The 144179-nt window shown below is 42.5% G+C and overlaps 2 protein-coding genes and 1 pseudogene across 6 annotated transcripts in view; all 3 read right to left on the bottom strand.

The window, feature by feature from the left end:
* Positions 1 to 3922, bottom strand: part of cep76 (centrosomal protein 76) — a gene marked incomplete at its 3' end in the record, with an annotated part of 12026 nt that extends 8104 nt beyond the window's left edge. The window contains exons 1-4 of one of the 2 annotated variants that reach the window (XM_080749765.1): positions 3784 to 3922; positions 1151 to 1330; positions 996 to 1041; positions 675 to 899 (exon numbers count right to left, since the gene is read on the bottom strand). In XM_080749765.1, coding sequence (XP_080605891.1) covers positions 675 to 899; positions 996 to 1041; positions 1151 to 1330; positions 3784 to 3846 — 514 coding nt within the window. In that variant the 5' untranslated portion in view covers positions 3847 to 3922. Of the gene's footprint in view, positions 1 to 674; positions 900 to 995; positions 1081 to 1150; positions 1331 to 3783 lie in introns of both variants that reach the window. The other variant, XM_080749764.1, reaches the window with a different exon arrangement.
* A 2033-nt stretch (positions 3923 to 5955) lies between these two features.
* On the bottom strand, positions 5956 to 20441 carry ptpn2a (protein tyrosine phosphatase non-receptor type 2a). Of its 3 annotated transcripts, none has more exons than XM_080749091.1 (9): positions 20320 to 20441; positions 15068 to 15158; positions 14853 to 14953; positions 14333 to 14431; positions 11998 to 12135; positions 11359 to 11568; positions 10006 to 10167; positions 9210 to 9436; positions 5956 to 7980 (listed from the first exon to the last, which is right to left on the bottom strand). In XM_080749091.1, the coding sequence occupies exons 3-9, from the start codon at positions 14889 to 14891 to the stop codon at positions 7791 to 7793; spliced, it is 1065 nt and encodes a 354-aa protein (XP_080605217.1). In that variant the 5' UTR covers positions 14892 to 14953; positions 15068 to 15158; positions 20320 to 20441; the 3' UTR covers positions 5956 to 7790. The 3 variants fall into 3 exon arrangements, with proteins under 3 accessions (XP_080605217.1, XP_080605215.1, XP_080605216.1); XM_080749089.1 differs by lacking the exon at positions 20320 to 20441 and adding an exon at positions 18256 to 18450; XM_080749090.1 differs by lacking the exon at positions 20320 to 20441 and adding an exon at positions 18256 to 18450 and having other exon boundaries at positions 9210 to 9433.
* Positions 20442 to 32589: 12148 nt separating this feature from the next.
* On the bottom strand, positions 32590 to 102824 carry LOC308308140 (tax1-binding protein 1 homolog B-like; annotated as a pseudogene). The gene is made up of 12 exons: positions 102786 to 102824; positions 91836 to 91981; positions 88345 to 88435; positions 68132 to 68365; positions 55652 to 55724; positions 55372 to 55490; positions 47934 to 48047; positions 37148 to 37234; positions 35105 to 35306; positions 33414 to 33577; positions 33109 to 33174; positions 32590 to 32788 (listed from the first exon to the last, which is right to left on the bottom strand). The product of its transcript is annotated as a tax1-binding protein 1 homolog B-like (transcript).
* Between the last annotated feature and the right edge of the window lie 41355 nt (positions 102825 to 144179).

Raw genomic sequence — 144179 nt, 5'->3', positions numbered from 1 at the left:
GCGGACGCGACCGCGGTTTGCTATAGGGCTAATGACCACTAGTTGGGCATCTTACACAGTATGGCTTTAAGTTCTTATGTACTTAAGGTTTGCCTTTTTACCTTTGTCACCTTTAACCACTCAACCACTTGAACCCCGACGTCCCCTATTCTGGGGGGGAACATCTGCCAAAAATAGTGGATGGCAGATGTACAAGCTCTCTGTATATGTTTTATTTTTATTTTTTAAAGATTTGTTTTGGGGCTTTTTGCCTTATTGGATAGGACAGTAGACTGACAGGAAACGGGGAGAGACAGGGAGTGACACGCGGCAAAGGTCGCCCGGATCGGGAATCGAACCGGCGACGCCGACAGGCATTGATGCCGAAATGGCAATGCCTATATGGTAGGCGCCTGGTCCACTAGGCCACCAGGAGCCCGTCTGTATATGTATTTTTGGCAAGGAGATTTGTTGTAGGGTGAAAAAAGAGCATAAAAAGTGTAGTTGCAACTCAAGTCCTTTTTTACTAAGTATAGACTTGAGTTAACGGTAAATGGTTATGCCCTATTTTATTGTTCGTTTGTTGTTCATTATTCGTTGTTACGCAAAAATAGCTGCCAACGAGTCACAATTGTAGATCTGCTATTCTTTGTTTATGCCAGGTTTAGAAGTGTTTAAAGAGGAAGTGGTGTTACCCATGCCATCTTTATGGATTTCTAGAAGGAAGCCCTCTTGCAGGTCCGGTTCACAGGCACAGGGCACCGGCTTTGAACGGAACCTCTGGTTGCGGAAATGCAGGTAGAGTGTAAAGGTAGAACACACCTGGCCGGGTAAGGGATCTGGTTCCTGGAGGTGCTCCAGGAAGGCCTTACCACCAACCACTTGTAGATAAAGGTACCGCCTTGTTGGGTCGATGGTAGCTGAGACAACAGGGAGGAAACCACAACCACTATTAACTAGGATTTCCAAAATGAAGGGACTCTCAAGAGACAGTACGTTCCCCATTATCTCCTTACTTTTATTTAATTGAGTCGGGTCTTTATCAACAAAGTGAGTAGCAGGCTTTGAAGGCGATCCTTTGTCGGTTTCTAGTGGAGATTCCTTATTCAAGCGGCAGAGAAAAGAGAGGTTAGAGGAGGACTGTGAAGCGACTGTGTGTGTAAATGTATACATTGCCGGCCGAGTGGTGTGCAACCTTGGTGAAATGTAGGTCCTTCATGACATCGTCCACAATGCCTCTCCGTTGCAGGGCATAAAGAAAGTCCGCCTCAGAGAGTGCATGACGTCCAGCGCCAAGGTCATCCCTCACAGTCTCAGCCAGAATGTCTCGGATCTTGCCATGGATGTTCATCTAAAAAATTAAATAAGACAAAAATAATAAAATGTATACGATAAATACCCTCTCCTTCCACACACAATTATTATTGGTCATCAGCCCACTGGTTATACCGAGTTAGAGGCTCCAATAGTCTCAATGTTTACCATGTGAATTGAAAGGAGAGGAATGTCCGCACAGACACAGATAATTGCTGTTCACATGCATTTTATTTAATCAACACAAACAAAGTTTCACCCATGCAAGGTCTTCATCAGTTGAAGCCTTTGCACGCGCAAAGTTGTTCAGGTTGTTTAAATAAAATATGGGAGAGCAGAGCAGCAATTTATCGTGTGTGGAAATTCCCTTTTCACTTGAATATTTTTGGTCCAGCATATGGCAACAACTTTTTCAAAGAAATGTACAGGGGATGTGCATATCCTATGCTTTTACCATAATGTTTTATTATGCTAATTAATCATGCAAGCTGGTAGTGTGCAGGTTACTTCCTTCTCTGATGTCGCCCGCTGATTTTAGCATACGCACACCTGCTTTTAAACTGTTTGAATCCAGGTGAATGAAAGCTCCTTTTTTTTTTTTTTTTAAACAATATTTTTATAGGTAAATTTTTGTTATTTAAAGAACAAGACATATACATTACACTCTGAATCATCAACCCCCACCCCTCCCTCCACCCCCCTCCCACAAAGTTACAATACAATTATGAAGCAAAAGACAAACAAACAAATAAAGAGAAACAAGAAAACAGAAAAAACAAGACAATGGTGTGTATCCGCGATCAACACTTATAAAATTGTGACACTAAGTCACTAACCACAATTCTATTCCCTCTCCCCCTCCCCCTCCTGTTGCAGTAGATTACCAACATTTGTATCATTTTGTAAGAAAGAATGAAAGCTCTTATACAATTATTGATTGTTGCAAAAATTGCTACATAACCGACTTGACTTCAACTTCATTGTGTGAGCCAGCCTCACACACTTACGTTAAAAGCTGATGCTTTTAGGAGGTTTTGACTTGAATCATGACTCATAAGCTAACAATAGTATAATAATTACTAGTAAGACGCCTCAGGGCAACATATATCTGGCCAGTGATGTATATCGGAACAGTTACCCATACAGTATATGGAGACCGGACCCCTGGTACCCATTTATGGAGATCCATGTATGGAGATATGCTGTGAGAGCCCAAACATGCTTATTCAGTTATTCGTTATGTGAAAGTCCTATGATGTCTATGACATCTGACATCATACCATTTTATGCACATACATAGAGATGGAGATCCCTGTCTGTAGAACCAGCCACACAGATATGAGCTGTCTTGGCCATACTGTATATGGATTCTGTTACAAGTCCTGTTAGATATGGGCTTAATATTGATGACATCAGGGAACTCCATATATGGGCATTAAAGTGATTCTGTTAGTGTGACATGACAGTGAAGCCAGAGCGTGATGTCAGAGCAGCAAAACCATTCTGTTAAGAGTGATTCCCCTGACATCAGAGCGACAACCCCATAGAACCACAGTGCCAGGCGTGACAGACAGAGATACACACATACGGACAAGCTGTGACCGTTTACATACTAATCTGCGACCTAGGGTCACAATCAACTAGTAAAGCCCGTATCAGAGTCGGGTCCGCGGTGGAAGGCTATCCACCGCGGTGTAGTGCCGTGTAGTCTTTTTGAGCGTTAACGTTGTAGTTTTATGACTCAAAAAGACTACACGGCACTACACCGCGGTGGATAGCCTTCCACCGCGGACCCGACTCTGATACGGGCTTGAGACGCCTCAGGGTGTCAAGCTAGGTCGCGCTTAATATTGATGACAACGGAACAGGGATCTCCATATATGGGCATAAAACGGACAAGGATGTAATTGTAATTAATTTGCAAGTGTGACTCGTGATGACATCAGTGATCTCCATATATGGGCATAAAAGTGACATCAAGCCAGAGTGTGATGTGAGAGCGGCAAACCCATTCTGTTAAGAGTGGTTACCCTGACATTAGTGACCTCAGAGCATGATGTCAGAGCGACAAACCCATAGAACCACAGTGTCAGGCGTGACAGACAGATACACACAGACAAGCTGTGACCGTTTTCATAGTAAACGTGCAACCTATGGTCGCAATTATACTTCTGATAATAGAATCAGTAATAATTGTAGCCAGTATAGGTTGATATGTTCTGGTGCTGCCTGAGAGTGACCAACAACATTACAGTGGAGAACACCCATTGCTGCAACGAATATATTAAAATATATAGGCCTACAGTAATATATCACAGCCATTATGGCTAGGGCTTAGCCCTGAATACAGGGACCGTCCTGTATTCAGGGCTTGTCTATAGGGCTATACCACAACACAGATCACCACTCAATATGTAAGAGGTACTTACAGGTAGCCTATAAAAAGAACTAAAACAATAACATTTCCACCACTGTCACAGTGTCACTTACCTTGATCAAATGGTTGTGAATTATTTGTTTCAGTTCAGAGGCTTTTTCTGGCGGTAGAGACATTATGACTTTTTGAGCTGCTTCTGGAGCCAGCTATAAGATGAAACCTGCAATATTATGAGAACTAATGACACTGCGGTACTTTGACAACAAAACAACTGTCAATTCGAACTGGCGGAAAAGCAAGCGCGAATGTATCTGGAAGCGCCTGAATATCTCCTCCCGTTTCCAATGTTATCCCAAAACAAGGATTGGAAATGACACCCGGGCTCCAGGGAAACCCCACCCACTGAAGCTTTTGATTGGCTGAAGCGGAGCTAGGGAGCGCTCCATTGTAGTCGCTTGGACAGGGCGTTTATCGTGGGCTTGCATTCACTACGGCTTCGTAACTCGCGCGGCGCTCCGCCGGCCGCGCGGCCCTGGCCCGCTCTTCGCGGCCACTCGCGCCTGCGGCGCTCGGGGGCGAAGGCGACCGAGTATTTCCCGGTGAATCTGTGCGCAACGGTGGGGGCTTGGGAGTGTGGGGAACACGCACCACTGACTATTGCTGATGATGGAGAGCTTATAGCTTAGCCTTTATGTATTGAAAATGAGAGGCACTCTTGCCGATTTAGTAAGAGACTCGTCGCCAATTGCAAGATATTTAAAAGTTATTTGGGGCCATGATGATGATGATATCCTTTTCTTCCCACAACTAGACTAAGGATTTATGTTGTCTGTGTTATTGTTTACAACCACTGAACCACAATTATTCACGTGTGGCAAGATTCACTCGTTTTAGTAGGCTATAGTGTAGGCTTAGAAGAAGCCTTTTCAGAAGTTAATTTAATGTTTTCCATTTAATGATTTCCTTTATCCTCATCTAATCTTGCGCTAATTAATGCACCGTATGCAGGCTGTTTAAAGGCCGTGTAGGCTTTTCAGAAGTTAATTGAATGTTTTCCATTTGCGCTAATGCACGCAACTGTTTTCGCCAGGTTTTAAGGTCTTATTTTAGTTGTTTCTCATAAGCTCGCAACCCTCCTTGCCCATCGGCCCCCACCTTTGCGCACAGATTCACCGGGAAATACTCGGTCGCGGGGCGAAGAGCAGGACCAAGGTCCGCTGGCCTGCGCGCCGCTTGCAGTGTCGTGGACAATCGAGCGGCTCCGCCTGGAGCCCGGGTGTCATTTCCAAATACGCGTCAGGGCTACATATATATATATATATCTCTTAGAGCATATTGTGACTTATAAATAAACTTGAACGAAGACGTGTATTTTTGTGTTCATTTCTTTTAAACTTATCTACAACGTTTTCCTTTTATTCGGGCATTCTATTGAGATCACTAATGTCGTCAACAATCTGCGACAATCGGCAAAGGACCTTGCCTTTTTGTAGTTTGAGAATGGATTGTAGTTCTTGTATAACTGATTGTAGTCTACTTGTGGAATATGACTTTAAATAATGTGTTACAGTAATAATTATGGGGCTTGTAATTACATGATCAGTTTAAGAATAATCGAATTCCTTATTGTCTTTTTTTTTATTCTGTGTTTGTCTGTTCATTTGTTATTTTTACTCTAATTGTATTATATTTTGCTGTTATATATCACTGTTTTGCTACCTGAAAAAGTTAATAAACAGATGTTTAAAAAAAAACAATATTAAATCGAATTCCGTGCTTCATATACACACACGCGCACACACACACACACACACACACACGCACCGCACGCACTCTCACACACACACAAAAAAATGTTGGAAGGACAGATTTGCAACTACTAAATGTGTGTTGTGCTTGATGATAGAATTGTTTTTCATCCTCCTCCACACTCTCCAGTCTAACCCCGCTAGGGGAAAATGTGATTACTACAGTAGTCAATATGAGCAAGAGCCTCTTTTTGCAATATTGAATCAGTTCCTGGAATCCACATTGAGGGGGCATCCAATTTAGCTTGCATTGATTCAAAGCAGTCAAAATGAAATTATGACTACTGTTACTGTAGCACTGCACAGCAGTGGCTTAATGGTGGGAGCTTTATGTTGATAATTGAACCTATCTGCAGCTGCAATATTTGAAAGAATAATATTATCCAAACAGATTTTGTTATAAAAGAGGAACATTTTATTCAAGAAGTAGTCCATGTTTTGTTTGATTTTCAAAACACCATCTGTCATGTTCTCACTGCAGCTCAACAGTGTACAAAACTCCCCTGAATCTTGTTTAAAAAAAAAAAAAAAAAATCAAATGGAATGTTATGGTCCAAAATGATATCCTGGGCAAAATAAGATGTGTAAAACCCACATCCAATAGGGGTAAATATCCAGTGTACAATATTGATCACTCCATCTCACTGTATATAATACATGCCAACACCACATTTGGTGCGCTATTGATTTTGATACACGTCTCCTTGTATCGATTTCACTTACTGCATACTCTTCAATGCAGTGCAAACATGCCATTCTCTCTAGTCTGGGAAATGTCAGCTCACGGTACTGTGTAGCCAGTTCTGCTGTATTGGTTCATGGTAGGAAATCTTGCAGCACTCACTTTTCCTATTGAACCATTTGACTCACTTCAAGGCACATTAAGTATCCATCCTAGCAAATGAATAAATAGACTAATTTATGTTTGTCACCTAAATTTCTCATAAGCATCGCACAACGGAATTTGAATAGAAGGTGCTCTGATCAAACGTTTAAATTGCACTATGAAACATTCCTAGTTTGTATTGGTTGGTCCCAGAGAATCTAATACCCATCTGGTCAACCCTTTGAACAGCATTACCAACTTAAACATATACTTTCACCACATCTCTTCACAAAAAACAGTCAAACTACAAGCTCACATCATGTTGCAGCACATTGAGCTTGTAGATCTTAGTATTTTTGCTGAATGTTCACCCCATAATAGGGAGGCTTGGGCTCATATGGTTATAATTCAAATTAATAGTCGCACTGCAAAATGTATTCCATGCTGCAATTCTAAGAGGGCAACAGTAAAAATCATAAAACACATTGTGACTATTATTTTCTAATGTGGGAATCAGTTCTCACAGAACCAACAGAAAATACATTCTAGATACGATGGGAGCACAACTTTAAGATTCATTCTACCATAGCTCAGGACATCAACAATTTGCCACATGGAATCCTTTACTGATAAGAGTAACTTTGTTTTCCCTAAGGACAATCAATAGTGGGATAACCTGAAAATACACACATTAACCCAACCAGTGGGCTAATCTACACACAGAGACTTGACAGCTTGTTTGATTCATTTGAAAAGTAAAACCTATGAAAGTTTGTTCAATACAATAGAAAATAAATGAACAGATTGATATTCTATAAGATTTTGAGACATCAGCTAGGCAACTGATCAGAAGTATCTGGTCACACAAAAAAAATATATCTGGCCATATTGGCATGCCCTGCTGACACAAATGGAAGAACAAGAGGTGCACTGAAAAACGTCTAAATGCATGCATGAGAAACAGAAATGTCATTTTAGGAAAAGGAAAAACAAAAAAGACAAAAAAAAAGCTGATGTCTAGTCTCTGGAGTTCAACTTCCTAAAGTGTCTATGGTAGGATGGAAAGTCAGCACACACCATTTGAAATGCAAAATGTAAAACATGTCCAGAGATGAACAATAAACATCTGACCTTTACAAATAAAGAATGCAAAAATAAAACTGTCAGAATTTCTCTTTTTTTGTACTGCACCTTTAGTAAGTTTTGTTCCAAAGCGTTTTGTTATGATACAGTACATTCATCAATAGTGACAATTATTTTCTTAATCATCGTGCTGGCACCAAGATCCTGAGATGTTACAATTGTTTTTAGAAGATCTTATGTGAAAAATATACACACTCATTTGATCCAGCGCTCTGGCATTTTGACCTTAAGAAATAAATAACCCCAGTTATGCACATATTACCATGTAATTCTACTTGAAGAAAAGTACCTAATCCCAGGTACTGGTGCAAAATAAGAGTCAGTTCTAAGTGACAAAGACAGTTCACTGGGAGTAGATCCAGCACACCAACAGGCCAACAGCCACGGCGACCCCAGCGCCTACATTAAATAGAATTGGCTTCCAGTATAGCCAATTTTCTTTTTGTTTCTCCGAGTCGGTCAGTCTCTGTTTCATCTGCTGGACCTTCTGTGCAGTGCTCGCAATCCTCTCCTCACGGTGTCTCTTCCGCACTCTGAAATATTAAGAAAGAAAACTATTAAGCAAACGATAATACTTTAAATGCCTGACCATCATTTACAGTGATTTTCCCTTCCCCCTGTGCCACAGTTGAATTCATGTCATGATTCTAATGAGACAAAAAGTACAGTTGAAATAGAGTTTGGTTCCTGCAGGCAAAACTTAACCTTTTCACCTGAATGTAGGGGTGGGTCGGTATCGACATTTTGTTATCGCGGTTACCGTCTTCCCATTTACCGCCGGTATTGCGGTAATTACCACACCCCCGTATCTATTAATTAAGGTTCGGCGATAAGCCAAAATATTGCAATCGTCTTCCCAAAAGTCGCCTCTCCACAGCCTGACTCCCCGAGTTATACTTCCCCGTACAGCACAGCGGGTCTGGCTTTGAAAGGAGCAGATCTACCAGCTCACAACACATCGCATCCGCGACACGTTCTGAGCTTTTAGATCTGTGCAATGTCGGGTTACCATAGTAACGTAGCAGGCTACTTGGGCTTTTCAGACACAAGACAGCTGTGTGTGAACAAACCAGAAGAGAGACGGGTAGTCAGATCGTGTGCAGTGATTCAAACTCACATCTCAAATCGCAGTGATTGAGTGCTGATATATACAGGTTTTAGTTACAAGAATTGACAGAAAAGGTTATAAAATCACCGACGCGCCGGACGGGGCACAACGCGCGATGCGGTGGAAAAAGTAAAATAGTTTCATTTTCGGTTTTAGTCCACGCGGCCCGCGCTCCACCCGTAATCCGTATGAATAAAAAAGAAACTGCCACAACACAAGGTATGTATTAACATACTTGTGTCGTGTGTGGATTACAGAGAAAGTTTACGCTGCTCCGTACTCCCCACGAGGCTGCTGCTGCCCTTTCCAGGTCTATCTGTCTGATATGTGATATGTGACGTATGTGGCTTCCAAACATGTGGTACACGGCCCACAGCAGAGCGGCATGGAGTGCATGCGGTCCTCTCTTCTCCCCTGTTTTAAAACTCGCTTGTTTTCAATATTTATTTTTTTTTGACCGCGGTAAGCACACTGACACCGCGGTAGACCCCGGTATACCGTGGTACGGCGGTTACCGTCCCCAACCCTACCTGAACGTCCCTATTTGGGCATGACATGTACCATTAAGTATAAAATAGGGCTTAAATAGATAACTTCTACCCCCTCTTATTCTCCCACATACCCACCAACACATAAAAGTGTGTATGTACTTACATCCCAGAGCCCTCTGTTATGTTGTTGTCTTGGCTGAGTGTGTCGGGCTGCTCCTCAGCTGATCCGTCATCTCCAGAGGGAGGCTTGTGCTCCAGACAGGGCCCTGGCTGACCATTGGGCCTGTTGTCTATGTAGGGCCCGTCATCCAAGTAAGGCCTGGGTGGTGGTGGTGGAGGGGGTAGATCTGGCTTGATGTTGTCTTTGAACATCACTCTCTGCTCGCTCTGCTACAGAGAACGGGACAAAGACAGGATAGATACACAAAGATGAGCATATTCTTACCACACGTAACAGAGAGAACATCTCAGGTGAGTGTTGAACAAAGAAGTTGTTGAAAGATGCGCTTAAGCATATTGTTTACTAGGACATGACCAGAGCATGGTGAAATATTTTGACATCTCTAGTCTGTAGCTTTTAATAGTCCAGAATTTACCAGTCAGCTTTTACTTAAAACAAATAAGCTGAACTGCATCATAAATTATCATTGCGATGAACATGGCTGGCCATCGTACTGCTTTCTTTGAGTAGAAGGAATTTCTTCTTCAATCTCCATCCCAGAACACATAGACTGCCTTGTTTACACTCAAATCAAGAAAGAGAAAAATGGACCGCAGATTTTGGTTGGAGACGTTGACAAGAAATCAAAATTATGCTGACTTGATCCTTTAAACATTGTCAAAAGAAATTGAGTCACAGCAGCTGCGAATGCAGACTGAACTAGAAAGTGAGTCACAGCAGCTGTGAATGCAGACTGAACCATTTCTTCTAAGATCCGAGTTCCAACTAATGAATCTACCTGTATCGAGATGTCTTTCAGGATAGACTTGGCCCCCTCTATGACAGCCATATAGGAGAAGCGGAGCTGGTCTGGGGTCTGGATCAGGCCCATCCGATACTCCCTCATGTCCAGTAGGACCCTCTGGATGTCAACTGTCGATGGGTCCTTCCTCTTGTCCATCTGCACAACGGATAAGGAAGAGGATGTTTACAATGAAGCTGAGAAGAATGTTTAACAAAGCCTGTGTTTCGACAAAATATTGCTGTGGCATACATTAGCTATTTATATGGATAAGTCACACAGGAGTGTTCTTTTTTCCTTTCTGTATCAAAGGCAAAAACCAAGAATACAATGATGACCAAAGGAACAAATCCAAAGGATTGAGTGATGTTTACCCTTTTCTAATATCTACCTCAAAGTTTTGTGACATATTAACACCCCTTGCCACTTATGTTTATACCAGCATAGTCCCTATGTGATAAACACAAAGGTCAAAGTCAGGTTTATTATGTTGCAAACTGGGCAATTCATTGTTGCAAGATTAAAATAAGCAATGGTTGGCAATAGGTAGACTTATGGTGCGTTCAAACATGCGATTACAAACAAAGTGGTGCGTTCGAACATGCGATTACAAATAACATGAATGCAAAGAAGAGACGATGCGCGACCGGGCACGGTGGAAAGGATCCGAATGGGGTGGCGTGAACGACGCGAACGGCCGATTTGGTATCTTCTTCCCAGCTGGAAAAATCCAACTGAAGCGATCTCCGCTTCCACCCACCGCGTCCTAACCAATCAGCCATTTCATTTTTTTTTACCAACGTGGACCTGCCCCTAATGAGCGAAAGATTAGCAACAGTTTTCTATAATACATAAAATATTGAAGGTGTTTTTACTTTTCCATTGTAGTTATAGAGGACAATTATAATGTATTAAAGGAGTAGTTCACCCCCAAAATGACTTTTTTTCTATTGATTACTCAGGCCATGGAGAGTAGAGTTCAATAATATTTTTTGGTTTTTGTCACATTCCTAAGACAAAAATGTGATAACAATACATTTAGCCCCATTGATTCCGGATGGTGACCCGTTTCGAAACGGGTCACCATCCGGAATCAATGGGGGTAAATTTACTCGAATCAAAATGTTGTCTTAGGAATGTGACAAAAACCAAAAAATATTATTGAACTCTACTCTCCATGGCCTGAGTAATCAATAGAAAAAAAGTCATTTTGGGGGTGAACTAATCCTTTAAGGCACATTTGGCTTAAAGTTCAACACTCTGGAAACCCTTCCAGTCCTTTCCTAACCCATTCCATGATAATTCCCCTTCTGTTCTCTGGACATAACTTTCAATGATAATCCTCCTCACCAGAACCAGACAAGTGTCCACCAATGAGAAGGTCCCTGAGCGTCCTATCCCAGCACTGCAGTGCACCACAGAGGGCCCGTGTTCTGGACCCAAGGAACCCGACTCCCGCACCTTGAAGAGGAAGTTGAGGAAAGAGGCAGGGGATTCTGGGACGCCGAAGTCAGGCCATGTGGTATAATGAAAGTGGTAGATCTCCCTGGACTCCCCTGTCTGGACCAGGTGACACAGTGAGAAAGTGGATGTGATAAGGAGAAACAGAATATCTTTGCATACCAAATGTATTCTTTAACAGTTCTAAAGAACTTGCATTGGTCAGGATAAATTATAGAGCAGAATATGCAGTCATGCAATGCAAACATGCAATCATTGTTACACAAAGCTAATAAAGTAATTTGCAAAGACAATGGAAAGATTAAATTCTATGATTAAATTCTATGATGTACGGCACTGTGGTTGAGATTGCTACACAACTACACTGCACAACCTGTACACTTTAAGTGTACAAATAGAAATTATTTGGTTTTGGAGTTAAAAAGCAAAAACAAAACACGATTTTACTGTGTGCTTCCCCACAATACCGGACCACTGGAATATCAAAGATGACATTCAACAGTATGTGGTCACTGATCAAGCGCTCACCTTTGAGTTTTGCAGTTCTAGGACTCGTATAGTGTAATAAGACATGTCCTCCTCTGAAACTAGCTTCACAACAAACCCTGTGTCTGTGAATGGCATCTGTTGCTCTTCTGTGGTGGGCCAATACTGGGCACACTTTTCCTGTTACAGAGAAAATACATGAGTTCATTCAATCTCCTTTGAAGACAAATGCTAGGGGGACATGGGGGCTCAACTAGTGTGTGTGCGCAGACCATATATGCTACTAGTGAGAGCCACAGTTCGAATCAGACATCCAAAAATGTGGGTGTGGGGGGGATGGATGGATGCTTGGACCAAGACCAAGTAGCAGCACGGATGTTCTGTAAAGAACGTGTCCCTGATCAGAATCAGTTATTCATGGAATGTTGCATGTCGTTTTCAATCAGTAACTGACATTTCAAACTAAGTAATCTGACCCAACTATGCAAGTTTCAGAACTTGTATACTATGCACATGTACTTGTCATGCCCATTGCACATCTGTCAAGATCATCAGCATTCATTGAATATTTATTACTAGTTTTCAGAGATGGGCATGGGAAGTAATGAAGTAAAAGCTACTTATTCTGATATCTGTACTTTCTACAAGTTACATTTTCAAAACAGGCTTGTTACTTTAGTTTAATTGCTAAATATTAATGTTGCACGGCAGATCAAACAAAAAGATCAAAACAAAGGTAGAGAACCACTGCTGTATTTAGATTTCACATCAGTTTGCAAACCAATTCTGGGCTAGTTTTAAGACGTGTGTTTGGCGGAGTTCTTTTAAGTTTAATAGCCTTCAAATTCTATGTTACAGTTTGCTTTGCACAGAAACAACCGGTAAAAAATACTTTTTACTTTTACTATTGAAGTACATTTCTGAGCCTGTACTTTTAACTTGAGTCAGTATTTGAATGAGTACTTTTATCAAAGTCATTTTTTCCACAAGTACTTTTACTTCTACTTGAGTACAGAATATGAGTACTTTTGCCATCTCTGCTAGTCCTCGTTTCCTTCCCTGGTGCGTGATGTACCCATAATGCAACCCCTCCCCTCCATCGGGCAAGATATTCTACTTTGAGGAGAGCTTCTGACCAAGACTCCATGTAACATACGTGTGGTTCTCAGGCTTGGTGTAGATGTAGCCGCTTCCATTGATTAATAGTTGCAGCGTACGCCGTATGGTAGCAGCAGCCAATGTGAACGGAGCGGATCACATGGCCGGTGTAGCCCATGGAGAATAATACTTTCCACTGCCAACACGTAGCACAAGGTTTCCTAGAATACGCAACCTTCAAGCTCTTCCCCAAGCCTAGATTAAGTTGGTTGGTCAAGTAAAAGCCATGCTTAGAAGGCTCTGGGCCATTGTGACCAAGCTGTAAAAAGCTAAAGAGGGTGACATTCAATAACATTTTAGTACTGTATACAACGCACCCCCACATAAAAGGGAAGAAAATAGAATGCCTTTTTGAGTGGTCTTCTAAGGAGGTGTGCCATTTACAACAACGGGGTTATCAGTTCCCCAAAACACCTACAGAGCATAATGGCTGTTATTTTCCCCTAACCCTTACTGCAAGTCAGTTTGAGAGGTCCTTGTGTTGCCCTGAGAGGTCCAGACAGGAAATGCTGTCCCTTGTGGCATCCTATTTTGGGGCTCTATTATCCATCTGGTGTCAAAGCCAATGGAAAACCTTTCTCTGTGCCAGAAATGCCCCTTGTACAATCAACTTCTTCACAGAGATTAGTGGTGATGACTTGCCTTTTATTTTCAGATATACTGTGCATAAAAAACAAAACTATTCAGCTATTTTCTCAGATTATCCACGGAATATGTGTGTTTACACTGGCTGGCAAAAAGCATGGATGAAGAAGGAAATATGGACAAGATTAATCCCTCATATCGAGGATGGTGATAGGTCTATTCAAATTATATGAACTCCCCCCAATTAAGCCATTAGACCGGAGGACGATTCTAAAAGCCTCTAAGCCCTAAGTTTTCTGAAAAACTTCAAATTTGTATTCAAAAATGTTTATATATTATAATAACTACACACAGAGGTGTTCCTGGCTTGAAAGGTATGACAATGCATAGGTTCCCAGTTTAAATAGGAGATTATGGGACACTGTGATAACTTGGTAGCATTGCATCCAAATGGATGACCAAATCAACACCACCAGGACAAAACTGATTTAAGATCTGTACAAACTCAACAGGGAATACCACTTAAGCCCTACATACTTTTTTGTACAACTAATTGCAAAAATAGCTGCTCTAAAAGCTCACAGCGCGTCACAACGTGTTGAGTTTTTTGGGGTAAAAAGCAAATGGTACTCACAGATCCTTTTTCAATGACTCTATTGAGCATTATAACTGCTTTGGAACATTGCTCCCAGATCATTAGCCAGAAGTGCCCACATGTGTTCCTCAAAGGGCCCTGTGGAACCAAAGCAAAAAGGTTATTTCACTCAACAGTAAATAATCAGGTGGCATATCATGTGACATTCATGCTCACACAAGTATCATTTATGATTTGCTTACATACGAACGTATGAAAAACCTGACCTCATTGACCATAAACATGCAGTGGGCATTTTGTGCTTACATCATATAACATAACAGTGATGTGATGACTTTATTTGTAGACTGACATTACAGCAGACAAGCTACCTTCTTCATGATACTGCAGCTTTTTTGCTGAAACGCCAGCCTATAAATAAAGTAATTGCATCAGTCTTATGAGTGTATGACAGCTCCCATCAAGGCACTTGCTGTTCCTAATAGCCAACGTCTCACCAATATAGGTGATTGTTTTCACTTTTCTCTCTAAAACTTGCTAGTAGAACATAATACATTACCTGAGATAGAATGTAAGCTCTTTGAGCTTCCTCTACCATGACTAAACTTGCATTTATGTAGTCATTTTCACAGTTTTCAAGTTTTACCCGACTGTGATCATCTGAAACCAGAGGCACAGCAAATTATTGTTATTAATAACTCCAGATTTTTTGCTTTCAAAATAAATGTAACAAATAAAAGCGACAACTAATTTTTTTTTTTACTTTACACTCACACGGGCTGACATCTCTGTATCGGTTCAAATTCCGATTCTGTGGAAGTTTCGCCACTCTGTAGGGATATTCACTGGCTTGGTTTCGGATTTCCTAATAAAAAATAATACGAAATAAAAGCAAAATATGATCACATTGTGTTATGCTATGACACAGTGGAGAGATACATACATAAATGCTTTGTTTAACTACACGACCATCTAAGATATTATATCTAAGCGATTAAGCAAATGAAGAGCAAGTTGAGATAGAGTATAATATAAATAAACAAAAAGCCATAAAAACTTGCCAAGGAGATTTGAAATAAATGTCATTATAATTGGCCAAATTGCATCACCTGTATACTTCAGTATTTTCCTTGGATCAATTACTCACATTCACATCAAGACAACTAGGTAGGTAGGTAGATCAAATAAAATAAAATAAATGTTTCAGATTAAATCCTGATATGAGTTTTTAAAGACTGCTGAAATGTGTTAACACAACACTGTTTTGTAACAATAATAGAAATCCACAAAGTAGGGTAGTGGAGTAAAAAGTACAATATTTGCTTCTGAGATCTTGTGGGGTACAGGTAAAAGTACAGAACATTTAAAATACTCCAATAAAGTAAAACCATGTTGTTGCGACCGTTAGGTCGCAAGTTACTAAGAAAAGCTCCACTGGCTGTCTGTCAGTCCCTCTGTCCGTCAGGTCACATCACACTTTTGCCCCTACTCTAGGGCCACCTTTGGCCCTATTGATGCCAAACACACACACTCCTTGGCTGCCAAACCACAAACTCCACCCCTGATTTCTCACATGCCCCTCTTCTAGCAGCACCATGAGGCCCATTTTTGAAAAACATTTTTGGACACGCTCCTACAGATTTTGCCCCAAAATCACACAAAGCGCTACACAGTATCTCTAAAGTCATGTCATCAACATGGATCAGTCTCATTTCCCATATTCCCTCCTGATTGGCTACGATTGCCTTCTAAAGTTTGTCTGTGCGACGTGACTGTCGTTTATCTCCCAATTAGGGAGTCTTACTGGTGGCACAGGCAGGGTCACGTCCAAAAGTAATACAGCTACACCAGGGGTGCTTGAGGTCCAGGGGAACAGGGCGCCCGCTGGCCTAGCGATCGAGGCACATACCACATAGGCTCTGATGATCCCTATCAAATGTATAGGCGCATCATAGCCTATGTGGTCTGTGCCTTGACCGCTAGGCCAGACCCTAATTTATTTATACTATAAATAAACTGGGGGTCCCATAGATAATAAATATGGGGGTCCGTAGCCTAATGCATGTCAAACGGGGGGGGGGGGGCCTTCTCTAATGGGGTCCCTGGTACATCATTACTATTTTTCAAATGGGTAAAGTCAGTTTGGGGGTCATTGACTTGATACATATAGTGTATAGTTTTTTCGCATTTGTTACGTCCATGAATTGAATACCAAGGACCTCCGACATGAACAACACCATAAAAGGACTTACTTGGGGTGTTCCTTTTAGGCAGGGTGTTTAACTGTACTTGTACTGTACTACATTTCTTTTTTGTATTGACTATATACTTGTACTGTTCTTCATTTTTGTCTTATAAAATATTCAATCAATCAAAAGGTTTGGGAAGTTGGGAACAGAGAAACTGGGATGCTGCATCAACAGCAGACAGACAGAGCGTCCTGTCCTGCGACCAGCAGCATGTCTGCTGGTAATACATATGCTACGCTCTTCTCTGGGAAGTCTTGATGACTTCTCAGAAGCTGCGGTCGAGTCGACGGTGCATACAATCTAGGACTCGCCTGTGATGTCACAACTAAACATCCAGCGGAAATGAACCGCGCCTTCAGCTCATTAACAATGACGTATTTTCAAGTGAAATATAATATATATTTTTTTAAATACGTAATTTAAATACGTAACAGTCAGTGGAGAGAAGTCCCCGTGAAGCATTGAAGTTGTAAAAAACTAAAAACTATTATATTAATAGAAGATCTACAAAGTCACTCAGGCTTCAAAACACTACTTACATTTTTATGGGTCCCTTAAAAAGGGTTCCTACATTTTGTTTTTAATTATTACTTCAAAACAAAAACATTCCCCCCAAAAGCTAAGAATTTCATCAAAAAATAATATTATATTAATAGAAGATCTACAAAGTCACTCAGGCTTCAAAACACTACTTACATTTTCATGGGTCCCTTAAAAAGGGTTCCTACATTTTGTTTTTAATAATTATTACTTCAAAACAAAAACATTCCCCCCAAAAGCTAAGAATTTCATCAAAAAAGAAAAGAGAATGAATCTGCAATGATTGTTCTAAGTTCATTAATAAATAAGATGTTTTGATACACTCCATAAATTAGAAAACGAATGTGCAAAATGGCCATTGTGGATCCCGGGCAAACGTCTAAATTCTCTTTTGCGTCTTGAGCTAAAAAGTTTTGAACCACTTTTTGTTTGAACCACTGCCACATTATACAACACTTCCCATTGTTGATTACGTCATAGTCTCATCCTTGGTGTACATTTTATTCCAGAAGGCTAACGTAACGTACTAACGTTAAGTGGTGTTAGTGCACGTTTTAGCTCATTAGCTACGGAAGTCTGGGTAGCGAATAACGTGGTTATTACTTCTCGTAGGTGGCACTGCCACCGGAATGTTGTTGTCAGTAAAACAGTGTGTCAACCAAATGACTTCCCTGACCCGGCTACAAAGGCGAGGGCTTGGCAGGCAAAGCAAAGCTTGCCAGCTGCATAACGTTAGCTAGCTAGCTAGCTAGCAGTGGTGGAAGAAAAAAGTACTCACGTTTTACTTAGGTAAAAGTATTAATAGTGCAGTGTAGAAGTAAAAGCACTCACTACTATGCACTCACTATGCACAATGTCCCGTTTCACACGTTTTCAAATGTATGCAAATATTTGAAAATAACATCTACAGGCTCAGGCTCACAATGCTTCGGGAGTTCAAGTAATGGTAGTGGAGTAAACGTACAATATTTGGATCCGAGATGTAGTGGAGTAGAAGCAAAAGTATTGGAAATACTCAAGTCAAAAATGTACTTAAGTAAATGTACTTGGTTACTTTACACAACTGACTGTAGTCTGTTAGCTAGTTAGTTAGCTAGCTAGTTAGCTAGCAAGCTAGCAACCAACCGCATCGCCATAGAAACACATGAGAGGCCCCGTCGTGTCGCGACTTACATTGTAGAGGTTTTGCCATCGTCCTGACGAATCTATGTCCTCAAATTCCTGTTCCATTGTATTGTATCGGTGCCACTGGACACCTGCAAGATAATCCTCAGGTGTTTGCAAAGCCGTGCGCAAAGTTATTCCGCTGTGGAAGCCATCTAACCAGCAGTCAGTCAGCGTCTCTCTAACCCCAGAGATTCCCACTCAGCGGGGAGTCAGTCTGGTCAAGCAGAACACACTGCACATTGCACACATTTGGGTTGCCAGGTATGTCAGCCAGCCTACGGATAGCTCCACCTACCTCTTAAAGCAGTCAGTTATGCTCGAACTTTTTCATGTCAAGGACCCCTACATTTGAAACATTTTTACGGCTCCAGTCCACACCAAGGACCACCAATTAAAGGCATTTCTATCTCTGGGACGGACCCCAATTTATAGTGAGAGTGTACAAACGGAACCAAATGTACACTCTTTTAGTTATGGACCCATTTGGTTCCCAACTATCATTTAGCTGGGGACCCCTGGGGGTCGTTTTAATAATAAAAAACGAAAACGTTTTAATACTTTAATTAGGGCATGATAGATGGCTAAAATGCACAAAATCAACTATAATAGTTTCACAAACTAAGCGAGTTTCTAAAAAATCTGGCACCCCAGGCTGGGGTAAAGCCCTGGTTAACAACAAAACTTAGGTTTATTTTACTTCTAAGAGCTGCAGTTTAAGTCACTCTGGTATGTTGATGAAGTTTCTAATTCTGTCCCTAAACATTATTTTAATAGAGCTATACAATACAAGTGAGTTGCGCCACTCTGTGGTCAAAGTGAGGAAGGTCCATCTGAGAAAGAAACCAAGATTCTTCTACAGACATCAGCCCCTGACCTGTGACTGTGTCTTGCTATAAATTACTTTCTCATCAAATGTTCCAACATTTTAAAAATCATATCAATCAGACAAGGATTGACCACTTGCTTGAAAATGGAACGAAAGAGCCTGAATTCTAAATAGAAATATGTGCTCAATAGAGAGCAAATCTCTGCCAGGAGGCGTGCCCTGCCACCCTCCATCTTTCAGTTTTTTCTGTTTCTGCATGTGATGACATTAGTTGGGGACCCACAAGTCCAAAAGCTCAAGGAACCTGTGATGTTCTGCCTCACTTTTTATTACTGTTTTATCTATTAGTTTGGTCATTAAGGTCCACAGAATGAGAGGCCTGCTCTGCTGGAAACATCACGAAAAAAAAGTTATGGCCATTTGTATATTCACTGTCCCTTTGACTCCACTACACAGTAAAATAAATATAGCCTATATTAAGCTTGCAATGGATTCAGAATCATGAAAATCACCCAGTTTGACCCCTCACATGCTACTTAAAGCAGTTCTTTTCTTCTTTAATATATTTATTTTCCTGTGTAGTGGAGTCAATGGGACAGTGAATATACAAATGGCCATAACCGTTTTTCGCGATGTTTCCAGCAGAGCAGGCCTCTCATTCTGTGGACCTTAATGACCAAACATCACAGGTCCTCTCCCATTTTGAGGACTGGGTCCCCGGCTACATATTTTTTATTATTATTATTTTTTTCCTCAAAAAATAGGATAAAAAATAAATGAAAAGTAACTGAAAAAACACAGCCAGCTCATGTATTAGGAGGACAGTATGAGCCACCCGAACCAAGAACATGTGTTTTTGATTAATCTATCATGGTTAAAATGGAGATTGAAGTTACAATGGGTCTCTATACAATGATTGCGGCACCCATACAACGGCCAAAAAAGCTTCATTTGCGCAGCATAGAAAACAATGGCTTTCCACTATCCATATTTTTTTATAGTTTATGAGCTACCCCAACCCTACTCCGATTTGTTGGAGTAACAACCAATCAGCAACGACGTCACATACGTCAGTTGTTCAGAAATTTAATATGAGTCAAATGAATCATTTCCAGATTGTGATGCGGAGAGACCATGGGAGAGACTCGCGGAACGGAGCGAGCAGGCTGACACCCAGGCTAGTGAATCTGTGATCTGGTATTACTTCCTTGTCTTCCACAGGGACTGGAGTTGGTGAGACTTACCGGCGCTACAGATTGCGCGTCGATATCTTCGCGTCTGGTCGCATCTTCCTTCACAGGACACAATGTGGTCCTTCACACATGGGTGGTGGTCACCGTTCTGTCCTGCTCCTTGTCCGGCTGCTGGCTCCTACGTGTATCTATATGTCTCAGCATCTACAAAAACAAAAAACATGCACCGGCTCACATCTCCCCACACTGAAAGGTTGGCAGTTCCTGCAACCCTAACCCTATTCCTTCCAAGCCACTCATTTGAAGCTCACCCATTATACTCCCCACAAAATGGCTATACTGGCATCATAATCATAAATAAAAATAAACTGTTTCAGTTTTTACCTTTAAAGGTTGTAATATCGACTATGCCAATTTGTGGCACTGCTAAAAACACCTAATACACTTGTATCAAAATGTATCAAATAATACCTAAATACATGGACTTCTAAAACACCATTAAAACACAATAGAAATGCCCAAGATGATCAGAGCTGTTAAAGTGCTGTGAATCTGTGATCTGGCGTACTTCCTGGAGTTGGTGAGACTTACCGGCGCTACGGTGATTGCGCGTTGATACTCTCCTTGGTCCTCCACAGGACACAATGTGGTCCTTAACACACTGGTGGTCACCGTCCTCTCTGTCCTGCTCTGTGTCTGGCCGCTGGCTCCTATACATTTCTCTGTCATTTCCGTCCTCATTCCGTCTCTCTCTTTCACTTGGTAGCCTCCCATGGATGGGGTCAATAACAGACAGGGCAACCGCTTATTAGCTGCAGAGCAGGTTCGGAGGTCTTGGTCGTGGGCTCGTGGCCCTTACATCCCCCTGACATTATTGGACGTCAGGCTACCAATAGCCCCTCGGCGGAAGGTCGTGGTCGTGGCACTTACAAACTTCCCACTACCAGAGGTCCCGGCTACCACTGGCCCGAATGTCCTGGTCCCTGGACCACCGTTCCTGGCCCCAAAAGCTGCCTTCAGCTCTCTCACCCAGCAACATTCATCATCATCATCATCATAATACAAAATAAACCATAGGGAAAAAAAGAAAAGAAAAACAAGCTAAAAATAAACCATAGAAAACCGAACGCAAGCACAAAATAAATCATAGAAAAAAGAAAAGCACAAAATAAACCATAGAAAAAAGAAAAACACAAAAATCACATAAACCAAAGGTAACAAGTCCTTAGGTCGAACTCCCTTTAGTCGGACCGTCACCACCTAAACCCAACCTTAACCCTAACCTCAGTAAAACTATGCCTAACCCTAACCCTAACCTCAGTTGACCCAACAGGAGTTCAACCTATGAGGCAGTCCCCAAACCAAACCAAATGTCCACCGGTTCAAAGTGCAAAAGGTGCTTTTCTGGACTCAACCCCCAAAGGCCCACAATGCCAGATTTGACCTTGAACTTTATGTTGTTGTTTTCTTTTTCTCTTTTAGACCGATGGTCTCAAACATTCCCATGGATGCCATGAAATCAGAGGGGAAAAAAGGTGTACAATTGGAGTGAATGAGCACGCACACACACACACACACACACACACACACACACACACACACACACACACACACACACACACACACACACACACACACACACACACACACACACACACACACACACACACACACACACACCATGTCCAAGCCAAAGCTTTTGGATTAGTCAACAGTGCCACCTAGTGGTCAAAAATGATAATCTGTCAACGTATGGTCCATGGCATTGTGGGTCAAAACTTGTCCATGAATTTAATACGGTAAATGCCACCAGGTGTCAGGGCTGGTTGAATTGGTTTGATAGTAAGTAGCCCCACCCTCCACTATTAGCTTGGAGCTGTTCCTAAAGTAAGGACTCTCAATTACCTTCAAATGAAAACAAAAACAATAATAATAATTGGCTTAAAGAAAATAATCTCAAAACCCAACTCTCAAAACAAGATTTCTTTGCAAAATCCCTTTACTTTACGGTAATATTTTCAAAAGACTATACAGAATACCTTCATATACAATTTACAAAGTGGGCCCACACACACACACACACACACACACACACACACACACACACACACACACACACACACACACACACACACACACACACACACATAAATCAAAAAGGTGCAGGCCTGATCATCCTCTCTCCTTGTTGATAAGCGAATGCAGAAAGTCCTGCTCACAGTTCTTTGTTAGATCTGAAGAACAGTTTGTGATGTTATGACGAGTGAGGTGAAGCAGACAGCAGGTATAGAATCCTCATCAGGAATAAACCTCAGTCAGCAAAGGTGTCCTCTTGTCGATTAACTCATGATGCACAAACACACTTTTACAAACTCACTTATACTTAGGCTAAAACAATATATAGCCTAATGGTTCCTTGAAATTCTGTGATCATCACACGCGACTGAACGGAAGCACGGTATTTTGGCGGTTGAAGCAGGTTAAAAGTTGACGTTTGTTGTCTTAATAATCGTAATATAAGAGGGGCCTGTTTTATGAATGACAGTAAGATGTAAGATGTTGTTGGTGAGGAGGAAGAGCAGTTAGAAGAGCTTCACTTCAATAGAAACAGGTAAAAAAGTAGCCTACTCACATTTCATACGTTTAATAATGTCCGGACTTCAAAAACTACTTGAGTAAAAGTAGGCCTACAAGGCATCGGTCCATTTGGTCCGGACAATGGTGTGTATGTGTGTGTGTGTGTGTGTGTGTGTTTGTTTTCTCACTTTCTCAGGATGTGGAAAGAAAAGGGCATTGCCGGATCTACAAGCTTGTAGCGTGACACAAAGTGCTCCGAGACGAGTGATTTTAGGGCAAAATCTGTAGGAGCAGTGTCCAAAAATGTGTTTGAAAAAAATCGGCCTGATGGTGGCACTATATGGGACAGATCCATGTTGATGAGATGAGTGTAGACATACTGTGTACCGATTTGGTGTTTTTAGGGCAAAATCTGTAGGAGCAGTGTCCAAAAATGTGTTTTAATAAATTGGCCTGAAGGTGGCGCTTTATGAGACAGATCCATGTTGATGAGATGAGTGTAGACCTTGGCCTCATGGTGGCGCTAGAAGAGGGCCATGTGAGAATTGATGGTGGAGGTTGTGGTTTGGATCGGGGCAACGGTTGCGGAGATATGAGCAGGGCAAAAGTGTGACGTGTGACTGACAGACTGACGGAGGGACTGACAGCCAGTGGAGGTTTGGATAGTATAGGAGTGCAAGTAACTGCGACCTAACGGTCGCAACAACAACCTGCACAGCCACTAAAAATATCTAGCCCGGTGGTCTCTGGGGATGTTTGCAGAGGGATCAAAAACTAGAGCGAGGCATTCTTAACTCCTGAGTAAAAGGAATCAAATCATGTGGATCTTGGGATCCTTGTGGGATCAGCGTGGCTCCAACGTGGTTCTCAGACTCGTCAGCCAGCCTGTCTCTGTGTCTGTACAGTAAATGTGATCTACCGTACGACTCCAAATGTGGGCACATTTCAGCCAGGTCTGAGCTCCTTTGATTTCCATTAATGATGGGTGAAACAGCGAAAATGGAAGTTATGATTTCAGATGATAAACTTATTACCAAGGACAGGTACAGGACCCAGAAATGATCCTTGTGGAACACCACAGGGAAAGGGGACTTGACATGAGAGGATGGATGGATATTCCATTAGATATTCTACATAATTACATCATCACACAATGACATCAAACAATGTCATCACAACAAATGTAATTGTCCTTTAAACATAATTGTCCCGATTAATAAAGTGTCATTCAAACTGTTCCAACGGTGAGGTTTCATTTAATGATTTATCTGTAAACTAGTTCCACTGATTCAAAGTGGTACTTCTGTTGAAATGTGTCACTGGACGATACATCTGAAAGGAGGACCTAATAAATACTACCATGCTCCTGTGGTAGTTGGACACAAGCTGTACACATTTGGAATGCACTACAAAGACCTAAACAACAGTGATCAGATTGAAGTCCACATTTTCAACACATTGTCCTTGCGTTGGAGGAAGTTGCCCTCAGTGACAAATAAAACAGGACAAGGCCCCATTGAGCTTCCCTCCGGGCGCATGGGCCACACAGCTGTGCTGGTAGAAGAAATTGTCTTCATCTGGGGAGGGTTCCCTTACTGCAATGTGCTTTATGCCTTTGGTGTCGACGACCACAGCTGGTTCAGACCCAATAGGGGTCTGGGACCATCTGGGACTATTCCAGGAGCAAGGTGTTTCCACTCAGCCTGTGACCTAGAGAAGGTTATGTATGTGTATGGGGGACGCCCCGAACTACCTGGATATAATAATGACATATACAAGTTGGACACCAGCATAATGATCTGGACCTTAATTAACACTGAAGGCACTCAACCACCTTTTACAGAAGGTCACTCAGCCACCATCATTGGGACAAAGATGTTTGTATTTGGGGGCGCTGGTTGCTGCAACAGCATCAGAGTGTTTGACACAGAGACAAACTGCTGGCTGAGCTTGCCTTCTAAACAACACCTTATTCCAGGACGCAATTTTCATTCAGCCTTTGCCTACAATGGAGAGCTGTACATATTTGGTGGCATCGGCTGGAACGGGAACTTAAATGATCTATGGAAATTCAGTCAAGAGATGTTTTCCTGGAAGCAGATTGAGCCCAAGGGGAAAGACCCCTGTAGCAAGTATGGGATGTGCTGTTGCATGGTGGGAGATTGTATCATCATCCTTGGAGGATACAAAAAACCCAACATCACTTCTGGTGACCTGTACATCCTAGACTTAAATCTTAGCTTGAAGATGTTATGCAAGCTAGCAGTCACTCAGAATGGTCTGGAACAGTCTGAACTCCCACATGACATCAGGTGGGAAATGGCAACCATGACTACCAACAGCAACAGAAAAATACATAAACCAGTAAGACGCCCTAAGGGCAAGAATCGACCTCGCCTTAAGGGCCAAGCGAACTTGCCCTCCACATGGGCGCGTGCAGACTGCTGGGCGAGTGCTGATGCTTTGGCATGGGATTAACTTGTTGTTTTAAAAAATTAAAACAAAAAAAGACCTGGTTCGTTGTCTAAGTTGGACCATATTTTCCCAAATATGAAGATGACTGAGGTCTGACATAATTCATTTGGACTGACCTGTTCTGACATCACGACACCGCATCCCAGCTCAGCAGGGTTCCAGTGTGTGTGTGTGTGTGTGTGTGTGTGTGTGTGTGTGTGTGTGTGTGCGCGCGCGCGCACTTGTTAACGTTTTGGCAGGAATTTGTGAGTGATGCAGTCCTGTCAGTGTACAGAAGGACAGTGTTTCAGTAGTTGTCAGTGCGGTATCCTGTGAAACTCATATTCGCCAAACTTCGCCATTTATTGTAGTTCATGATATTGTACAGTATAATGGTAAGGCTGTTAATTCACTCAAGTCTGCCGGCTTGTCTCTCATTGCAACACAAGGGCTTATTTGCATCTACCCCCCAGTGCTCCTGGGTGGAACACAGTCACAGGCTACTATCTTTGTGTAGGAATGTCACATGTTGCTGTGTTCTATTGATAAGGTGTTTTCAGTCAACAAAGGCCCTTAGGGGCAGAAGCCATTTGGCCACATGCAGATGCTAATTTAATCAAACTGTCTGGACAGGTTGAGTTTGAGCCCGCCTTCAATTGCTTTAAAAGACCATTGAATTTGTATGTACGGGGTGTATTTCCTGGGAGGCCGGCAGGCTGACCGGTTGTTCTGTGGGCTTAGGCCTGTGGGCTTCATACTATGCAATAAACCTGGAAACTCTGATCACCTCAACATCTGTCTGTGTTCCTGATCACCGGCTACTCTGTTTCTTAGCATCTCCTCTCCAAGCAACAAAGTCGAGTAAATAGTTGAACTCACATAGACTCTACGATACGTCATCAGCACTACATTCTCTTGAGGGGCCAACCAACTAGTACTGACATTGCAAGTGCAAACGGAAACATGGGTCCATGTGGGAAGTAGCTGAAAAAGCTGTAATTAGAGACATGTTGCATCACACACACATGCAAGCACACACACACACACACACACACACACACACACACACACACACACACGCGCACACACACACACACACACACACACACACACACACACACGCACACGCACGCGCACACGCACACACACACACACACACACACACACACACACACACGCTTCATAAATGTAGGCTAAGAACTATTTATACCACCAGAAAGACTCCCTAATCGGGAGATAAGTGACAGTCAGGTCGCAGCGTGATTTTAGGCCAAAATGTGTAAGAGCAGTGTCCAAAAATGTGTTTGAAAAAATCTGGCTGACGGTGGCGCTATATGGGACAGATCCATGTTGATGAGATGAGTGTAGACATACTGTGTACCGATTTGCGTGATTTTAGGGCAAAGTTTGTAGGAGCAGTGTCCAAAAAAACAACAACAACAACATTTTACCACTTTTTGTGGTCACATGTTCAGATACTGGATTCTGATTGGCTTAAAACAGTGGTAAATCAGTCAACAACCTTGAGTTGGCTCATGGACCCCGCCCACTGTTGTGTTGCAGTTGGAAAAATACAAATACCTTGCAAGTTACAACTGTGTTTTCTTTCATTTATATGGTAGAAGTGTACTGTTGTGGGTTTTTGGCTGATTTACCACTCCAATCGTTACCCACATAATTAACCTTTCCATCGAACAGGGTCATGTCCCCCAGGACTTCAAACTAGCAAAAGTAACCCCCCTGCATAAAAAAGGTAGCAAACTAGACCCTGGAAACTACCGCCCGGTTTCCATTCTTAGCTCCATATCCAAAGTCATGGAGAAACTAGACCAGGTCACCTGGTTGTGCCAGACCCGCAATGAAAACTAGTATGGCACTGAACTAACACATGAACACACAGGATTTTATAGTCTCAGCAACAAAGCGTAGTGAGCTTGTAGATCGGCTGTTTTGACTAGTATGGCACTGAACTAACACATGAACACACAGGATTGTATAGGCTGAGCAGCTGGAAATGTTTGTGAGCTTGCAGATGGGCTGAGGAATTTATAGTGTCAGCAGCTCGTCAGCCAACTCAACTCAGCTGGTCCTGTACAGGTGACGGCACTCAAGGCAATCAGAGGAAAAGAGGGACCGACCGACCGACCGACCGACAAAGCCTTATGTAGGCCGACCCCCTGGGTCTGGCAAATAGTCTACGAACAGATTGCAAGATACCTCGATGAGAGTAATCTGATTTACGAGTTCCAATCTGGATTCAGAAAATCTCATTCCACTGACACATGTCTTCTCTATTTGACTGACCAAATCAAACGCGAAGCGGATGACGGCATGGTCATGATGGACCTCCAGAAGGCATTTGACACTGTAAATAATTTTATTCTGATTGAGAAACTAAAAGCATCCAACTCACTGCTGCGCTGTCAAGACATGACAGCGCAGCAGTGAGTTGGATGCAATCTTACCTGGTGGGGAGGGAACAGGTGGTGGAGATTAACGGTACCCTGTCCCCCCCCTCCCAGTAAGCTGTGGTGTTCCTCAAGGTAGCATACTGGGACCTCTGTTGTTCCTAATATACGTGAACGACATGGCATCTGCTTGTGACTGCAACCTGTTCCTGTTCGCGGATGACTCGGCTCTCCTAGTCTCGGGCAAGGACCACTTGCAGGTTGAAAAGACACTTAACTCTGAATTAAGTAAGATCTGCACATGGCTTAACGACAACAAATTATCAATTCACCTGGGAAAAACTGAGTCCATCCTCTTTGGATCAAATCATAACCTCAAAAAAGTCGATAACTTCACAATCAAAGTGGGTGACAAGGTCATAACACGAAAAAACGAAATCTCTTACTTAGGATGTATCCTGGAAGCTAATCTTTCCAGCGAAAAGTAATAAATAAAGTAATAAATAAAATCAACCAACAAACTCGTTTCCTACAGAGGATCGCCCCAATGGTCAATTTCAACACTGAATACCATAGCTGGTGCAATAATCCAGCCCCTCTTTGACTACGGAGTCCACGTATGGTATCGTGACGCCCCACAAGCCCTAAAAACTAAACCCCAAACAGCCCAAAATAAATGAATTAGGGTCCTGCTTAACCTTCCCTATCAGACTCACCTCACCACTACACACCAGTTAAGAGTGGGGTGGCTCAGAGTAGATGACAGAGTACAGCAACTTGCAATGGGCCTGGTGTACAAGATACACTACACCACTATGATACCCAAGTACCTGTCCATAATTACAACACCAGAGGCAGCGCCACAGATCACTTTCAACCCAGAGTCAAAACCAACAAAGGGTCAAACTCTTTTTTCTGCTATACCACCAAAATGTGGAAAGCCTTACCGAAGGCCATAAAGGAGTGTGGATCACTAGCATCCTTTAAAATTGCCCTGAAAAACCACTTACAGGCAGCAGCCGTTCGCAACTGGTAAAAAAAACTAACCTAGCCCAACCCTACCCTCCCCTGCCCCTTCTTTGTATATACTTACTGTTTGTTTAGAGTAGACTTACTGTTGTCTTTTTTTTTTGTTCTCTCATTTTTTTTTACATATCTACTGCATAGTACTGTGTTCTATTCGTCTGTCATTCAGTGTTGTATGAGATACTTTAATGGTTTCCTGTGGAAATAAGCTTAGTCTTTTCATGGATCACCTTTTAGTAGACCTTGTACCAGTGAACTGTACCGTCATGAAACTGTACCTTTTCCTATGCAAACTTCTAATAAAGTCTTCAATCAATCAATCAATCAATCAATCAATCAATCAATCAATCAACCAATCAATCAATCAATCAATCAATCAATCAATCAATCAATCAGGGTTGTTTGGCAACCCAACCCACTCCCTCTCATGGTAAATGGCTTACACCCCACCAGAGCAGGAATTTCAAGGGAGGCCATGAAGGCCAAGTTGCCCCTCAATTTGGCCTTGTGCCCCTCAAACCAAAGGTATGACTTGAGGCCACCGTGGCCTTAATGCCCGAGCTGACTGTTACCACTTTCTCCTCTGTGTCTTTCTTATCAGTAGACCGTAGACACCTGTGTCTCTTTCTTGTCATGTAGACACCAGCTTTGTGAAATAAATACTTGGAGCTTTCTTTGGAAATGATCTGCTTTGCCTTAAAAGTCTTGGTCGCTACATTTGTAATTTATGTGGTGACCAGGCTGTACCATCTACAATATACATGGGCAACTGGCGGCCCGGGGGCCACATGTGGCCCCCACCTTCACTTAATGAGGCCTGCAGGTTAATTTCGATAGTAGCAAAGCAGATGACATAGTGTTGTTATGTAGCTGGCTAGTGGCTAGCCTCTTGCTTGCTAGTGCGGGAGGCTCTCTCCATTCCGACATGTCGCCACTCCGAAATGGACTTCTTATTGTCGGAGTGGCGACACTCCCATGGGCCTAAGGTTTAGGGTTAGGGGTAGAGATAGGGTTAGTGTCGGAATGGAGACATGTCGGAAAGGAGACATGTCTGAGTGGAGAGATGCACCCGTGCTACTTGCTAACCAAATAAACAGGCATAATAGGAGCGCTACGATGGGTGCTCATGTCAATGAAACATGGAGGCCTGCATCAGCTATCTAGTCACAATCACGACATCTCCGCACACCTCGTTATGGCTTTTTGCTATAACCATTTTAGAGAAGTCAATCACAGTCTCTTTTTTAGGGCATTAAAGGACAACTTTGGTTTTTTTACAACAAAAAAAACTAAGTTTTTTGTTGTAATGAATGCATGCCCCCAGGTTGGGTGGCATGCATTCAAGTGGCTAAATATGTCTTTTGAGACACAATAAGACCATTCCAAAGATGCACCGTAATCTTTCATGGGCAGATGTGACTAATGGGGGCTGGTGTAAATAGTAACAAAGAAATTCCCGGCTTATTGTGTCTAAAAATACATTTTTAGCCACTTGTACTCATGCCCCCACCCACTGAAATCAAAATACAAAAATCGCACCATGGCTCCCAGTTATGCCAATTTGTACATGGGTTTGTTCGAGCTCTCGTATATTCTTAATTCTGAGGTGAACCCTTTCCACTCCAGCATTATTACTTTTCATCGATATATTGATGATTTATTCCTATTATGGAATGATACAGCTGAAAATCTGACTCTTTTTCATGACTACTTAAACTCTCGGGTTGAACATTTGAAATTGACTCTAGAGTATAGTGATGCTCAGATCAGTTTCCTTGATGTGCTGGTGAAAAAATAAAGGGGTCAACTACAGACAGATCTGTATCGCAAACCTACGGATAGGAACACCTTACTTCATGGAGACAGTTTTCATCCACAACATTTGGTTAAAAGTCTCCCCATTAGTCAGTTCCACCGTGCGAGAAGGATATGCAGTTCCAATGAGTCTTATAAAAAACAAGCAGCAAATTTGACTGAGAGATTTCTAACAAGAGGGTACAGAACAGAATGGATTAACAATGCTGCAAAACGTTTTGAGTCAGCCACACAGGAGGAATGCCTGAACCCCACAAGACGCACAAAACAAAAAAATGATTCTCCTCTTTGTATTACCAGATATTCCCCATTGGGTTTTGAGTTTAGAAAAATCCTTCTCAAATACTGGCATATTGTGGAGACGGATCCTAAACTTAAAAATGTGTTCACAGGGCCCCCTAAAGTGGTCTTTAGACGGTCCCCTACTATCAGAGACAAACTTGTGCGCTCTTATATTCCTTTAAAAAAGACTTTCCTTGCAGACATTCCTCCTGGCAATTATAAGTGTTCAAACTGTGTTCAGTGCACCTATACGATCAAAACTAAAGTGTTCACTCATCCGCACAGTGGCAAAGAAATGACTATACATGGAGCTATTACTTGCTCAACAACTTTTGTTGTTTATCTCATTAAATGCCCATGTGGATTGGCCTATGTTGGCAAAACTAGTAGAGCCCTGCGTACCAGGATCAGTGAACACAGAAGCAACATAAGATGCGGTGATGAGCGCAACCCTGTGGCAGCCCATTTCAAACAAAAGGGCCATATATAGCATCACCTCTCTTAGATATTGGGGTATAGAAAAAGTTAACAGACCACCACGTGGTGGAGACCACAATCGTCTCCTACTACAACGTGAGGCTTTCTATATCTTTACGCTCAATACTATGGCCCCTCACGGCCTTAATGAGGAATTTGACATAAAACCATTTCTGGGCTAGCTTTTTCATTTTGTTTAAAAAAAATGTTTTTTAATATTTTAATCTTTGTAGTTCCGCATAGGCATCAAGTCTGATGCCATATGCCTTATGCCATTAATGTCCATATGTGTCCATAACTTGAATTTTACTTATTTTTGTACTATTTGTATGGTTTCAGGTTTATTGTTTTTACTCAAGTGTTTTATTTTGCAGTTTATTTTTCTTACTCTGCATTACTGAGAATACTACTATCTGTAACCCCCCCCCATTCTCTGATTTATTATAAAATGTTTTAATGTTACCTATACAGGCTAGACACTGTCAATCAGCAGCCTTCTCTGGTAATTTGGGTGGGCGGGTTATCTTGGATGATTATTGTGAGCAGCTGTGTTTCACTGCCACACACCCACTGCTATGAGTACTTAACATTTGTATTTCCTGTATGATACCATGCCTGAAGAAGACCCGCACAGGGTCGAAACGTTGCCAAATAAAACAATACTGGGAGCTTTAAAGACGGTGTGCGAGCCTCTTCCTCTTTAATTTTTTGTAATTGACCAGACTGATTTCACCATATTCATGCTGAAACAGAGCTCGCACACTCGCGAGGGGCGGGTCTTTATTTCGCTCCTGGCTTGTTAGACAGCGGCTGCTGTGCACTGGCATGCCCCAGAAGAAAGGCTTAAACAGCGGGAGGAACAAGCCATGTCACTTGGTGAATTGCTATGGAGCTTTTCTTTCCCGTTCCTGGGACAAATCATGACAAAATAAGATAAATAGGGGACAGGGCGACTATTTGTGAGGTACAGTTAATAATAATTAGAAGATAGAGTTAAAATAAAACATTAAACCAAAGTAAAACTGCTACATTTAAAAAAATAAGCCATGGAGGTGTGCCTAAATATTTAATGTCCTGCCCATAGGCAGGTTGTCACCACTCCTGTCAGTGTGACCAAAATAACTTGACAGTTGAGCAGTTTTCATCAACCTCGGTCTCTGATCAAAATCAAGGTCAGAATGACATAGTCAATGTAGGTTTTAAGGACGTCACATACCGTTAGGAGAACCACTTGGTTTGAAACAACATTTTATTTAGTTTGTTTGATACATGAGTATTAAGTTTAGTCAAAATTTAACATGTTTCCGTCAAAGTGCGTGAGCACGTGGTTCTCGAAGATCTTCAGGTCGCAGTCCAGGGGGAACAGCTCGCTGCACATGGGGCAGACCTTCCAGTGGCTCTCCACGTGCTCCTCAAAGTTACTCTGTTCGTAGTTGGGCGGGAAGATGACCCCGCAGAGCGGACATCGCTTCATGTCCATGCTGGACATGGGAACGAGAGGACACGACAGACGGGGGTGACAGAGAGAGAATCGATAGAAAAAGAGAGATGGGAAAGGGGTACAAGAGAGGAAATAGAGAGAGAGGGAGGGAGAGAAAGAGAGAGCTTGTGTTAATAAGCAAGTGGAGTGATGGTGTTGGCAAAGCAGGCACGTTTTGCTAATAAATAGCATCTGTCTGGGGTCTATGTGGGTGGTCCGCTGGGCCGCTAACATCAACATCAGGATAGAAAGGGTGGAACAATGCACAGGTCAGGCTTACCAGGAACCCAGAAATGTTAGACATGGTATATGGTTACGTACCTGGAGTCAAAGCAGAAGGCGGTTTGTCCTTCGTTCAATCGCTGCGGGCTGCTCATTGGCGTTGCCCTAAACAGTAGTCGGAATATATGATAATATATTTCATTATATGTCTCATGAAGGTGTCCAGAGTGATTATCAAGTACGTTATTTCCAGGTCTGTTGGTATACTGGATATGCAACTCGGCAAATAAAAGGAGAAATGATCCCAGTGCATGACAGAGGATAGTTTCACGATTATTGTGAGTGTTTTTTAATCACGATAAACGAAATAACTATTATGGTCTCATTCCCTAATTCATATTTACATTGTTGTTATTGTTGTGCTGCTCCTCTATGTCATCGAGTGCGTCGGGCCGGCTGAGGTTGCGGCTGGGCTGGATGCACACGATGTTGCTGTCCCAGGACGGGGGGCCCACAGGGGGCAGGCGCAGCAGCTGCTCATCAGAGAGCTGCTCATCTACCTCCTCGTCTGCAGGAGAAAAGTCAATCATGGTGGGAGAAAAGTCACAGTGGAATGGCAATTGAGTTTGACACGGTTCCCGGATATTGTGAAAATAGCTGTGCGAGACGTTGTGAGCTTGTAGATCGTCTATTTTCACAATGTTTGCCTCTTTCTTATGTGATATTTGACAATTTGGTATTAAAAAGGTCTTTAAAAGTAATTAAATTGTAACTGTATAAATGTGCAGATACACTGTATATACACTTTACTGTTGAATGAGAAAATAATGGTGCTAATCATTGCGGGAACCCCCCAAATAATTTTGGGGGATCCCTTGCGCCCGTAGGAAAGGCTGCGCTGTTCAGCTCAGCTGTTCTTGCGTACGTAAAGACCCACCCCCAACTACCTCTGATTGGCCAAGCAACTTCCCTATGTGTGACGCACATGGAAGCAATGCACACATGATTCCCTTGGTCCCTCGATGCATATGCATCAGAGTTGAAGGAGGCGTCTACCTTTCTATGTCTATGGTGCAATCACTCCCATGCTAAGGCTTGAAAATCATAAAAGAAGAAGCCATGTGACGTTGTTCATTTCCATGGCAACCAAAGGTTTCAGTGCAAAGACAAGGATTAGTGGATGACATCATCGCCTCAATTCATTTCAATAACTCTAGTTCCTGGTTAGCTGTTTAGCTTATCCTTTGTTATGTAAAAGTGCAGGAATGTTATGTAACGTGTGTGGCCATCAGTGTGCACTGTGAGAGGAGAGAAGGGGACGCACAGACTTTTCGCGAGTTTGTTTGTTTACTTTCAACCACTATTAGGCCTAGGCAATCTTTTAGCATGAAATCTGACCAAGTGGTACAAAATGGAGTACAAAATGGATACTTTATTTTGGAGAGAAGCAGAGAGACTATGGATGTGGCTTTTTACAGCTTGGAAATCCCCCCCCCCCCAAAAAAAAAAGTTACAGTAAGTCAGTGATTCCCTGTTTCAATGACCATGACGCACTCTGTAATTATTATATACTTTTATGTACTTTTATGTAAACTTTAAATTATCTTTTCTCTGTGAAAACTCAGTATTTTTCATTCAAAATATATAGTGTAATTTCTGCAGTTTCGAACCATATACAGTATTTTCTGGACTATAAGGCGCACCTGACTATAAGGCGCACTGTCAATGAATGGTCTATTTTCAAACTGTTTTCATATATAAGGCGCACCTGACTATAAGGCGCACATAATAGACGCTACCGTTGCGTTATGCATCAAACAGATGGAGCTGTGCTAAAGGGAATGTCAATGTCAATGAATGATCCATATATAAGGCGCACTGGACTATAAGGCGCACTGTAGTTTTTTGAGAAAATTAAAGACTTTTAAGTGCGCCTTATAGTCCGGAAAATACGGTAGGTGCCAGCTGTGTAATCATTATGTAACAAGGCTTTGAAGTCGTGATGTCTGCCGACCTAGGAGGGTTAAGTAAAACATTTAAGTACTTTTCCCACCACTGGATGTGCGTTACTGTCACAGAGGTGGGCTCAGCTGACCTTTTGTGTCTGAGGAGCTGGAGTATGGGTTCCCAAAGTGCAGCTGGGTGGGGCTCTGGGAGACCTGGAGAGGGGTGGGTGCATCCTGGCTGCAGGGCAGGGGATACTGCAGGAACACAGGAAGGCTGCTCTTGCTGCACTCCATGTTCTGCAGCTTCTCACCGCTGGACAGTTCTTTCTTAGTGCCCGTCTTCGACACATCCTGGTGGGAGTGGGAGAGTGGGGAGGCAAACGATCAGCTTCCCTGCTTTGGTCTTTTGTTCAATATTATTTATGCAGGCCGGTTATGTCAAATAATGCATGTACAAGTCATCCTACTACAAGCATCAAATGTAAATCAAGAATGATTAATGACAAATCTCACAATGGATTTCGGTGTGAGAACAAGATCAAGGATCGGATTTAATCAATTTACACAGTTAGTTAGGGAAAGTTAGCAGTCTTTGACCAATCTGGGAACTAAATGCTTTCTTCACAAATGTGTTCATAAAGGTGTCTACTATCACCTCTGAACTTTGTCAAACCCAACTCCCTCGGGAAACTTTGTGGGAGCCAATCAAAGTTGGGGTCTCATTGACTTTACTATACAGGATTATAATAAAAAAAATTACATCTGCTTTAAGTAGCATGTGAGGGGTCAAACTAGGTTTTTTTCACGATTCTAAATCCAATACAAGCATTTGTTTTGCACAAAAAACATCCCTTGTGCTAAAAATGGCCACCACAAAACTGGTTTAGTGATGAGTCATCACTTTTCAGTTTTGTGGTGGCCATTTGTGAAGAAAGCTATTGTAAGCATTTTGTTCCCAGATTGGTCAAAGACTCGGTTAACTTTCCCTAACTAAGTGAGTGTGAGTGTTACTGTTGGTGTGTGTGCAATCTGTGGGGGAAAGAAAGAAAGAAAGACAAGTCGGACTCTATGGCAGAGGTCTTCAACAGGGGTTACTACTAGGGGGGCCACCAAATCTTTGGGCGTATTTTGTCTAAAAATACATATTTAGCCAATTGCATGCATGCAAATCAAAATCGTTAAAATCGCTAAAATGATAGAAAGAAGTAAAACATTTTAACACTCATCTTTTCTTTTCTCTAATGACTATCTAAAATATGAACCCTTGTTGTAACCATTTGAACCCTAACATCTCATTCTGAGTGGAATATTAGCCAAAAATAACAGATCTACAAGCTTACAATGCCTCGCAGCGGCTATATTTTTAAAATTATTGTCTCCACCAGCCGAAGGCTGAGGGAGAGTATGTTTTCCCCTCCGTCCGTCCGTCCGTCCGTCCGTGCGTGCGTGCGTGCGTCCTTGCAGTTTGTGAGCAGCTAATCTCAGTCGCCGTTGGCCCGATCGCTGCCAAACTGAGCACACACACTCCCTGGATGCCAATCTAGAACCTCTGCCCCACATTTTTCAAATCAGCCTCATGGTGGCGCTATAACAGGTCGATTTGTGTGGCCTGGTTGTTACCAGCTAATCTCCGGCGCCGTTGGCCCGATCGCTGCCAAACTGAGCACACACACTCCCTGGATGCTAATTCAGAACCTCTGCCCCACATTTTTTAAATCAGCCTCATGGTGGCGCTATAACAGGCCGATTTGTGTGGCCTGGTGGAGACCTGTGCTCGGAAGAGCACTGCTTCTGCATTTTAAATTATTATTCTCTTTCGGTCTCCAAAAACAGTTTAATTATTTAATACTTCGTCGAAAAAATAAACTCCTCTTGTTTTCAAAGAGAGACAGGAGGCTGGGTGTTATTTGATGTTTGTTGCAGATGCCAATTTTATTTACAGTCTAAACCTCAAATTGGGTCATTTCTCTCCTCTGAGCTGCTGCAGAGTGGTGGGGTTCTGGGGCCAACGCGGACCTTGCTGTGGTCCAGAGTAAATGGAAAATCAGAACTCATTTACTTAGCTTCTCCAATTAGAGAGACATTTTAAAACCCAGACGAGATTGTAAAAAGGGAGAGAAAAAAAACACAGCTTTTTTTCCTTTTACCGGTGGAAGAAGTCTATAAAGTAGAAAATGAAAGATGTCACTAACCCCCTCAAGTTTTTCCTTCTCCTTCATTAGGACCGTGATCGTGTCCTTGAGTTCCTTCACTTCTCGCCCCTTCTCTGCCACCTGGCTCTGCAGCCCAGCACACAAAGACACAATGAGAAAGAGAGAAAAGAGGTTAAAGTGTTATGTAGGAGCAAGAACTGACGTGGCTCCCACTTGCAGAGCGTACAAGCTTACAAATGCCTCGCAGCGGCTATATTTTTAAAATTATTTTTTATTATTATTCTCTTTCGGTCTCGAAAACAGTTTAATTCTTTAATTCTTCGTCGAAAAAAGAAACTCCTCTTGTTTTCAAAGAGAGACGGGAGGCTGGGTGTTATTTGACGTTTGATGCAGATGCCAATTTTATTTACAGTCTAAACCTCAAATTGGGTCATTTCTCTCCTCTGAGCTGCTGCAGAGTGGTGGGGTTCTGGGGCCAACGCGGACCTTGCTGTGATAGAAAGAAGTAAAACATTTTAACACTCATCTTTTCTTTTCTCTAATGACTATCTAAAATATGAACCCTTGTTGTAAAAAAACAGAGTTGTCCTTTAACACTTTGGCAGCCTCCCAGAATGGCTGTCGGTGGAGGGGGAGCGTGTCGCTGTTACTACATGTCATCTTTTCGACACCCGACTCTAACCCTCACCCTAACCTCCGTGGAGTGAGTCGCTAACCCTCTGGTCGAAATGATGGTCGTTCGAAAGAGCGCGATTTTCCCGGTGGAGGAGCCGAAACTTTCTGTTATTTCATGATGATCTGAGACAGGATTAATTTTACAAGTCCATCAGAGAGATCCAACAACCCGCAATGGTAACACTTTATAATAACTATCCGTTATAAGCAGTTAATAGACCATTAATAAACTATTAGTTAATGAGTTATTAATGCCTTGTTAAGCATTTGTTAATAGTTAGTTAAGGATTATTAACGGTACCCTATAAACAGTTAATAGATCATTTATAAACCATTTATTAATGATATTTCAAAATGATATTTGTTAACAGTTAGTTAAGGAGTTATAACTATTCCTTATACATATTTAATATATTATGAACAAGCTATTAGTAAATCACTTACTAATAGCTAGTTAAGTATTTGTTAATAGTTTATATGTAACTATTCCTAATTTACTCATGTTTGTAAATGAGAAGTAGTCGCAACTTTATAATAACGTCCCAATAACATATATAAACTATTAACAAATACTTGACTCATGTTAGTAAATGAGGAGTAGTTTCAACTTTAGCATAACGTCCCAATAGCACATATAAACTATTAAAAAATATTAACTACAGATCAATTGTTAATGATTTGATTAACATCTACTAATATAAGAGACACTTCACAACAGAAAATGGGGGGTACAGAAAATGTGATTTTATTATTTCCACAATACACAAACATACAAGGTGAAATATGACTGAATAATAAAGATGAGGATATGGAGAAATGGCATGAACAAAATCACAGCTGTTCTTATCCTTACTGGGATACAGCAGAAACAATTCAAGTAGGACTGCTAGTTATAGATTTAGCACACAATCAAAAATAATAATTTAAGTTTTCAAACTTAGCTTAAAGACAATCAAGAAATCTTAAGAAATAAACAGCACTGGAATTAGCCATGAATTCAACCCATTCACTCACTAACATAGCTAGCTAAAATACACAGAGTAGGCCCTGTTATGCTAACATAGCTTGCTTACAAACAGTCTAGCTCCTGCTAGCTCAACCACCACACTTTAGCAAATAGGCACAAAACAAACTTTTTAAAGAACATATTGATGAATTCTGACCAACTAAATTGATACAAGATGAATTAATGTTGTACTGAATAAACACATAATGAATTGCTTAGTCAAAAACAGATTTTACTGTTTACCATAGCTACACTCCAGAGGGGTCCTTTATCAACAGCAGTGCCCAAACAGAAGCCTATACTAAAATCATAGACTAAAATAGAAAAAAGGGGCCTCCAACATGACTAGAGGGCAGCTAGAGGGTCATCAATACTGTAATGCTCAATTTACTCTTTGGTGCAGGCCTATTTTTAGGCACCCAGTCATGTTTAGGGACCCAGCTGTCTATTTTAGTACAGGCTTTTATTTGGGCACTGCTGTTGATACAAGACCCCGGAATCGAGTGGTAACACACGATCCAGAGTGGAAAGATGGAGTCGGAGCAGTCAGAGTCGGAGGAGAGTCCGCGAAGTTCAAATGCTGAGGATAAAAGGGGCTATGAAAACAAAAGAAAGAGGACATCTGACACCCCGCCTAGCTCAGAAAGAGAAAGATACGTGGTAGGAATGAGATCAGTGACAAAAACGAACGGCATATTTAGCGATGCACATGCAATTGGGAGCTTTATTTCTGGACAAGTGGGGAAAATCTGTAATGTCAGAGTGACAAGGAGTGGGACGGTGATAGTCGAGTTTAAGTCAAAGCAGCAAAGGAACAAGATGATTAAGATCAAAGAGTACGACGGGAGCAAGATTGTTTGGTTCAAACTGAATGGAAAGCCAAGAAAGAAGGGAGTGATCAGTGGCGTGCCACTGTGGATCGACTTGGACATGATTTTGGAAAATGTTGAGGAAGCATATGAGGCCAGGCGCATGACACGGTACAGTGAAGGGAAGAAGGAGCAGAGCAAATCAGTGTGCATAACATTTGAAGAGGACCTGCCAGAAAGGGTGTACATTGACTATGTGTCATATCGAGTAAGGCCTTTTGAGGAAGCTCCACTCCGGTGCTTCTGTTGCCAGGAGTACGGGCATGTGGCTGCGGTCTGCAGGAAAGATCGGAAATGCGGGAGATGCGGGAATAAAGAATGTCGGGAAAGGCAATGTGAAGCAAAGCAAGTACCGGCAAAATGTACTAACTGTGAAGGAAACCATCCTGCAGGAGCAGTACAATGTCCTAGAAGGAAAAAGGAGGAAAACGTGATAAAGATCAGGAAAGAAAACGGATTGTCGTATGCGGAAGCAGTGAAGAGCCTGGAGAGGAATGGAAATGTGACAGTGACAGGAGAACGAAAACCAGAGGAAAAAGTGAATACTGACCAAAATATATGTCTGGACAAAAAGCGATTTTTGGCCTTCATTGCAATGGTGATTAACTGTGCTGTAGAGATACAGAGCAAATCGGAGAGAATTAAGATGATACTGGATGCAGCTACAAGGTTTCTGGGTATCGTGGACATTAGTGGTGAAGATCTGGATGACACGTTGAGAGGCGGGTTTGCCTCAACTCAGTCAACAGTGTCTGAGTAGAATTGACAATGAATGCAAGGGATATTTCGGGTAATGGACTGAGATAAAGTGGGGAACGGGAAGACTGTGGGCTGTACATGGGTGGATTTTATTTTATTTTTGAAATGTGAAGTACTAAATAATGTACTATTGGTGGAAAGTTCCACCAGTCAAGTTGGTGGCGGTAATGCACCATTCAAGGTTTGCCAACCGCCAATAAACCCTAAAGAAGAAGAAGAAGAAGAAGAATATACAAGACCCCATTCTCTGTGCAGCTATGGTAAACACACACAAGTTCATTGTGTGTCTATAGTGCAATTATAATTAATCTTGTATCAATTTAGTTGGCCAGAATTAATTTATGTGGTGGCCATTTGCTCTTTAAAAAGTATTTTTTGCTATGCTAAAGTGTGGTGGTTGAGCTAGCAGGACTCAGCCTGTTTGCAAGCAAGCTATGTTAGCTAACATTGACTACTCTGTGTATTTTAGTCTAAGTGAATGGGTTGAATTTATGGCTAATTCCAGGAAGAAGGGTGCTGTTTATTTCTTTACAATTCCTTGATTGAGGTGTTTTAAGCTAAGAGCAATGTGCAATTTGTCCACAATAATCCATTTATTTGAATTGTGCTAAATCTATAACTAGCAGTCCTAACCTTTTTTTCTTCTTTATTTTGCTGTATCCCAGGAAGGATACGAACAGCTATGGTTTTGTTTATGCCCTTCCTCCATATCCATTAATTCATCACTGTATGTTTGTGTATTTTGGAAATAATAAAATAAAAATTTCTGTACCACCCATTTTCTGTTGTAAAGTGTCTCTTATATTAGTAGATGTTAATCAAATCATTAACGACTGATCTGTAAACAGTAAGTTAATATTTCTTTAATAGTTTATATGTGCTATTGGGACGTTATTCTAAAGTTGAAACTACTCCTCATTTACTAACATGAGTTAAGTATTTGTTAATAGTTTATATATGTTATTGGGACGTTATTATAAAGTTGCAACTACTCATTTACTAACATGAGTTAAGTATTCACAGACTACTAGGGGCCCTCACAGACAAAAACATTTTGCCTAAGTCACTTACTGCAGAAATAATTTGGCCTAAATAAGGTTTATAATTGCCTATGTTAAAATGGCAAGTTCAGATATTGGCCTAAGTCATTTTATCCTTACATGTTACATGATTGACATACACACGTTATTATAAAGTTGTGACTACTCCTCATTTACTAACATGAGTAAATTAGGAATAGTTACATATAAACTATTAACAAATACTTAACTAGCTATTAGTAAGTGGTCTACTAATAGCTTGTTCATAATCCATTAAATATTTATAAGGCATAGTTATAACTCCTTAATTAACTGTTAACAAATATTGAATAAATTAATAAATGGTTTATAAATGATCTATTAACTGTTTATAGGGTCTCGTAATAATCCTTAACTATCTATCTAGGTCGTCCTCAGACGAGCCCTCCATCGTTGTTTCCAGTCATCTCGGTTCTCCATACATCTGGCCAGCTCATTGGTGTTCTGTGTCCCTACGTCTTCCTTGAGTACGTCCACGTATGTTTTTGTGGGACGTCCTCGTGACTGGTGCCCATGTGTTGGCTCCCACAGTACCAATTTGCTGGCTGGAAGCTCCTGGTGTCTTTGGCAGTGTCCTGCTAGTCTCATTCTTCTGGTGGCAATTTTCTCGCTTACCCTTGGTATACCCTCATACAGGCTCCTGTTGGTAACATGTGCACTCCTGTTGATGTTGAGTACTGCACGCAACATTCTAGTGTAGCACCCATTTAGAGACTTCTGCAGGGTTGGCTTCAGGGTCCAGCATTCACTGCCATAGAGGAGAACAGACTCCACTGTTGCAAAGAAGAAGCTAAGTTTGATTTGGCGGGGGAGGCTAGAGTTCCATACACTGTTCATGCCGTTCAGGGCCCTCCAAGCGAGTGCCTTCCTTACTTTGAGGTCTTTCTCAGTTGAGTCGACCCATGCGCCCAGGTACTTGAAGTCCTTGACTTCCTTCAACACAGCTCCTTCTGTTGTTGTCAGAGGTGAGTGATCAGGTAGGTTATAGGTGATAACCTCAGTTTTCTTAGCATTTAGCCTGAGACCAACTTTGGCACACTCTATCTCCACCCTGTTCAGGAGTTCTTGTGCTTGTTCCATGCTGTCGGAGAGCAGGCGGATGTCGTCCGCATAGTCCAGGTCTGTCAGAACTACTGCGGGATGCCGCCTTGACCTCCTTGGTGTTAGCGTGAAGCCAAGCTCTTGTTCTCGTCCACCTATGGCTTTCCTGAGCGCATAATCTAGAACTATGATGAAGAGGTAGGGGGCTAGGGTGTCTCCTTGCATTACACCAGCTCGGATGTCAAACACCTCACTGCTGCCGTCTGGGGTCACCACTTTGGCCCTTGTTCTTGCGTACATGGTCTCGATAGCCCGGAGAATGTTGGGAGGGACATTGTAGGCCTCAAGGATCTTAACTAACTATTCACAAATGCTTAACAAGGCATTAATAACTCATTAACTAATAGTTTATTAATGGTCTATTAACACATATGGTGCCAACCCCGAGTTTCCCGAGTTTGTATTGGTACTAGTGCTGTGCCAACCCAGAGTTTCCCGAGTTTGGGCCGTTTTTGAAAAAAAAAAGAAAAATATCTTTAAAAAAAAAAAAAAAAAATCAAACATTTTTTTTGGACCTCCAGAAATGTATTAGGCATGATCGCGATCGCGAAATTGCATGTTTAACCCCCATACCATTACCAACCCATTCTTTCAAACATGGCAGCCATGTTTGTTTACATCTGAAGAAAACATAATGGCTCATAAATCATGAATGCCTGAACGGATTTCCAAGCGGATTTTTTTGTTTGAAAGCTGTGAACAGCCTGCACACACGTGGTGCATCATCTAGGCATGGGCGTGCACTTTTTACACAATTGCACAATTACATGGAAGTCTATGGTAACCATGGCAACGCGAGACATTGGCCGAAAAAAATCATTGCAACATAAGTGTTAACTGCTTATAACGGATAGTTATTATAAAGTGTTACCCAATGTTCAATCAGCACCATTCAAGTATCGCATCACAAGTGTTAAGTCACATTAACTCATCCACTACATTGGACGAGTTTGACGAGCTATATTTATGGGTCCACTCTGCTTATGACGAGTATGACGAGTTATCAATTAGCTTTAATAACTATAAAACAAAAAAGTATGATCGCCGATTCGCCGTCCATAGCGCTCTATGGACGGGCCCTATTCACAAAAAACGGATCCAGATCTTCCAGAACGGAAATGGGGGGGGGGGGGGGGGGGGGGGGGGACAACGACCTGTATCCTGTCTGCCGAAAACCCATCCGGTTTGATGTTACACAACAGCCACGCTGGACTTGATAGCTTTCGCTTTGGGAAATGGCAGGCTGCGGGCTTTTGTAGCTTACCGTGACTGGATCTTATTGTGAATGGAATCGCTGAACCATCGCGCAATGGATTCGCGCGCGCGCCCACGTTAAAGGTAGGCAAAATCCTGGCGCTGTGGACCCTCAGAAGGGTCTTAAAAATAGCGCTGGGTGAGTTAAATAAATGGTAATACCATCAACAAAAGGATGTTCACTAGTTGGGGTTTTATTTTTCTCCTAACTTATCACGAAGGACTTCTAGTGGGCAGGAATTTTTTTGTCACCAATGTTTAGGTGATTTAGAGGCAGAAGAATAATTTGCATAAAACTGCAATATTCATTGAATTTATTTTAAAAATCATGTTTCAATTTTAAAGAAATCCGATCTGACAGATCTTTAGATATCGGTCCAAAGTTCACGTAAAACAAGTTTTGTGCACGTGACGCGAAAATTCCAGATTAAAAGCGGGTTTACGTGTTTTACAAACTGCTCAAAATGGCGGAAAATCAAAGGGCGGAGCTTACTTAAAAAAGACACAGATGTCTTCTGCTTGAGTCAAAGCACGCGTGTAAGCAAGTTGCATGTCTTCAAACGAAACGAGGCATGACTTATGCCCGTTTATAAGTTTGAATTTTCAAACGCTTTGTATAGCGCCCCCCTTTGGCCGATTGGAATAAAATTGGTTTCAGTGATGCTTTGACTAACCCTCTACATCTTTGCCAAATGCCATGAACGTGTAACTTTGCATGTATGATTTAGAGGCCGAAGAATAATTTGCATAAAACCGCAATATGGATTGAATTATTAAAAAAATATATTTCACTTTAAAAGAAATCCGCCGAGACTAGTTTGACCGTATTGGTCCAAAGTTCATGTGAAAAAAGTTTTGTGAGCGTAACGCGAAAATCCCAGGAGGAGATAGATTTTTACTGTTTTTCATATAATTCCAAATTGTGGGAGATCTAAAGGTCAAAGGTCAAAAGTCAGAGCATAAAAGTTGTTCGGCATGAGGAGACGCATACGTGTATATGGGTTTCATGGCTGTACCTCAAACACAGCATGAGCTATACCTGTTCAAAGTTCGCACTTTCGAAGGCTTCCTACAGCGCCACCATTTGGCCGATTGCTGTAAAAAATAATAGCACACTTCGCCACTGTAAGCTGAACACATTGATGTTTTTATTTTCATTTTCTCACTAAGTATGTAGGAGTTGAAAGGTGCCAAAGTATTGAGGAGAACTTACTAGATAAATATTGACAATATCTAAAGTGTGCTCGCCTTACAGGCGAGCCCACAATGACAATATCTAAAGTGTGCTCGCCTTACAGGCGAGCCCACAATAATGACAATATCTAAAGTGTGCTCGCCTTATAGGCGAGCCCACAATTACATGTGTTGTGAGCTTGTAGATCTGCTGTTCACTAGTTGGGGTCCCGGCAGGGAAAACGTCTAATCAATTTGTGTCGGATATAAATTGTGTCTATCACGGTAATTGGACTATACAGTATTTAGGTGGTTGTTGTCAGAAAGAAACGATCATGCACGCATCGTGGCGCACGCACTGTAAGTCACGCAGATACATCACTTGTTCTTTCATTGAATACTTTATTAGCAGTTTTGCATATAAAAATTACTTCAGACATGTCACGTTAATGTTAATGCGTTTTCCGGATGGTTAATAGGCTAGGCCTACTATTTAGCATGTTACACTAGTCCAGAGCTTATTAATGCTTTTATCTCATGTGAATGTTAGCATTGTTGCGACCGAAGGTCGCATTTACCCTGAAAAACCTTGTCACTTGAGCGACCTTCCTTCTGTACAGGAAGTGATGTCAGTGTGATGTCAGCGAGTTGTGACATCACTTCCTGTACAGGGCGGCTACACAAGACTAAGAAAGACGGAAAAAAAAGAGAAGGATACACGAGACTAAGAAAGACAAAAAAAGAGAAGAATAAAAAAGAAAAAAAGGAGGAAGAGGATAAAGATACCAAAAGGAGAGAGAAGAAAGGGTGGATGAGGTACAATGTGCGGTATCCTCCTCCGATCTGATACGTGGCGGCTGGACTTAGATCACCTAGAAAGCTGCGTCTCAAGTCCTTAAATCAATCCTATTTCCTATTTCCTTGCTGGTATGTTAGTCCCTCCCATTGAGGAAATAGAGAAGAGGAGACGTCCCATTGGCCATTTCTGATGACAACATCACAGGTGATAGGCCAACTCCCAGTGGGCGGGACTAACATTCAAGGAAATAGGAAACAAGTGAAGGAAATAGGAATTATTTACGGACTTGAGACGCGGCCTAAAGAATGTCCATCCACCTGGACAAAAGAAAATGTTACAAGGAGGTGGCAATGGGGTGGCCAGATAAAGTTATTAGGCCTGGATCCGACTTTAAGTCGACGCTCAGGATTCCAGAAGTGTAGCGCTTATTCGCTCTTGTAACAAACCGGTACTCGAAACGTTCTTAGAATTTAACATATTTTCTAAAGTAAATATGGGGGCGGCTGTGTTAAGAACGTTTCGTTATCAAGCTCAACGTTGGGCATTTGGACCTATACATGGAGAAATGGAGCAAACCTGTTTGGCCTAAACATGGAGATGTGGAGAACACTATATATGGAGATAGTCCAGTCATATGGGACTACTGTCATAGACAGTAGCCATTGTTAGGCCGGAGTCAATGGCTGTGTGTCGCGTGAATCAAAACAATAGTTCTGACAATGGAAGCTTGTGATTGGCTGAAACGGAGGTAGGGAGCGCTCCGTTGCATTCGCCTGGACCATGCGCAGGTGCCGATCGAGAGCTCACTTGTGTATAGGCCTACATGCGATGTTTCATGACATAGACTATAACACAATAAATAATCATAAACATTTTATATTTATACGGTCAAGTATTATATTTAATAATTAGGACTTACAAGAAGTTAAGAACCATTATCATAGTTCTAATAGGCCTGGCCTACATTTTTGCAGTAGTTTAGGCATTTTGGTTTGATAAGGTTGTGGGCAGAACAATTTGTCCTTGTTTGTTATTTGACTATTTTTACTTTAATTATAATTAAAGACACTTCATAGTGAATTAGTGATTATAATAAATAGTCTATGTCGTGATTGTTGTTATAGCTAGATCAGATTGTGTTTATAATACAACGCTGGCGCGCCTCCGTCATCTCCACCGAAAACAAGCGCTCCCCCCGTTCCATTGTCAGAACTGCAACGCTGTTTTGATTCACGCCTGTCTGTCTGACTGTCTGTACAGGAAGTGATGTCACATGACATACTTTTTATGCCCATATATGAGTCATTCTGTACCACATCTCCATGTTTAGGCAAAATCCACACAGAAAGGCCCTATCGCCAACCCCACCTATAGGGTGTGGGCGATAGGGCCTTTCTGTGTGGAGTTTGCATGTTCTCCCCGTGGTGTCTCCTAGGGAGAAAAACATGAACAAACTCATGAACAAACTCCCCCCAGAATGACAACAACTAGAATCGTCAGAGAAACGCTGTGGTTGGCCAGATGGTCCCTTTAGGGAGAGGTCGCATGTCACCCTGAGGTCGCATGTCACCCTCAGGTGTCTTACTAGTATAGCCTACTCTAGCATCTGTCATTGGGATGATGTTACAACCAACGTTATGGTGCAGTATACAGGCTCCGAGACTCGATCCTGTTTTCCTGGTGTGTGTGTTTTACTATGATTGGCAGAGCGTTTAATTTTATTGTGCGGCAACCTCGACAAACACAATGTTCTCAAACATTTTCAGGTCAAAGACCCCCAAAATGATATGTATTTGGACACGGACCCCCATCTCAAAATATGTTGTTCCAGGGACCCCCAGAAGCAGATATTTGAGTTAAAAATATTCGCTTTTAAAAAGCTCGCAGCGCGCTGTGAGCTTGTATGTCTGCTATTTTTCAATAGTTAAAGCATTAAATAACTAGGCCTAAATGGGTTTAATGATAAGTAGTTGATGGTTTCATCCCCTGCTGTGTGTGTGTGTGTGTGTGTGTGTGTGTGTGTGTGTGTGTGTGTGTGTGTGTGTGTGTGTGTGTGTGTGTGTGTGCGTGTGTGCGCGCCTGTATGTGTGCATGTGTGTGAGGGACAGACCTTGTAGGGGTCCAGCTGCATCTTCAGAGCATCATTGATCTTCAGCTGCTCCTTCAGCTTCACCTCAATTTTGGCCAGCTCGTCTGCAAACATGCAGCATCTCTCCTTCTCCTCCTACAGATTAACCGATGAACAATGGCTTCATGAGGATCCCTCGCATTCTGTGGAGCTCAGCCATAATACCTGTGTATTTCAGCCACTGTGTTTACATTCTGTACTCTAAGCAAGCTGGGAATTCATTAATAGCAACAAATATAATTTTTGTTGTTACTTTGGCAAGTAACCAGCCTTCAAGAGTCCTGTTCTATTTTATATTGAAATCTCAAATCTAATTGAACCGGCTGGTGCAGCCATTGTGCCTGTTTGAAGTTGGTTTCCTTATTTGTATACTTTATTGTGGGCTCGTCTGAAAGGCGAGCACACTAGGGATGCGAATCTCGACCACTGAGGCGATACGCATCACGATACACTACCAGCAATACGATATAATTGCAATACATTGAAATCCTGCCGATACGATACATCACGATTCACCCGTTCCCGATACGATTCCCGATTCGATGCGATTTGTCTGCGATTAATTTCTGCACAATGCGATACGATGCGATACGGTGCGATTCAACACAATGCAAAGGGTTTAAATTAAAGCCTATGTTAATTTCCCAAAACAGGTGCAATACATTTAATTTCCAAGCAATTTATTGTTTTACTGTAGAACTAGGCTCTGTCTAACAACCCAACTTATTGAATTCTGTCTCCCTTGCTGGCTGGCAGAATTGTTTGATTAATAATCATGATACTGATAGTATATCATTATTATATATCATTACATGGGTCTTCAACAGGTGGTCAGGGTCCCCTAGGGTCCTCAGAGTTATGGGAGTCTGACAAATAATGTTGTGATAGGAACCTTGTTTTTACAGTAACCAATTGAACAAGAAGCAACCCTATAGGGGAACATTAGCCAAAACATTAGTATTGAGTATTAGTAATAATACATTAGTAATAAGTCACACCATCACAAAATCTGAGTTCTTCACACTGGTCATTTCCCCAAAATACAGTGTATTACAAGCGCTCCAGCTCAAACACAAAGGCGGGGGTCAACACAAGCCCAAACGGCTGCTGTCAGTGCCGGGGACGTGCAGAGAATGTTAGAGGGGCAGGGGAAGAAATATCTAAAAGGGACTTTTGGTGAAAGTATTGTGACCTCCAAGCTCACAACGCGTCATGCTGCGAGACGTTGTGAGCTTGGAGGGCGGCTATTTTCACTACTTGCATTCATGGTCTGGAGAGGGCACTTTCTAACAGAGGATAAAGGGCAGGGGCTCAAGACCCCTTTGATGTGTGTGCACATGCCTGGTCAGGGCGACAGAGAGAGAGAGAGAGAAAAAAAGAGACAGGCTGACACAGCCACAGTCACACACACACACACACACACACACACAAAAAAACACAGTCCTTGGCCCCTTACCTTGCTTGGTGTATTACATTCTAAGACAAGGAAAAAAAACATCCAGTAATCCACATGTGCGCCCGTGCAATGCATTTGAGCTTTCCCTGTGTGATGCAGCTCTGAGATGAGTTCATTACTTTTCTCATCCACAATCGGTCCGTTGCGGGACAGCTCCGCCATCAGGAACAATTCTTACCTTTTGTGAACATTATAACCAAAAAGTAAAGGTCCCATACCAGTCTCTCATCGGTTTACTTCTCAAGCGTGGAAGAAAATCAAAGCAGCGTGTTTAAATCAAGATCGCTCCTTTTGTCAGCCAGTGCATTATTTTCCCCACTCATTTTCATTGTGTTTATACCACGTGGCCTCCTGTCTAAAAACATGGGACTGTCTGACAGAATAAGGATATAAACTCTTTATTTGAAAACGCTGCTTCGATTTTCTTCCACGCTAGGGAAGTAAACAGATGAGAGACCAGTATAGGACCTTTACTTTTTGGATAGGATGTTCACAAAAGGTAAGAAGTGTTTGCGAGAATCGCGACGGCGGAGTTTTCCCCCAGGCGCCCGATTCAGCGAGGAACCTCATCTCGGAGCTGCATAGCGTCCAGTGAAATGATTGTTCATCTGCTACACACAACGAAAAATGTTATAATCCAGTGAACGATGGTGTTTTAGGACCACCAGCAGGCAAGTCGCCGACGAGATAGATAATCCCTTGTCCTTTAGTGAGTTGTTGCATCAGATTTCCTCTATTTTTAGCACACCGTTTTTTCTTCCATGTCCATGTGCAGTCACACACACGATGCGTGAGAGTGCGTGTGCGTGCATGTTGCATGCACTGTGCACGTGCCAAACTGCGGAGGAGCTAAATCAACAAATATAGTGATTTTCACACTATACTAAACTAGATTTTGACTGACAACAATACTTTATACATGTATGATGTCACAGAAGCCAAAAAATAAAAGGTTCAAGAGAGAGAAATGCTTGAAAAAGTGTCATTCACAAAAGGGCCAATTTCACCTGTTTATGTTTTTTTTTGGCTGCTCTGGGGAAGAGCAGCCAGTTTTAAAACTAATATAGCGCTACGACCGAACATACAGTAGCTGAAACCCCTGGTTAACTTCTGATGAAAGTGCGCGAGTTGCACTTTATTTGAGATACTGGGTGAATTTTTTTTGTCTTTTCGATAATTCTCAGTAGAGCTAGAAAGACTGGTGAAAATAAAAGAGTAGCCTATGGTGGCATGGGCAAGAGCAGGCCAGGAAACAGTGGCATTAAAAGTGTTAAATAGCAGACCTACAAGAATAAATAGGCCTACAAAAATAGCAGATCTACAAGCTCATAACACGTCGCGTTGTGATTGCATTCAGAGAACAGCAGCACTGCATGCAGCAGCAGTAGTGTGCTGCAGCAGCAACAGTACAAAAGTTGTGAAACAGTGATAAATACTTTGTTTTAAACGCTAGCTGCACACCCAGAAACGTTGTTGTACTTCATACGTCAATAAAGCGCAGAAGAAGCTTTCTTTAACAAAATGATCTCTGAGACTCGACAAGTACAAACGGGTGTGGGATGTGGATCATAATCTCACGCAGCGTGCTCCAGTCCAGTGACACAACAACGGATCACATCAGCGAACATTGGACAGGGAAGTTAAAGTTATACCATGTAACTTTTTTTATAAAACAAATCTTAAAATTGTCCTAACTGTTAAATCGCTAAAGTTTTAGAACACCCACTCCGTTATTTTCAGCATCTAAACCCTTCTCTTTATATGTTTTCTATGAGCCGTGAGGGGGGGAGAATTTCGCGGCAAAATTGCGTCATCACACTACCGGCCAATCACAGCGAGGGTTATACACTGCCGGCCAATCACAGAGCATCTTGAAGTGGGGTCGCTATGATGGCCATATTTGTAGTCGCCTGTGTGCAGGGGCGCTGGAAGTGGGGTGCTGAGGGAGCTGCAGCTCCCCTGGTGGTGGGGAGGAGATTTTTTTTTTTTTTTTTAATTAAGCTTATATATACACACACACAGAGCTATATTAAAACAATAATGTATTTGACTTTGGGGAATAAAATATGTTGAAAAAAGGTATTTGATTATCACATGGTGACCTAATCACATGGTCACCTTGCCACTTCCGGTCAGAAGGGAAGTCAAATTTAAATCCCGCTTTGATGGCACACCAAAGTCTATTTATTTGAGAACTAGAAACTGTCTATAGGCTCATTGTTGCAAACTAACACTGTTGTATAGGGGGAATAAAAAAACAGTAGAAAACTGTTACAAAAATAATACCCGATTTTGTTAACCTGACTTTCGCCAGATAGTTGCAGCAGTGCGTAACGCTCTGCCTTACATCTGGGATCTCTCGGCCAGACTCTATGTAAGGGGCGGGCCATTTTTTGAATTTCTGTAGCAGGTGATTGGATGTCTGGCGAAAGTCAGGTAACGATTTTGTAGTGTGTGCGTGAGTGACTGTGTGTGTGCATGCGTGCTGTGTGTTGCACTGTGTGCTAAAATAACTAGTAACTATATAGCTCCTTGTTACACCGTTGTGCGGGGAATAAGCACCCGAAACCGTAATAAAAATAACCCAAAACCGGATAAAAAAACGTGAATTTTCGGTGTGCGGCCAAAGGCCGCACGCATGCACTCCTCCAGGCTCAGCTCCCCTTGGGATTTGGGAGTTCCAGCGCCCCTGCCCGTGTGTCTCTATACTCAAAAGGTAACCTCGCCTACCAGGCAGGGTAAAGGAGTCCGTTTCTCCGGAATGCATGAACGCACAGGAACCAGGGACCCCTCTAAAGATAGATCTCGGCGAGGTGGAGGCAGACGAGGTGGAGGCAGACGCGAAAAAAGTCACATGTAAATAATGGGGTGCCTGGTGGTTCAGCCAGTTTGTACACAGACCTATGCTCCTTGAGAGTGTAAAGACTCAGGTTCGAATATGCCCGCTCTCGTTTCTCCGGTCTCTCTCTATAGGGCTACTGACCACTAGTTGAGCATCTTACACAGTATAGCTTTAAGAAGCTAAATGTGGTATAATCTTGCATTTTTAACCCGTGGTGCTGTCTGTATCTGCAGTCGTTAAGTTGGGTGGTGGTGTTCACTGTGCTGCGCGCAGCACTCAGCTGCTCTGCGCTGTGGAAGAGACGCATGTGTCGAGTTGCTACCAAGGGCTTTTTTGGGGGCGGGGAGGGCTGTGATGGTGCATTCAAGGCACCTCGGAAACACAGGATAGAATGAAATACTACATGAAAAAATCGATACAACCATGGAGATTACCTATCCAGACACTCACGGAACGATCCATCACGATTTCAGCCGTCAATTGTACCGATCCGCACTGAATGAACCGATTCACTCGTATCGCGCACGCTTGGATCGCGATTATGATCCATATCGATTTATCTCCACATCCCTAGAGCACACGTATGTTATTGTCATTATTGTGATGTTTAGATGTTGTCATTATTTATCTATAAGGCAGGCAGTCTAGTGCAAGTTCTCCTCAAAACTTTGGCACTGTGTTGAGTTTGCATGTTCTCCCCGTGTCTCCTAGGGTTGATACCCTCACAAAAGCATGCAGTAATCCTGGTCTCAATAGTGCCTCCCCCTGGCCAGCCGGGGCGCTTGATGGAGGGGAAAGGAACTGGTTGGAATAACGTGTTCCTTCCACACGCTACGTCCATCCCGGGGAAATAACTTGGACTACTCATGCATTGAAGGAAGCATGAGGTCAGTCCGTTGTCTCCCCAGGCGCGGCAGAGGGAGAGCAGAGCCCAGGATTACATAGGCAATGGACCCTATTCACGGCCCGCCCACTCAGCAAATTTCTCAGCTTTCCCTGGGTGCTGACATCAATTTAGAAGGGGAAACTATAACAGAAATAGCTGGACTTAAAGCCAATAAATCATTATTTCGAACGGTAAAGTAAATTATAATGCTTTGTGCCTTTTATTATCTTGTGTTCTTGATCATGCTTGCCGTATTTTATACTTTACTATTCGGAAATTGTATGAAATGTGCGATTTCTGTGTCAACTCTATAGGCTATAGTAGGATTTTCCCCTTCAAAATGTGACTTCAGCACCCGGGGGATGCTGAGTGGGCAGGTCGTGAATAGGGCTAATTGGCACTGGGTGAAAATGGGTTTCAAAATCGTGGGATAAAAATAAAAGGAAAAAGAAAAAAAAAATTGGCACCTTTCTACTACTACATACTTAGACAGAAAAAACATTATTGTGTTCAGCTTACTGTGGCGACGTGTGCTATTACTTTTTACAGCAATCGACCAAATGGTGGCGCTGTAGGAAGCCTTCGAAAGTGCAAACTTTGAACAGGTATAGCTCATGCTCTGTTTGACGTACAGCCATGAAACCTGGACACACTTATGAGTCTCCTCATGCTGAACAACTTTGACACTCTGACTTTTGACCTCTGACGTTTAGATCTCCCACAATTTTGAATTATATGAAAAACTGTAAAAATCTATCTCCTCCTGGGATTTTCACGTTACGCGCACACAATTGTTACCTATATCTACACAGGCTATGGGGTGAGAAGTTTGTATGTTAAATAATTATTTTTTTATAATTCAATGAATATTGCGGTTTTATGCAAATTATTCTTCTGCCTCTAAATCATACATGTAAAGTCACACTTTCATGGCATTTGGCAAAGATGTAGAGGGTTAGTCCAAATATCACTGAAACCAATCTTATTCCAATCAGCCAAAGGGGGGGGGGGCGCGCTATATGAAGCGTTTGAAAATTCAAACTTTAAACAGGCATAAGTCATGCCTCGTTTCGTTTGAAGACATGCAACTTGCTTACACGCGTGCCTTGACTCAAGTGGAAGACATCTGTGTCTTTGTTAAGTAAGCTCCGCCCTTCGATTTTCGGCCATTTTGAGTAGTTTGTAAAACGCTTAAACCCATTTTTATCCTGGGATTTTTGCATCACGTGCACTACATGAACTTTGGACCGATATCTAAAGATCTGTCTGATCTATTTTTTTTAATTGAAACATTCTTTTTTAATCATTCTATGAATATTGCAGTTTTATGCAAATTATTCTTCTGCCTCTAAAACATACATGCAAAGTCACATTTTCATGACGAAATAGTGTAGAGGGTTAGTTCAAATATCACTGAAACCAATCTTACCCCAAATGGCCAAAGGGGGTCGCTATATAATTTTGAGCAGTTTGTAAAACGCTTAAACATGTTTTTAGCCTGGGATCTTTGTGCAATTTGCATGAAACATTTTACACACAATCTAAGGACCTTTATCTAACATGCCTATGAAGTGCACAATAAAGTGGCCAAAAACACCTCAAATCATGAACACAGCCTGCGATGTGCGTGAAATCTTGCAAGCACATTCCCACTAGGCCACCCTTCTCATATTGGCCTGTTATAGCGCCACCAGCAGGTCAACTTTTGCATGACACATTTTTGGAACAAAATGCCTTGTTGTTGCGACGCACTTTGAGTTTGTAGATCGGCTATCAGTGTTTCCCCTATATGCATTAAGCAGCGGTGGTCTGCCGCTCCTTCAAATCTGACCGCCACTGTATGATTTTACCCCACTTTGAGAACCAATCCTACACACCAGTGGTGGAAAATGCATCAAGCCCCACACAACGGTGCAATCCCAACCCTTGGGTCTCTCGCACCGTGATGAGGGGCTATAGAATGCAATTCTTCACGAAGACCCGCTATCGTCCAAGATAATCCCCCCCCCCCCCCCAAAAAAAAATATAATAAAAAAAAATAAGACAAAACAAAATGGTCTGTGTGCACAATGCCACTCCCCGCAATACTCCACTCCTTCAGCTTCTGGCTAGGGGAAACACTGTCTATTTTCGGTGCATAGGGTAAAGAAAGGGTGCAGACCTAGTATAAGAGCCCCAGAGGACCACAGCCAATGAAGTAAACAGAGTTTAAGTGGTTAACTCTAGGAATTCTTACACTGAGCATCTGCTTGTATTTCCTGTACTTGTCACTCCGGTCGGACGCCTCCCTGCTAATGCCTTTGAGCTTCATCTGAATGAGGGCTTCCAGCATGGGCTTAGCAGAGCCAGGGCTGCCTGCAGAGACACACACGCACACGCACACACACGCACACGCACACGCACACGCACACACACACACACACACACACACACACACACACACACACACACAGTCATGTACCCAAGGCAAGGCAGTGCGTCACAAGAGGGACAACACATTGTTATTTAGATAGTACCTGGTACGGAAGTGTCTGGACTCCCAGAGGCATGGTCCGTTATGGCCTCAGCTGCTGAGTGCTTCTTCTGCTCCTAAAGACAGAAACACAAGCACAATTACTTGGGTTTAGCCGTGGTTAGTGATGTGGGGGTCGACAGGTTTGTCTATAGACTTTTGACAGCCCAACTTTTTATACATTCTATTTCTCAATTTTGCTATATATACCGACAATAAGCCACTCCAACATACTTACTATATGTATATATTCTATTTTAGCTATTTGTTGACATACCTTGAATATACTGTATTCTATTTTCACTATACGTACGTATGTATTATATTTTAGCTTTTCATCTATATACACACACAGTACATCATATAACCAAAAACCGGAGTTAAAGGACTTAAAGGACAACTTTTTTTTACAAAAAGGGTTAATATTTTAGATTGTAGAAAAGAAAAGATGAGTGTTAAATCTTTTTCATTTATAGCTTTCTATAGTTTTAGGGATTTTAGTAGTTTGATTTCAGTGGGTGGGGGCACGCATACAAGTGGTTAAATATGTCTTTTTAGACCAGCTCCTCAGAGTTCACGGACAGTGAAGACTATGACGAGGATGCAGAGGAGGATGAGGAGGATTAGTCTAGCAGCAACGGCCCTCAGAATGTGAGATACCCCTACCTGGGGTAGAACAAGACGCAACCATGTTTTTTCTTATCTTTAGGGTCTCCCATTAATGGAATGGATTGTTGCGAACTTCTATTTTGGTCTGAAATTTGTTTTTTTGGCTATTCTTTACACCTACCCCAATCTCTTAAAAAGGCAAATCCGAATAGAGCAAATGTGACAAAAAAGCCTATATACTTGAGAATGCTCACTCTTTTCTTAATCAAATTTGCTGAGGTATGATCCAGGTGAAACACTGACATGTAGTCCTTTAAACATACCTTTAGTTTAGGCGGAAATTTTATTTTTGTGGTGAGGACTCCAAGAAAAACATACATTTTAGTCAGGAACACTCATGACAAAGTAGATAGAACCATTTATTGCATAAATGGAATACAGTTAATCTTGGCGTTAAAGGGCTCAGCATTCGGAGATGTTCCCTGAATGTTATTCGAGCAGCTTGCTATGCAAAATCAGGGAACGCTAAGCAAAACCCCCATAGGGATACAATAGTACAATAGCAGTACATTTACAAATCAGCAGACATAAAATTACGGTAGAAGTATTTGAGCCTATGCCAGACTCTGGTCAAAAGGTGGAGGCAGGGATGGAGGAGGTAGCTAAGCAGCAGTAGATCCGAAGCTTCGGATGAAAGACGAGCAGCTATAGAGAATGCAAGCCGTATTTAAAGGAGCCTCCCTACTGAGCGAGAGCTCTGATTGGATTAGACAGAGTAGTGTGATGATTAGCAGATCTGTGAATGAGGAATAGGAAAGGATCTGACTTACAGCTGATTACAGTGTTAACATAAAAACACTAATTAACAGCATACAATTTGGGAACATTAAAAAAAACAGATGCCGCAGTCCAGTGCATATGATAATGGTCAATGGCTGTGTGCAAATTTAGATCAATTGCTCCCGCCACTGAGGAGAACTCGGCATAGGGACACCCGCACACGCACACGCACACACACACACACACCTCCTCGTTTATAATAATAACCAGTAAGACGCCTAAGGTTGACAAGCCATGTCTTGGCCATCTGGCCAGTGCCGGATCAGTATATGGGTACCAGGGGTCTCCATACATGGGTACCAGGGGTCTCCATATATGGACAACGGAGAGCCATGTACTGTACATTATATGGAGATATGCTGTGAGAGCCCAAACCTGCTTACTCAGTTATTTGTTACAGTATGTGAAAGTCCTATGATGTCTATAATCTGACATCATCTGACGCCCTTGTATGGTATGAAGATCCCTGTCTGTAGAACCAGCCACACAGATATGGGCTGTCTTGGCCATCTGTCTTGGCCATATATGGATTCTGTTAGTGTGGTATGTGGCCGATGTGGCCTCCATATATTGGCATTCCCATATGAAGTCCAGTTATATGGCCTTTAATATTGATGACATCAAGGGATCTCCAAATAGGGGCATAAAAGGGATTCTGTAAGTGTGGTTCCCCTGTCATCACAGTGATGTCAGAGGGTGATGTCATAGCGTCATACCGAGCAAACAGAGACATGATGTGACTAAACTGTGACCTACGGTCACAATAATACTATAAGAGGGTCATGGCTGTCCTTATTGACGTTTTTAAAAAATGCTCTGGTGGAAGCCAAGGAATTCTACAATGTTACTTTCCTAGAACCACCCTCCAGCACCAGAGCACCCATCCACACCTCTCTAAGTTCCACCTAATCATATCCCAGGAGGCTGTTCCAACTCAACCCTCCCTCTGGTGCACAGCCACAGCATGTCTACTACACCTGGAGGCAGCTCAACACCACCACCTGTCATTATCACTGAGGAGATTTGAGACTGGTCCTGCAGTCTCCCAATGTCACTATACCAGTAAGACTCCCTAATCGGGAGATAAGCGACCGTTGGTCGCTTATCTCCACAAATAGGCCAAAAGTTTGTTTTACCAATTATCAAGACATACGGGCAGTTGACAGTTTGCCATGGTTACTCATTGAAGTTGAATCTCCATATATGGAGATAACCTACGCATCACACTAAATCTGACCTCACCAGCCCATATTTGGGCATGAGCAACTTATGTCTCCATATATGGAGATATGATGACATCACACAGTCCTCAGCCGATGATGTGGCGTGATGTCATACAATACACAAACGAGCCCTACAGTATAAAGGGGCAATTCTTGCCAGGAAAGAAGCATTTCTTCGACTCAGACCTTATCGCCAGGGTTGGCTTATAGCAGCTGTCGGTAGGACCATATATGGATTCTGTTAGTGTGGATCTCCTAACAGGGCATCATCTGGGATACCATCCCTTTTATGCCCATATATGGAGATCCCTAACAGAATCCCTTTCATGCCCATATATGGAGATCCCTAACAGAATCCCTTTTATGCCCATATATGGAGATCCCTAACAGCATCCCTTTTATGCCCATATATGGAGATCACTAACAGCTAACAGAATCCCTTTTATGCCCATATATGGAGATCCCTAACAGAATCCCTTTTATGCCCATATATGGAGATCCCTAACAGAATCCCTTTTATGCCCATATATGGAGATCCCTAACAGAATCCCTTTATGCCCATATATGGAGATCCCTAACAGAATCCCTTTTATGCCCATATATGGAGATCCCTAACAGAGAATCCCTTTTATGCCCATATATGGAGATCCCTAACAGAATCCTTTGTATGCCCATATATGGAGATCCCTAACAGAATCCCTTTTATGCCCATATATGGAGATCCCTAACAGAATCCCTTTTATGCCCATATATTATGGAGAAATCCCTGCTCTGAGTATCTGACATCAGTGTGATGTCACCTGTTTATGCCCATATATGGAGATCCCTGCTCTGCGTATCTGGTTGCTATGGTAAACAGTTGGTTGCTAGGGTAAAAAAACACGGTTGCTATGGTAAACAGTTGGTTGCTAGGGTAAACAGTTGGTTGCTAGGGTAAAACCATGGTTGCTAAGGTGGTTGCTAACGTACACTAACAAACCAGCAACAACAGACTGTTGCCACAGCAACGTACACAAAGGTTTGTGTACACATGTGGTGTGATGTCATACTGATGCGGAGATATGAGCAGGGCAAAGGTGTGACGTGTGACGGACGGAAGGCTGGTGGAGGTTTTCATAGTAAACTGCTCCCTGACGGTCGCAATAACACATAGACTGGGTGAGTCGAGGGTCGAACCAGCAACCATACGATTCCCAGATACCAATACCCATTCAGCTATGGCTGCCCTTATCAGTATCAGCATCAACAAGGCAATAGGCTATTTAAGCAGAGACGTTGTAGACGACGGCTACGGCGACCGGAAAGGAATCGGTGCTCGATATATAAACCTCGCTGCCGTAGCAGTCAGTTCTACGACGGCAGAAGGCACCTCTTCACGTAGCGCTCACAACGTCGAGATCAGCTGATTGATTTTCCTACTGTGGACGCATTTTTTGCATGAACTCGGCTTATAATTACACTGTATTGTTATTACTGCTTTTCTCCTTTTTTTGTGAAGCAATCGTGATGTTTGTTCTTTATATGTGAAGCACTTTGAGCTGCAGTCTCTGTATGAAAGGTGCTGCTATATAAATAAAGTGTGTTGTTATTATTATTATTATTATTATTATTGTTACCCCTATTATTATTATTATCTGGGATGAATGAATTTAGTGAACAGTCCACTAACGAAAGTAAGATAGGCTACACACTTTTCCACACAGCATGTTGAATAAGCTCTGCCGCGAGCTGTGCCCCATCCATACAGTCTATGGCCCCATCTAGCTCAGTCGGCCCGCTCAAAGACTAGACCAGGATTTCTCAGCCCCTACGAGGCATCAACTTCAGTCACAATAAACTAAACTACTTCGCTACTCACCTATCCAAAGGTTGCTTTTCGTTGTTGAACGTCTATTCTCCGCGGTGGGCAACCTCTCAGCACCAAACCCACTCTGTAAAATACATTATTTTTGTCATGAAATAAAACACACCCACCTCGAACCACCGCAGACACAACCCGGGAATAAGCGGTGGTTGAGTTGGATGCGTTTTATTTCATACCAAAAATAATGTATTTTACAGAGTGGGTGGGGTGCTGAGAGGTTTCCCACCGCAGAGAATAGACTTTCAACAACGCAAAACTACCTTTGGTTTGGTGAGTAGTGAAGTAGTTTAGTTTATTTTGATTGAAGTTGAGCCCTCGTAGGGGTACAGAAATCCTGGTCTAGTCTTAGAGCCCGCCGCCTGTCAGAGGGAGCTGGACCGAGCTGACGCTCGGACACAAGCATCATCATAGCGCACACGCACACACACTGTATATGCGATCAGCAGGAATCTTTTTCACCAGCTCGGCTAGTAGGCTGCTGCACGATGGAGTGTTGTCTTTGTTTCTGTCCGTATATGTTCGACGACACGTGTGGCATAGACGCGTCACCATGAGAACCACAGCTGTCAGTGGAAGGGGAGTTTTACTACCGCCAGGCGGTGTTGTGCGGTATGGTTCTGTCGCCGCCGGCTGTTAGCTTAACGGTTTGGACCGCAACAGCGATTACGTCATAGCAGCCGTAGTCCCGCCTCACGTCGCCGTATTAGAATTGCCTGGCTCCAGCCAATAGACCCGCCCACTCTCTGAGTGGGCTGCTTCTCTTGGTCTGGTTTTGTCATATAACGTGTCTCTTTCTACCGAAACCGACCAAAACCGACCAATGAAATCAATGCAAGACGTAGGAGGGGTGGGTCTAACTTTTGAAAAACAACAGAAACAGTGGAGGGAGGGGTGGCTCACCCGAGTTCTTAATTGCCTCCTTTGAACTTCAAAAGAGCTACAACTACAAGTGTCAATAGCTCGTTAGTAATTCTCTCTAATCAATGAAACATCAAAGACAATGATCTGTTTGATATATGTCATAGAGGGGAGGGGGAGGAGGGAATGTTTTGTGTATACAAGTCAAACACAACCCCTCCCACCAGATCTCTTGTGATTGGGAATTTCAAATTTTAAATCCCCTCCCCTTTGAAATCACTTGTCAATGGGACAATGTCAATCTCAAGCTGCAGCGCAGAGTCTGAAATCAGGCTAGTATTAGAAAGGCGCCGCTTAATTTCCCTACAACATTTCCCACAACAGCAACCCCTGGGTGCTCAAGGTGTGCACTGGGCAGTTGGCAGCAGCATTCCAGCATCTTCAACTTCTTCCTGAGGTTGAATTAGGTGCCCCAATTCTGACCTCCTGCATTGTCCTGGTGTTCAAGAAGAGACACCCCAGTGCTCTGTGACTACAAGCCAACTTGACTATAACACACACACACACACACACACACACACACACACACACACACACACACACACACACACACACACACACACACACACACACAGCACATACACACACACACACACACACACACACACACACACACACACACACACACACACACACACACACACACACACACACACATACACATACACACACACAGTGTGTTTTCAGTTGGGAGACCCTAAAGATAAGAAAAAACATGGATGCGTCTTGCTCTACCCCGGGTAGGGGTATCTCAAAAAATAAAGCCCTTTTTTGAGGACTTGCTACAGCACTAGATGAAGGCCTCCCTTCCAGCCAAGAACAAGCGGTGGGCAGCAAGGAAGTGAAATTGAGGAGTCCTCCCAGTCTTTCCATCTCCGAACCTCAAGCTGCAGCGGGTGGGTCGTGTCTATCCACCTCAACCCCCACTGCTTCCACAGCACCTTTGGGCACTGGTGCGCCTCCAGACCCAGTGTGTCCTCCGTCTATCGACTTTGGGTCACTGGGATTAGTGGCAGGCAAGCCTGTCCCCCAGGCCCCTACCTCCAGCTCCGCTGCGGCTCAGGGTGCCTCCCTGGTGACCACAGCGGCTGTGATCGGCGCGGCTACCACCACCCCTCCGACTCCCCCTTGGACCACTCTGGAGATGGCCACACGCAAGGGTAACCTAACGGTGCATCTCTGAGAGCACCCCCAGGTTGCCTACCTGGGCAGGGATCCTCCTACCCCACCTCCGCCTGTCATGTGCCTACCCATGATCACAGGCTTTGAGGCCGCTCTGCATGCCACGCCCCAGAATGGGGAATATTGTAATTTGATGTCATCCCATGTTCCTGTGTTTGCCATCAATATTTTAAAACCTGTCTATGCTCCGCCTGCCGACGGTACCTCAGTAAAGAAATGTGTGTTCGAGAACAACAGTGTGTTTCCTTCCACCGCACCAACAACCTAATTTGTCATGCACGTAGCGAGTGCAGAAAACTATGAACCCTCCGGGGGCTAAGGTTAAAACGCGTTTCCTTTAAGGGTTTGGAAACGTTTTTGATAGGCCTGCAGCGGGCATAATCAGAAACCTAAAGCTAGATGCTAATAGAATCGCATCACATAACCAGCCCCCCATCTCCTGCGCGCGAGTTTCTAAATTCTAGGAGAGCTAAGGCAAAACCCTGCCCCGCACTCATTTTTGAAGCTTGTGATTGGCTGAACCGGAGGTAGGGAGCACTCCATTGTAGTCACTTGGGCCGCGGCAGAGGTGCACCAAAACCTAAACCTCTAACTCTAACCCTAACCCTAACCCTAACCTTAACCCTAACCCTAACTCTAACCCTAACCCTAACCCTAACCCTAACCTTAACCTCAGTAAAACTAACCTGCCGACACTGGTGAGTAGCTAAACTGCCGACGCTGGTGAAAACGAGCGCTCCTTGCCTTAGCTCTCCTAGAATTTAGAAACTCGCCTCCTGCGCAGCCGACACCATTTTGTGCCAACAGAGAGTTGATGACATCACGATCAGCGCATTTTCGCCCAGGTTTGTTTACGGAAGTAACACTGCAGCCCAGGTGAGATTTTCATGTCATGTCAAGTCCCCCACTGGGGCGGGGTTAGCACTCCCCGAACATCTGCGCAGCTGGCGCCATTTTGTGCCATCAAAGAGTTGATGATGTCGCAGCCAGCGCCATTTCGCAAGGGTTTGTTTGCGGAAGTAACGCTGCTTCCCAGGCAAGAGTTTCATGTCACGGTGAGTCCCCATGGGCAGGGTTAGCACTCCCCGAACGATTGATGAATGTCACGGCAGGTCTTGCTCGGGCGGAGCCTCCCGATCAACAGATAAAGGTCCCAGCGCGTCCCAGGCGGACGGGAATTGTTTTGCCCAGAGAATGACTTTTTCTTGAGCCTCTGACGTTGCCTCTTTCTCCCGGTGCTCAAGCACCACACAATGGTGTGGGTGGTGCACTAAACCTAACGACACCAGTACCTCTGTACAAACCACTAGCAGCGTGTGCCGCACAGTGGAAATGGTGCAATCCCAACCCTTGGGTCTCTCGCACCGTGATGAGGGGCTATAGAATGCAATTCTTCACGAAGACCTGCTATCGTCCAAGATCATTTTCACCCGTGCCAAGAGGCCTTGACGTTAGGGGAGGAAATAAAACCTAACGCAAGGGTTCGATAGTGGTGGTCTCGTGGAACGAAGTTCGACAGGTTTCTCAGGTTCGCATTCGAAGGAAGAGTGTACAAATACACAGCCCTCGCTTGTTCGTGAAGGTGACTCAGACGACGATTGGGCCCCTGGGACATCAGGGCGACAGGATAGACAACAATTTGGACAGCTGGCTTTTAAGCGCGGGTTCGAGTAAGGAGGTGGCGTGCCACACCGAGTTGGTGTCGGTCCACCTCACGTCCCTGAGATTCAGCTTCAACGTCGAGAAAAGTGTGCTGACCAGCACACCTCCTTCCTGTGGGTCTCGCTGGACAGGCTATGGTCGCACACCTCTCTCCGGAGAGAGTGAAGAGCTTCCTAAAAGTACCCTCTGTCCCTCAGTGGCCTTGCGGATATGACCATCAGGTGGCCGACTTGTTTGCGTTACAAGAGAATGTGGAGTGTTCTCTTGTCTTTGTAGGGACTCCTCCCCTGGGGCTGGACGCACTAGCCCACGACTGGTCTCATGGACTACTGTACGCTTCCCCCCCTTTGGAGCTGGTCCTCCCGACCCTCGAGAGGGTCCAGAGATACGGCCCGACGGTGCTTCTGATAACACCAGCATCAGGAGTGAGGAGGTCAGTGATCTTTCCCCTCCTGTACGAAGCCCCTTGACATCCGCCCCTGCACAGGGAGACGAGATATTCCACCCAGACCCTCGGCAGCTGGACCTGTGGGTTTGTCCCATGAGAGGGAGAATTTAGGTGCGGCTGGCCTGTCTCCGGCAGTGATCGAGACAATGCAGAGTGCCAGGGCGACGTCTACACGTGGAGTGTATGACGGGAACAAAAAGGCCTTTGAAGCTTGGTATGAGACTCCAGTGGTGGACCCGGTGCAGGCCCCTGTCCAAGCTATCCTTGACTTTCTACAAGTTTGTGTAGCCAAGGGTTTGAAACCTTCTACACTCAGGGGCTACCTGGCGGCCATCTGCTTTTGCCTGATGGTGTGGACCCCTCAAAAGACGCTTTTGTGGTCACGTTCATGGCTGGTGTCAAACGTGACAGCAAAGCTGCCAGATCTCTTGTCCCAGCATGGGATTTGGAGGTGGTTCTGAAAGGTCTGAGCCAGGCTCCCTTTGAAACTCTGGAGAAATTTCCCTTGAGACTTCTTAGTTTGAAGACTGCACTCTTATAGGCTTTGACTACAGCCAAGAGGGTCAGTGATCTTCGTGCTCTCTTTGTGTCAGGAGATTGCATGAGGTTTTTAACTAATGACCGTAGGGTCTTACTTGAGCCCAATCTCTCTTTGTGAGAATGGAGTGGTGCCTTGGGGCCTGGTCAAGCTGTTTGACTTCCACCCTCCTCCTTTCTTTTCGGAGGAGGATAAGCGTTTGAACTGCCTCTCTCCTGTTAGGATGCTAAAGGCATGCAGTATGGTCTCAGGACTACTGGAGAGAGACAGTTGTCTCGTCTCTATGGTGACTCTCCTAAGAGGGAGGAGATTTCCAAAGCATCCCTTTCTAGATGGCTTGTGGAAGCTATTCAGGTGGCTTATGATAGTGTTAAGGTCCCTCGGCCGGAGGGTCTCAACTCATTTGCCGCGATCCCCGTAGCGCCCGTAAATATTCCGCTGTACGGCCCTGCCATGCCCGTAGAGCCCGCAAATGTGCTTTTAAATTATGTAATGCTAAATTACACTCTTCCCCAGCCCCTGACAAATTTTGGGCGTTCTGTCTTAACTCGAAACAAAAATATCACACATCAAAGTTAGTGTGTTTGAAAACAAGAGTGTAATAAATCTATAAATCTCAATAAAAGTGTATAATTCTCCCCATAATCCACAGTGAAGGAACGGTGGTGGCGTTCCGCACGCACCGCTGCAGCCTGGCTGGCACCAGGCACCACAATGCGTTTTTTTTTTTTTTTTTTTTCTTCCGCATCCTCACTCCAACATGCAGCCATCATGGCTCCATTCACACACCCCCCCATTCCTACACCATCTATGGAATTGGAAGTGAATGTCTCTGAATGGCAGCATGTCAGAATGGAGAAGCCCCCCCAAGCGGAGGCTATAGCAGTAGCCTACTAGCTACAACAGTGCGGCTCGATCTAACTACTAGAGAGTAGAGACCATTATGAATAAATCAAACACAATCCTGTGACATTTTCACTTGAAAAGCCCTGAACTGGGCCAATACAATACAGAGCTGTATTGTAGCAGAACTGTGACTGTCTCCACAACAAAATAGGAGCGACAAAGTATGTCAACAGCAAGCAGGGATGTCACAAGGGGGGGAAAGGAACGTGGGGCTGAGTTACTAGGGCCCAAGGTGGAAGGGCCTTTGATATTTTATACTTTTGCGATTGAAAAATAGCAGATCTACAAGCTCACAGCGCGGCACCGAGTGCCGCGCTGCAAGCTTGTAGATCTGCTATTTTTTAAATCCCCATATGAAGAACATTCATGGGGGGCCCACAGTGAATCCTTGTACCCAGGGCCCAGAACCGACACCCTTGCTTTAAATCAAAACCAACACAGTCACAACTATAAATCTACGTACCGCGGCTTCCTTCAGACTTGGAATATCCACCAATTTCGGGGTCCCGGGGTGGCAAAAGAGGCCAATGGACTTGTTTTCCGACTCCCGAGGCCAACCTCTATGGAGTGAGTCCTTATCCCTCCGGTCGAGATGATGATGGACGAGCGAGATGTCCATCTTGTCCCCCCATCTTGCAGCAATCGCGTCGGTAAAAATACATCCTCGTGTCGTCGTGTGTCCATATAATCCCAAGGATATGTCGCGTCCTTTGTATAACGAGCTGTCTGTAACATACCGTACATGGATCCCAGGCCAGTAACAGTGAGGCCGAATATGAGGAAGAAGCGCAACGATCGTTCCATTTGCTGTAGATTTCTTTTTTTACTTTCATCCTCCTAACTTTGTGCTGAGTGCTGTTTCGGTAGCAGCCAGGGCAGCCAGTACCCGTGGAAAACTTGGAGCTGTATGCTGTGGTGGAATCCTGGCTAATCAGTGATCCGTTGTGAAGCCCGCCTACTGTATCCGGTTTTGTACAAACTCACATACATGTAAGAAACGTTTCCGTATCCGATATAGACCCAGACCGGATCAGCAACGGCTTTGATTGATTGATTGATTGGCCTATGGCGATGGAGGTTTATTGGCATGAGAGAACGAAACACATAGGAAACGTTTACGTAGTTCTCGCCAAGCAAGTGTCACAATAAAATAAAAACAGTTGAAAATGGGTAACATAATATACAGTTAGAGGGGGTACCATTCCCCCCTGCTTTTACTGCATTATATATATGCTTATATATATATATATATATATATATATATATATATATATATATATATATATATATATATATATATATATATATATATATATATAGCCTATAAGCATATATATATATATATAAATACTGTGTGTGTGTGTGTGTGTATATATATATATATATATATATATATATATATATATATATATATATATATATATTATATATAATGCCTATATAGCGTTTATGTACGTGTGTGTATAGCCTACAGTATAGTGTGTGTGTGTGTGTGTGTGTGTGTGTGTGTGTGTGTGTGTGTGTGTGTGTGTGTGTGCACGCGTGCGAGGAGGTATTGCAGACCATCGTGGGCCAGTCGGAGTCCAATATAAAAAGCGTATTTCTCTTTGTGTGAAGTAAGACGCCCTAAGGGCAAGAGGTGGCCTATTACAGTACTATTACACAATTCCAGTTATACACAATTACACTTATTACACTAGTACACTCATCTGCTAAGTGCCTGAAGCCATAAATACATATATCAAGTGCATTATGTGCTTGAAAAAAGACCATTCACAAAAACCTAAATAACTCCCTTTCATTAGATTTTTAAGCTCGGAAAATCAAAAAACAAGGGTTTTGAAATGGCTCTAACTATAGAATGGTACATTGTAAATACAAAATTATATTTTTTTGGTGAAACTAGAGCTTGTCCTCTTTCATTTTCATTACTGTATGACATTGTCGTGCAAATACAGAATTTAGGAAAAATGTAAATGTAAAAAAAATATATCATTGTACAAAATGGCAGAAAAGCCATACAGTACAATGTTAAAATGGCAGCAAATGAGTTAAGGCACATCAAACCAGGGGGATGTCATCCTCATGTCCCATGAGTGAATGGTTTCTGTATTTGGTCGGCAGCAGTGCGCATCCCAAAGGAAGGAGTACTTCAGAGTTTAATAAACAGGGGTTTCATACGAAACATATTTTTTTCGTCAAACATTACAATAAATCTTCAATAGTCAAAACAAATGACAGGCTTCTCGTCTATGTAATTGGGGTGATTTCATGAGTGTAAAAAGGTTCCTCACCGCCTCGCGCTTGGCCTCGGCCTTCATCTGCTCGACGAGGTGCTCCAGGCATCCGCACTGCGCCTGTGCGTCGGCCTTGCCCTGCTTCAGCACGTCATCCTCCAGCTTCATGCGGTACAGGTCCGACATGCTGTGGTCACAGGCACTGGAGGCGTCACGCAGCTCGGCCGACAGCATGGCCTGCAGCTGTTCCTCCTTCTGACGGAGCTGTTCCTTCAGGACTTTCATGTCTCCCTGCAGGGGGTTGAGTGGCAGGCATTGACACTAAGGAAGGGGTGGGCGATAAATGGTGATGAATATCATTGAGATCGTATATATCGTGATACAATGAGGGAGCCTTATAAAAATCCTGTTGAATTGTTAATACAGAGATTCAATGCAGAATTCATTTAAACCTGCTTTTTTTGTCTAAATCAGTAGTTCTCAAACATGTCAAGGTCTCCCCTTAACTCTGACAGTATACAAATGAAACCAAATTGAACCGTAAGGCCTCCCAAAAGGAACCAAGAGAGTTCCTGGATTTCGAAGGCCATTGGAAATCCCAGATCCCCTCCCACATCTCATCTGATATCTCAATCCCTGCCTCCCTCTCCCATCTTTCTTTGATGGGTGGGCAGGCCCCTACACTAAGGCCTGCCCACCTAAAACCTTCGGGCAGGTGAAGTTTGCTTTCAGTTTGCCCGACCAGCCAATGCTCATTTGAGGGGGGACGTGACCGTCTGTAAACACAAATACGGATATTGTTTTTTTCTTGCTAGAAATTGATACTAATTACTAGAAAGGCCTACTACAGAGCAGAGGCAATTTGGCTGCATGTAGGGGTGGGCGATACTGGAAAAAAGCATTATCACGATATGCTTCATGCAGTATCACGATACACGATATTATCACGATACTGTTTTATGCGAGTTTTTAGGTTTATTATGATTATTAGACCCACACAGATATTCTATAGATAATCTATTCATTTTTATACTGCAGATAGAAAGATAGATAGCCTAATCTATGATTTTTTTAATGATAACATTCAGATTTTTGATTAAACAATTATCATTTTTTACCTCAAAATATTTACTAGTTGGTGTGATGATGGTTCAGGTCATTTAAATGGGTCCCAGAAATGTTTTATGGGTTCCCTTAAAATGTTTTTTGAGTGTTGTGAGCTTGTAGATCGGCTATTTTCAAAACAATTTGGCGGGACCTCTCTGGGGGTCTCGACCCACAGGTTGACAACAACCCATGCCTTACCATTGAAACTTGAGGGAAAACAAATGACCTTATGACCAACCAAAGTCAGGAGGTTTGTTATGATACAAGCTTTCTTTTTAGAGAATTACTCACTCATTATCATCCTAGCTTTTAGCTTTTCTACCAACAATAATGGCATGGTTTTTATAACTAAGCCAATTATGTAATAGACGCAAAATAGACGCGACGATTTCACCGCGAGACGCGACGACACACGCATGCATCAATGGTGAAAACATAACAAAGCACTTTACAAATAGCGGCAAATAGCTACTTGTTTGTAGTTAATAAAAACAGAAGCATGGATTTACAAGGTGATCTAAATCATCTCATCAATACTGCCAGAACACACAGCTATGGAGTGGAGACTCCAGCACAGCTCAGCTTTGCAAGCAGTGAGATGTTAGTTTAATGCATCCATTATGAAAAATATGCTTCAAAGAATGCAGGCCAAGCTGCATCACTGCTTTACAAAGTCCCGTGAAAGTGAAACTAAATCGTGGACCACTGTGCCGTGCTGCTTGGTGCTCCTGCACAATCACAACTCAAGCCTGTCTGCGTGCTGCCCGGGGGAGGGGCCATGAAAGCAGGGGACAGATCCTCAAGCTATATGACACGTTGAGACGCGACACGTTATAGCTTGTAGATCTGTTCTTTTTGGCGAATTACACCACCGTACTATACCTAACCCTAACCAAGTATAAATTAAGCAATAGAGCTGCGACTCATAGAACGTGCACTCGCTGTATCCAGAGCCTTGAGACTGTTTGTATCACGAGAGAAACGATACTCTGAAAAAGCATATCGTGGCAAAGCGGTATCGTCGAGACGATAATTATCGCCATATCGCCCACCCCTAGCTGCATGTCACATTATCCTCGCCTCCTTTTTTAACAGGAAAAATATATTAGAATGCCCAGTCCTGTCCTGCTAAAGCCCAACAAGGCACTGCAATACAACAATCCTAGCCCTGAAACATGCTGGTCGTATCATACGACCGTCATGTTTCAGGGCTACAATAATCCTGCCAATTCCAATACCAAATGAATCTCTCTCTGACTCTCTCTTCTGGCCGAAGAGAATGGAAGTTTGGTTTGGCTATCATGGGAAGCGGTGGACGGAGAGTGCTGTGGAATTCTACACGTCCCATATAATAGATAAACTTGTTGTTTGATTAAATATAACGTGGTGGCTAATTAAAAGCTCATTAATACTGTGTTCCGACAGTCCCTTTACCATTAGAGACACAGCATAATATTCTGTAAGTAATAGCCAAGTTTTGTGTTCTGTAACTTGCTTTCTTTCGGGTGAACTATAAAGAATGATCTTGCAAACGTTATATATCCCCCAAAATAAATATCCATGTAGGTAGGCCTATGCAATGTTTTAGAACGAGCCATTGAGGAACATTGTTTTTTGGACAGAGTTGTGCGTAGCCTCGTCCATCTCCCAACTAAGGTTTGTCATGCGAGTGTTCAACTTTTCAAAGACACGTGGAAATTCAGACGATGGGCTACGCAATGTCGCCCCCAATAGGATCTATAATGCATTGTTAAAGGCACATTCCATGGTTTTAATTGAAAATTATTATTATTATTTTTTTAACGGGAATTCCCGGGAAGCCCGGGAAAAGGACAGAAAATTCCCGGGAAATAAAATGTGATATTTCCCGGAAAATCTTAAACACTAATCAGCGGGCACATTTTGATCCATCCACAGAACACCTCTGAGATTCAAGAAAGGCCAAATGTTCCTTTAAAGAGGAGGTGCCATAGTTTTGTACTTTTTCTGGTTTTCATGTGTCTAGGAGGTTGACAGTATTTCATTAGCCATAGCTAATGTAGATTAACTGCAATGGATCTTTCCTATTGTTTTTACCAGATGTTCAGGTCCCCTTCGCGGCCATTCCAAATCTTTTCTTTCACGCAGAGAAGAAAGAATACAGACGCGATGATCTGTGAGTAATGTAATAGAATTCTTTAAGCATCATACTTATACTAATAATAATATAATAAATTGAATTCCCAGAAGGTGAAAGTGCAATGAGTACAATATTTATTTAACAATATATTAACACAAGAGCTCTTTGAGACACACGCATGCTTAACTGTGCCTCCTGTTTCTCAGGCATGGTCCCATTATATACACTGACAGGAATACAGGAATACAGGAATAGCAGGGGTAAATCAGAGACATCCATATAAGGCTTTAGTTAGGAACAGTTAGATGACAGGACACGACATTCTGGTGACAGGTGAGGCAGTGCCTCACTCCATGGTTGGCCTGAAGCTTAGAATATAAATCCTGACACGCCACTATGTGAATGACATGACTCTTCTGGTTACTTTAGAAACAAATTAGTAGTTACATTTATTTAGAAATCTATCACATTCCCTCCTTAAATGTAATGAGATTTGTTTTCCATCTGCAGGAGGATCGAAAATCAGTTTTGAAACACATTTAAATCTGGTAGGGGCGAAAATCCAATTAAGCATTTATCTTGGTAAAATTCCATCCTACGACCCTCAGGTTTGAGCGATCACTTCGTAAAGCCAGCATTTTGTTTGTGTATGTGTTTCTCCTGCACTCTTTTCCACTTGAATGAATGAGTCCCTTCTTAGGTTGGTTCGTAATGTCTCTTCTTCCCTTATTTGGGCAATGTCACGACACAGGGCTTCCATGCCCCTTTTCCGATCACAACGTCCTCATAGCAGTTGGATTGACAGCGTCCTTCATAGTGGATGGGATGCAAGGCAGTTAGGGTATGTCCCTTGCACAGTTCTATCATCTCATCTGGTTGGGATGCAAGGCGGCAATTCCATGGTGATTTCCCAGACATCTTTTGGTTTCCATACATCTCATTTTTATGGCTCCGTCTCATCTTTCATGTATGGTTTAATTTATTGGATTTCATAAAACTGGAAATAGAAAACTCAGCACCAAGGGTTATCACATCCTAACCTAGAATGATTTTTATAATCTATACAGCCATCAATATTCTGTATTTTCCAACATGGCAATGGGGAGCATTTATCACTTAAACAATATTCAATTTGTAGTACAAAATGGTCATAAATAGTGCAATAATGAATGATACCTTATATTTTTACATACCTTAATGTGTGGAAGTATTTTCTTACCATAGGGTTTAGATATATTTGACATATCTTTCCTTCCATTTTTTCCATTGTTAGGAGTGTTCCTTTACCATATTAACTCAATGTTTTTGGAAACATTTTGACATCTCCTGTAATTACATTTCATCTTCCCAACGACATTCCATAGCATAGACATGTTGTTATGGGTTTAGTTAGTTAGTTAGTTTGTGTTAACCACACATACAGTATGTTGGGAAGAAAGAATAAATCTGTTAAAACATTCACTAAATGATTCGTGGGAGAAAATCTTTCGTTAGACAAATCCAATAATATATTTCATTTCCGTCCAAAATGCGATGGAACTCAGGATCCCTATAGAGAAATCAAAAGTATAGTTAGCATGACTTTTCTTTCACCTTCAAAGGTGACAACCATCACATGTTTAAATATAGGTCCCTATAGTGCATTCACCATTATTTCCCAACAGATCAGTGATTCTCAAAAAACACTGTCCCATTCATTCTCATACATATTATTATATACCCGGGTATCAAACAATCATATTAGACTTACACTCTTTGGTGGTTCAGGCTTGTAGTTTTCCATACTGTATTTCCAATGCATGTCAACTGGTCATGTTCCTCTGGCACTATAAACCCAGCAGGGGTTCCTCTAGAAACTGAACCTGAAATTGTACTAGCCAATCTTATAAATATATCTACTAGAGAAAACTACTAGAGACAACAATTCTGAACTACTAATAGCCTAGCCTAATAATCCTAAAAAACGAATTCTTCTTATACGAATTCTTCTTATACTTCTTTTAAAATCCATATTACCCCCCCCCCCCTTTTTTGATAAGCACTGGCAACATATATTCAGTTCCCAGTCCTCAACATAAGGTCTTTCTAACTGAGCATGACCTACAGTAAAGCTCACAACAGCAACAACCTGTTGGAGCAGGGAGATACAAATACATATAAACACCCCCCCCCCCCCATGAGGCTACTGCAGGCAGAAGGAAGGAGGAATAGATAACTGAGCAGGCAATGATCAGCTGACTGCCACGTCAACTGTGACGCAGACTGGTGTAGTAGCAGTGTATCAGAAACCGAATGCAACCGCATTGACCCATTTGTCGCGGGCTCCATTCATTAAACTCCCAGGAACTACATGGATAGTGCTTATTAGTTAAATAAGAGGGTCCAATTTGCTAACAAAACGCTATCCCCTCAACACTGATTATTTCCGTCCTTAGAAACCACCGTTATTTATTCCCTATTAACTAAAATAGAAGTAGACAACAACCAGTTCACTGGTTTAAGCCCGCAATTGACTTAACAACATAAATACTAAACTCCACACTGACTTTCCTATGTATAGAGACATATATTTTTTTATAGAAACACATATTTTTTCCTAGAATCATATACCCTCCTTATGTACATAAACATATATTTCACCCTAGCATCATATATTATTTTCCTAGGCACAGGACTCTCCCCTTATTTTATGTAGGAAATTGGTACAATTCAATATTGCCTATCTGCTTTTGCAATGTACTGTACTATTTTAACAAGTTTCAACATTACTCCTATAGATATCCTATGAGTGGATTAAGTACCTCCAAACTCAACTCCCTGTACAATCCCCTTTCAATCTTGAATCCTAAATTACAGACATTATTTCGACCTTGTCCACTAATACTTGAAGACGACACTGTTCCTATCCAGCTATTCTCGTTTACCCTTGTGTGACACAAGCTTGAACTGCTGAACTGAACCCCCTCAGACCTTAACGGTCAGTGGCCACACCTGTTGTGATTTAACCCAAAAATAAAACACTATCTTTGCTGCCTGCCTGTATTTTCGGCTACCACAGAGTTAGACAGTATCCACACACTAGTAGGTTAACTAAAACAGCTTTAAACTTTGCTCGAGTACGCATGTCAATACACTTAAAAACACCATTATTTTTTTCTATTTTAGTCATTAGTCCCAAGTTAAACTAGAAAGATGCCAAATGTCCACTGAACTCCTATAGTTCCTCACGCCTGCATCACTCCTAGGTTATGCTTACGTATAGGTCTTTGGATTATTTTAGAAATGTCTCTTTTTTTTTTTTTTTTTTTTTTTTTTTTTTAGAGTTGGTAGAGAACAGGAGAATATGTTATTGGCTTATTTTAAACACAAGTTAAAATGTAGGCCCTGCTCTCTTATTCAGAATATATTGGCAACAAACAATCTGACTCAGATATCCCTGTTGTTTTCATAATCCCATGTCATATTTTAGACCAGTGGTTCTCAAACTTTTTACGCCAAGTACCATTTCATAAAATACTTGGTCAGAAGTACTACCTGTAGTATAATATAAATATTTCACTCTATTTATATATTTTTCCTTATTTATCTTTTTTGGAAACTCCGTTGAGTATCACCAAAATGGTTGCCCATGTACCACCAGTGGTACATGTACCACAGTTTGAGAACCACTGTTTTAGATTATCTAACATTATGGGTATAGTAATTAGGGCAATGCAACACTCATCCTATGTAAGTGTAAAAATTAGGTTTGTATGGTTAGACAAATCTTAACTATTTCCCTGGGACCCTCCTTATAAACCCTAAGGACTACGTATGGCTAGTGCAGGGTTAAAATATTTTATCTTTTTGAGTATCATATTTTTCCAGTGGGACAATTCTCTTCACAGACTGTGTTATGCCTTGAACGGTTTAAAACCATTTCAATATATATAGTTATGGGCTTATTAACCATAAAGTATATTAAATAGGGTTCAAATTTAAAGAACACCTTTTCCCATCAATACTTTTTCTGTCAGTCCTCCTATATTTTAAATCCATATTTTAAATATTTTCTTACTGGACTATACAGTTAATATCCTATCCATCCATTGTATGTATGATATTGGCTGAGGAAACATCCAAGCCTCCGTCAATAAGATATTTTAGTCTACATAGTTGTATTCTTTATCAAATGGAAGCCACTAATCTTAATCAATCCTTTCTTCCCAGAGCTATGGGTACTCACCACCTTACTACGACCCCACCATCGCTCCCCTGTCACGTTGGCGCCACACTGAGAGAGGAATTACTACAAACACCACACAGGAAAAACATAGTGATTATCCATCCAAAGTGTTCATACGATGTATCCTTCATGTTCCTTAAGAATGTTCGGTTCCACCCAGGGTTCTGTGTGCCCCCCACAGAATCAAAGCCATGCACCTGGCTTCAGTAGTCATTGGAATTCTTGCAGTCCCAAAATGTCATTTGAGTAATATTCTCAGTGTCATGTTGTCCCCAGTCCAACACGTGTTCCCCCGATGCGGAACTAGTCCATATTGATGACCAGACTTGTCAATGTGATTGCATTTGCCCTCTCCCAGTATAGCCCTAAGCGACCGGTGAACCTCTGATGGACACGCAGTAAGCAGAGTAAAGGATTTCCCCTAGGTCTATGTTTGAAAACCTGGCTTCTCCCAATATGATAAAACAAGACAACCACACAATGTCTTTACACTAATGCTACGATCATCATTATCATCAGTATTCCGGTATTTAATTATAATTTCAATGATAATGCATAAGTAGTAAATGTCATGCATTCTTACAAGTACTTTACAGTTACACAGAATCTTCCTTAAAGCAATTCTGTCAATACTTTTGCCATGAACAGATAGTGTTCACCCGAACAGTTGCTGTGAGATAATTGTTACACCTATTCTTTAGGTTCTTCCGCATAGGCCCATTGTAAAGTTTTCTCAAATTCTTGAATTCAATTCTTACTTCTCCCTTTTAAGTTTCTTATCTGTGCTTTGCGGACACTGCCGTTGTGTATCTGTCCCATTAATGACAGGCACAAAAGTAGATAATATTATGTCTATTTGCATGTGGGAAAACCCAAATATATTGGATAATTTTCACTTTACATTGAACAATACAAACTTCATGCATTTAATCCTATTATAGCGTTGTCTGTCAGTTTATTCTCCTTAGATACATTTTTATGTTACCTCTAGTATTAAACACATGGGTGATACTTGGAACTAGGCCTATAAACAATCAGTTAGTTTATTCTTTCTCAAATAAATTGCCATGTTGGCTGCTAAGACTTTAAAAATAAACTAGTAGCAGTGCTCCCCCGAGCACTGGTCTCCACACAAGTTGAAGTATGCGAAAATATACTGACAGGTTGGCAACCGTTTTTTTACTGTCTATATTAGGGAAAATTAGATTCTACTGAAACATTTAACTTCTTGTATGTGACATACTTGTGTAACCAGATTACACCATCACTTTGCTTGAGTTTCCCTGAATTAGAGAAACATTTTATCAATAAAGTTTTCAGCCAACCATATATATTTTGCACTACTGTTTATTTCTTACCCTTACCCTTAGTCCTTGCTTGGCCTATGAAGAGAATAGCCTGACAACAAGCTGACTACAGCCTATTTTAAATCAATGTTCATTAGTTCATATGGTCACTTTTATTTTGACGACTGCTAAACTGCAAAGCTAAAGATATATTTTGGACAAAAATTTTTTTTTCAGTCCACTGGCTGAAATAAGTTACATTCTCTTTTTAAATGAGCGTACAAAGGCCAAATAGGCCCAAATATTGAAACAGCCATTCCACCCAGACTGACACACATTTGGGATGGACCACAGAAATGTTATTCTCACAGCAGGGGTTGTCTTCCACAGGCCCCCACCATTCCTAAAGCACGGCACCTGTTCCCCATGTCCAGCTATTCTATACTGTCCTATCCAAGTCAGCAAATAGCATAATGTCAATCACAGCCCAAGCTGTCTATTAATGAACTACTAAACCATTTAGACTGACGTCCACTACCATGTCTATGATGTGGTTCTCACCCACAAATTACCTCACTTAATACCTGTCACAAAGCAATGCCAACCGATTTTACCGTAGTGTTAATAATTAAGAATAGACTGCTACCTAATCTTAATTTAACCCTGGCAAGGCCTTAACTCTAACCCTGGTATAAAGTCATATCAACCAACCCATTACTCCTCCGCAGTGGGTTACAATTTTTTATAGGTCAACCCAGACTCATCTGGTCCACACATAAATATAAATACATCCATTAACATTTAAACATCACTGTTTACCAATGTGATTACTTCATCACAACTATATAGCCCAGTTTCCAATCACTGCAGCTACAGTAGGCCTATATGTTCACAAAAAATGTTATGAAATTCAAATTAGCCTCAATAGTCAAACTGCTTTCTAGGTCCTACTTAAATATTAAGACAAAAGTAAGCCTTCATTAACCATTACAAATTACAATCAATATATTCTCCAACATGCCTTGGAAACAGCTGATCTACACTATTAACAGTGGTCTATTTTGTTACAGCCTTATAATATCCTACTCTCACCAGGTCTGTCATAACGAGCTCAATGTCCCTGGGTTTTTGAGTCAAATCAAATAATGTCTATTTAATTGTGCCGAGGTTTCCTTTGCTGTATGATTATGCAAGCGTTGACGCACGAGAACAATCGTCTCCTCAATGTAGGCCTATACGCTTCTTCGTATGGCCGGTGCGGTACGCTACTAAAATAGCCAGCAAAGGAACCCTTGCCTGCTGTGACCCTGTATCTCATTTAAAAATAGCAGACCTACAAGCCCACAGCGCAGCGCATTTCACCGTGCTGTCAGCTTGTAGCTCTGACAAGGTCCGTGAAGTGAGCAGAAAGAACATTTCCGATCTGGGAGCCGGCAGAAATAAGCCAGGCTCCAAGAGCTTCAAACCTAACGTGCAGTACATAATGTATTATTATAGCCGGCTTTTAGGGGTACTCTTATTCTGAAGAGACCAGCGCCGGAAACTTCATTCTGCTAACGCTATTTCTGCTCATTTCACATAGGCGCTCTGTCAACCCCCACCACGCGTAACTGTTGTACGGCGAAAATAGAACGCAACCGAAGCAGGCAGCTCAGCTGCCGTGTCAGACAGACTCACAAGAGTTTGACAGGTCTAGACTAATTATAATAGGGGTTCTGTTGTAGCTCTAACACTTTAGACAAATAATAATGTGTAATTCGAAGTCTATAGGCTTACATTATAGTCTAAAATCACCGGAAAGCCGTTTTTCCCAGCCGACCATGATGGTCGGGGATTCTTTATTACCAGTCAAACTGAAACTCCAGCATTCCCTCCAAACAGTTTCTTCATTTCAGATATATTGATCGCTCGACCACGACTGACTATTTATATAAGGTAACAGACTCTCCCGTTGCCTGGTATTTTTTACACTAGCATCAGTTATTTGATATAGGCCAAAAATGTATTTCCTTACATTCTACATAGCCTACTCACATTCACACCCCCAGCAGCTCGAGTCTTACGCTTTCCACAAAATATTTAAGGTGGCAAAACCCATATACGGTCTACCCAATGTCCTAATGACATAAGACCTTCTTATTCTCCAGGCCATTTTTAACCCAGCGAGAGAAAAGAAAAGATGATCCCGATTCCTATTTTGGTTCTGGTTTCAACTACCCACTTCTAGTTGATTATCATAAATGCATAAATTAAATTCATACCTACCCCCCCTTTGTAAGCAACTTTCACAGGAGACGGATGCCCATAAAGGCACCCCAAAACATGGCCTACCAGAAAGATGCTCACAACTGTACTACATGGAATAGTTATTTAACAACCAAGTCTGGCTTTCACAGTTAAATATATACGACCATTTCATAATTACATATTTCACGTCTGGTTACGTTCATTTATGATCGCCTGATTACGTTCATAATTACTCGCCCACATGCGGCGTTTTAGAGAATATTTCGTCATGCAATATCCTATACCGAGATGATTATTGCCGAAAGGCGATTCCCCAATCGATAATCAACCCTAACCCTGGTTTCCTACAGGTACTGTACTTTAACAGAAACAACCCACGATCACGTGGAGCTACGTATTAGCTTTCACCCCGAATTACACGGGTACTGTACGTTTAAACAGTATACTTCCGAGATACGGTAGATACCTTCTATACATGCAAGGCATCTCTCTATTAAATTTTGTTCATGCAAGTACGACAGCCGCATAAAAATGTCGTGGCCTGTCCCGGGTACATGCAATTATAATGACCACGTCTGGCCTCCCAAATCATATTGTATTCACGATACTCTCACCCCGTTAAGTTCGACCGGCGATCCCTGTCCGACAGCTGCTCTGAATCAATAGCCAGTGTGTCCTGTACGGAAAAAGAGAAAAGCTGACAGACAGATTATGCCGGGCCCACCCAGGGACGCCACTGTAATAGAATTCTTTAAGCATCATACTTATACTAATAATAATATAATAAATTGAATTCCCAGAAGGTGAAAGTGCAATGAGTACAATATTTATTTAACAATATATTAACACAAGAGCTCTTTGAGACACACGCATGCTTAACTGTGCCTCCTGTTTCTCAGGCATGGTCCCATTATATACACTGACAGGAATACAGGAATACAGGAATAGCAGGGGTAAATCAGAGACATCCATATAAGGCTTTAGTTAGGAACAGTTAGATGACAGGACACGACATTCTGGTGACAGGTGAGGCAGTGCCTCACTCCATGGTTGGCCTGAAGCTTAGAATATAAATCCTGACACGCCACTATGTGAATGACATGACTCTTCTGGTTACTTTAGAAACAAATTAGTAGTTACATTTATTTAGAAATCTATCACAGTAAGCTATGGTCCATAGAGAACAGGACGTTTTGACCAAACAAGCAAAAATAATGGCAGGGTTTCCTGCAGCGCTTTATAGGCCAGGCGCCCCCCCCCCCCCCCCCCCCCCCCCGGCCAGAAAACCCGCCCGCCCCCCCAAGGTCTAGGGGAAAAAAAAGAAAAATCCTCCTCCTGACCGTAGCAGGCACACTGCGCACGACACGGCTCTTGAATGTGTTCAGAAATTAAATGCTCCTTCTGTCTCGCAGCGCTTCATATCAGTGCACATTAACACCATTTGTGTTACATAGTTGTTATTTTGTATTCTTATGTGCTGCGCTGTCTGCCTGCACTTCAGTGTGTTATGGCCCGGGTATATACGCGCAGTCGTGCAGTGCATAGCCACACACACACACACACACACACACACACACACACACACACACACGCACACGCACACACACAGAGCTTATTAGCCAACAAGCTAACTAACAACAGTCAACAGTGACACTCGTGTGTCCGTTCGGACACGATGCAACATGAGAACACGCTGCGTTCATCCGTTCGAACAGTATAAGTACAGTACTTAAGTAAATCGACTTAGTTACTTTACACCAATGTTGTTGTTTTTTTACTGTGCTGTAGACTTCTATTTATATGGCACGAGTGCTGGTTGATTAACCTGGGAAAAAAAAAAGAAGTTACTCTGTCCTGTGAAAAACGTATTTATTCAATGTTGAATAAATGTGGATGATGAATGATAGCATGTAGTTGTGTTTTCAGTCATCATGGGCACATTCATGTGTTTTTATAGGGCAAAAATAAGAATTAATATAAAAAATTAAGTGAATTAATTACTTGAATTAATTAATTAATTGTCAAAAAATGTCAAGCAAAGCGTGAGCGCCAGGAGATCCCCCCTGGTCAAGACTTTTTCCTGCAGGAAACCCTGAATGGAGTGACACTGGACAAACGGTTTGATTATCTCTTGGCATTCCTCCAGCAGCAAGAGGCTATCTACGAGGAGCTTGAGCAGCTACGAGATGAGGAGCCAAGTAAACCAAGTTGGAAAGACAACAAAATTGAAATTGAAAAGAACAAGCTCTATTTCTGCAAGCAGTTGAAGGCTCTGACTGTGGCTGAAAGGAAGGCTTCAGTAAAGAAGTTGGGAGCGTGTACGAAATGCCTTGAGGTCCACGATGACCAATCATCCTGCAAACCCGGCTTTCTATGTAAAAAACAAGACTGCAGGGAAGAGCAGGCTCCTGAGCATCATTTGTACCTCTGTTCCAAACCTGCAGCGCTTTATAGGCCAGGCGCCCCCCCCCCGGCCAGAAAACCCGCCCGCCCCCCCAAGGTCTAGGGGAAAAAAAAGAAAAATCCTCCTCCTGACCGTAGCAGGCACACTGCGCACGACACGGCTCTTGAATGTGTTCAGGAATTAAATGCTCCTTCTGTCTCGCAGCGCTTCATATCAGTGCACATTAACACCATTTGTGTTACATAGTTGTTATTTTGTATTCTTATGTGCTGCGCTGTCTGCCTGCACTTCAGTGTGTTATGGCCCGGGTATATACGTGCAGTCGCGCAGTGCATAGCCACACACACACACACACACACACACACACACACACACACACACACACACACACACACACAGAGAGCTTATTAGCCAAAAAGCTAACTAACAACAGTCAACAGTGACACTCGTGTGTCCGTTCGGACGCGATGCAACATGAGAACACGCTGCGTTCATCCGTTCGCCATTTCTTCTATTCTAGTCGCTTATCGCTTCACTACGGAGCCCCCCTGGGGCACTTCAGCAGGTACTCAAGTAAAGTACAAATACCTCAAAATCTCCTTTGTACAGTATAAGTACAGTACTTAAGTAAATCTACTTAGTTACTTTACACCAATGTTTTTTTTTATTTTATTGTGCTGTAGACTTCTATTTATATGGCACGAGTGCTGGTTGATTAACCTGGGGGAAAAAAAAGAAGTTACTCTGTCCTGTGAAAAACTTATTTATTCAATGTTGAATAAATGTGGATGATGAATGATAGCATGTAGTTGTGTTTTCAGTCATCATGGGCACATTCATGTGTTTTTATAGGGCAAAAATAAGAATTAACTAATCCACTACATTGGACGAGTTTGACAAGCTATATTTATGGGTCCACTCTGCTTATGACGAGTATGACGAGTTATCAATTAGCTTTAATAACTATAAAACAAAAAAGTATGATCGCCGATTCGCCGTCCATAGCGCTCTATGGACGGGCCCTCTTCACAAAAAACAGATCCAGATCTTCCAAAACAAAAATGGGGGGGGCGGGACAACGACGCCTGTATCCTGTCTGCCGAAATGTCATCCGGTTCAATGTTACACAACACCAGCGTGGCGCCCAGTCGGTTTCGCTTTGAGCAATGGAAGGCTGTAGTGTTTTGTTGCTTACCGTGCCTGGATCGTATTGTGAATGCAATCGGTGAACCATCGCGCAATAGATTCGCGCGCGCGCCCACGTTAAAGGTAGGCAAAATCCTGGTGCTGTGGACCCTCAGAAGGGTCTTAAAAATAGCGCTGGGTGAGTTTTAATATAAAAAATTAAGTGAATTAATTACTTGAATTAATTAATTAATTGTCAAAAAATGTCAAGCAAAGCGTGAGCGCCAGGAGATCCCCCCTGGTCAAGACTTTTTCCTGCAGGAAACCCTGAATGGAGTGACACTGGACAAACGGTTTGATTATCTCTTGGCATTCCTCCAGCAGCAAGAGGCTATCTACGAGGAGCTTGAGCAGCTACGAGATGAGGAGCCAAGTAAACCAAGTTGGAAAGACAACAAAATTGAGCAGAAGAGTGCAAGAACCAATTCTACAAAGTCAGCTGGTGACCAGGCTGTGTAGTCTGTGACGATGCCAAACACAAGAACAAGCTCTATTTCTGCAAGCAGTTGAAGGCTCTGACTGTGGCTGAAAGGAAGGCTTCAGTAAAGAAGTTGGGAGCGTGTACGAAATGCCTTGAGGTCCACGATGACCAATCATCCTGCAAACCCGGCTTTCTATGTAAAAAACAAGACTGCAGGGAAGAGCAGGCTCCTGAGCATCATTTGTACCTCTGTTCCAAATCTGTGTCAAAGAAGTCTGACAAATCTGAAAAGGATAAAGGCAAAAAGAAGTACACAGAGGGTCAGGAGGAGTTCATCAAAAATCTCCCATCCACCCTAGCAAAGCAGTTCAAGGAGGTTTTCTCAAACGTTGCCCCCAGAGGCTTCACAACCTAAAAGAGCGGAATGCAGGAGCGGAATGCAGGAGCTTCCAGTGATCATGATGCTACTCGTTGTCACAGCTCGTTGTCACAGCTAGACATTTAAAAATACATCTAGTATAATTTTAAACTTGAAATACAAAGTTATTTTCTGTCGGTTCTAACAAAATGACTATTATCTCACTTTCCTCGCAACATAATCGCTAAAATATGCTATAAATATAAGGTGCTGGGAGTGAAAATTAGGAATATAATAATGTAGGGGTGCCTCGGATGAAAAAAATATTTAAGGAGTGCCCCGAGCCAAAAAGGTTTGGGAACACCTGGTCTAGGGTACCTTGTGGAAGAGGATAAGCTCCACGTCATGTCATCCATAAACCTCTCAAAGTTGGCCTGGTGACTCCTGCCAAGCAAAAGGGTGCCATCCTTGTGCAGAGAGCGAGGAGGCAAAGACCGACAACTGCCCTGTCAAGGACACCTGGGACACAGCATTCTCAGACAGCCTCATATCAGAGAAGATGCAATCCGTCTCTTCGAAGAGTATGTGCAACTCGGGCAGATTACATTTCCAGGGCCATAATGCCTCCAGGCTTCAGTGGAGAACCTTGGGCAATAACATTCTCGAATGGAAGTGAGCATGCCTACGGCGCAGTGATGTACAGTACCTCTGGTGGAACACCGACCAGGGCCCAGTCGTCACTCTAGTGGAGTCCAAGGCGAAGCTAACTCCTTTCTCTACTCTGGACCAACATTCTTGAAGTTACCAGTGGATGAATGGCCAGTTAAATCTGCCAAAGAGTTGGTGACAGCTGCCAGAGACAGTGTCAACAGATTACAGAAGAAAGCATTTGTTGCTGCACTGACCCGAGCACAGGCCAAGGCACAACTGCCACCAGATCCAAAGGATGCTGACAAACAAAAAACATCTGAACTAAAGCAAGACCAGGAACCAACACAAACCCAAACACAACCAAAGAGGCCACCAGCAGGATCAGCTGTCCTAAGCTGACTTGTCAAAACAGCTGCTTGGATTTGGAGAGCAGCGAAGACGTTCATGAGAGGGAACAAGCGAACTGCAAACAATCCAAAGTGGGAGGCAGTGTCGTCTTCACAAGTCATCTCAGTGACAGAGAGAGAAGACGCCCTAAGAGAAATCTTCCTTGCAGCACAGAAAAGTGCATCCTTCCCAAGCACAATCACAGACAGGCTGGTGGTGTACAAAGATAAAGAGACTGGCTTGTTGGTCTGTGGGGGACACGTGCAGATCTTCAATGAAGATAAAGTTGCTGTCCCCGTCTTGTTGTATGAAGCCTGGGTGTCAACACTGTTAGCTCGAGAAGCCCACGAGGAGAATCACAATGGAGTGGCCGGAACCTTGCTCAGGATGAGAAGAAGAGCATGGGTTGTTAAGGGTCAGAGAATTGCTCAAAAAGTGGTCGGAAACTGCATGCTCTGCAGAAAAACAAAAGACAATCAAAATCCATTATACTGGCCAATCTACAACGTGTTGTGTTGCGTCGTGTTGTGAGCTTAGATCGGCAATTTTTTGGTAAAGACGTTTGATAGAGAGTGAAAAAAGACTGTATCAAGTACGTATATTTAGGTACCTTTTACCAATTATGGAGGGTTTAAGTCATAGACATAAAAAGGTCTCCTCCAGCTCTGGGGGGGGCGTTGGTAAAAGAGGACTGGCAAGCTTCCGGAATTCTGAAGGACGCTTCCTTGTGCGTAACAGAATCGGATGCTCGGTAGGCGAATCAGATGCGGGACTCCCTCTTTCCCACTGCAGGGGGCAGAGTGCCTTCCACAGTTCCACACTTCCGAAAGTCTGTTTTACCAGTCGTGCCAATTAACTGCAGCAGCGGATCATGAGATATCTAGCTTTTTATCTGTGATTTAAGTGGTACCGGATATGCAGCACGGCAAATAAAATGTGATTGATCCAGTGCATGACGGAAGACGATATCACGATAAATGAAATCTTCACAATATGATTATCTTGAGTGTTTTTTTCACGATAAACGATAATATCGCATATAGTCCCATCCCTATGTGCGAGTCCTTGGAAATAAAAAGGTTGAGAATCTCTACAATAAACAACAGTGTGTGAGGTTGGTGGATACATGTACACAGTGATGGGCAAGCTACTTGGAAAATGTAGTAATCTAAGCTACAAGTTACTCTCAATTAGGGTTGTACGGTTTCCATTTTTTCAAAACCCCGATTTTGGCTCCCAAAAAACCCCTGGTACACGGTTTTACACGGTTTTACAATCTTATAGATTTTAATGTGATAAAAAAAAAGAAGAATAAAAAAGTTTCAAAGTGCTTTATTTATAAAGCAGATACAAAAGTGTTTTACCCACAAAAATGCAGTAAATACTATTGGGCTATACTAAAATAAATTGTAAATAGCCTAAGTCAATTTAATTTGTCATTTCAGAGGTTAAAAAAAGTCCTTACATTGTCACTTTAGACATGTACAATATAAACCCTCAATACACTGTAGGATATGTTTTTCTTTTTACGGTTGAGTGAGAAAACAATGTTGCACATTAAGTTAATCATTTGGGGACCACCCAAAATCATTTTGGGACCTCTCTGGGGTCTCGATCCACAGATTGACAAACGCTATACCGTTGCTGCAGTGTGTACTGTGCTGCTGTGTCGCGCACACACACTGTCTAGTAAACAGTGATGGAGTAGAGGACTTCTTAAAAGGTTTTAGATTAAGACAATTTGCTCTCATTGTGATGCATCCGCGTGCCGTTCTGCATCGATGCAGTGACGTTACATAATTGTTACTTTTAGCCTACGTTTGCTGTTGTTTTTCCTCCTGAAGGAACGTGGCTAAATCGTTAGCATGCTAGCGCTTTAGCCCCGTTCCTTTAGCCTTGGAGGAGAGGCATAAACAATAGCTGATCTACAAGCTTGTGGCTCGTCGAGCGTGCAACGTGTTGTGAGCTTGTAGATCCACCGTGTTTAGCCTCAAGCTAAGCCTCGCTTCTTTATTTGGTTACAGCTGTTGAATTTCTTTAGAGACCAAGTCTAACCCCAGCTGCCTACTTGGCTTGCTACCATTATCTCTGTGTCTCCTTCAGGAGTGATTTCTGCTGCTTCCGTAAACACGGCAGATGCGGCGGCGGCGCACATGTCACGTGACGGTTTTCTGTTTTGGCTTACGAGACCGGCAACATTTTATAACACCGTATAAAACCGTAAAACCGAAAAACCGCACAACACTACTCTCAATGAAATATAACTTGAAGCTATCCACAGAGAAATGTAGCAGAGCAAGCTACAAGCTACACAGCAAGTTAGTAGCTAACTACAACACATTATTATTATTATTATTTTTTTTGGTAATCAACTTTCCACCAAACAAATAGGCAGTCAAAAAATGCTCAGTTCGGTTGATTATTATAAAACAAACTGAAACTGGAAACAAGCCCTTGTGTCATCCTTTCATTTACTTTTTAATTAAATGTCTACCTTTTCAGGCTGTGACCCCAAAAGAGAATTGGGGATCCCCCCCACCCTGACAAGCAATTGGAAAGTAGGAGTTGAGGCATTATATTAGTTTGACCAGGAGTAGCCTACTCTGTACTCGAAGTACTAGGGTCGAGTACTCTGTCCATCTCAGCTGGCTGCAGCAATCTCTCAAGCCATGCTCAAGCCTGATTTATGCTCCGCCCCACAAGATCTACAAGCTCACAACGGTTGCATTTTCGTCAGCTGTTCTCAGACAATTTCTTCTGTGAGCTTCACCATATAGAAAACATGTTTGGGGATCTGTTGGGAATTATTTTCTCCATAAACCTTATTTTGCACTACATTTTTGCAGGGATAGTAACGTGTAGCGTTTGTTGGACGTTACGTCACTACTTGGGTCTAAAAATAGCTACGCAACAGAAAAAGCTATTTGGTTCAGATGGAGCGTCGCTACCGTGACGTTACTTAGAACGTTATCTTAGTTAAACTATGTAGTGTCGCTACTTGTAGCTCATTACTGCCCATCACTGCATGTACATATATTGCTAATGACTCTACTCTAACTGAAACAAGACTGTTTGTTAAACAAAGGTTAACAAGAATGTTTACCTTGTAGAGTTCTACTCTAACTATATACTTATAGTTAGAGTAGAACGGGGTGAACGGGGTGATGGAGAATGTCTGAAAGTAAAAACAGAGGAGATATGTCTAGGTCCATGGCGACGGGTCTTCACCGCGGCTAATGACGTAATGTTGTAGTTTTCTGACTTTAAAAGACTACACCACGGAGATAACAACAACAACCATGTTTTGAGATGGGGGTCCACAGCCAAATACGGTACATGTAATTCCGGGGTTCTGGAATTACACTGATTTAGAAGAAGGATTTAGAAGACATTTATAGAATCGGGTTAAATATTTTCAAAGACTTGCACAAATGTTCACATTCTATAGATAGCCCTTCCCACCTTTTTTGTTACTATTTTGCCCATCTTTCCAGAGCCACAGCAAATCTTCTGTAAGGACATTACGAACAAGGAAGGTGCCGAAATGAGACTTAGAATGCATGCCCAATGCCAAAAAAATTGAGTTTCTAGCATGTACAGTTATTTAGCAAATAGCATGAGAGTACATGAGAGCACCTCGCGCTCACCAAAAATGGTCCCTTGAGACTTAGAATCCAAGATAAACACACTTTTGTAAATGTAATCAATCTGAAGCCATGGCAAGTCCTCTGTTAGGACTATATGAACACAAATACCTCAAAATAAAGCTGAGAATGGCTGCTTTTACCAGTATATACAAGACTGTTTACCTTGTGAACACAAATACCTCAAAATAAAGCTGAGAATGGCTGCTTTTACCAGTATATACAAGACTGTTTACCTTGTAGAGTTCCTTCTCATCTTTCTCGTTCTTTAGATGAGGCTCCAGGGCTTCCTTCTCCACATTCAGGTTCTTCACGCTGACCTTCAGTCTGAGGAAACATGGCATAGATAATATTCTGTCAGCTTTTTCACCCTGTCCTTCAGTCTGAGGAATTCCTTTTTTTTTTTTTTTTTTTTCTCTACTTTTCTTTTTTTAAGATTTGTTTTTGGGCTGTTATGCCTTTATTGGATAGGACAGTAGACTGACAGGAAATGGGAAGAGAGATGGCGAGTGACATGAGGCAAAGGTCGTCCGGATTGGGAATTGAACCGGCGACGCCGCCAGGCATCCATGCATATGTGGCAATGCCTAAAGGTTTTATCAGAGTCCAAGGTGAAGAGCTATCAACTCAAATTTCAGGTGATAAGCTATCACCAAAAAATGTGATGGCCATCATAGTCACGGACTCACGGTGAAGTCCTATCACCGCGCCTGTTTATCTGGTTTATCTGAAATACGGAGGCACACTGATTGGTCAAGATCGACCAATCAGTGAACGGGGTGATGGAGAATGTCTGAAAGTAAAAACAGAGGAGATATGTCTAGGTCCATGGCGACGGGTCTTCACCGCGGCTAATGACGTAATGTTGTAGTTTTCTGACTTTAAAAGACTACACCACGGAGATAACAACAACCATGTTTTGAGATGGGGGTCCACAGCCAAATACGGTACATGTAATTCCGGGGTTCTGGAATTACACTGATTTAGAAGAAGGATTTAGAAGACATTTATAGAATCGGGTTAAATATTTTCAAAGACTTGCACAAATGTTCACATTCTATAGATAGCCCTTCCCACCTTTTTTGTTACTATTTTGCCCATCTTTCCAGAGCCACAGCAAATCTTCTGTAAGGACATTACGAACAAGGAAGGTGCCGAAATGAGACTTAGAATGCATGCCCAATGCCAAAAAAAATGAGTTTCTAGCATGTACAGTTATTTAGCAAATAGCATGAGAGTACATGAGAGCACCTCGCGCTCACCAAAAATGGTCCCTTGAGATTTAGAATCCAAGATAAACACACTTTTGTAAATGTAATCAATCTGAAGCCATGGCAAGTCCTCTGTTAGGACTATATGAACACAAATACCTCAAAATAAAGCTGAGAATGGCTGCTTTTACCAGTAAAAGAATTGTATTTATAGCATGTACAGTAATGTAGTAATATTCTGTCTCTGCCCCCACCCTCTGGATTCCTCTCCCCAACCACCTCAAAAGCACTCCCTCCCTCCCCTCCTTCAAAGCCTCACTCAAAATCCACCTCTTCAGGATTGCCTATCCTAGCTGAGGTCTGGCAACTTTGCCTCCATAGTCCTTGACCTACTTTTATCTTTTTAATTGTTGTATTTATTGATCTTAATAAAGATGTTTTTAAGTGTGCCTGCCATGCAATCGTAAAACACTTACTGTAATCCGCCATAAGTATATAATAATAATAATCACTTCATAAAATTTCGACACGTAATAACTGCAGCACGATTTACACCACCCCCGCAATATATACATCACGTTTTTTTCAGTGAAATTGAGAACAGGAGCGCTCGTCGTCCAGCGCAGGGCAGAACAAGCGTTCGCTTTGATCCACAACAACAACAACGTAGCGTCGGCAGGAATGATAGTGCCTCACCCCACGGAGGTTAGGGTTAGGGTTAGGCTTAGTTTTACAGAGGTTAAGGTTAGGGTTAGGGTTAGAGTTAGGCATAGTAAGCTAATGGCTAAACACAGCCGAGCTAGGCTAGTAGATAAACAAAGACAGAGGGGTCGCAAACGAGTGACGTCAGCGACTGCACAAGTGAATGGCTGTTGTCGCCATCTCATGGTGAATACGCAGAATTACACAGGTGCGTTGATAAGAGACTATCAAGGTGAATTGATCCAGGTGGTGTTAATGGTGTGTGGTGAACGACAAAACGAGTGCTCTTACCCCAATCTCACTGAGTTACCCAAACTGACTGAAACATATCAAAACGTGCAGCTCGGTCGGGAATGGGGTGCTATTACTTTTCTTGGCGATCTGTGTTACCATTGCGAATATATACATCAAAACGTGCGGCTCGGCCAGGAATGGGGTGCTATTACATTTCTTGACGATCCGTGTTACCATGGCGACGTAACAACACCCAAAAACCCCATTGACTTTGAATAGGGGACTCCGAAAAAAAAACAAAACAGAAACGTTGGCGCCACATAACCTCGCCTACCAGGCTTTCAGAGAGAAATCCTGGTGTTTGTTCACTACAGGCCGTTTGGTTTCCGCCTAAAGCGCGGAAACCACTAGAAGAAGCGGCGTCGCTTTGATTTGGTTCCCACCGTTTGTTTCCCCAATCCCTATTAAAATGCTCGCCTAGTGTGGTTTTGCCGGTCGCTAACAGTTGGAATAAAACATGCATATACCAAACTATTTTTTCAAAAGCAAAACTACTCCGCATCGAGGAGTTTATTAGGTAGGCCCTAAAAGTATGTCCTTGAGCGCAGGGTAATTGTTTTGGGTTAAAACTGTTTCCGGTGCATAGTTCCGGCCAAATTGTAGTCCTTTGAGTACTACAACATGACGTTTTGTGGTTTCCGCTCCAGACCGGTTACAAACCCGAAAAGTGAAGTGATCCCAGACTAGGCGCCACATTACTCTGGCATACTTTTGCCTAGCAACGTGATTTAAACTTTAAAATGCTCACATGACTTTGGACTTTTTCCCGCCAATAGGGATAAGCTGTAATTGATTAAGCCCCGCCCCTCTGTATTCCTATTGGCTGGGCTCAATTCACAGTATGGTACCGCCCTCTTAAGCCCCACCCATATCTTCCTATTGGCTGAGCTTTAAACAGCTATAACTTCAGTTTGCAGCATGGTACCGTCTTGAAACTCACTGTTTGTACTTACAGCCAATATGAATGAGCTGTAATTGCTGAAGCCCCGCCCCCTCTCTTCCTATTGGCTGAACTTTAAACAGCCACAACTCCAGTTTGCACCATTGTACTGTCTCGGAATTTGGTTCCCACAGACCTAACGGCTAACCCCTAATGCTAACGGTAAAATGCTAATGCTAACGTTAAAATGTTAATGTTAAAATTATTTAATGCTAAGATGCTAATAATACAAATGCTAATATTAAAAATGCTAATGCACACACTTGGCGAGCTGCAGGCACACTTAAAATTTCGTAGGAATCTTCTTTTCTAGTTTCCTTTGTTGTTAAGCGCTTTGGGTACCTAATAAATCCAAGCTATTATTATTATTATTATTAATACGACAAAATATGGACCATCATGGAAACAGCCATAGGAGATGATCAAAAAGGGGAGTTATATTTTTACATTCATACTCACATCTTAACATGTCATTTGAAAAAAAAAAAGCATGTTAATAGTTAAAGCATAAAATAATGCATAATAATGTACACTGATGGCGAGGATGTTATTGTGCATTAAACTGTATTCCTCAGCTCACCCGTCCAACCCGGTCTCCTTCTGCAGGCCCTGGGTGACTCCTATCAGGTCCTCCTCCAGCTGGAGCACCCTGGCTGTGGCCTCCTCCAGCCCCCTCTTCACCTCCTCTCGCTCCTCCTGCAGGGCCTGGGACGAACTCTGCACCTCCTGACAGACAATCACATTTTCAATTAGGGGTGGGCGATATGGTGATAAATATCGTTGATATGATACAATGCTTCCACGATATGCCTTTTCAGAGATATCGTATATATTGTGATACAACAGGGGAGCCTTGTAAAAAATCCTGTTGAATTGTTAAAGATGGGGTGCCATGACCCCCCCCCCCCCCCCCCACACACACACACACACAAAACATAATTATCAGGTATTATTTATGAATATAATAGGAGGAAGCTTTTTTCCAAAAATAAGTGTACAGAAAGAGTTAAAATTAGGTTTTTATGTGGCCACACCCACCAGTTCATTAAAGGACTGGCGACACCGGCCGAAAATTAACATTATGATACAGTAGGTCACGTGGTGTTTCTTCAAACAGTCTGTGAAGGAGGCGGGGCCGTATCAGTTAGTAGTGAATGTATACTTCGTCCGTCGTGCGGTGCCGCGCACAACCTTGTTGTTAGCGTGTAGCGTGGCTAGCACCGCACGGCTATTTGCGAGAGCTATTGTGTGTACACACACACACACACACAGGCTACACACACAGAGTGTATGAGCCACGGACCTCAGTCCTCCGAGACAGCAGGACATATGTCTGCTAAAAGGGCTCAAAGCTGCCGAGGAAAAGGAGAAAAGGAGATCGCTGGACGCTCGTTCTCCATCTTTCCCAGTGGGATCCATAATCACGCGTCCCGGCCAGGTCCTCCAGTCAGGTTTAGCGGAAGACACAGCAGGGTATGGCCGACAAAACCGTCCCTTAGACGGGGAGAAGCATGTTGACCCTCGTAACGAATCTCTGACACCTTTTTTTGAAGAAGACATGTACTTTTTTACCATTTTATAGCGAATGGTGTATAATTTTTACCCCTAGAACTGATAGTTTTAAAGTTGGTTTAGAAAGTCGGAAACACGCCTCGGACAGCTTTTTTTGGGGCAGTTTCAAAAGATAATGATATGGATACTCGACTCCGCGAGTCTCCGCCCCTCCCCCCATATTAGCCCAATCAAATTAATGTATTGCCGTTACTGTACAGAAAGTACTACTTTCAGTACAGTAACTACAATAAATTAATTTGATTGGGTAATTTAACATGGGGGTACATGACATCATTAAAAAAATTGGTTAATTTGATAGCCATAATTAGCTGTTTTGGCCGTGTCACGCCCCCTTTAAGTATGCCTGGTTAGTTAGGTGGGAGGTGATCCAGCTGAAGTTAGCCATACACAAAGTGTCACAAAGGAAAGGGGATCATTATATGATTATATGATATATTTTGGATCGGCACTTTTGACCCACAAGGTGGCAGCCTCGAGGAAGAAACCCAAAATACAAAGGAATACATAATTGCTCATAACAGCCACACCAGGGGGTCAAATGAAGTACTGTCAACCTCCTAGACACATGAAACCAGAAAAAGTACAAAACTATGGCACCACCTCTTTAATAAAGAGATTCATTGCAGAATTCATTTAAATCTGCATGTTGGTCTAAATCAGTTGTTCTCAAACTTTAAAATGTCAAGGTCTCCCCTTAACTCTGACAGTGAATGGGTCCATTTGGTTTCATTTGTATACTGTCAGAGTTACATACTTGTAATTTAGACAGCCTAAAAGGATGTTTTTTTTATTTGTATTATTACCTTGTACGTACTGTTAATAGCGAGGCAGATAAAGTGCATATTACAGGTGAATCGTTCACTTGCGGATACAAGCACCAAAATTGGCACACATACTCCTTAGGCATTGCTCTTTTCAGAAAACCATCTGGCCAAAAAAAAAATCAAGATGGCGGCCAATTTTCATGATGGCCGCCATTGAATATACAGTAATCTTGCATTCCGCAATAAAATCCCATAGACTTGTCCTATTTGAATAATTTTGGTGTCAAATCATACATTTATCACTATGTAGAATCCAAATTTGGACCCATGGACTTACTCAATGGCTTCCTTGTACCATATATCAGTCCCGGAATCTTAATATTCTGCTAATAGTGTGGTGCGATGCGTCCAAAAAACAGCTCCCGTAGGATTTTTGTGCTAAAATTGATCTTTTTGCAGATCCTGGTTCTATAGAGTCCAAACTATGAGAAAATGATGGGTGTCAACTTTTCCGGACCCCCACCCCCTTTCTGGGGGTCATCTAGTTTGGGACCTGCATGCCAGAACAGTACGCCAGCCAGTTAATGTCCAATTTTCTTAATATTAGGGTTGTTTTGTAGGTTTTAAAACATTCTGAGTTCATTTATTACACTTTTGAAGCAGCCAGAATAAGCTTTCTGACTTTTGGTTGGGGTCTTTCCTCACCTGGGACCCCCCCAGATGGACCCCTGAGCCTATCTCAGTACTCGCTCTGCTCCTGCTCCAGAACAATGTCATATTAGATCATAATTGAAGCATAAACTTTTTTTCTGAAAACAAAAAAAAAGTAGTAACAAATACCAGGGGTCTTCCACAGGGGCTTCGGGACCCCTGGGGGTCCTCGGAGTTACTACCTAGTGTGATAAGAAGTGTACTTCTAAGGATTTCTTTGCTAAAATGTATTTTTTTACTGCTTTGGCATTTATAGGGACCAAACTGTCAGAAAATGATGGGTGTCAGATTTTCCTGACCCCAGCCCCCTTTCTGGGGGGTCATCTATGTTAGGACCTCGCAGAACAGTATGTCAGCCAGTTAATGTCCAATTCTCATAATATTAGAGTTGTTTTGAAGGTTTTAAAACATTCTAAGTTCATATATTGCACTTTTGAAGCAGCCAGAATAACCTTTATGACTTTTGGTGGGGGTCTCTCCTCACCTGGGACCCCCGGAATGACCCCTGAGCCTATCTCAGTACAGTCCTTGCTCTGCTCCTGCTCCAGAACAATTAGATCATACTTGAAGCATAAAAGCTTTTGTACCTGTACCTGGGCTCTGTAGCTAATACCAGGGGTCTTCCACAGGGTCCGGGACCCCCAGGTGTCCTCAGCGTTACTACAGGGGGCCATCCAAACAGCTGTTTACCCATATATGGAGACCCCCTGGTACCCATATATGGAGGTCCATGTACTGTATATGGAGATATGCTGTGAGAGCCCAAACATGCTTACTCAGTTATTTGTTATGTGAAAGTACTATGATGTCCATGACAACTGACAACATACCCTTTTATGCCCATACATGGAGATCCCTGTCTGTAGAACCAGTCACACAGATATGGGCTGTCTTGGCCATCTGTCTTGGCCATATATGGATTCTGTTAGTGTGGTATGTGGCCAATGTGTCCTCCATATATGGGCATTCCCATATGAAGTCCTGTTAGATATGGGCTTAATATTGAAGACATCAGGGAACTCCATATATGGACCTTGTCATACATCTTGAATCTATGACCTCAGCATCAAAGGCTGGATTGGGGTATGTCCCTGTGACAAACTATTATCATGTCCACTAGGGGTACTTAATGTACATCAAGCAGCCTCACAGAAACAGGACATAGACTCCTGCCCTATGAGCCTCAGGGCTGGGCAGTGGGTTGCCTTTGGCCAAAGACAGAACTTAAAGTGGATTCTGTTCATGACCTGTGTTGCACTCTTGCAGAAAAGAGCAAAGGGATGCTCTTCTTCCATGCCTTCACTGGCTGCGATGTTGTTTCAGCATTCCGCGTAAAGGGGAAGAAGTCTGCGTGGCAAACCTGGAATGTTTGTGATGAGGCTTCTGGTGTCTTCAGCAAACTCAGCCATTACCCACCTGTAGTGGATGATGAAGACCTGAAAACCTTGGAGAAGTTTGTGGTCATGATGTACGACCGATCCAGCACAGCTGAAGGTGTCAATGATGCGAGGTTGGACTTGTTTGCTCGGAAGCAGAGGCCATACAAAGCCATTCCTCCAACGCAAGCAGCACTGAAGCAACATGTGAAGCGCGCTTCCTATCAAGCGGCCTGCATCTGGAGTCAGTCAACAGTATGTCAACCAGAAATGCAGACTCCTGACAACTGGGGCTGGACCAAGAAAGGAGATCTGTGGCAGATTGATTGGACTGAGCTCCCACCCATTGCAGAGAGTTGCCAGCAGCTGACCAAGTGTGGATGCAAGTTGGAATGCTGCAGTCGATGCAAATGCTACCACTTTGGTCTGACCTGCACGGCACTGTGCAGCTGCAGGTGCGAGGTTTAGAAGCGTTGTAGTATAGGCCTACTATACTATTGTACTATACTGCCTAGGCCCTAGAAAGAAAAAAAAAAAAAGAAAAGACAAAAAAAAAAACTACCTCCTGCCTCGACGGGATCATCACCTTATCGTGGTGAGGCAGTTTGCGTGTCTCCATGACCCCCAGAGCTATGTCGGCAGGAGTCTTGTACTCCTGTACTCCTGGCAGGGTTACCCAAGTCGAAAAGGTCGAAGAATAGAGACTAGACAAAGAGTGATCCCACGGCGCTATTATATCTACCATGCATTTTAGCCGCGTCAGCCGCTGTGCATTGAAATCCGCTCTGTTGAGTTACTACATTACCCCCCCCCCCCCCCACACACACACACACACACACACACACACACACATACACACTATAAACCTCTAACAATACTAAGATATACACTACCACCCATTTTATCCGAGTCAGACATAACACAAACCTCTAATTTAGCAGAATATTAGGATTCCGGGACTGATATATGGTACAAGGAAGCCAGTGAGTAAGTCCATGGGTCCAAATTTGGATTCTACATAGTGAAAAATGTATGATTTGACACCAAGATCATTCAAATAGGACAGGTCTATGGTATTTTATGGCGGCCATCTTGAAAAATGGCCGCCATCTTGAAATTTGATTTGGCCAGATGGTTTTATGAAAAGAGCAATCCCTAAGGAGTATGTGTGCCAATTTTGGTGCTTGTATCCGCAAGTGAACGATTATTTCTGTTATCTGCCCGGCTATAAGTAACTTGAAAAACAACCATAACAAAACAACATGAAAAGAATCCTGATAAGATTGTGTATCGTGAAACTGTTTGGAAAAATATTGTGATATTGTATTTTTCCATATCTCCCACCCCTGATCTCAATTAATCACCATATTTTAATTAAAATTTCAAACAGTCACAGAAGTATCATTCATATAGTAATGTGGTCACACATCTAGCCATTAGGCGTAACCATGAAAGGTATTCCCCACCCTGACAAAAAGACAATCTACAAGCTCACAATGCCTTGCAGCTTTGTGAACTTGTAGATGTGCCAATTACACCATTTGATAGTTGTTAGTCAATTTCTTATTTTAGCAAACCAAGTAACTGCACCTTTTCAACAGAACAGATTCTAAACCATCCATTCAAGTGCTCAAAACAAGCTTTTTACCATTTCTACCTCAAAACCACCATAATAGAGCATCTGACTGAACTGTTCCCTAGACTAAACAACTCTAGCTTTGATTGAGGATTTCTTTTAGGGGTTTGCATAGGAAAAGGTACATGACAGTACAGTTCAGTGGTACAAGGTCAACTAAAAGGATAGACATAACAATATTAGTCTTATGGGCTTATTTACATTGGGGTTTCAGGAACACTACACCACCAGAAACACCACTCATAACACACCACCAGAAATTAGTCATCCTTTTTAGCATCATTGTATAGACTGTAAGAAAGACACTAAAGAAAAATCTATATTTAATCAATCTAAAACCAGGACATGTAGTGGTTCAGATATTTGATCAGTGCTACTGCGGACAAGGATCTTAAAACAGTGAAATTGTGGACCCCGCTCTTAACTCCGCCCTGGACTCCACGGCCCTTGCCGCGTCCGCGGCCCCTGCCACCGAAACCTCTGCGAAAACCTCCTCTATCACCATCATCGTCCGCCATTTGCTGTTCTGCATATAAAGATTAATGCTGTACAAGTTAAAGCGTTATTAACTAATTAACGCATCAACCTATTAACAGCGTTTTTTTTAAACGCTAAAAAAATGCCTTTTTTTGTACCCTTTGAGGCTTCCGTAGCTCTCTACCATTGTCAACACGCAGTGTGAGCCAGCAACGGAGCCGGAGCTCGTGTGAGACAAGAGTGTGTGTGTGTCTGGGCACACACTGGAAGCTGGGTTGAATGAATGATGAAAAACACTGTGGAATTAGTCATTTACAGGCGCCTTTAGGACACAAACTTTACCCTTGCCCTGTTTCATAGCTGTGTTAGCAAATTCGCTAACAGTTAGCTCCAGCCTCCAGATAGCCAGGACAGGGCTACAGTCTGTAGTATAGGGTGGCCACCAGCAAGACCTCAGAAAGGAGGACACTTTTCCGGGGCGCTCTGTATGGGACCCCCAAAATTATATAGGCAAATTTAGTCACGGACCCCCTTCTCAAAATATTTTGTGCCAGCCAGGGACCCACATATTATTCCAGATTTGTACACTTTTAGAAAAAAACTAGATCAAGCTCAGTTTGTAGATCGGCTATTTCGAATAGCCTATAGTGTAAAATAGGTTAAGTGGTTTAAACTTAGACTGGGTAGCATACCTCCCTTATTTATGCACCCAAAGACCCTTCATGAATTATGTTATTTTATGATGGGCCTACACTGTATATAAATAGTTTTTTTGCAATTATTCTTGGGTTAAATTGTCCCATTAGAAATCGAATGTGACTGGCATATCAGAAATAATATAACAGAGAGAGGGGAAGAGAAGGGGAGACTTGTGGATATATGGGTACTGCTGCAGCTAAAGTTATTTTGTTCACAATTGGGGAATAACCTTCAGCACTTCAGTCATTGCCTGTCAGGCTGTCAAAGCATTGTCATTGCGTCCTACCTTCCCAGCTTCCCCTTGCTGACATCAATCCGTTACACACAGCAGTGCAAAATAATCGTCAATTCCGTGTTTCTTTATTAAAGGAGTCATCCAGACCAAAACACATATAGGGTTAAATCTGCCTTTTATCATACCCCTTCAGCCTTCATACCTGCTTTAGTCGTTTTTTTTTCATAGCTGCCCCTGTTGCTAGATTTGCGGGCTCTCTCATAACTAACACAGTGGATTGTCCTTAGGCTAGTGCGGTTATTTCTTTAGCTTCAAAGTTAGTATTTTTATTGGATTGTGTGTACACAACGTCCTGAGACCAACCACACCGCTGTTTTGACCTCACAGGCACCCTTACTTGTCAAACCGACCCCTCAAGGGTGCCTGTAAGGGTGCCTGTGAGGTCAAAACAGCGGTTTGGTTGGTCTCAGGATGTTGTGTAAACACAATCCAATAAAAAAATACTAACTTTGAAGCTAAAGAAATAACCGCACTAGCCTAAGGACAATCCACTGTGTTAGTTATGATCTAAATCTAGCAAAAGGAGCAGCTATGAAAAAAATCGACTAAAGCAGGTATGAAGGGGTATGATAAAAGGCAGATTTAACCCTATATGTGTTTTGGTCTGGATGACTCCTTTAACTTATTGACCTTGCTCCATTGTTGGCCAAATTTCGTTTAATTTCGGCGTCTTTGGGCAAACCTTGACGTCGTTTTTTCTAACAAGCGTGGGAGGAGCGACTCTAGCGTCCAGTGTAACAGTTGGGAACGAGCACTAAACAAAATGCACTCACGTAGCACGCGACACGCTGCAGTGCGGTGTCGCGCTGTGACTGTGAGCTTGTATATCTGCTATTTTTCTATACCAATGCAAGCTGTTTTAGACCAAAGAAACGTGAGAATTACCGTGATATGCAAATGTAAGACAGCAGGCTGGCTGGCTGATAGTGGCACTGCACTGGCTGCGCAGAGTCAGACCTGTATTCTAACGGGAGATTTACAAAAGCCGGAAAATAATGCGTCCGGCCACAGGTTGAGCTGGGACGCTAAATGGGCCCATCATAGCTCCTTTCGGAACCACTCGCTCCGCGGCTATGCCGCTCCACATCTCGGAGTGGCATAGCCGCAGAGCGAGTGGTTCCGAAAGGAGCTAGAGTAATCACAGACAGAGACGAGACTCAGCTGGCTTGCGTGCGTCGGTGCTTTTGTGTTGCAGATAGACAGATTTTCGCAGACTTTATGTCGCCCATCCTCACAGATGATGTTCAGAAACATGCTCTATATAGGCTAAATGACGTCCCAAACTGCTGCATCATCCACATGGCTTCTGTTTGCGTTTCACCTTGCAAAAAAGCAGCAGCGCAACACTTGAGATTGGATGCGCTTCAGCGGGACTCATTCAATAAGCGAGACGATAATATGGATTTGGGAGAGTAATTACAATGCATGTCTCATTAAAAACAATATATATTTTAAAGTTGAAGGGTATGTACACAGTATATTTTTTAATCTCGGGTCCTCTCAGATCCTTGTGGGTAAATGCATTTTGGACAGCCCCGAATGGACCCGAGGCAATTAGAACCTATCCTACCCTGACAAGTGAATATTTTAGACCCGAAACGGCTTGGGTCTCGGTTTGGGTCTCGGGTTATCGGGTCCTGGAAGACCCGTGCTACGCTCTAATGTGGGGGACTGCCCATAAGCCGAAGGTTCATTAGTCCGAAGGTTCATTAGTCCGAATTTAGTTAGGGTTACTGAGTTTAGTGTTAGAGTTAGGCATAGTATTCTTAACAAATTCGGACTAATGAACCTTCGGACTAATGAACCTTCGGACCAATGCCATGGCACCCTAATGTGAACGTATATAGGTAGGTATATAGGTATGTATGTTCATGTTGTCACACAAACAGCAGAGAGCAACAATGCAAAATTACCACTTTGTTTTTATGTACCAAAACATCCGCAATGCCAATCTTTATATACAATTTGAATACGGGTCTTAAAATCAATATAATTTGAGTTATAAAGGAAAAACATTTTTGGACGGACATCTTGGATTTCGGGGGCCGCCATCTTGGAATTTTGCATGGCCAGCGGTATTTTTGAAAAGAATGGGATTTGAAGAGTATATGTGCCAGATTTCAGGCTTGTATCACAAAGTGAACGATTCCCTCATTAATCTGCTTAGCTAGCACTGGGAAGCTATGAATGGCAACATGTACTGAATGTGACATATTGAAGCCTTCTGAAATTGGGCCACAGGGCAGTATTTCAACATGATAACGGCTACAAACACACCTCCAAGACAACCACATCCTTAATAAAGGAGCTGAGGGTAAAGGTGACTGGCCAAGCATGTCTCCAGACCTAAACCCTATTAAGCATCTGTGGGGCATCTAGAAACGGAAGGTGGAGGAGCGCAAGATCCCTAACATCCACTAGCTCTGTGATAGTCATGGAGGAGTAGAAGAGGGTTCCAGTGGCAACCTGTGAAGTTCTGGTGAACTCCATACCCAAGAGGGTTAAGGCAGTGCTGTAAAGTAATGGTGACCACAAAAAAAATTGACAGTTGAGCCACTTTTGGTGCCAACAGTTTAGATATTAATGGCTGTATGTAGAGTTACTTTGAGGGGACAATAAAATTACACCGTTATCAAAGCTGTACACTGACTACAATCCCGTCCTAGCCCAGTGGTTAACCTTAATATGGTTCTGTTTAATACTGATCACTCACAGGCAAATCTTTTATTTTAAATGACCTGTTTACTTCACGTCACTTGAATTTTATGTTTTTAACAGAAACCTGGTCCCATGCTGGCGATTGTGTGTCTTATTCTGAACTGCTTCCCCCTGGCTGCACTTTTTTCAGCTCCCCACGCACCACTGGTGGTACTGGTGGGGGCACTGCCTCAGTATTCAAAGATATCTACAAATGCCATCTGATCCAATCCGAAGTTAGCTACTCCAGTTTCTAACTGGAGCGGTCAAACGGTCAAAAACTGAACACATTTCCACCATAGTGTCAACAAATTGCCATAAACCCCAGGTTTATGGCAAGATTAAACCATACTTATCCCGCAATGACCTTGAGAAGGTCATCCACGCATTTATTTCATCGAGATTGGACTACTGTAACTCTCTGTACGCCGGTATAGATCAATCACAACTCAGACGCCTACAGTTGAACCAGAATGCAGCAGCACGCCTCCTTACCAGCAAAAAGAAGCGCGACCATATTACCCCAGTCCTAGCCTCGCTCCACTGGCTTCCTGTCTGCTACCGAATCGATTTTAAGATTTTAATGTATGCTTTTAAAATTAGGAATGGGATGGCACCCCCTTCACTTGCTGATCTCATCTCTAACTACTCCCCAACCAGAGCTTTAAGGCTGGCCGACCAGCTGCTGTTGTCGGAGTTACCTACGAATAGAGTAACTAGGGGCGATCGGGCCTTTGCCAACAATTTGCCTATACATATCAGAGCCGCCCAATCAATAGCTATTTTTAAATCCCTGTTAAAAACATATTTTTTTCTCCCTGGCTTTTAGTGACACTTGATTTCCCTCATTGCTGCTAAATGTCTGTTTGTTTGTAATTTTCTACTGTATGCTATTGTTTTGTTGTCTTGTATGCTACTGCGTTGTTGCTTTTTTTTTTTTTTTTACCTGTACAGCACTTTGGTTGACTTGTCATGTAAATGAGCTATATAAATAAAGTTGAGTTGAGTTGAGAGTTGAGTCATTTCTTCAGTGTTGTCCCATGAAGAGATATACTGTAATTAAATATTTGCAGAAATGAGAGGGGTGTGCTTACTCACTTTTGAGGACTGAGAAAAGGATATATGAGTCACATAGGCACCCTGTGAATTAAAATGATTTGATCCCTGGAACCCGCCCAAGGACCCCTGGGGGTCCCCGGACCCCACTTTGAGAACCACTGATTGGAGTGTGAGTGTGTGTGTGTGTGTGTGTGTGTGTGTGTGTTTGTACGCGTGCGTGCGTATGTTTGTGTGCGTGCACCTGGCTGCTCCCAGACTGCATACTCTTCTGGTGCTCCATTGTCTCCATTGTGCAGGATAAATTGGATCCTCCTCCTTTTTTTCTCGATTCCAAATTTCTTCTGATTCTTTGAAAAAACTCGGATTCCATTTCACTATTTTTCACTCTTTGCTGAAACACAGGAAGGTGAAGAAGACACTCATTAAGCAAAGTCTAGAGATATTTGAAGTTATTTAATTAGTCCCCCCAGGAATCCGCAGAGAAAAAGTCTTGATTCCGCGGAGAACAATCCTGATTGTGCGGAATTCTGCAGAAAACAATTCTTGATTCCGTGGACATTAAAAAACAACCTAAAATGACCAGTTATCAAGCTAAAAATGATATAGTTCTAATAATCAAGTAAAACCCTTCATGAAATAGCTACAATTAATTGTAACTAGAAGCTCGGCCGCCCTTCGGGCGGCTGAGTGTCTAGTCAGGGACTGGCAAACTCGGGAACAATGTAAATAGGGAATGAATGCCCCGCCCTTTAATGCAAACCCCATTATACCTGTTGTCATAGGACCCGTTTGACCATTTGTTTGCCTGTGTCTATTTATGTCCATATATGGAGATATCTGTATCTGTCTGTCTGCGTCCACTTTATGCCCATATACGGAGATATCTGCATCTGTCTGTCGGGCGGCCGAGTGTGTAGTTGGGGACCGGCCTACTCGGGAACAATGTAAATAGGGAATGAATGCCCCACCCTTTAATGCAAACCCCATTATAACTGTTGTCATACGACCTGTTTTGACCATCTGTTTGCCTGTGTCCATATATGCCCATATATGGAGATCTCTGCAGACACAGTTCCGGATCCGGAAAACTCTGATGTGCAGACATCATCTCCACATACCTCACAACAGGCTAAAAACTGACATGTTTCGACCATCTAGGTCTTCATCAGCATTTGTAATGACAAGATGACAGGAAATGACGAATAAGAATAAGTAGATCTGCTATTTTCAAACATTTTGTACTTTTACTTTTGGTACTTTAAGTACATTTTGATGCCAACACTTTCATACTTTTACTCAAGTACATTTTGAATTCTGGGCTTTTAATTAAGAGTATTTCTACATTGTAGTATTGGTACTTTTACTTAAGTAAAATATGTGAGTACTTTTTCCACCACTGCGTCACAAAGTTAGTCGAACCAGCTGTGTAAAGCTGTAATCAATTAGAAACTCACAATGACGTAATACATTTGTTTCACATAGATACCAAGTCATGTAATTTGTAATAGTCGGGCTCACTGGAGACTGGATGCATGGCGGTCGTTCGATATGAACGGTCGCGACCGTCATGTTTCAGGCTAATGAAGAGGGGACTGCCCGTAGGCACGTAGCCCTTGTCTCTGCCTCCGCGGCTCCGCCGTCATTGGAAAAAAGTCAGCACCGCATTCCAACAGATAGCATCAGCCAGGGAACTATGCTTATTGTACGACAAATCTCCTCCATATTTAGTCAAGGGCAGAATTACATGTAAAACTAAATATGTCGTATACCTGTTAAAGTGTCCGTGTGGACTTTGCTATGTGGGGAAGACAATCAGGGAAATCAAAACAAGGTTCTCAGAACATAAAAGTTCTATCCGCAACAAAGATCAAAAATCTTCAGTTGCCAGGCATTTTAATGCTGTTGGTCACGATGTCTGTACTTTAAGGTTCATGGGGATAGAGGTGGTAGACCCCTTGAATAGAGGTGGAGATAGGGACAATGCTCTCTGCCGTGTTTGTGTTTGCTCTGCTGTACAGAAAACCAGTGGATTGGGTAAAAAACAGTGGATTGGGATTGCTTGTAGATCGGCTACTTTTTGTTTTGATCCTAGACGGACGTGCCACCCCTCTATGGATACGGGAGGGCAAGGCACAGGCGGCAGTGGTGGTCCGCAGCCCCGGCAGACCACCAAAGGGACGCCGCCGCCACGAAAACGCAATCAATCAAACAGCTAGGCTACATACATACTGTATCCAGCTAGCATACAGTACATGCTAGGCTAGCTTGCTTCCTCAGTGTTGTAGTTTAGCCAATAAAGGTTATTTGACCACGTTCACCCTGACGTTAATCGTCGCTATTGTTGTAAAGACACAATGAAGACCTGTGTGGCTTCTAACACGTTGTCCAATGTCCACCACCACATCTATAAACAATAGCGCGTGTGTCCAGTTGTGAACTTGTGATTGAATGAAGGAGGAGGCGGGTCGCAGTGAGCTGTCAACAACAGTAGCAGATCTGCGCTCCACTAGATTCACTCAGTACAGTATATACACAAATATAATAAATACAATACAGAATGAATTTAATGCTGTCGGAAAATACACGTGACGCCGCCAGCATACGTTTACATTTGTAAGATTTATTTTAATTGGATACTTTCATAAACTGAACCGGTATCATCAAGTAAACCGGATCGAACCGGTAAAAGCAGAAACCGTCACAACGCCAATTTAGATATAACCTAGAGTGTGGTGGATCTTAACGGCTTCCTTCATGTACTTTTTTATATATTATCTTTTACTATTGTCTATTTTTCAAATTGTTCACTGTGAGCCAGTATTGGTCGGTTTATCAACCCCTCAGATACAATATCTATCCAGTGTCTTATCTTATCATATAGGTTTTTTTTTTTTATATTATCATCAATATTGGCCATGGTCTTCAGTTTCAAAGAGATTTATTTATAAAGCTCATGAAAATAGTTTTACACAAAAAAGAAAATGCAATTAGGCTATAAACTAATAAAAGCAAAAAAGTAAAGTAAATAGTCACTTTAAGTTCTCTGTTACAATTATCAAATTAGATGGATGTGTTGCCAAATCTTGCAAGAGGAATAAGCAACCAGGTCTATGAAAACAAGACCAAAATAAGTGAATATAGGCCACATGAGCACTTTAAACCTATATACAGTGGCTATTTGAAAACAGTTGATCTGATCTACAAGCTCACAATCGCAAACCACCATTATTTAAAAGCAACTTTACAACAAAAAAAGTAATAAAACAAGCCCAACATGGCTTATAAATATCAGACTTGGCAACATTCATGTGACTTACTCCTCTCCTCTACTCTCCAGTCTGCGGCCAGTCAGTCAGTCAGTCAGTCAGTCAGTCAGACAGACAGACAGACAGACAGACAGACAGACAGACAGACAGCTGCTGTCTGGCTACTAGTGGCTATGTTACAAATGCATGCTAACTGTATAGCCTATAGCCATAGCCACTGCAGACAAACCTCCATTCCAGTGTAAGATTGAAATTCATCTTGATGAGAAATGTACAAGCTAAGCTGTGGTCACCCTATGTGCAACAGTTTGTAACTCACAGAGCCAGTCAGCCAGAGGATGAAGCTATCAAGCTGAAGCTAACGTTAGCAGCTTCCCATAACAACGTGTGATGAGACCTCTAGAGAGAGCGGCCGGAGTTATGTTTCGTAGTACCACCGTGTATGGCCGGAGTTATGTTTCGTAGTACCACCGTGTATGGCCGGAGTTATGTTTCGGTAGTACTACAGTGTATGGCCGCAGTTATATTTCGGTAGTACTACCGTGTATGGCCGCAGTTATATTTCGGTAGTACTACCGTGTATGGCCGAATATATATATATATATATATATATATATATATATATATATATATATATATATATATTTTTTTTTTTAATAATTCAAATATAAATTTTTATGATCGAATATGCATTTTTTCCCCATATTCGACGAATATCCGATATTCGAATATTAATTTTGCAGCCCTAATGACCATCCAGCATCAGTGTAAATGATGAAGATGTTGTTACTATTGCTATGGTTCATGAACTGCTAGAGCAGCAAAAACTGTTCTACAAAGATCTGATACAGCAGCAAGAAAATAACTACAAATCATTCCCACAGTTGATTGTTGACTCCACAAACGTGCGAGTTGACAATTTGATGAAAGATCTACTTAATGTATCCAAAGATGTTCAAGACCTAAAATCTAGTCTGCAGTTTTCCCAGGCAGATATGGATGATTTGAAGTCTGCTAAACAAGATCATTTGAATAAAGTGCAACAGATTACAAGTAACATTGTTACATTGCAATCTGAAATGGCCAATCTTTCTTCAAAAACAGATTACCTTGAAAACCAGTCTAGGCGTAATAATCTTGTTTTTGATGGCATACCAGATGATAGATCTGAAACCTGGGGTGACTCTGAAAAGAAGGTCAGGAAAGTACTTACTGACCATCTCAAAATAGATGTTACTAAAATCGAATTTGAACGGGCTCATAGGACGGGGAGGTATGACGCTTCAGGTCGGGAGCGACCTGTTGTTGTTAAACTTCTTCGTTTTAAAGACAAGGATGAGATTTTGAGATGTGCAAAATTACTTAAAGGCACCAGAATCTTTATTAATGAGGACTACTCTGAGAGTGTCCGTGCAAAACGAAAATAATTACTGCCAAAAATGAGAGAAGAGAGAGAGAAAGGGAACAAAGCCTACCTAAAGTTTGACCGACTTGTAGTGCACCGACCTGGTACCAATGCAAACAGTGACTGAGTATCTGACTCATATACAGCAGATATTCTTGTTTTTAATGTTTTTGACCTATAGGTATAAACCGTTTTTTTAATGACAGTTAACTCAATTCATTCTTACAGACAGCGTCAGTATGAATTTGGATGTGAACTGAAAATATCATGGTGATGAACCTACCAAAAAAGGGTTAAGAATAGCTCATATTAATGTCAATAGTTTGAAACATAAAGTTGAAGAAATATCTGACTTGATTAATGGGGATAAAATCAATATACTTGCTGTCTCAGAAACACATTTAGATGATTCGATCACAGATATGGGGGTAGGTATATCAGGCTACAACATTTTTAGAAATGACAGGAATATTTTTGGGGGAGGGGTTGCAATATATATACAAAGCCATATTCCAGCCAGGGTTAGATCTGACCTGATGGTTCCGGGTATTGAGGCTCTTTGGTTGGAGGTATCTCGCTCACTGTAAACAGTTTGTGGTTGGGTGTGTCTATAGGCCCCCAAGCTCAAATGTGCAATATATAGAAGAACCAGTAAGACTCCCTAATCGGGAGATAAGCGACCGTAGGTCGCGTCAGGAGAGGGCCATGTGAGAAATGAGGGGTGGGGTCTCCGCGTTGCCTTGGCAGACGAATAGGTACCGGCCCCGGCTCTCCCATACGCTCCTAGGCCGAGTTAGGGCATTTTATGTGAGCTGCAGTGGAGGGGGTCCTCCACTGGGGGCGCCACCACTTTTGCATCCGTTCTGGAGTACCAGGAGTGGGTGGTCCCCGGGAATTCCCCGTGAGCAGCCCCGTGGGGGTGGTCATTTGGTCATTTTTGCACATTTGGTATTTTTTTTACACCTGGGGGTCCCCCAGGGACCTGGGGGTCCCCCTGGAACTCCGGGGGTCCTTGGAGGTTGTAGTTTGGCAGGCAAGGAGTTTGTGTGGAAATTTTGGCATGGATCGGGCCAACGGTGGCCGAGATATGAGTAGGGGGAAAGTGTGACGTGTATGTGGTAATGTTTTTACACCTGGGGGTCCCCCAGGGACCTGGGGGTCCCTGGAACTCCGGGGGTCCTTGGAGGTTGTAGTTTGGCAGGCAAGGAGTTTGTGTGGAAATTTTGGCATGGATCGGGGCAACGGTTGTGGAGATATGAGCAGGGCAAAAGTGTGACTGACGGACGGACTGACAGACAGCCCGTGGAGCTTTTGATAGTAAATGCGACCTACGGTCGCAATTATGCTCTGTGCTGATCAAGGTAACAGATATGGCTAAAGAAATATTTGTCTTAGGTGACTTTAACATTGATTGGCTGTCTGAATCATGTCCATTAAGAAAAAGGTTGTATAGCACTGCACTCATTTGTAATTTAACTCAGATGGTGAACAAGCCAACTAGAGTGTGTTGCAATGATGCTGGCCATAGATCTGCAACCTGTATTGACCACATATTTATTAATAACACAGATCTTTGTTCCAAAGCAGTATCTGTCTCTGTGGGGTTTACTGATCATAATATTGTAGCTATTGTAAGAAAAACTACAATTCCAAAAGCTGGGCCTAAAGTATTGTACTATAAGAGGTCATATAGAAGGTTCTGTGAAAATGATTTCATTCGGGATATTCAGAATGTTGAGTGGAATCGGGTGTTAGCATTAAAGGGAGTTGAAGAAGCTCTCAAGTTATTTAATGAACTATTTCTGTGTGTAGCAGATAGGCATGTCCCATTAAGAAAATTCACAGTTGGCTCTAGTAAAGCATCATGGATTGACGATGAGCTCAGACAGTGTATGCGTGAAAGAGATGAGTTAAAGAAAGCTGCTATAGATGTAAAAGGAACTGAAAAATGGCGAATGTATTGCATAATGAGGAATAAAGTCACAAAGTTAAACAGAAAGAAGAAAAAAGCATATTATCAAAATGTAATTCAGGAAAGGAAAAATGATGGTAACAAACTTTGGAAAACCCTGATTGAAATTATGGGCAGAGGCAAGAGTAACTTACCTTCTTTCATTGAGGTTAATGGAAGTTTTTTTAACAAAAGCAAAGGATATTGCAAACCATTTTAATGATCATTTTACAGACAAGGTTGATAAGTTGAGAAAGGACATGGGCTCCCCTAGAGTTAGTGGTAAGTCACATGAAATAATATCCAACATTATCATGAAAAACAAACAATGTGTCTTTAAGTTTGAACCAATAGGAAATGATAAGGTGAAAGAACTGCTTGGTGGGCTCAACAATGATAAACCAGCTGGTATGGATAATATTGATGGACGGTTACTTAAAGTTGTTTCTAATATAATTTCTCAGCCAATATGTCATATTTTTGAGCGGTGGTCACACCGTCTCCATAGCGTGGCCGTGTGTGTAGGAGGTATGTTTGTTTGTTAGTTTGTTTGTATGTGGGTGGGTCTGTATGTAGCCTCAAGCCTGTGTAGTACCTTTTCTGACCACACATGTTAAGGGAGGGGCGCTGTTGTCCAGGCCACACACACACACACACACACACACACACACACACACACACACACACACACACACACACACACACACACACACGGGGGGGGGGGGGGGGGGAGAACCACCGCTCAGTTCACACGGGTGTGATTTTTAACTTGAGTCTGCAGGGGGGGGTATTTCCACAGGTTTGGAAATCTGCTAAGGTTGTACCTCTTCCAAAAAATAAAAGTGGGAGTTTTTCAGCTGTCAACAGCAGACCCATTAGTATTCTTCCAGTGCTAAGTAAGCTAATGGAAAAGGTTGTTCTTGAGCAGGTACTTTATTATTTTTCAATTAATCAATTAAATTCTGACTTTCAGCATGCCTACAAGTCAGATCACTCTACCTGTACAGCCCTGACAGATATGGTAGACAAATGGTTATCTTATACTGACAATAAAATGATGGTGGGAGCTGTATTATTAGACTTTAGTGCAGCATTTGATGTTGTAGATCATGGGTTATTGTTAAGGAAACTAACTGCATATGGGTTTAGTCAAACTTCAATCAATTGGATGAACAGTTATTTATCCAACAGGATGCAGTGTGTGTTTTTTAATGGCAGTTTCTCTTCTTTTAAAGGTTTACTGTGTGGCGTCCCCCAGGGGAGTTGCCTTGGCCCTCTACTTTACACAATATTTACAAATGATATGCCTTTTGTTTTAGATAAGAGTTGTTCTACTTTATTTGCAGATGATTCAACTGTTTATTTTGCATCAAACAACTTTCCTGAGTTAAGAGACACACTTCAATCTGAACTGCAATTATTACTTGACTGGATTTGTGAAAATAGACTTGTTTTGAATGTAGCAAAAACCAAAAGTATTGTATTAACTTCTAGACATGCAACTACGGAGGATAATCAGCTGTGCCTATCACTTAAAAACTCAGATATTGAACAGGTTCAAGAGGCAACTTTGCTTGGTGTCACACTCGATGGACAATTAACATGGGAGAAACACATCGAAAATATTGTCAAAAAAATGGGTAGAGGAATAGCATGCATTAAAAGGTGTTCCTCGTTTTTGACCCCATCTTCTAGAGTGCTAGTGACACAGGCACTAGTACTGTCTCACCTCGATTATTGCTCAACAATATGGTCCGGCGCAGACCAGAAACATCTGTCTAAACTTCAAATAGCTCAGAATAAAGCTGCAAGGCTTGCACTGCACTGTCCATTGGGTGTAAGTCAAAGTACTGAGAGACAAGTCTGATGACTCTAGACAAACTGTGCACCACTTTGCGTGATTTTAGGGCAAAAAGATGGGACAGATGCATTTTGATGACATGACTGTATAGAGATACTGTGTACTGGTTGCGTGATTTTAGGGCAAAATGTGTAGGAGCAGTGTCCAAAAATGCATCTGGCAAGAATCTGCCTCATGGTGGCGCTAGAAGAGGGCCATGTGAGAAATGAGTGGGTGGGGATTGTGGTTTGGCAGCCAAGGAGTGTGTGTGCAAAGTTCGGCATGGATCGGGGCAATGGTGGTGGAGCTATGTGGGAAGGGACCTTCTGCGGCTGCAGCGACGGCAGGTTTATCTATCAAACGTGGATCATTTCCGGTTACCGGAAAGCAACTACAGTATATTTTTTAAAAGAACACCATCTACTGACATTTTAATGCAAGGACATAGGAAACCTACTGGTGTTTTTCAGCATCTTTCAGGATATGAACAGGAAGCCGGGGTCGAGGCCAGAAATAAGGTGAATAATATTGGATCCATTGCAAACAGACCACTAGGGGGCCGGCCCAACTTGTTTGCGATGGTTTTTGAAAACCTAATGACCATACCTAACACCATGACAAAAATCACAAACTTGTCACCAAGTGCAGGATTTTTACGAATTCCCTCCCAGCTACAAGTTTAAAACCTGACTGAAAATGTTCATGTAGGCCATGCATGCAAGTAAAAATGACTGTAGTTGTAAATAAATTACCTTTTCCAGTATTTTTGACAGCAATGGGAGTAGTGAGATGGGCCTGAAATTGGACGGGGTAGTAGCATCTACGTTTTTCTTCTTAAAGGAGTAGTTCACCCCCAAAATGACTTTTTTTCTATTGATTAGTCACGCCATGGCGACTAGAGTTCAATAATATTTTTTGTTTTTTGTCACATTCCTAAGACAAAAATTTGATTCGAGTAAATTTACCCCCATTGATTACGGATGGGGACCCGTTTCGAAACGGGTCCCCATCCGGAACGAATGGGGGTAAATTTATTGTTATCACATTTTCGTCTTAGGAATGTGACAAAAAACTAAAAATATTATTGAACTCTAGTCTCCATGGCGTGACTAATCGATAGAAAATAAGTCATTTTGGGGGTGAACTACTCCTTTAAGAAGAGGATGAACAATGGCATGATTTAGAGTGACTTGGACAGAGCCGGAGAGGAGGGAGGAGTTGATTAGTTGGAGGAAGCTGGGGCCTATTATATCAAAACATATTTTAAGAGCTGGGAGGGAATGCAGTTTGTGGGCCGCAAGTGCATGACCACTTCAGTGAGTGAGGGGAGGGTGACCAGGGGCCATGTGGGCTTACTTGAGGACGAGCTTGAGGAGGAGCTTGAGGACGAGCCCTGGCCGATATGGCCTTCTCTTGAGCCAACTTCTTCAAGTCGTGATTGTGTTTCTGTTCCTTTTTCCATTTTTTACCTAGCCAGCCGTTCAAATCGGTGCTGAAGTCCCTTACGAAATTTTCCTGAAAAAAACAAAAAAAAACAACATAACTTAGCTTTGTTCATCTTCATTCTTCAAGGATACACCCCTCCTATGGGAGGCGCTCCTGCGTCACACCAAACAGAGCTACACACATATGCTCCCGTGACGATTAAGTCGGGAGGGTATGTCACTCATAACTATTAGATCCGCCCTATTAGATCCGCCCTCCCGGCGTCCATAATACGTTTTATACAGGTTTTAGCCTAAACAACCGGATACTAACAACAACTCGGATATTTAAATGTTATTGCGACCGTCAGGTCGCAGTTACTATCAAAACCTCCACCGGCTGTCAGTCAGTCTGTCACGCGTCAAATCGGTACACACTATGTCTACACTCATGTCATCAACATGGATCTGTCTGATAGAGCGTCACCATCAGGGCAATTTTTTCGAACACATTTTTGGACACTGCTTCTACAGATTTTGCCCAAAAATCACGCAAAGCAGTACACAGTATCTCTAAAGTCATGTCATCAACATGGATCTGTCCCATTTCCCATATTCCCTCCTGATTGGCGATTCTTGCCTTCTAAAGTTTGTGTATGCCTATCTCCGAAAATAACAAAAACTGTTTTGCCCCTCACCAAACCAAAGGTATCAGTGGACAGTTGAAAGCTTCTCTAATTAGTGGACGCGGTCTGAGCCCCCCACCACACGATTAAAATACATTTCTAGGGCAAAATTAAAAAAAATCCACCGGATCTTCCTGGTTGAAGACATTTTCTATGAAACAGTGCTTCCAACGTCGCAGAGTTGAATAACAACCAATGAGATCGGGAGATAAGCGACCGTCAGGACGCATGTAAAAATAGGCCTGATGGTGGTGCTAAATGGTATAGATCCTTGTTGATGACTCTAGACAAACTGTGTACCACTTTGCGTGATTTTAGGGCAAAAAGATGGGACAGATGCATTTTGATGACATGACTGTGTAGAGATACTGTGTACTGGTTTGCATGATTTTAGGGCAAAATGTGTAGGAGCAGTGTCCAAAAATGCATCTGGCAAGAATCTGCCTCATGGTGGCGCAAGAAGAGGGCCATGTGAAAAATGACTGGGTGGGGATTGTGGTTTGGCAGCCAAGGAGTGTGTGTGCAAAGTTCGGCATGGATCGGGGCAATGGTGGTGGAGATATGAGTAGGGGAAAAGTGTGACGTGTGACATGACAGACGGAGGGAGGGGTGGAGAGACTGACAGCCAGTGGAGGTTTAGATACTAGTACCAGTAAGACTCCCTAATCGGGAGATAAGCAACGCTTATCTATTTGAATACACAAATAATCTATTTGAATACACAAATAGGCCAAAAATTTGTTTTTAAAAAATTGTCCAGATGGTGGCGCTAGATAGGACAGATGCGTTTTGATTACATGACTGTAGAGATACTGTGTACCGGTTTCCATTATTTTATGGCAAAATCTGTAGGAGCAGTGTCCAAAAATGTGTCTTGTAAGAATCGGCCTCATGGTGGTGCTAGAAGTGGGCCATGTGAGAAATGCGGGGTGGGGGGGTTTGTGGTATGACTGTACGGCTTTGCATGATTGTAGGGCAAATTCTGTAAGAGCACTAACGGTCGCAATAAGTAACTGCAACCCAACAGTCGCAATAAGTAACTACCTAACGGTCTTAACTAATGCTCTGTGTAATTCGGTCCTCTGACCTGCACGGCAGTAGTGAGTTGGCACCTTGATGGCGACAACAAATAGTGAAAAAAATAGAAGAAATGGAATCTCCATACGGTAGAATCTTTTTCATTTTCCCCTTGAAAAGTATTGTAATCGTGTGGTGGGGGGCTCAGACCGCATCCATTAAGTAGAGTAATCTTTCAATTGTCAACTGATACCTTTGGTTTGGTGAGGGGCAAAACAGTATTTGTCATTTTCGGACCAGATGACGGGTCTTTCCGGATTTGCCAAGGATTTGGGAGGTAGAGGAACATAGCGTTTGGGAGAACTCCACTTAAACGCTATGGACCAGAGCTAGGTACCACGATGAGAACCATGTAGTCCAGGGATGTCAAACATACGGCCCGGCTTGTAGAGCATACATTTCTGAGCATTTAGGATGTCTCTAGCCCATTCCTATCAAGAGTTATGATTGTTTTAAGAATGAACCTACGGTAACTAATGCCTGCTCACTGCATGCTAGGTTTCTCCCACCAGCTGGCAGTGATTGAGTTTATTGATTGGAATGTTAAGTGACCAGCTCTCTATCTCTCTCTGAAGATGACAGCATTGCTAGGAATGGGGTGCGGGGGTGAATAATATGAATAATACCTGAACATACCTACAATATTCGAACTGTACTCAAAGATTACACATATTAGACATGGAAATTAATGTTGTTAAGAAAATAACTTATTTAAAATATATAATAATAATAATAAAATGTAAAAGTTTTATTATTCAGATATTTTCTGAATATGCCATTATTGTTCATTACTTTTATTATTTTTATTATCAAATACAATAAAAATAATTATTGTCCTGCATCAATAATATATTTTTTAGCCATTTCCAAATTATAGCAGAGACAGGAATTGAATTATTCTATTATCAAATGGTTTATTCTTATTGGCACTTCTTAAAGGAGTAGTTCACCCCCAAAATGCCATGGAGCCAATGTAGACTCATTCCTAAAACAGAAATTTGATTACAATAAATGCATGCCTATTGATTCTGGATGGGGACCCAAATGCATTTGGGTCCCCATCCGGAATCAATGGGGGGAAGTGTACTATTATCCCATTTTTGTCTTAGTAATGCGACAAATAAAATACAAATATATTATTGAACTCAAGTCTACATGGTGTGAGTAATCAAAGAAAAAAAGTCATTTTGGTGATGAACTACTCCTTTAAACAAATAGCATCTCTCGTACCTAACTGCAACTGTAATACCAATAATAATAATAATTTTACTTAATAATGAACACAATTTGTAAAATTATATACTGCTATACTGCTAGCTATAGCAGTGGCTGAGACGACAAGAAGAAAAACAGAGCGAACATGTGCGCGAGTGTGCATGCCATCCGATCCGCGACTGGTTGCGGCCCTCATCAAGTTGCCTTTCATCCAATGCGGCCCTCACCCCAAAAGGAGTTCGACACCCCTGATGTAGTCAATCCATTCAAGCCAACTTTAGTACCTCTTTACCTCATGGTTCCACCTCATATACATAGTCTCAATAGAATATAGCCTCCCAAAAAGTACCGCCCCCTTCTCTAGGGGGCCAAATAGGACACCAGTAAGACTCCCTAATAAGGAGATAAGCGACCGTCAGGTCACATGTAGGTTCGTCAGGTTCCCTGGTCAAGCTGCCCAGATCACACTTGTCACACGTGTCTTCTTATTTTTTCACTCTCAAAAAGTGCATTTGAAACTACATTGCAGTGCACATCATGGGGGTGATCACTATAGATGGTCCGATCAGGTTTTTTGGAACCGATCACCTAAGTTTGTTCACCCGATACTGATCAATCACCGATCCGATCAAGTTGGGCAATATTATTATTATTTTCCCATACAGACAGTGGCAATATTGTCTCCCCTTCGTTATTTTCTACGCAAAAAACTAACCATGTCACTCTCTTTCAATTATATACAATAACATTTCAGCTTACTTGGTTAATAGCATTTTTATTTAAAAGCAGAATCAATAATTGGCCTAATAGGCCCTTAAGATTGTTTTTCTGTACAGTATATTGTACACATTTGGGGTCCTTGCTCTTGGAATGAAAATGTTCGAGAACCACTGTTCAGTGGTGTAAAGTAACTAAGCACATTTACTTATGTACTGTACTTAACACTTTGACTGCCACAATGTTAAGGGTTTTAAGGGTAAAACCCTTGCCACCATAGACGGCCATTCATTTTTGACGGAATAAATTGAAAATGGTAGGATGTACGAAAATTGACAAAAATTTCAGAGAATATAGAGTCGGAACCTTAGCTTTCACCATAAAAATTTCGTCCTGCTGTGGTGTTCTGCTGTGGAGAAACCTGAGGGAGAGCGAAAGCTGTACAGATGAAAAAGGAGCATCAGAAATTTACTTTCTGAGATAATTGAGGTCAAAGGAAAAAAACTTTCAGAAGCCCTAGAAACAAATTGGTAAATGGTACAAGAACACACAGTACCTCTAAATGAAGAACAGGGTGCCGGCCATAATGCTGTAAAAAAAAAGTTAAAAAAAGTTGTACCGTGGTCTAGTTATAAGGCAGGAAAGTGGAAGAAGCCAGGAGACTGACAGAGGCTCTTTTTTCATCTTCCCAGGATGAAGGAGAGACAGAGTAGAATCCACTGTGTTTTGACCTGGGATTTTTTATTCAAGCCTTCAGTTAGACATCAGACATCTCAAAAATAAAGATAAAAACTCTGATAAAGATTAAAAAAAAACTTTACATTGCTGTTTCACTTCAGTATAGTTGTAGATGTGTTCCATTGCAATCATCATTTTAGTCACTTCAAACTAAAACGGTCAAACTACCCTGAGCAATTCAAAGTCATAATACATAAAATTCAATAAAAATTGATGTACATTCATATGGAAATGTTTGTATTGACAAAGTCAAGCCAACTGCGACAAACTTCACCATGTTAGAATCCAGACCAGGCAACTGCAAGTAAGAGTAATTATGAAAAAAAAAAACATAATTACCATAAGGTATATATAATTATTTGCTATACATTTTATATACACAGGTACATATATTTCCAAAATAGCAGATCTACAAGCTCATAGCCCGGCACCGCGCTATGAGCTTGTAGATCTGCCATTTACATATGATGCCTAATAGCCGATCTACAAGCTCATAGCCCAGCAAGGCACTATGAGCTTAGTATTTTCATGGCTCTCCTTTTAGTAGACCTTGTACCAGTGAACTGTACCGTCATGAAACTGTACCTTTTCCTATGCAAACTTCTAATAAAGTCTTCAATCAATCAATCAATCAATCCCTTCTTTGTATTTACCTACTGTATGTTTTTATACTGTTTTTTATTTCCCCCTTTTTTCCTGACTATGATCTACTGCATAGTACTGTGTTCTATCCGTCTGTCATTCAATGTTATATGAGATACTGCAATGGTTTACTATGGAAATAAGCCTAGTCTTTTCATGGATCTCATGATCTCCTTTTAGTAGACCTTGTACCAGTGAACTGTACCGTCATGAAACTGTACCTTTTCCTATGCAAACTTCTAATAAAGTCTTCAATCAATCAATCAATCAATCAATCAATCAATCAATCAATCAATCAATCAATCAATCAATCTCTCTCTCCCCAACTTTCTCTCTTGTATCATGGCTGTAAGGTTGGTTCTCTAGCGAAAAAAAAAAAGAGAGAGAGAGAGAGAGAGAGAGAGAGAGAGAGAGAGAGAGAGAGAGAGAGAGAGGAAGAGAGAGAGGAAATCTGAGCAGGCTTAGCAAACAACGTTGTCACCACTTCGATTGGTTACTTTTAGAATAAAACACGATAAAACTATAAAACTACAATGAGGATTACCACTGGGATTCTTTTTCGATCTCCATCTCGCTGGATTGGTCAGACTGCGACGTTTGCGAGTGACTTATAGTGGTTGTTTTGCTGGGATGTGTTTGTTTTGCACTAAATGGAGCATCTGTCCTCCTTTCTCACCAAGCTAAGCTAAAGAGGCGTCAATTGGGTATGGCAAGCTATGGCAGCTGCCATACCTTGGCTACAGGGGGAATATAATAAAATGTACTGTAATCGTGCCTGTTGTAAAGGTATGGTAACATGACTGGTGTCTTGCACGCGAGCCTCGCGCGCGTGAAAGACACCAGTCATGTTGCCATAACTTAGCTTTTTCTGAACTGACGCCGCTGAGCTAAACGCCCTGCTCGATCGGTGGTCCGCGCGCGGACCACCTGTTGTGATCCGAGATGAGCATAATCATCTCTCATCTCATGCTTGCTCTCGGAGCGACGTCGGCGACCCCCCAAACACGCCAATACACCACTGTATGTATCAATCAATCAATCTAGCAACAACCACTTACTTTATATAGCAGTTCTTTTCGCTGCGACGCCGCGGCTCGGTGGTCCCTGGTGGCCTGGTCGATGAACCATGACGATCCAGTAAAACTTTTCAGATCACATGTAACGGCTGTAGAAGTAGTCCTCAGTAGTATAGTAAAGCACTAAACTAAACCCCCCCCCCCAAACACATGGCTGCTGCTCCTTGCCGTGAATGCCGTCCATCCAGCAATCCCAGGCCTGGGGAGGACGGTCATGTACCAAATCACCATGGTAACACAAGGTAACACAAGCTGATTGGCCACACAATGGTAACCATGGTGATTTTAGTCATTCCAGGGCCCAGGACGGCTGAATCCAAGCGTCAGTGATACATATGCTCCTAATCTTGTGTTAATTAAAAAAAAGACATTCCGGCGTCAACTGACGCCGGTGGCAGCGCGGGGGGGTAAAAACGTGACGTCATATGACCTCCGTGGCGGTCAAAGTGTTAAGTACAATTACATTTTGAGGCATTTGTACTTTACTTGAGCATTAATTTCCAATACATTTACTCCTAGTCCACTACATTTTGTATCCAAATATTGTACTTTTATTCCACTACATTAATTTGAAAACATTAGTTACTAGTTACTTGGTAAGTATAAATGATTATATTATAAAACGACCACTTTTGCATCCGTTCTGGAGCACCAGGAGTCGGTGGTCCCCGGGAATTCCCCGTGAGCAGACCCATTGGGGTGGTAATTTGGTAATTTCTTTACTTTTTGGCGGCGCTGCCAGGGGGTCCCTGGAGGTGGTCCCCGAGCGTGTGCCACTGTGTGTGCAAAGTTTGACATGGATAGGGACAACGGTGGCGGAGATACAGTATGAGTAGTCCAAAAGACAGACAGACTGACGGACGGACGGGCGGACGGACTGACAGACAGCCGGTGGAGGTTTTGATAGTAACTGCGACCTACCTGACGGTCGCAATAAACAAGGGCCCAATTTCAACCGTTCAGACGCGCCCATTCAGAAAATCACTGAAATGAAAGGCTCAGCGGGACGAACGTGTTGGTCGTGTCTTGTTCCACACAGCTTCCCGGCTGCTGGTGCAAGTACGGAGCCCCCGACCTCTTCGCTCGGAGGCGAGACTCCTTGAGCTCGGCCACAAAGCGCCGAGACGAGCGTGGCCGTTTTTTCTACTCAGCATATGTCGCCACTGGATGGGTGCCTTCCGCCTCCGCTAGACTTGGCCTGGGTTCCTCCTTTAGCTGTCCACTAGTGATGCGGGGGTAGACCCGGTGCCCGCAGTGGCGGGTGGGTCAAGGTTTCAGACTCAATTTTGCGGGCGGCAGGCGGGTTATCACCACTCTCATGTGCAAAAAATAAATAAGAATAATCACCTGCTCTTATTTGCCTTATATTCTTAATAAGAGTAGGCCTAGGCCCATAAGAATAAGAATACAATGTTTTGAATACGAGCATGAGCAAGCAAGTTTTTAAATGCGCAAGAGAGGCTTGGAGCGCTCCTTGGTGCGAGGACCATCCTGTTGGGGCCGCGAACCACCATTTGCCAACATTTGCGTTCACTGACACCATCAGACACAACGTGAGCACAGCAGAGGAGAATTCACAAACAATTCAGCGCGTGTCACTGATCAGGATTTCACTTAAATGTCTCTGTCATCCACACAAGTCTGTTTATAAACACTTTGTGTCGGTCAAGTTATATAACCAGCCAGTCAATGGATACAATTTGAAACACAACTTTCGGCAAGTGAGACAGATTTTTTGACTGAATGAACCACGCTCCCATCTCTCCAATCTGGTGATTAATCAATAACCAACAGGATTTAATATTGTCTGACTTTTGCTGTCTGTTTTAAGTGCGAGGTGCTATAAATATGATTGACATAAAACCTGAAACGCCATTCTTACCCCGACGATGGCCCCGTGATTTAGAGAGAATGAATGTCTTTGAATGAATGTCTTTTTGCTGTCAAATAGGCTAAACCCAGAATTTGAACAACATGTTTATTTAGCCTATGACAATATTGTGCTACTGTAGACCTTTCTGTAAAACGACTTTGGGTACTTAGAAGAGCCGTATAAAGATGAGCTATAGTGGAGATGATATACCATCTTTTTTAAATGCAGGTTGCGGGGCGGGCGGCTTCGTTGATTTGTATATTGTTCTGGCGGATTACGTTCCGTGCGGGCTGTGGGCGTTGCGGGCTATGAAAAAAAGCTGACCCGCGCATCACTACTGTCCACGGTCAGCACGGTGGTGTTCCCGTGGAGAATGGAAGCTGGGCCGTGGTGGCGACCTCCTCTGCTCCCCCTCCTGCCTTGGATGAAGGAAAGGGGACGACACCCTCTGAAGTGCCGTGTCTCTCACCGACGGTGGAGACTTTGTGCACGTTTCTTCTCCTGTGTGAAGTTTTTGGGGCGCTCCGCTATCCCAGCAAAATCTGTCAGACACATCGTGGAGCAGTATATTGTAACCTACACATTTGGTTGTCTCGCACAAGTGGTGGAGACTACTTTTTTCTTTTTCTTTGAGTGAATATTTTTGTTGTACAATGCTATTGTCAGAAACATTATTCACACTAACGCGGCTTGGGGCTCTACGCTGCCATTAGGTTACCCGTGCATATCGTTGTTTCTCAAAGGCTGTGGAGATGGCGATTGCGCCTCTCTTTCTGTTTGAAGTTTTTGTTGTGCAATACTCTGAATATGTTGTTCACACAAGCACAGACCCAGACCTTAAAAGGTATTCCATGTGGGTGAATCTTTTGCATACATGTCTCCAAGCACCACCCGCTTAGCCTGATTTCAGACTCAGTGTTGAGCTTGAGTCTGACATTGTCCCATTGACAAGAGATTTCAAAGGGGAGGGGATTTTAAATTTTAAATTCCCAATCACAATTAAGACATCTGGTGGGAGGGGTTGTGTTTGACTCGTGTGTACACAAAAACATCCCCCCCTCCGCCTCCCCTCTATGAAAGGCATCAAACAGGTCGTTGTCTTTGACGCTAACGAGGTGTGCAAAACCCCCTTTGAAGTTCAGTGGGAGCAATTAAGAGCTTTGGCTGAGCTCTTCCTCCCTCCACTGTTTCTGTTGATTTTCAAAAGTTAGACCCACCCCCTCCTCCGAGGCTCCGACTCTAATTGGCCTGGCCTTGCCTCAGACCAGAGCAGGTAGAGGTTCATTATGCAACACCAGACCAAGAGAAGCAGTCCACTCAGAGAGTGGGCGGGTCTATTGGCTGGAGCCAGGCAACCACCCGCTCTCTTACATGGTTAAAACATTATCTCCGAGTGAGTTCGGGAATGTTTTTTTTTTTTTCTGCCACAGTCAGCCCCCAGGGCATTCCCGGTGCTCAGGATTGCATTTGCTAAGGGCCCAATTTTGGCGCTCGCCGACAAAAACGGTGATCTGCCGCAAGATCGGGCTTTGCTCGATCTCTGTGAGAAAATCCGTGCGCGATTCCAGCGCTCGCCGACAGCTTCCCGAGCGTTTCTATCAAGCAGCTTTGATATTTGTCTCTGTCACTCTGTCACAGCGCATCCATAGACTAGTGCTCTCTCTCTCTCTCTCTCTCTCTCTCTCCGTGTTTCAAATGGAGACACGCGAAGCGGAGAGAGAACGAAAGGGATAGAGAGGGAGGGGGGGGGGGGGGGGCGACAGACAGACAGACAGTCAGAGATACGTGGTTCTCCTCCTAGTCCCGCCGCTGTTTTAATTATTTTAGCCGCCCGTACTGCAGCCGGCTAAATCTCGATATTCCGACGGCACGGAGATCCAAATCCAATGTCCCATAGAGATGGGATTTATGGCTCTCTGAAGTGAGCCGGATCTCTGTGATCCGTTCCTTTCAAAGAGCCGTTCAAAAGACTGGCTCATTTGATTATGATTATGATTATGATTTTGATTATGATTAAACAACTTCACCCCATATACATTTATTTCTGCCATACATAGGTAGGCTACATACCTGGCATTTGAAAATAGCCGATCTACAAGCTTACAATTATTATATATTTTTTACATTTGTATTCATTGGAAATTCTGGAATTCTTAAAGTACATTTTGATACAATACTTTTGTACTTTTACTTTAATAATAAGTATATTAACATTCCAAATGTCTACTTGTGGCAGAGAGACAGTATTGATATTTGTTTTACTTAAAGGTGGAGTGACATGGCCAAAACAGCTAATTAAGGCTATCAAATTAGCCATTTTTTAATGATGTCATGTACCCCCATGTTAAATGACCCAATCAAAATAATGTATTGTACTTACTGTACTGAAAGTAGTACTTTCTGTACAGTAACTGAAATAAATTAATTTGATCGGGCTAATATGAGGGGAGGGGGCGGAGACTCGCGGAGTCGAGTATCCATATCATTATCTTTTGAAACTGCTCCAACAAAAGCTGTCCGAGGTGTGTTTCCGACTTTCTAAACCAACTTTAAAACTATCAGATCTACAAGCTCATAATGCATCGCTTATGCGGCAGGTTGTGAGCTTGTAGATCTGCAAATTTTGATGAGTGACCCATTGAACGGCAAAGTATACCTGTTTACTGTGTTCAAGCTTTATTGCGACCGTAGGTTGCAGTTTACTATCAGAACGGTCACATCTTGACTGTATCTGTCTGTATGTATGGGTAACACTTGTCTTTTTTTGTTGATTGACTCTCATGCTCTGACATCACTGTGATGTCATGAGAACCAAATCCCCTTTATTGCCTTATATGGAGATATGGAGAACCCAGTGATGCCAGGAGAACCAAATCCCTTTTATGCCCATATATGGAAATCCCTGATGTCATTGAGACCGAAGGCCGCAGTATACCACAAGAAATGTCGTAGCTTGTCCGTCCATCCTTCCTGATGTCACGTGACATCACCTCATCAAAGATCAAACCCTGGATATTCGTACCGTCACTGTGACATCACAGTGACCAGGGATGAGTTGCCATGGGCTCGGTTGGGCTCGGCGAGCCCAGACTTCTTTTTTTCAAGCTGCACGTACGCACGCCCCACATACACGCACACACGACACGCGTGTGCACGCACGTCGTCAAGTTGTGTGACGCCACGGTCAGTACAAACACAGTCCCCTTACCTGGCTAGCTGCTTTGCCTAACAATACTCGGGTAGGCAGTTCTCACCTATCCTCATTGTCTCCACCAGCCGAAGGCATGGGGGAGAGTATGTTTTCCCCTCCGTCCGTCCGTCTGTGTGTCCGTCCGTCCGTCCGTCCGTCCGTCCGTCCATTTGTCCGTTACCAGCTAATCTCCGGCGCTGTTGGCCCGGTCGCTGGCAAACTGTGCACACACACTCCCTCGATACCAATTCAGAACCTCTGCCCCAAATATTTCACATGGGCCTGTTCTAGCGCCACCAGGAAGCCGACGTTTGCAAAACTAACTTTTGCCAGTACTCCTACAGATTTTGTCCAAAAGTCACGCAAATCGGTAGACAGTATCTCTACAGTCATGTGATCAACATGGATGTGTCAGATTTTCCATATTCCATCCTGATTGGCTAAAACTGGCTTTCAAAGTTTGCAGGATTGGTCAGTTTTGAATAAAATGCCTGAAATCCTGAACGCAGTGTGCGATTTTGGTGAAATTGTGCATGCACATTCCCAATAGGCAGAGGAATAAATGCCACTTAAAAAAATCAAATCAGCCTCATGGTGGCGCTATAACAGGCCGATTCATGTTTTCACCTATAACTCCACCGATTAGTGTCAAACTTTGTATGCACACTCCCTAGAGGCCAAGGAAAAACATTTTCCCTGCATTTTTTACATCAGCCTTTTATAGCGCCATCAGGAGGCCGACTTATGTAAAACAATTATTTTGATATTACTCCTTCGGATTTTATCAAAAAATAAGACAAACCAGTACACAGTATCTCTACAGTCATGTGATCAAGACGGATCTGTCCCATATTACATATTACAACCTGATTGGCTAAGATTGGCCTCCAAACTTTACAGGATTGGTCCGTTTTGAGCAAAAGGACTTAAATCATGAATGCAGCTTGTGATTACAGAGAAATTATGCACGCACATTCCCACTAGGTCAAAGACATAGAACAAAATGCCTCAAATCATCCATGCAGCGCCACATTGCCGTTAAAGGCCCAAGAAGGCACCCTTTTTACATTTAGCGCCACCAGGACCTACCTGACCTGGTGGAGACCTGTGCTCGGAAGAGCACTGCTTCTAGTTTACACTTGTACACGGCCAGCAGCACGTTCGCCTTGCATTCTTTGCAGACATTTAGCTTGTGAACATCTCATCTGTTTACTTCACAAGAGTGGAAGAAAAACGAAGCAGTGTGTTGTTTTGTCAGAGCTGCATGCATAGCGGAGGGAGAGTTCCGAAAGTGTCTATGATTGTAAAGTAAAGTCTATGTCAGTGTTTCCCCTATATGCATTAAGGAGTGGCGGGCCGCCGCCCCTTAGAATCTGGCCGCCGCTCTAGGATTCTTTTTTTTTAAGATTTTTTTTTTTTAAGATTTTTTTTAAGATAAGATTTTTTTTTGCAGAGGAATTATTTTCACAACAACGTGAATCATGTTTAGAATACGGTTGTTCTCTCGCTTAGGTACGGCTGGAAGGAGATTATAGTGCTCCTCTGCTACACTCATTGATTGGATGGAGAAACAACAGCTGTGCACCGAGTACAGTCCCACTCGTCGCGTCGCATAGGCAGGCACTGTTACAGGAGAAGTTTACTTGTTGTCCCATTCATCATTACAGCTAAGCTGTACATTTCTCAAGATTCATTTAAAAACGTATTGATAATGATTTTAGAGTGGTGTAGTTTGTGGTTGTCTGTGGCTAAATGTGCAGTTTGTGTCTGACTGTTTGTGTTAGCAAGCAACCTAGCCTACAGTGTGTGGAGAACAACATGCAGTTGCCAGGTCTGATAATATAAGCCATGTTGGTCTAGGTTGGATGAAATACCATGCAGTGTTGCCAAGTCAGACTATTATAAGCCATTTTGGGCTCTTATTTCTGTAAAGTTGCTTGTAAATAACTAGAGGTTCGCGGCTGTAGAAAAGAATATACGACCTTATTCGGAGACAATGCAATATGATGTCACGATGTGGAATGACATCACAATTGACTATAAAGAATAGATGAATCGGCCTACTTTCTCAGATCGAGATCTAGAATAGATAAGATCACATCGGATTAAACCATCAGACTATCAGACCAGAGATTACAGACTAGACAAGGTCTGAGATTGTTCAAGGAATACCAAGGCCTGGGCTGGCCTCCAGCCTTATGTATGTTGTTGAACGCGATTGGTATTCGCATGGCTCATTGTTAATAATTACAACCTTGGCAGGCGAGTAGCGCGCCTATTCCAATATAATAAACCCTACATATTGGATTCTTCGCTACACTTGGTGGCCATTACAAATCGCGACGAGCCATCCGATCGCCATGACCGGACGACAACAACAGGACACCCGAAGGATAGAAGCCTTCCACTCGGCATGGTCACCCACAACGACCTCCGGGGACACGGTCACACACGACGACCTCCTAGAGTTTAAGCAGAGCATGCTAGACGTGGTTCCACCCTGCACCCGGACACCACAACCCAGTACTCACATCCGTCCTTGCTCAGGAGCGCCATGTGATGAACCATGATCAAGCTCTGACACGCCGAGCCTCCCAACTCCACCGACGCTAATTGCGCGGACCTCGTCGGCAACCTACCTTAGCCGATCTGCCTGACTTCGTGTCGGACAAAGCTCGTCCCAACGATACTTTGTAGCCGGCTGTGACCAGCTTCCCCTTGCTACCCATCCGCAAGACCAGTACCACCTCCGAAGAGATGGTAGAATGTTGCATCACTCCCGCGGCAGGCCCTCATGTAGGCCTTCAACCGCGTTGTGGTAATCGGCTGGACCGTGGGAATACCCCACACATCGATGGCTAACCTCGATATGGGGGGAGAGAAGGCGGCCATTAATCTCGAGGGTCAGCCATAGACGATTTCCTTGTCCAGACATCACCCTTCCTAAACTGAACCTCGGCCGGACGTGGCCGAACGAATCAAGAAGTAGAGCTGTTATCAAGAACTGCCTACCATCGGAGACAGCATTCCAGATGACCTGGAATCTCAAAGACGGCATTCAAAGGAGAATTGCCAAAACTCAGATAGAAGCTTAAAAAGCCTATCTTCAAGGCCTTGTATGGCCATATACTAGGTCTGACAAGTAAGTGTTTGAGAAGAATATACCTCAGATCACTACGTCTCCCTATAGGTGCTGATAGGTAAGTGTTTGAGAAGAATATACCTCGAATCACTATACGTCTCCCTACTAGGTGTCTGATAGGTAAGTGTTCGAGAAGAATGTACCTCGAATCACTATACGTCTCCCTACTAGGTGTCTGATAGGTAAGTTAGGGTGGATCTTAAATTACCTTTTTTAGATTTTCTTGAGTCTTACCCCCCAATTATGTTCCAATGTACAAAAAAATGCTTTGGTTAAAATTTGGTTGAATTTCAAGCATATTTAGAGGTAGCTCAATCAAGTCAAAGATTGTACATTTTATTGGTCAAAACGAATTGCACTGCAGGTACATTTAAGTTATACATTACACATTATTCTTATACTAAGCACAGAAATTATATTTTTTAAGCTTACAAATCTAAACACAAATCTGATTACATGTTTGTCATAATATGTCAAACCAGAAGTAATGTATTCTAGGAAATAGCAAAGCAAAGAATGACAAATTGCTATTTTTCATTTAACATGCACAATGACATGTCTTTATTGCACACTCTTCATAACCCTAACCCAATCATACTCACAACACACAACAAGCACACAGCCCCACTTCCTTGTTTACCCCCAAAACCCCCGAAAGTCTCTGCAGTATAGTAATTCAGTAGTTACTGATCAATTAAAGTTTGTTTACGGCTATCGGGATACTTGTGCCGATGGTTCTGCACAATTTGCAGCAAGTATTGGAGTTGGGACTCATCTTTAGTAATGAGACCACAATATTCTTGTAGTAGGGCAACCCCCACGCTCTGCATGATCATTGACAACATTCATCGCCTTCGCTACAGCCAGAACTTCTTGGTAGTCCACCCTGGGCTCCCACTCATCGGGATCAACGTCAAGGAAGTCATCTGGGAGATCCATCATTTTGAAAAGCACCTTGGATTTGGGAGACACAAAATCTTCAGTGTTCTTCCTTGCAATTGTTCCAAGGTCAACAGTAATTCTCTTCATATGCCCCTGTTCACCATAAGTGATTGGAAAACTTTTGAGAAGCAGCTTTAGACACCTCAGCATTTATTGATGAATAAAGAGCTCCAGGAGCTACCCATCATGCCCGTTGGATGGCAAAGGTTATTTATTGTTTGAAGATCTGGATGTTTCATGGCCAATTCAAACTGACCCTCAGGGAAGAAAAAGCATGCATGGATTTGTGCATTTTGCATTTATGTGAAGGCATGGATGATGGCAACTGTTGCTGTCAGCGCTCCACTAAATGACTTGGCAGCTGTTAAAATCGTTGCTGGAATATTCATCAATAAATGCTGAGGTGTCTAAAGCTGCTTCTCAAAAGTTTTCCAATCATTTGGCTCCAGAGATCGTCGGACTTGCATTGTTTGACAGTCATGTGAGCGCGCAAACGAAGAGGCTGATGGTGAGAGCCATGAAAGATGGAAATGAAGATGATGAACAGGGGCATATGAAGAGAATTACTGTTGACCTTGGAACAATTGCAAGGAAGAACATTGAAGATTTTGTGTTTCCCAAATCCAAGGTGCTTTTCAAAATGATGGATCTCCCAGATGACTTCCTTGACGTTGATCCCAATGAGTGGGAGCCCAGGGTGGACTACCAAGAAGTTCTGGCTGTAGCGAAGGCGATGAATGTTGTCAATGATCATGCAGAGCGTGGGGGTTGCCCTACTACAAGAATATTGTGGTCTCATTACTAAAGATGAGTCCCAACTCCAATACTTGCTGCAAATTGTGCAGAACCATCAGTATCCCGATAGCCGTAAACAAACTTTAATTGATCAGTAACTACTGAATTACTATACTGCAGTGACTTTTGGGGGTTTTGGGGGTAAACAAGGAAGTGGGGCTGTGTGCTTGTTGTGTGTTGTGAGTATGATTGAAGAGTGTGCAATAAAGACATGTCATTGTGCACGTTAAATTAAAAATAGCAATTTGTCATTCTTTGCTTTGCTATTTCCTACAATACATTAATTCTGGTTTGACATATGACAAACATGTAATCAGATTTGTGTTTAGATTGTGGAAGCTTAAAAAATATAATTTCTGTGCTTAGTATAAGAATAATGTGTAATGTATAACTTAAATGTGCCTGCAGTGCAATTCGATTTTGACCAATAAAATGTACAATCTTTGACTTGATTGAGCTACCTCTAAATATGCTTGAAATTCAACCAAATTTTAACCAAAGCATTTTTTTGTACATTGGAACATAATTGGGGGGTAAGACTCAAGAAAATCTAAAAAAGGTCATTTAAGATCCACCCTAAGGTAAGTGTTCGAGAAGAATATGCCTCAAATCACTATATGTCTCACTTACTAGGTGTCTGATAAATAAGTGTTTGAGAAGAAAGATTAAGTGAGATTTTAGTAATCAACAGCTATTCTATATCCCAAATCACTATACGTCTTACCTACTAGTTCTGATAGGTAAGTGCTTGAGAAGAAAGAAAGTGAGATTTTAGTAATCAATAGCTATTCTATACCCCAAGTCACTATACGTCTTACCTACTAGGTCTGATAAGTAAGTGTTTGTGATTCAAAGATTAAGCGAGATTTCAGTAATCTAGCCATCTATACCCCAAGTCACTATACGTCTTACCTACCACAACCACTATGTAGGTGTGTTGTAAAGAAGATAGGTGGTGCAAAAGAAGATCACTCAGTATCTTGCCACCGAGATATAGACTTCAAGTAAGTCTAACTCCGTGAGCCTTCATCGCTGTTGCAGATTTTTAGTAAATCCACCTCAGTGAGCCTCGACCACAAGCTTTTGGTAAGCTTGCTCGATGCATATACTGTAGCAATGAGTCATCCTCCTGCATTCGCAGCCTCGACCAAAATTCAAGAGATCATTCAAGACTCAAGAGTCGATGAAACCGACGGAGATCTAAGCCGGAATGGCATCAGGCATTAAAACCAGGGGATTTGAGTATCACCGTAGCTCTCATCACTCTGAAGATCTTTCTTGCCCATCACAACATCTCTCCACCAGCCTCCCTACAGGTACACTGGCATTACCACTGGAGGAGGTCTTTCCCAGTCACCGTAAATCTAATCCCAGTTACTGGAAGAAGAGAGTGGACTTATGTTGCCTGTTAAACCTGAACTTACAACTCACAAAGTACAGATAATATGTACACAGCATAGAACAGACCCAGCCCCATTACCCAGCGAGTCGGCACTGACTCACTAATGCGAGGTCCCTGACCTAATAGAAGACGCATTGTCGCTACGGCGCAGCAAGGACGACCAAGATACATCACATCATGGAACACCATACGGTCGCATGTCCCTACCCAAGACCCTTGATGCTATACACTGAGCAAGGAACATATTTTAAGACAACTCAGCACTGTATGAAATCGTGTGTGCAGTCTACCTGCGCCCAGACATGCTGTCCAGGAATTCAATGTCCCAATCCCCTCATAGCTACATTACCTATTGAGATAATGTAGGGCGCGGCGGACCCTTTTACAAGGAGCCCTACCCCTTAAAATAGATGACAGATGGACTGACAGATCCCTTATTCAAGACCCCATCCAGGATAAAGAAATTTGCTCTCAAGTCAGCGCTCGATGTCACAGCAGTACCTCTCTACTTTTCTCCACGGGACGCCGTGCAGAGGAGCGGAGAAACTACTGTATACGCCGGAGTGTCTCTTCATTCTCTCTCACGGGACGCCGTGGAGGAGAATGTAGGAGTCACTTTAAATACGGCGCGACTACATTCTCTCTGACGGGACGCCGTGGAGGAGAATGTAAGCACAGCACAACTATATGGGCAAGGCTGCATGAGCATAGATTACCTACCTCAACCACCAGAAGAGAATCACGAACACTCCAGAAGAGAAGATAGCGAGTACGAATTCGGTCTTATTACGTTTTGTGATAGCAAAACGTCTTTACCTAGCCCCTGGAAATCACTTTGGAAGTCACGTGGGCATGGGAAAGTGATAAATGTCCCCTGGATAGTCCAGGCGGGCGGCGTATCATGTATTCCATATAGAGGCCCGCCCCTGAGTTTCAACAGTATGTCGAATCGGGTGCTCCTCCTGTAGTGGGCTTTGCTAGTCGCTCCAAGTAGCCCCCCTTGTTTGGTTTGGGAAGGGCGATATACGTGTCGGAAGGTATTTGGCCGGGCGGAGCCAGGCTGTCTTCACGTATATTAGCGTATTTTAGCGCCCTCACCATATAGCATAGATGTGGAATCGAGCACCACTGCCCACTAGCCATCCCTCGTTTGTGCCTCGGCAGAAGTCGCCCTCCCTCGTTAAAACTCGCTGCCTTAGCAGTCAGTTCTACAACGGCAGAAGGCACCTCTTCACGTAGCGCTCACAACGTCGAGATCAGCTGATTCATTTTACTACTGTGGACGCATTTTTTGCATGAACTCGGGTTATAATTACACTGTATTGTTATTACTGCTTTTCTCCTTTTTTTTGTGAAGCAATCGTGATGTTTGTTCTTTACATGTGAAGCACTTTGAGCTGCAGTCTCTGTTAAAGTTGCTGCTATATAAATAAAGTGTGTTATTATTATTATTAGTATTAATGTTAGGCCTTATTATCTGGGATAAATGAATTCAGTGAACAGTCCACTAACTGTGCGAAAGTAAATAGGCTACACTTTTCCACACAGCATGTTGAATAAGCTCTGCCGCGAGCTGTCCCCATCTAGCTCAGTCGGCTGACTCAAAGACTAGAACAGGATTTCTCAGCCCCTACGCTACGAGGCATTAACTTCAGTCACAATAAACTAAACTACTTCGCTACTATAGCATATAATGATACTTCTAGAGAGAGAAGGAAAAAGGCTTAAACGTTAACACTGAAAGTTGCACAAATAAGAATATAATATATTAATTTGTACTAGAAGTATCATTATATGCTATAAGGTGAAACAGAGAGAAGGAAAAAGGCTTAAACGTTAACACTGAAAGTTGCACAAATAAGAATATAATATATTAATTTGTACTAGAAGTATCATTATATGCTATACTACTCACCCATCCAAAGGTCGCTTTTCATTGTTGAACGTCTATTCTCCGCGGTGGGCAACCTCTCAGCACCAAACCCACTCTGTAAAATATATTATTTTTGTCATGAAATAAAACTCACCCACCTCGAACCACCGCAGACACAACCCGGGAATAAGCGGCGGTTGAGTTGGATGCGTTTTATTTCATGCCAAAAATAATGTATTTTACAGAGTGGGTGGGGTGCTGAGAGGTTGCCCACCGCGGAGAATAGACTTTCAACAACGCAAAACTACCGTTGGTTCGGTGAGTAGTGAAGTAGTTTAGTTTATTTTTATTGAAGTTGAGCCCTCGTAGGGGTACAGAAATCCTGGTCTAGTCTTAGAGCCCGCCGCCTGTCATAGGGAGCTGACGCTCTGGACCAGAGCTGTGTGTGCCACTGACACAGGCATCATCATAGCGCACACGCACACACACTGTATATGCGATCAGCAGGCATCTTTTTCACCGGCTCGTTAAGTAGGCTGATGCGCGATGGAGTGTTGTCTTTGTTTCTGTCCGTATTTATGTTCGACACGTGTGGCATAGACAGACACGTCACCATGAGAACCACAGCTGTCAGTGGAAGGGGTGTTTTACCACCACCAGGCGGTGGCGTTGTGTATTGTTGGTTCCGTCGCCGCCGGCTGTGAGCTTAACGGTTTGGACCGCAACGGCGATTACGTCATAGCAGCCGCAGTCCCGCCTCACGTCGCCGTATTAGAAAGGCGCCGCTTAATTTCCCTATTTGAAACCACGGCGAGAGTAGTTAGATGAACTGCAGCTCAGATTTGCCCAAAAGACGCCGAAACGAAACGTCATTTAGCCAACAATGGAGCAAAGTAAATTAGTTAATAAAGAAGCGCAGAATTGACGAGTATCATCATGCACTTTGCACAGTTTGCAGCACTGTGTGCAGTGGCGTAGGGGAGGGGCACGCAACCCCCGCAATGCAGGGGGGCCTCCAGCAGAGAGGGCCCCCACACAGCACACACCCAAATGCTCCCTACTGCTCCAGTCTAATTCTCTCTCCCCCTCCCCCGCCTGCTGGCCCAGTCTCCACACAGCTGTGTGGAATGTAGTTAATGAGCACTCCTTTAGCTTTCCCTTACCAAGAAAGGAATATATGTTTTGATTCCCAAAAAAGAAGAGCACAGAAAGGTAATCCACCCTCTCTCTCTCTCTCTTTGTTGTTGTTGTTGTTGTTGTTGTTGTTGTTGTTGTTGTTGTACTAATGTTGTACCACTGGCACTTTGGCTGAAATATACATCAGAATGTTTGGAGCAAACATGTAGCTGTTAATATTATGGGCTCATTGGGCTGTATGCAGATAAATACATTTACTGCACCCAGCATTTAGCTAGTGGTCGTGTTGGAGCGCCTCAGTCCGCCAGCAGAGTTCATGTGCAACTTCTTCCAGAGAGATTGATTGATTGAAGACTTTATTAGAAGTTTGCATAGGAAAAGGTACAGTTTCATGACAGTACAGTTCACTGGTACAAGGTCAACTAAAAGGAGATCCTAGTAAGCTTTTCAGCTTATTTACATAGGAAACCTTTATGTATGACTCATATAACATTGAACAGATATAACTCCGTCATCATTTGCAAAAGGGCCCCCACCCCCCTCCTCGCAGGGGGGCCCCACAATTTTCAGGAATGATGTCAGCAAAGAAAAGGTAGAACGCAATGCATGTTTAGGTTTTCCTCTTGTCACTAGTAACAAAATAACTGCAGCTGAGCATAATTATATCCACAAGTCTCCCCTTCTCTTCCCCTCTCTCTGTTCTATTATTTCTGCTATGCCAGTCATGTGGATTAGATTTCTAATGGGACAATTTAACTCAAGAATAATTGCAAAAAAGATACAGTGTAGGGCCATCATGAAATAAAATAATTCATGAAGGGTATTTGGGTGCAAAATAAATAAAGGAGGTAGGCTAGTCTTAGTTTCAGGGCCGTGCAGCCCATACAGGCAAAATAGGCAGCCGCCTGGGGCCCCACAAAAGGCTGGGGGCCTCATGAGATTTTTTATTTTTTTTAACTAACATGGGCATGGTGATTCAGCAGTGATTCATGGTGGTCCATTGGCTAATAAGTGTCAATTTAGGGGTCCTTGACATAAAAAGTGGTGTAACTTGGAGGGCGCTGGTTTAAGCTTCGCTTGTTTAGCCTTGGATCAAGACAGTCATAGGTCAGTCTTGTTAACTCAAATATTTACTTCTGGGGGTCCCTGGAACAAAATATTTTGGGATGGGCAGGCCATGGAGCCGCTCCGTGGACCAAATACATATCATTTGTGCATTTCCAGGGGTTAGCTGACATTTGGTGGGTGAACACTAGGCACAATCATTGTCATTTTGTGCCATACATTTTAGGCAGATTACCCCCCCGGACCCCCTGCGGCTTAACACATTAAGAAAACAAGCAACAAAACGTTATTATTGAAATATTCAATTCTAGTTATCTTTTGAATAGATAGTGAAACCTAACGGTGTCACGGGGGGAGTGTAGAAAAGAATATACGACCTTATTCGGAGACAATGCAATATGATGTCACGATGTGGAATGACATCACAATTGACTATAAAGAATAGATGAATCGGCCTACTTTCTCAGATCGAGATCTAGAATAGATAAGATCACATCTATACTATAATTTTGCAAATGCCATTAAACGAAACGGGTATTTCTTACATTGATGCTCCTACATATTATCATGCAAGCACCAGTTAAAGTTACTTTCCATCCCTCATATACTGTATGCACAGTGCACATCCCATAACCCACACACTGCACATCATTTTGGAGCTCGTATCTTTGAACGGGTAAGGGCTAGTCGGATTAAACCATCAGACTATCAGACCAGAGATTACAGACTAGACAAGATCTGAGATTGTTCAAGGAATACCAAGGCCTGGGCCGGCCTCCAGCCTTATGTATGTTGTTGAACGCGATTGGTATTCGCATGGCTCATTCTTAATAATTACAACCTTGGCAGGCGAGTAGCGCGCCTATTCCAATATAATAAACCCTACATATTGGATTCTTCGCTACAGCGGCCCTTCGGGCCGCTCACATCTAGAGATCGCGCCTGCTTTGCAGGCGCTCACAGCTACCTTGCAGCAGTGATCCAACTGATACGGCCCTGCAACACCTACTGCATGGGGGCCCAGTCCGGCCCTGCAACACATTCTGTGTGGGGGCCCAGTCCGGCCCTGCACCACCTACTGTGTGGGGGCCCATTCCGGCCCTGCAAGCCTACTGTGTGGGGGCCCAGCCTGGCCCTGCACCACCTATTGTGTGTGGGCCCAGTCCAGCCTGTTCGAAGTGGAGCGGTGCCGGTGAATCTGAGCAGCTATACCCTTTGTGTGTACTGTACTGTACTGTACTGTACTGTACTGTACCTTACTTAACTGTACCTTACTGTACCTTACTGTACTTTACTGTAACTTACTGTGCTGTACTTTACCCTACTTTACTGTACTTTACCTTACTGTACTGTACCTTACTGTGCTGTACTGTACTGTACTGTACTGTATCTTACTGTACTGTACTTCGCAGTACTCTACTGTACCTTACTGTACTGTACTTGACTGTACACTACTGTACCTTACTGTACTTTACCTTACTGTACTGTACTGTACTCAACTGTACTCTACTGTACTTTACTGTACTTTACTGTACCTTACTGTACTGTACTTTACTGTACTCTACTGTACCTTACTGTACTGTACTTAAATGTACTCTACTGTACCGTACTGTACCTTTGCTGTACTGTACTTTAATGTACTCTACTGTACCTTACTGTACTGTACTTTAATGTACTCTACTGTACCTTACTATACCTTACTGTACTGTACTTTACTGTACCTGACTGTACCTTACTGTACTGTACTTTAATGTACTCAACTGTACTCTACTTTACCCTACTGTACTTTACTGTACTCTACTGTACTCTACTGTACCTGACTGTACCGTATTGTATTGTACTGTACTTTGCTGTACTCTACTGTACCTTGCTGTACTGTATCTTACTCTACTGTACCTTACTGTACTGTACCTTACTGTACTGTACCATACCTTACTGTACTGTAACTTACTGTACTCTACTGTACCTAACAGTACTGTACTCTACATATTCTGTGTTCTATATCTATGAATTTCATGTGTTCTAGATCTATGAATTCTATGTTCTAGATCTGTTTTTGATTCTATGGTGTTCTAGATCTCTCTCTCTCTCTCTCTCTCTCTCTCTCTCTCTCTCTCTCTCTCTCTGTGCATCTGACCCCATAGTCACAGTAGAGGACAGATGTGCTCTGGGATTGTTAGCCTATATGCATTTGGATCAGCATGTCCCGTACTGTATACCAACTTTTACTTGACACTTTTGTTACTTATACTCCACTGCAATTGCATTTGGCAGCTTTAGTTACTTGTTACTTTGCAGATTTTATTATTAACTATATATTCCTTGCAAACAAACCAATGAGGCACAGGGTGGCTTTGAGCAGATTCCATTACAATTGGCCACTTGTAGACAACCTGGCCTGGCCTGGCAGAGATATTCCACTGCTGTGCACAGCTCATCAGGATAGCGCACAGCAGCACTGACTGCCTATGAATTTCACAGGCCTGGGTCGAAAACCTGGCCTGGCAGGGATATTCCCCTGCAGTACACAGCTCACATAGGCTCTACAGCAGCACAACAGCAGCTGAAACAATTCACTTTGGGGGACTTTGCGAGAGAAAAACAACTGCTTAACAATGTCAAACTGTCATAAATCTAACAGCTGAAAACGTCCTATTTGGATCTTGTTTTAAAAAGTAACAAAACATGGATTTATTTATTTTTTTGCAAAAGGATTCGCCTATAACTTATTGTCCATTGTCCGCAGCCGCTCACACACCGAGATCACACACACACGTGCGCACAATGCACGCAGTCACGTTCGCTCGCACTCACAGACAGACACACACTGTTGCCATTGTGTGTCCCAATCATAGAGTTATAGGTCCCAATGGCCAGCAATGCTGTTTTCATAAGACATGCAGCGGAATAGCAGCGAGCCAGCGATTAGTTGTACTGCCACACTGAATAGTGTGTGGGCGCCGGGCGGAGACTTTGAAACTATTTGAGCCAGGCGCACGGTAGAGATGGGATTTATGGTTCTTTGAAGTGAGCTGGATCCGTTCCTTTCAAAGAGCCGTTCAAAAGACTGGCTACTTTGTAGATTTTGACTATTCTGATATATATACATTTCTGCCATTTGAAAATAGCCGATCTACAAGCTCACAATGTGTTGCATTGCGAGTTGCGACGCATTTTGAGCTTGTAGATCTGCTATTTTCTAATGATTTTTCTCATTCATTGGAAAACATTCTGTATAATGAGTAGGCTACTTTCTACAATTGGTAGACCCTATAAGTACATTTTGATACCAATACTTAACCTACTTTACATTTTTAATTTCGAACTTCTACTTGTGGCAGAGTATTTCAACATTGCAATATTGATACTTTTACTAATAAGTAAAGAATTTGAGTACGTTTTACACCACTGTGTTCATTAGAAAGGACATGCTCCCAGCTACTGCGCACCGGATCCCATCGTTCATTTCAAAGAGCCGTTCAAAAGACTCGATTCGTTCGCGAACGTCCCATCTCTAGCGCACGGATGAAGGAGTCGTGGAAAAGGATAAGATAATGACGTATCAGGAAGAAGGATAGGTGACGTAGCACCGTTCGCGGCTGAGGCAGAAAAGCGGAGCAAAGAAGGTAAAAGAATGCATAAAGAGACAATAAATAGCGACGGTCCAAAAGCGAGAGGTATGATTGTGCTGTCGGTTAAATGGTTTTGGGAATTGGGCCGTGGGTCTGTGCTAACATAACTGCAGTGTAGCAGCGGGATACAGTACACGGGGCGTGATTAACTTCTCAGGGAGTGGCTAACTTCTAAATTGTAAGTAAGGATGGTGGTTGCCAGGGCACCAAATTCTGGGCCCTGGGTACAAGGCTTCACTATGGGCCCCCCATTAATGTTCTTCATAGGGGGAGTGTCAGTGGTGCTCAAACCTTTTCATGTGAAGGAGGACCCCCAAAATTATATGAATTTGGCCACAGACCCTGTAGCAACTCATAATGTAATAACGGCTCATAATGTAATAAGGGATCATAATGTGATAAGAAAAATTTTATAAAAACTCATAATGTAATAATCAGCTCATAATGTAATAAAAAAACGAGCGCATAACGTTATAATGGATTTTTCAATAATGTAATAATGTAATAATGTGTTACATTAAGAACCTCCACATAGGAGGCTCATAATGTAATACAACTTCATAATGTAATAATGTTTTTTATTACATTATGAGCTGATTATTAAATTATGAGCTTTTATTACATTTTAATGATTACATTATGCGCTTGTTTTTATTACATTATGAGCTGATTATTACATTATGAGTTTTTATTACATGTTTTTATTACATTATGAGCCCTTATTAACCTAATTAGCCTAATTGTGGGCTCGCCTATAAGGCGAGCACACTTTAGATATTGTCATTATTGTGGGCTCGCCTATAAGGCGAGCACACTTTAGATATTGTCATTATTTATTGTGGGCTCGCCTGTAACAGGCGAGCACACTTTAGATATTGTCTTTATTTATTTGTTTATTGTGGGCTCGCCTGTAAGGCGAGCACACTTTAGATATTGTCATTATTAGTGTGGTTGCCCTTACAGGGCAACACACTATAGTTCTAGGGAAACTTTATTTTTTCCTTATTTATTTCTAGATAAACTTTTTTTTCGGCGCGTTTCACGGCCCACAGTTTTTGCGCCACACACTCGCGCCATATGTCAAATCGACCGGCTTCATCGGGAATCGTGTGCTATCATTTTGCTAAGAGAAAGGTTGTATCGTTTAATTGATATTAATTTATTAGTGAATTAATTTTCCCCATTGACTTATAATGGGAATCACAAAAACTCACATTCAATAATTTTTCTCTCACAAACCATTGGGGCTACAGTTTCAAAACTTGGAGAGGAGGTTCATAATGCATGCAAGGATTAACTGAAAAATAATTACATCATTCGGCCTCATGGTGGCGCTATAACATCTCACTTTACGTTTTGGCCTGTAACTCTTGAACCGTACGTCGGAAAATTAAAATTCCTTTTTCCCTGGATTCCTTTGGTCATGACGCATCTCCCCATATAGGCCCCGCCCATTTGCGTCAGGATAGATTTTCCGCCATTTTGAATTTTCTTCAAAACACACTTTTTGCTCCTTTTCCCACATATTTTCTCCAAATGTCACAAAAATCGGTACACATGATCTATGGACGCATGCGATAAACATACTCAAGCGATAATTCTATAGTCCATACCGTTCGCCCGTAACAAGCTTCCAAAGTTAGCGGGAGGGGCCCGTTTTGCTAAAAATAGCCATAAATCACAAATTTTAACCACAAGTCGCCGGTGGTATACTCAACGAATCCCCAAAAGCATTTCCACTTCGACCCATAGGGGGCGCCACAACCGCGCAAAGCGTAACCGTTTCGTGCCAAAACGCGGTTTTCAGGGGGAACGACCAGGGTATCTGCACATTTCCCAAGTACAAATTCAATACTTTTTAAGGCTTTTTAATACCTCTAAAATGACAAATTAAATACCATTACCGCGGCAAAGGAATCGACAAATGTAAGGCCAAATTCATAAATCAGAGACAAAGCAGAGTGTCAGTAAAAAGCTACCACATATACAGTAGGAATAATCAAATCCACATGCAAACCTGGCCAACCAATATTCTTATTCCGGTCTTCATTGTGACTTTGTCTTTAACCTTTTAAATCCAAAAGTAAAACATCTCTCCCAATTAATTTTAGTACAATCCCAGTACTCACAGCAATACTGCCCAGGACCATTACCTGTCCAATTTGGCCCAATTCATGACCCATGAATAAAAAACAATATAACGGTGAAAGGAGCCTTACAAATGCATGGTAGGACTTTATGAAATCACCTGGGTCCAGAATTTAAACTGTAGGGCATGTCATCAGAAAGTAACCCACATAAAATATCTCCAGATGAAACCCCTCCATTGATTCCAATCACATATTCATTTGTTTTTTTTGTTAACCTTCATAGCCTTTGGATAATATAATTCACATTTGTAGCTATAAAATAATTGCAATGTAAATTATAACATAGCATGGTTTATGAGGGTGTAGAAAATGCCATTATATTTACACTACAAGAGCCTACATTATTACATTATGAAGTTTTATTACATTATGAGCCTCCTATGTGGAGGTTCTTAATGTAACACATTATTACATTATTGAAAAACCCATTATTACATTATGCGCTCGTTTTTTTATTACATTATGAGCTGATTATTACATTATGAGTTTTTATTACATTTTTCTTATTACATTATGAGCCCTTATTACATTATGAATATGAGCCCTTATTACATTATGAGTTGCTACAGACCCCCATCTCAAAATAGTTCCAGGGACCCCCCAGAAGCAAAATATGAGTTACAAATGTTAAGAAATACATATTTTCAAAGATTTGCACCCATTTTCACGACTTTTCAAAAATAGCAGATCTACAAGCTCACAGCGCGGCACCGGAGCTTGTATAGGCCTATCTGCTATTTTTCGATTGCTAAAGTATAAAATAATTAAGGCCCCTCCACCTTGGGCCCTAGTAACTCAGTCCCACTTTTCCCCCTTTGTGACGCCCCTGGTGGTTGCTTGTGAGCTTGTAGATCGGCTATTTTCAAATAGCGGATGTATTTAGGTTTAAAGTGCTCATGTGGCCTATATTCACTTATTTTGGGCTTTTTTTCATAGACCTGGTTGTTTATTCCTCTTGACAAATCTGACAACAGAACTTACTTAGGTTATTTACTTAAGCTTGAAAAGCCAAATGATGATGGCAAATGTTGATGATAATAAAATAAAGATCAGAAGATGATGGCCAATGTTGTTATAAAATACAAATCTATATATTTATTTTTTAACTGAGTTAGAATGGCGCAAACACACCCAACCCGAAAAACACGGAAAATGTACCGCCTGCACGCCGCGCTGTGCGCGAACGCTATGCCGCTCCCCGCAACTCTCCCCCCACTCCTTCAGCTTCTGCCTAGGGGAAACACTGTATGTAATACCGGTATGTAAAGTTATTTTATATTTTATATAAAAAAATACATTAATTGAAACACATTAATTGAAACTAATTAACAATGTAACTAGATAATAAGAAATATAATTAGAATGCATTAAAAATGTTGTGATGTTGAATACAGTATTTCAACTAGCACCGCGCGGCAGGCATGCACGTGGCGTCATGAATTTAGAGGGGCACCACTTCTAAAATCCATATCACACCACTGACAGTGTCAGTCCATATATGGGTATCCCCTTTATGCCCATATATGAAGATCCCTGATGTCATTGATATATATCACTGGCTAGATGGCAAAGGCATGGCCCATATCTGTGTGGCTGGTTCAGATAGGGATCTCCATGTATGGGCATAAAATATATTGTATGTATATTCAATATTAACTCTTTGAGCGCCAGCGCCCTCTAGGGGCCAAAGAATGCCAGCGCATCTCTCATAGGCGAGCGCTTTAGCTTCCAGGACTTCAGCTTCCAGGACCTGACGTGCTCACGTTCATGCACAGCATGGAAATGTCCCGGATGAAGATGCAAACACAATGGCTATTCCCATTTTGTCATCTAAAAGATCATTTTTCGGCGATTTCGCCGTAAATAAACCTCGCGCCGCTTTCCTATAACACAAAAAGGAGCTATAAGCCTTTAAAGATGCTGCCTTTCATTGGATTAGGCGGAGATTGGCGATTGCGTTCGCAAATTACGGCCGGCCGGGACGTTGTTAGCTTTCGGCTAGTAGCTACAAAAATCAAGCCAGGCTTCAGAAGGCCTCTTATCATTTTATTCATTTAATTAAATAAAGCCGAACTACTCCGGGATCGGCACACTCGTGTACTCATCGGAAGCGGCGCCGAACATCGGGTGAACATTGGGGAGCTCAAAAATGTATTTTAAACCATTTTTAATGGAATATATCGTCGGACAGAGTAGAACGGCTAGCTGGCTAGCGGCTAGCGAGCCAGGACCACCCACGACTCTACAAGCAGCTCAGGGTAAGTGAATTAATAAAAAAAAGATTGTATTGGATTGAAATAAAGCCGAACTAGTCCGGGATCGGCACCAGATGAGTTAAGCCCATATCTGTGAATGTCAATATATAATCACTGTCATGTCAGGGGAACCAAATCCCTTTTAGTTGGCCACCTTGCCCTTTAGGGTGCTTCGACCTTAAGCGTTTAGGCTCTATCGAATGACAAAGGGAATAAATCGCTTTGCATCTTATGAAACATCTAGTTTCCCATTTGCAGGAGAAAGCATTAAAATAGCCTACCGTGCCTCCATTTCCATCGCCAGGTCTGTATGGGCCTCCGTAGGATCTTAACGACAAATGTGTACATGTCGAAGAATAGAGCTCCAATTGTTCGACTTCAGGGATTAGGGCTGGGATGTGGGCTGCAGCGTTGAGAATAATGTCCTCCTCGCCGAGTTTATCTTTTACTTTTCCATATTCGTCCTGAACCGGAGGTAGAGAACAGCTGTGTGTAACTAAAAGCAATTAATCGCACAATCTACAAGCTGTGTGTACTTTTTTCCCATAACAATACTTACACTTTCTTCGTGGTACACACGTCCAGTTCCAGCTCTTAGGACTGTTATATGGATTGGACCACCGGTGGGAGGACAGCCTTGTTCAAGTTGTTCATAAAGATGTTTGTTGACCTTTATGGTGTGGGCGATGGTTTCTCTTAACAGGTCGACAGCATTCTGCCGCTGGGGGTGTTGGGAAAAGTGGTTAGAGAGTGGTTAGAGATTTTCAGAGTGTACTATAATATAATGTAATATTTAACCCAATTTCCAGGATTCATTTCAAACAGACCACTAGGGGGGAAAGCCCAACTTGTTTGCGATGGTTTTTGAAAACCTTATACCGATACTTGCCAAAAATCTAAACATATCACATGCACAATTGTTATGATTTTTTATATATAAAATCCCAGTTATCTTTTCAGTACTTTTCAGTACTTTTATAATTTTGCTGCCTTGTGCCAACGGTGCTGGAAATGAGCTGTCCACAGATTGAAGGACACAGGGACGGACAGGGGCAAAAACTGTCGGCCATGCCTTTCGGTCTGGTGGATGCAATAATAGTTATAGTACAGCTCCAAGTTAGTAAAATAATATTGTATGGTAAATATTACAGTAAGAAAAACTGTCGTACAACATCAACTAAGCATTCAAAATATTACTGTAAAAATAATATGAATAATGCCATTATACCTGTTGTCATAAGAGCCGTTTTGACCATATGTTTGCCTGTGTCCATTTATGCCCATATATGAACATCAGAACACGTCATACTGATGACATTCAATACGTAACCGTGGCATTTTTTGTTGACTCATGTGGCGTACGTGATGTCAGAGCCTTTTATGATGTGATGTCACAATGAGTCATCGCTTGCGCCGGTTTACTCAGAAACAGCCTAATGTCAACAATCATCTCCGCATACGGAGATTCCGAACGTTTCACGCCGGTTCGGGAAAACCACACATCGGGTCGGGCTGAGGCCCGGCACTGCACTCCGCGGCGGGGAACGCGCGGGCCGAATCTGAAGCCGGTGGGACGAACGGTTCTCGAGATACGCGGATTATATACACACACACACGCAAACACGCAGAGATTTCTCGCATTAATAGTAAGATATGTATCCATATACATACAATATATTTTATGCCCATACATGGAGATCCCTATCTGAACCAGCCACACAGATATGGGCCATGCTTTTGCCATCTGGCCAGTATATATACACACACACACACACACACACACACACACACACACACACACACACACACACACACATACATACATATACATACATACATCATAAATACATACATCAGGGATCTTCATATATGGGCATAAAAGGGATACCCATATGGACTGTCACTGTGATATCACCAGTGATGTCACAGTGACAGTATGAATATCCAGGGTTAGATTTTTGATGAGGTGATGTCACGTGACATCACTTCCTGTACTGACTGAAAGACGGACAAGCTCACTTCCTGTACTGACGGACAAGCTACGACATTTCTCATGGTATATACTGCGACCTTCAGTTGCAATTATTTGTGTCATAAAGAAAGTAATCATTTGTAACTAACATCAAGTTGTAACAACAATAA

This window comes from Nannobrachium achirus, assembly GCF_963921795.1.
Source record: "Nannobrachium achirus genome assembly, chromosome: 2".
Taxonomy (NCBI): domain Eukaryota; kingdom Metazoa; phylum Chordata; class Actinopteri; order Myctophiformes; family Myctophidae; genus Nannobrachium; species Nannobrachium achirus.
Note: the sequence above shows the minus strand (reverse complement) of the source record. Positions and strands in the feature narration are given on the sequence as shown.

Excerpts from the sequence above, each read along its gene's own strand:
- ptpn2a (XM_080749089.1), bottom strand. The coding sequence starts at position 18,312 with ATGGAACAGGAATTTGAGGACATAGATTCGTCAGGACGATGGCAAAAC. Across the intron at positions 14,432-14,852 it reads GAGCTTACATTCTATCTCAG|GGCCCTTTGAGGAACACATG; the intron begins GTAATGTATTAT and ends TTGGTTCCACAG. Across the intron at positions 11,569-11,997 it reads TAGAACTGCAAAACTCAAAG|ACAGGGGAGTCCAGGGAGAT; the intron begins GTGAGCGCTTGA and ends CACCTGGTCCAG.